The sequence below is a fragment of the Uranotaenia lowii genome, chromosome 1 (genome assembly GCF_029784155.1).
Source record: "Uranotaenia lowii strain MFRU-FL chromosome 1, ASM2978415v1, whole genome shotgun sequence".
NCBI lineage: Eukaryota > Metazoa > Arthropoda > Insecta > Diptera > Culicidae > Uranotaenia > Uranotaenia lowii.
The window spans coordinates 138,818,626-138,962,804 of NC_073691.1; the positions used below are offsets into that span (position 1 = coordinate 138,818,626).

At 38.3% G+C, this 144,179-nt stretch overlaps 7 protein-coding genes and 1 long non-coding RNA gene across 17 annotated transcripts; 5 read left to right on the forward strand and 3 right to left on the reverse strand.

Moving 5' to 3' along the window:
* Nucleotides 1-3,783: 3,783 nt before the first annotated feature.
* On the forward strand, nucleotides 3,784-69,311 carry LOC129740271 (Y+L amino acid transporter 2). Of its 5 annotated transcripts, none has more exons than XM_055731879.1 (7): nucleotides 3,784-3,908; nucleotides 13,123-13,619; nucleotides 17,382-17,577; nucleotides 63,668-64,038; nucleotides 67,970-68,294; nucleotides 68,351-68,475; nucleotides 68,532-69,311. In XM_055731879.1, the coding sequence occupies exons 2-7, from the start codon at nucleotides 13,429-13,431 to the stop codon at nucleotides 68,869-68,871; spliced, it is 1,548 nt and encodes a 515-aa protein (XP_055587854.1). In that variant the 5' UTR covers nucleotides 3,784-3,908; nucleotides 13,123-13,428; the 3' UTR covers nucleotides 68,872-69,311. The 5 variants fall into 5 exon arrangements, with proteins under 5 accessions (XP_055587854.1, XP_055587853.1, XP_055587857.1 ...); XM_055731878.1 differs by lacking the exon at nucleotides 3,784-3,908 and adding an exon at nucleotides 3,927-4,144; XM_055731882.1 differs by lacking the exon at nucleotides 3,784-3,908 and adding an exon at nucleotides 3,927-4,095.
* A 7,264-nt stretch (nucleotides 69,312-76,575) lies between these two features.
* On the forward strand, nucleotides 76,576-79,088 carry LOC129740270 (methionine--tRNA ligase, mitochondrial). The gene is made up of 5 exons (XM_055731877.1): nucleotides 76,576-76,600; nucleotides 76,686-76,783; nucleotides 76,847-77,824; nucleotides 78,038-78,232; nucleotides 78,298-79,088. The coding sequence occupies exons 2-5, from the start codon at nucleotides 76,693-76,695 to the stop codon at nucleotides 78,690-78,692; spliced, it is 1,659 nt and encodes a 552-aa protein (XP_055587852.1). The 5' UTR covers nucleotides 76,576-76,600; nucleotides 76,686-76,692; the 3' UTR covers nucleotides 78,693-79,088.
* On the reverse strand, nucleotides 78,812-82,351 carry LOC129740269 (ADAM 17-like protease). Its single transcript, XM_055731875.1, has 7 exons — nucleotides 82,168-82,351; nucleotides 80,879-81,630; nucleotides 80,620-80,814; nucleotides 80,339-80,477; nucleotides 79,368-80,273; nucleotides 79,145-79,304; nucleotides 78,812-79,084 (listed from the first exon to the last, which is right to left on the reverse strand). Exons 1-7 carry the CDS (start codon nucleotides 82,259-82,261, stop codon nucleotides 79,048-79,050), a joined length of 2,283 nt encoding a protein of 760 aa, XP_055587850.1. The 5' UTR covers nucleotides 82,262-82,351; the 3' UTR covers nucleotides 78,812-79,047.
* Nucleotides 82,352-82,863: 512 nt separating this feature from the next.
* On the forward strand, nucleotides 82,864-83,667 carry LOC129740275 (guided entry of tail-anchored proteins factor 1). The gene is made up of 2 exons (XM_055731890.1): nucleotides 82,864-83,126; nucleotides 83,204-83,667. Exons 1-2 carry the CDS (start codon nucleotides 83,058-83,060, stop codon nucleotides 83,627-83,629), a joined length of 495 nt encoding a protein of 164 aa, XP_055587865.1. The 5' UTR covers nucleotides 82,864-83,057; the 3' UTR covers nucleotides 83,630-83,667.
* Nucleotides 83,668-83,739: 72 nt separating this feature from the next.
* Nucleotides 83,740-94,559, reverse strand: LOC129740273 (glutamyl-tRNA(Gln) amidotransferase subunit A, mitochondrial). 5 transcript variants are annotated; one of them, XM_055731887.1, is made up of 4 exons: nucleotides 94,342-94,559; nucleotides 92,272-92,372; nucleotides 85,109-85,312; nucleotides 83,740-85,050 (listed from the first exon to the last, which is right to left on the reverse strand). In XM_055731887.1, the coding sequence occupies exon 4, from the start codon at nucleotides 85,003-85,005 to the stop codon at nucleotides 83,806-83,808; it is 1,200 nt and encodes a 399-aa protein (XP_055587862.1). In that variant the 5' UTR covers nucleotides 85,006-85,050; nucleotides 85,109-85,312; nucleotides 92,272-92,372; nucleotides 94,342-94,559; the 3' UTR covers nucleotides 83,740-83,805. The 5 variants fall into 5 exon arrangements, with proteins under 5 accessions (XP_055587862.1, XP_055587859.1, XP_055587861.1 ...); XM_055731884.1 differs by having other exon boundaries at nucleotides 92,272-92,577; XM_055731886.1 differs by lacking the exon at nucleotides 92,272-92,372.
* Nucleotides 94,560-106,278: 11,719 nt separating this feature from the next.
* On the reverse strand, nucleotides 106,279-112,084 carry LOC129740274 (uncharacterized). Of its 2 annotated transcripts, none has more exons than XM_055731889.1 (2): nucleotides 110,337-111,622; nucleotides 106,279-106,364 (listed from the first exon to the last, which is right to left on the reverse strand). In XM_055731889.1, exons 1-2 carry the CDS (start codon nucleotides 111,304-111,306, stop codon nucleotides 106,291-106,293), a joined length of 1,044 nt encoding a protein of 347 aa, XP_055587864.1. In that variant the 5' UTR covers nucleotides 111,307-111,622; the 3' UTR covers nucleotides 106,279-106,290. The 2 variants fall into 2 exon arrangements, 1 of the variants encoding a protein (XP_055587864.1); XR_008736184.1 differs by lacking the exon at nucleotides 110,337-111,622 and adding an exon at nucleotides 111,827-112,084 and having other exon boundaries at nucleotides 106,312-106,364.
* A 2,355-nt stretch (nucleotides 112,085-114,439) lies between these two features.
* LOC129737968 (uncharacterized protein K02A2.6-like) lies at nucleotides 114,440-118,633 on the forward strand. The gene has a single exon (XM_055729141.1). The coding sequence runs from the start codon at nucleotides 114,440-114,442 to the stop codon at nucleotides 118,631-118,633; it is 4,194 nt and encodes a 1,397-aa protein (XP_055585116.1).
* A 5,343-nt stretch (nucleotides 118,634-123,976) lies between these two features.
* LOC129740276 (uncharacterized) lies at nucleotides 123,977-130,653 on the forward strand. Its single transcript, XR_008736185.1, has 4 exons — nucleotides 123,977-124,163; nucleotides 124,442-124,995; nucleotides 128,030-128,154; nucleotides 130,408-130,653. It is a non-coding gene; the product is annotated as an uncharacterized LOC129740276 (long non-coding RNA).
* Nucleotides 130,654-144,179: the final 13,526 nt, after the last annotated feature.

The window sequence follows — 144,179 nt, forward strand, 5'->3', positions numbered from 1 at the left end:
TGGCAGCAATATGTATGTTTTGAGTTTTCAAAAATAAAAAGAACTCGTCTTGGTTAGCCAGCAAAGATCTAGCGTTCCAATTCATAATATTTAAACATCTATTTGGATCCATGAGGGAATCGTAAAGTCATAATAATTTTGTTAGCATAATTAAAAGAAGTTTGGAAAGCTTCAAACATTGAATTTGCTTTCAACATAAGTTGCATCATTTCCATTAAATTTTGATGCAAAAATTTTAATTTTTCCTCAGTAATCTCACCCAAATCAACAAAATTGTTAGAATCAGAAGAGGAAGGAGAAGAAAAAGTATTTGAATTTCGGGGATTTTCCCAAGCCTTCGCATGAACGTTGAGACTTGGTTTTTTTCCCATTTTTATTAGTTAAATCTGAAGAGGGCAACCCATTTTCAACCACCTCTGAGAACGATAAACAACGAGTCTGTGGCGCAGAATCAGCCCAGGTAACATTAAAATCACTTCGGGTATTACCCAGCCGTGATTCCAATGCAGGCCGAGGCTGACTGCGAACAGGCAGGTTGTTTGCCGGTCTGACGTGTGTAGACGAAAAAGAGGAAGGAGGAGAAGAAACTTTTCTGGAAACTTTGGGGTTTTTCCTAGAAGCAACAATTTTTGCCCTAACGGGACAATCTAGAGAATTCGAGGAATGATTACCTGCGCAATTCGCACACTTAAAAAATTCTGTTTTTGGCTTATCACCACCAAAAAGGCATTTAGATTTTTCATGATCGAATGAGCCGCAAAACATGCATCTGGCATTCATTCTACAATTTTTAGTGCCATGACAAAAAGCTTGACAACGACGACATTGCGTAATATTTTGTAAAAAATTGGTATGGGATTTACGAAAAGGTTCAAATTTTACTCGACAATGAAACATAAGACGAGCCTTTTCCAAAATTTTCAAATTATATCAAATAAAGTTCAGGAGCAAAACCAACACTACTGGTATTATTCGTGTTGGTTCTTTTCTTCATTTGAATTACTTGAATTGGAGAAAAACCTAACAAAGAATTTAATTCATTTGTGATCTCATCCGGTGTCTGATCGCCGGTGAAACCACGAAGTACAACTTTAAAAGGACGATCACCTCTAGTGTCGTACGTAAAAAATTGGTGTTTTTTATTATTCAAATAATTTAAAATTTTTTGAAAATCATTCAAAGATTCCGCCAATATACGAGCAGTTCCCCTTCGACCGATCTGAAAAGAAATCTTCACATCCTTGACGGAAGTGACGATTTCTTTTCGAAAGGCATTGAAGTCAGGAATCGTGACCGTTATTGGTGGAATCTTTTCGTTTTTAAGAGTATAAGAAGAAGAAGAAGGTTTCTTAGTACTCTTATCAGAATTAAATATGAATATTTCCTCATCACCGATGTTATGAAGGACATCGAATGAATTGGAAATTTCAACTTTTTTGGCAGATGGCCCTGGATTAGGTTCAGCAATCCGTTTTCTTCCGGCCCTTGAGCCGGCCGAAGACTTCCCCATGCTGGAAAGAAAAGAGAAAATATGAATAAAAGAAAATGAAAATAATTTTAGCACTGAAAAGTGCTGATTGAAATACAGGTAAGGAAAAAATAAATAATGTAAAATGTTCCTGCAGGTACACAGCAACGATACGATGCTCCGGCGTACGTGTTGACGGCTCAACGGTACAGATGGAAGTGAAATTCATTTTCTTTAATAAATTAGTTTCACCGAGTTCTGACTGTTTTAAAAAAATATTTTTTTTTGGATTTTGAAAAATGGTGGGGAATTGTGGGCCACCAAATCCAAAATTACCAAATGTCATGCAAAGTTTCACCCAAAAATCTTAATTCATAATTCATTTTGTTATACCAAAGCAATTTCAGGTGAGGAAAAAAAATTAAGACTTTTGTTGAATCAAATTGATTCAAAAACCTGGCTCATGTACGGTTTGGGCAAAATTCCTCGTATAGGATTTTAGTTCGTCTCTTTTGCGTTCACTAAAATGGATATAGTTTTTTTTTTCAAAACTTTTCATTTGGCATAAGAAAACTTCATAAATAGGATAAATGTATTTTAAGTAATGAATGTGTATAAAAACATAAAAATATAGGTGATTCACGATACCCCCCATTGTGTGGTCCATGATTCCCCACAAGTTATGATTTGCAAATTGGTTGCGTTTGAGTGTCTGATTGATATTTTATGAAAAAAAAATCCCTTTGCATGTGAACGAGCTAGACAAAATGAAGATCATAAGCATATGCGTTTATTTTTATTAGTAACTTTAGATTTTCCAGCTAAATATATGCTTACGAAGAGCGATGACGATGATCTCAACAATGATCCGAGATATGGAGGGTGGTCCACGTTTCCCCATGGCCCACGATACCCCGCTCTCGCCTATTTATTAAAAAAAAGAATTCTAATGAAACTCTGTTGTTTTATTTTGTGTTATTCATAAATATTGCGCATTCAGCATTTGGAAAGAAATGTGAAAAATACTAATCATATGTGTATGACTTTCGGAACCATATTTATTCAAAACTCAGTACAAAAAATCCAGAATTTAAAAATTTCACCCCAAGTACGGTTTTGAAAATTTGGATTAAAATTTGGATCTAAAAGTTTTCTTATTCATTCATTTTTGGAACCGAACTGAAAATTCTTAGATTTTTGATTAATATTAAATATCCAGAATCCACAATCCAGAGCCCAGATTCTAGATACGCAATTTAAAAAAGTTATCCAACAAAAAACTGAAATTCCACGGAACTTGAATTTTGAGCTACATATCATCAGAAGTAAAATTTAAATTTAAATTCCCCATTTGAAATGTAGTTTTGATTTATGGATCTGTTATTCAATCCGAAATTAATTGTTCGTTATCATATTTCAAATATCAGAAGTCAGAGCTCAATAGTAGTATTCAGTGAAAGCGCAGAAAAAATAAACAAATTTTTCATTGAAACTTCAACTTGAAATTTTCATATCACATGGCGTTATATCAAAGAAAAATTTTGTCAAATCCAAACCATGAAACTAACTTTTACAAAAAGCGAAGTTCTTCGGGTCCGAGGGAAACCACCTAGCGTTCCAGTGAGAGATGTGCTGGCTGCGGTAGACCTTCAGTACATGTTCGAAATATTTCATTATCTTAAATCTATCGATCTCCGCGTTTAAGTATCTTATCCTTTTTTCTTCTTCTTTTTGGCTATATTAGTTTTGTAATAATGAAGTCTAAATACTTAGACCAGACTACATAAATCCAATAATTGACCAAACCAAATGAAAAATAATGCTAAAAATAAATCTTTGAAGTAGATTTAAGCGATTGATGGAAGAAAAGGAATTATGGCTTCGTAATACTAAAAGATTTGAGCCGATTTAAATACCTATACGAATAATTTAAAAAAAGCGAAGGTGTTGTCAAAGAGTGATAATACTAGAAGTATTTTCAACTAAATTTATTTTCTTGAAGCTTTGCAGTTCAGTTTATTAATATTTTATTTTCTATCAAATATCCCAAAAAATATTTATATACATAAATATCAACTTCTTTGGTAAAAAACGATGTTCAAATTTATTTATGTTATTAAAACGGGGGATGTTATTAAAAATCATAAAATATCTATTACGGAAAAACCGGGAATTTGAAAATGGAAACTCTCTGGCCACCCTGAGCTTTGAGGGAAGATTCTCCCGTTTTCTGGGGCACTTCTCTCATCAGGGCCCCGCGCCAGCGCCTCTGACCCCTTCCATTCCAGACATTTTTGGGTAAGATCAGTCCAATGTACGAACAGTCAGTCTACGGGTAATCTTTTGCCAAGCGTGACTCGTTCGCGAAATCGTCTCGGATCGATAAACACGCGATTTTTCCGATTTCTGCATATGGGTGTATTCCGCGGAACTATCACCGGTATTGGTGTTTATTCGATTAATTGTTCTTTAGAATAAATTTCCGGTTCAATCCACTGACAATAACCATCAATGCCGGTAGAAAAAGAGTCGGGAGTGAAACTAGTGATTTGGATAACTTTCTCATTCAAGAATCGTTTCGGCTAACGAAAGTAGCATAAACATTTTCAAGCTGCATTGCCAAATAAGTGATTCTTTTTTCTTGGTTGTGATGTGTTGGTGGATACGGTAAAATAGGTAGAACAAACCGGTCGTTTACTTCTTGGCGCCGACGACGTTTATAAACTTTTTCTTCCTCTAACGCACCGTATATAAACTGCACGTGTTTTCTGATGAAACTGAAGCTTAATCGTAACAAACATACTCCAAATGTTAAATTTGTCATTTTTTGCATATATCTATCTATACAAATGTGAGCTTAGAATAGAAGTTTCATTCATGGTGCATCAATTCTAGAATACTTTTTAACGCAGCAAACACATCCATCAATAGTTTTGAAAGTCAGAAGTTTCCAATTTCATTCAGAGTTCCAAACCAAACGTCCCAAGCTCAAGGGAAGCATCTGCTCTTGTCTCAGTTGTTTTTTTTCCCTTTAATTGTTCTGAGCATATAGAGGGGGAACAAGGGTTCAAAGCATTGAAGTAATAAAATGTTAGTAGGGTGCTGTTATACTGAGGCGACAAGCGCAGACCTGACATACTGAGCGCTTTGGAAAACGCCACAAAGCTGATGCCAGGGTGTTTTGTAATGCGACTAGTAGAAAATCCAATGACAATATTGTTGTTTCTCGGTTTGAAGCAGTGATTTCGGGTTTTAAGCACAATAGTTCGAAGATCCGTCCGAATTTGTGATAATAAACTAAATAATATCTTAATTGGTGAGAAAATTCTCATGAATTCTTATTCCTGAAAAAATAGAAAGGAATTTTTTCGGTTAAAATTTCGCCATTCTCGCAATCTGGATCATGATCTGATGAGCTTTTAATGGCTCCCGAAAGAAAGGAGTTGATTCCGAGCATTAGCAGATATAGAAAAGTGATGATTTGTAGTGAAATTCCAAGCACCAGTATGACTTTTGTCAAAATTTACATTTTTCTATCAATGAATTTAACAACAAGAACACTTTATATTGAACACCATCTTTGCAATCCAGCGTATTTTGGGCTAATAAGGCTGGAACAAATATCAATTTCTTCTTTGTCACCCTTCAAAATGTCCAAAAACCCGAAGGGGGAATAAATAAAGTTATAAGGATTTTATGTAAATTTCGAAGAAAAAATCAAATATCCAAAAAATTACAAGACCAAAAAAAAAATTTTGGAAGATAGCAGTTATTTCACCTTTTGATTTTATTGAATTTTTAGATAAAAAATAACTTGATTTAAGGTACACCGGGGCAAGTGCAAACGGTTTTCACCATAGTTCAACTTTTACATGTCCTTGAAAAATATGAAAATCTTCAAAATTATCAATTATCGTTCGTTGCATCACTAAAATAGTTAAATTTTTAAAAAATCAAATCGTAAATATCTGGCTAAAAACGTTTATTTTGAGAAACATAGTGGAGGATGGGGAGACTTGTATTTTGTAGGTTTATACACTTGTTGGTTTGTAATTTGAAATTAGAGAGAAATAGAGAAAATAATAAAACAATCTGCGAATCTTAGATGTTCAATACGTTGTTCGAAAGAATCGAATTATTATTAATTTTTGTTTAAATTCTTTAATTTTTAAATATAAATTTAATTCTAAAATAAAATCATCAAAATCATTTCTTGGGTATAAAGCTTTTGGAACTTCATTTTTTTTGTTTTTTCTTAAATTTCAAGCTCTCAAACACCCAAAATAATCTGCACGTAGCGGCTACGTGAAAAACTACATAATTTTTATCCAAATGATTTTCACGTAAACGCTACGAAAAAAAATGTCTAAACGCGTCTTTATAAGAATTCGTGCTTCATGGAACTCACCCACAATTTACGTGAATTTTTAGTACGTTCTACGCCGTGTATTTGTAAAAGCTATTGGGAATATTTTTAGCATAGAAATTAAATTAATGTTGTTTTTACTTTGTATTTTCATTTTGTTTATTATGATAAAAAATAAAACCAAATTTAATTGAGAATAACATTTATTTTCACACCAATTTTATCACTTTTCCTTCAATTCTTGCAGCTCGCTTGGTTTTTGTGTCCATTGCTAAAAGGGGGTGAAAAACGAAAATAAATTCATGATTATCACAAGCATCATTATCACTTACCAAAAAGACAAAGCTGAATCCACAGTTCCATTAGACACAAAAACTTTACATTAGCTAACGAAATCAGTTGGCTGACAATTCCCTTTTCTAATAAGAATTTACAACCACACGCTTAAGACAAACGCACAAAACGGATTTAAATCATTCACTTAGACTTTACGTGAAATTCATGCAACAATTATGTGGAAGTAAAGTCGTTACTACCAGGGCTTCCGAAACACACTGTGTTTACTAAAAACACACGTAGAATCGATATTGTGCAGCAAAATTATAATTTACGTGAAAAATCCCCTAGAAAAAATGTCTTTATTTTTTTTTGGTGTAATAGATTTTTAACTTTTTTGAAACAATCCAAAGAAAAAGTAACTATTTTGCATCGAATTATCTATGAAAAAAGAGAAAAGTCATATTTTATCTTCATGCTTTCAATATTTTCAAACTTTTTTTATAAGGTTTAAATTAAATAAAAACAAATTGAATAAAGAGCTAATTTCTGAAATTTAATACTATTTCAATATTGCAGTGAAAATTCATAATCAATTGCAATTGAAATAACCAAAATAACTTTCAGATTCAGAGTGGATTTTAAACCTAAATTATTAAGCTGGATCTCTGCTCAAAATTTTAAATATTTTTGTGTAGATGAGTTAAAAACAGTATCGGCGATATAATTGGTGTGAATCCTGAAATCCAGCCTTGTAGGTCAAAAATAAGAAAAATGTCTTCCGAATGTTCAACTTGAGCGATTGCCTTGTTTCCGAGAAAAAAGTTGGGTATGACGAAAAAGTTTTCTCTCACCTGGTAAAAATTAAAACAGTTTTTGGAGCCTATCCTTTAAAAACTGATTTTGGAAATAAATTTCTGAACTTGATTTCAGATTTCATCCATCACCTCTGGTTTCAGAAGTAGTATTTTCAGTATTTTTCGAAAATTGAATAGATATCATTAGAGATGTACCGAATAGTGCGATCGGCCGAATACCGACTATTGGCCCTTTTCAAGTATTCCGTGAAACGAAGATTCTGAAAATAAATAGCATGGACATTAGAGTGCCCCAAATGACCCGACATTTGAAAAAGTTAAGCGCTGCAGGCTTAAATTGATCCTAGGACTAGTACAAGGATTCATGCCAAGTTTGGGCCAGATCGGATCACGGGAAGGGGTCGCTCAACGAACCTAAAGTTTGTATGGGATTTTGAGACGTTTTGTTCGGGAGGAACATGAAAATCCAGTTTTTCATGAATAACTTCGGTTCCCAAATTAATAAAAATATAGTTTGAACTATGAAGAATAGTTTTATATCAATAAATCAAAATCGATCATTTTTGCTAGGTCAAAGCTGATTTTTTTTTCAAAAACGTTCTAAAATAAAAAATTATTTTAAATTTTTTCTCTGAAATTTAAATGTATTTTTTTAATTTAAATTGCCTAGACAGTTTCGATATCTTTAATTCAGAAATAAATATGGGCTTTTGAGAATCTCAAATTGAGATGCATTCTGTAAAAATCGGAGCTTGCAATGAAAAATGAACCAAGAAATGGAAATGTAGTTTTAGATGTAGGCAAAAAAAATCGTATTTGTCCAGATGGACATCTGGGGGAGGGGGGTAGGGGTTGCCTAATGTCCACACTTGTGCACGGAGAGGAAGAAGGGGATTAACATTTAATTTTCTGTCCACGTGGAATCTGAACGGCCCCAAAGGCAATTTAACACTTAAAGGCTCTAGTATTTTTAACTTCTAAAAAGAATCGAGATATGTTGATCCATCAAGCATAGAGCCAAACTGATCTGCAATAACTCGTAAAATAATAAAGTTATGGTCGAAACAAGTTTGCAGTTATTTATTGAACATACCGACTATTTGGTGAACATTATCAGAAAATGATCCAACTTTTGCTTAAGTTTTAACGAAGTTAGTCTGAAAAAACATTTTCACTAAATATCCAAAAAGGGAAAAAACAATGAGCATTAAAGATAACTTATCAAATTAGCGATACGTTGTTCGGAGACAAAGATACGCACGAAATTGAATTGAATATTTCGCATGATCCCAAACTTTTTGCCGATACACCATACTAAGGGGTGAGCCCAAACTTTTGTAAAGCACTATGCAAATTTTTTGCACAAAATTAAACGACAACCTCCCTGGGGCAGTATAAGCACCATTAATCGAGGCACGATGAGCGTTTTCTGCCTGGAAATTTAGCAGCGAATTCGACTCGATGAAATCAACTTGATAATAGAGCTACAGCTTGACTTGTTTCAACTGACGATTCGGCCTACTGGTAAGGTGTCGGAGAGGTAATCAGTAGACTCGAGTTCTTTGGCCCACCGGAACTGTTTCTGTACGTTGGAACAGTCTAACAGTTGAGACTGAATGATTGACACGCGAACATGAGAGAGAACGCAAATCAAGATTTTCTTTTTTTTTGTCGACAAAACATATTCATAGATTTGAAGGGATTCTTAAGAAACTCCCAACAACTTTACGGATACCCAATCTTCAAAAAACTTATTAGAAAACTGTAACTGTAATTAAAAGTCTCCTTACTCCTTGCATTACATTCCTTGCAGCTTTAACATCAGTTCTTTTCGGCGCTTTTAATTCTGCGCATTAGGAACATAAGTAAACAAATGGTGTCGAATTCTGCGCATTGGTAAAATCATTGTTTTGATTTGAAAAACCATTTTTTTTTCTCAAATTTTTTAGCAAAAAAAATGATTTTATCTTTCACGTAAAGGCATTTCCAATGAGAAAATTCTGTTTAACACTGTTTCATTTGATCTTTTAGTTTTCCTAACACTTGAGCTGTACTGCTAACGAAACGACGACCATTTTTCATCGTTTGCTTCCTACATTTATTTTATTTTGATTTTTTTCATTTCTCGCGAACAATTCATCATATTTCAAAATATTTTGAAATATTTTAGCTTAGCTTAGCTTAGCTTAGCTTATTTGACTACTCATATCCACCTTAAATCATTGAACTCGAAATGCTGTGTGAATATTTTTAAACACCAACATTTAAAATAGACTTCTGATAACATATTTGATTAAGCTTTGCACAACTTACGCATTTCCAATTCTATGATCGCTGGCGTGGCTAAGCAGAACAAGTTCTACCTCGCCAATGGTTGCTACTCCGTGATTGATCGAGGCCATCAGTTTTGTGCAAGGGCCAAAAGAATGGTGCTTGGGACTAGCAGTTCATTCACAATGCACAAAACTCATGCTCTCCCTTTGAAAATGATCAATAACGGCGCCGGCCACGTCCTAGTAGTCAATGGGGGAAACAGGAAGGAATGTTAGTGTGATACTTTTTAGGTTCAATCAACAACCTTTCATATCTATATAATCCAAAAACTAGTTTTGAAAAATTCAGACACAAAGGTAAGTCAATATCGCCAGCTATAGAAACCGTCTGTACGTCTGCGAATCTATATTCAAATATCCAAGGAAAGGGTTGTGTTAGTAGAGGAGAGGTTATTGATCAGGATCCATGTTGGTTCATGGTGCGATCGTGTTTTCCTACACCTTCTATGCTATGCTCCTAGGTATTTCCTAAGGAAACTCCTATTTCTATCTATGAGGCAGTGATTAAAATCAATAATTCAATCATCGTTAATAAAGCATTTTTTTTTTAAAAACCGTCTTCAAGCTAACTTATTTTCCTAGCTGTTATTCCTGTTATATTAATGTATTTTCAAAAACGACTTTTCAGAAAGAAGAGAGTATAGTTATGATTAAAAATTCGTTATCTTTAAGTGTTGTTAAATAACTGGAACCACGTTATTTTAATTGATAAAGGTCGCTTTTGGAAATTCATCAATACGAATCTATTCTTTGCCTCATGTTGATTCCGCTATTACAGAGAAGAAAAAATGAACCAACTAGTATAAAACTAAGAAGTCATAAAAATTTAAATTTACTTTCCATATCATTCACTATACTCATAGTTATAAAGCTTCAAAATACATTATAATATGCTGGTTACCATTCAAACCTAAAATCCATGCATATTCAATTCTTCAAATTTTGTTTATTTTTGTTTTTCATATTATGTTCATAAGTCATGCAAACTTATTATCTACCATTCCATAATTTATCGACGCAAAATACTTATTTTCCAGGAATAAGTTTTTAATATTTTTGTCCAAAAAAATTTTCTAAGGTATCCTTTTCTTCTGAGTGTAACAGCTCTAAATTCTCAATTTATGATTACTTAAATATGGAAGCGGATTAAATTTTATTTATCTTCGTCAGGTTTAGTTCAGTTATTTGCTTTGGTTTAATAAAAATACTCAATTTTTGAATTCCCTAATTATTATTTAGAAACGGAAACCAAAGACCGCGTGGGTTGAGACATGCAGATTTGGTGGTATCGACGAAATATCTTAATTTTTAATGCTTCAATCGCTCAATTAGAATTGACGTTAATAGATATACATAAAATAAAATTAAGAAAATATTAAACTGGGAAACAAACAAGTCTAATGAATCAAAACAAATTGTGAATAATTTTTGGTGATGTTTTAACTCCTGCTCATGACTCATTTAAAAAGCAAGCAAATTTTATTTGATTTGGATAACTAGATATCTAAACCTAATAAAACTTTAATTTATTAAGTACCTAGAAGAAATGTCGAATGAAAAACGGGACTGCGAAGAATGTGTGCAAAAAAAATACGAAGCAAATGGCAACTCTATCTTATCAACACCTGATTCATCGATAAATTGTTGATCGATTCCAGCTCGAGAGTTTCAGTCAAGATTTTTCTACAATGGGGAATGGGAAAAGCACCGAGACAATGATCTCCTATGTACAGAAGTACAAAAGATTTTACAAAAATAGACCCAAAATATGATGATGAACGATGTACTTATCTTGCTATTCCTTTCACTTTTCGTAATCCGGCAACATGATATCGATGAAAACCCGATTGTAGCGATAGTCGATCGCTAACTAGTGCCATCTGGTTCTCACTCTCAAATGTTTTTCCCGTCATCACAACACTAATTAAGACCCGCCCCTTTCCTGCCCTCTCGCTTCAACCATATCAACCAAAGCTAAATGAGCTAAATTCCATTTTCTCCCTATTACACGTTCCATTTCATAACTTGCAAATCACTTTTCCATATCACAGGTTCCACTTTCAAAACGATGTCGCACGACGATTTGAATGAATCGTAATTTGGATTCTAGTTGGCAACTTCACACATTTTTAGAAAGTGGCGCTAACGGTTATCGATATCAAGGACCACAACCTCATTGAAAGCCCTTTTAGCGCCATCTGACGTTATTTTGAATCTTCGAAGTCTTTCTAGCATTTGATATTAGAACGTCATCCGGAAACCAAATCACACAAAATTGAAACCCGAATAACTATGAAAGCACTAGATATTTCCAATAACTTTGCACTTAAAGCAACCACAGACGTTTCATTTAACGATTGCACTTAACAGATTTAATTAAACTTTACTAAAAAACTGGAAAATTGTCTTTAAAATTTCTTTGAAAAACCTCAAAATATTTTGAAATATTTTGAAGATAAACAGTAACTGAAGAGATTCAGCTTGTTTCATGGATATTTTGTTCATCACATCTTGAAATATTTCTGTTTGAATATGAAAAGGCGCAGAGTTTGGGACTGCGCAAAATTAGGGTCGGTCACGAGTATTACGAAACGAGTATTGCAAGATTGAACGTTCAATAATTAAAACATTGGCATTTTTGGTGATCCAATGGTTAAACACTTAATTTTGTAAAAATTCAAAAAAATTACTTATAATAAAGGCTGCCACTATTCCAGAAATCATATGTAAAGACTTACTTGAAAACTATCAAGGACGTTATAATAAAATTTTATTTGTTTTTCATCCATTCTTTTATCCCAATCAAAAAACGGTTATTTTCTTCATCCAGTCGAAAACCCAATTCGAAATTTGAACATATATTCTAGTTTCGCTAACTGTGAATTTAAGAGTCCAAAATTCTTGAAAATAATTTTAACAGAGGTAGAAAATGCTTCAGTGGCACTACGATTTTTGTTTAAATTTTCTACCGTATATTATTGTTTAAATTGGTTTGTGTTTCACTAGTGTTCAATATCTTGGACCTGTACAATAACTATTGCTTCAACCCTATTCAAAATCATACAAAACTGTAAATTTTTTTCCGTTGGTTTTATTTGATTAGAATTATCAAAATTATTGACGTTTGAGGTTATTTGGTTCTCGAACGAATGAAAATCACTTGCGGTACAAGCGCGTGAAATGTGTCATTTGCCTGTTCAATTTTCAAATTAAAGAAAATTTCTAACCTAAGTACTAAGTACGCTCTAGGAATAATTTTCCACATACACTAATTCATTGTGGTGAGAAAAAGAGTGTTGTATACAACACGAATGAGCAAAGTCCAAGAGATTTTCCGCTTTTCTCTCACACTAGAGTGAAGTTATTGGTATAACTTCCCAAGCGAACCCCACAGCCTGTTGCATGTAGTTCCCTCCAAACAGCAAATACAAAAACTATGGAAATAACCTAGTAATTTTTCGTAGATGTGCGGGGTACGATTGGTCAGGGTTGGAAAATCCACCCACCCTATTCGGTTATGACGGAGCGAGCGGACGGAAGCTTTAACAATGTTTGTTTTCTACCCTCCCTCGGGACATATTGAATCGAAACGCGGGATGAACGCAAGCAAAGAGCAGAACGTCGATTTCGCAGTTAGTGATAAGTGAAGCGTTGACGCGTTCGGTTGTGGGAAGAAATATCAACAAGAAACCAAACCGTTAGGAGGTTGTGAACACTTAAAAGTAACGTCAGAGGTGGTTTGAACAGTTTTTTTTTGCTGTTGTTGCAATTCCCAATAGCATGATTTGACTCCCGTATGCGTAAAAATATGGAGCGTAAAACCATTGTCATGTGAAAACATTTTTACTTTTTTATTTATAGTTTTGGGAAAGACAGTATTTCGAAGCATTTTGCGCCCGTCAGACAAGAAGAGCAGGAAGACAAGACTTGACCGTGAAACGAAGAGTGCGTAAACCAAAACTGAGCATTCCTTGGATAAAAAATAAATCTGTGCCGGATTACCGAGTTGAAACGTGCCGCGACAGTTATTGTGGTAATTATTTTACGAAGGAAACTTCTTCGGCGATAGCGCCCGTAGTGCAAAATTATAGCGGGAAAGCTCTCCAAAGCTCCGGTGCCGATTTGTTAAAGTACATGTGACTGTGTTAACTAAAAGTTTCTGGTAACATGGCCAACGAAGTAGATAATCAGTTGGCTGAAAACGTCCGCGAAACGGATCGAACCGTTGCTGGAAGCGAAGGGGAGAAAGTCGTACTGAAACGTAAGATCACTCTGATCAATGGAATAACTATCATCGTCGGTACCATCATTGGTTCTGGCATTTTCGTTGCACCAACCGGTGTGTTCTTCTATACCAGGTAAGCTCAGTGCTGAGATTATCGTTAAACGGTTATGCAAATGTATATTGGACTGGATTGCAATCCTATCGATAATTATCATATCGTTTGAAATTTTACTTTTAACAGTCATCAGCTGTTTTATTTTTAGAATACCTGTAGTAAGCGCTCGGTTAACACAAAAAGTTACATAATCCTACTCATTCAAAAATTTTACAAAACTGCAGAATCAAATTTAAATTATTCTATCATGACCACTCTATCAATTGAAATTGATTTTGTCTATACATAGTATCATCTTACAAATGCTACAACTGTTGGTAAAAATTGTTTCCTTCACAATTGGAAAGATTTTTTAGTGATGTGCATATTGCATAATAATTTGAAGACTGTTCTGCTCGATATTTTGTGAACTTTGTCAAAATTATAAAAAAAAAACTTAATTTTTTGGCAGTTGGATAACTTAATTACGTAATTTTGAAACCGTTCATACAGTTTAAATTAAAGGTCGAAAATCAAGTTTGCTTAATAGGGTAGGTACTTAGTGGAGAAAATAGATGAAACGCCTCTTCCATTCGATCAATTTCCCCAGAACGGGTAGGTACTGAGGGTTCCATTCACTTCACACGATGTGTGGCTTCTGCCTCATTTGACACTCTGCTGGCAAGGGTTGAGCGTTAATTTCATTTCCGAGGAGCAATCAATAGTGTTAAGTTTGTAGCTGGTATATTTTTCCGTTTCTGTTTTCTCGGGCTGGATGTAATATTCTAAACCTTATGATTTAAGAGATATGAAAAAAACACTAGCAATTGCTTTTGTTATTTTCGAGCTGTTTCGAGAGTCAAAAATTCGATTGACATGAATATCTCTATTTTGGAGCAGATTCAAAGTAAATGTTCCCTTGTGTTTGTTTGTTCATACCATGTTAGGTCGGGGAGATGGCATCCTTATTTTTGTCATCGAATTTGACAACCATCAAAATTACGGGCCACGATTTTGTGGGCCCTTAACAAACCTGACATTTGGCTGTCAAGGAACGGACAAGATGTCAAATCCTAGAGAATTGTGAATTATTGCACACTAACACAATCATTCTGGTTCCTCATTGGTTGAGGATTTGAATTTTTCAACTCTGTACCACCTACTTTGAGAGGAAAACTCCATAATCTTCACTGCCGATGGATAGAAAAAAGAAAAAGATTCTTGCTCGAAAGAAGAACCAGATTACCATCCCCTGTGTTAAGCGATTTTGGTTGCTGAGACTTGTTTATGTTTACATCCTGGTTGCCGAAGGTTTCCCATACTTGTCGGGAGATTTGAGACGAGATGAGATGCAAATGTAAACAAAAACAAGTCTCAGCAACCGAAATCGCAGTTCAAGTTGCCTAGTGTGGACTAGGCTTTAGGTTCATATTAAATTGTGTCGTTACCAAGGTGTGTAGATATAGGAGGTGTTACCGTATGTCAAATTCCGATTCAGCCATGTTGGCCATTTTGGTTTTCCAACTGCAGAACTCAAGCATAGTCCACACTCGGCAACTTGAACTGCGATTTCGGTTGTTTACATTTTGAACTAGACAACGAGATGCATGTCTCAAGTCTCCCGACAAGTATGGGAGACTTTCAGCAACCAAAATGTAAACACAAACAAGTCTCATCAACCGGAATCGCACATCAAGTTGCCGAGTGTGGACAAGAGGATAAGGCTTCATGGAGTTTGTTTACCAACAAACTGTAGAGCAGCTGAGCAAATATTTTTATGTTTGTAAACAAACTCATTGAGCGCCCCGCTCGCCTACACTAGAGTGCCCCAAATGACCCGACTTTTGGAAAAGTTAGGTGCTTAAATTGATCCTAGGCTTAGTGTAAGATCTCATGTCAAATTTGGGCCAGATCGAATCACGGGAAGGGGTCGCTCAACAAGCCTGAAGTTTGTATGGGATTTTGAGACATTTTGTTCGGGAGAAACATGAAAAACCAGTGTTTTATCAATAGCTTTGGTTTCCTTCGGCCGATTTCTTATAAAAACGGGTTTTCTTAAAGCCCAAACTATGACAAATATTTTATCCAGAGACTACAAATCAATTCGAGTTAAAATAAAATAGTTATTAGGCTTCAAAAATGGCTTAACATTTTCAAAGGCGGTATTCATCACGGTTAATAATGCGTTGAAATGTTCGAACGCGCCGACTGATTAACAATGATGAATACCACCCTTAAAAAAGTTAGTCCAGTTTTGATGCCTGATAACTATTTTATCTTATTTGGAATCAAATTTCAGTCTTTGGGTGAAATATTTGTCATGCTTTGAGCTTCAAGAAACCCCGTTTTTAAAAGAAATCGGCCGAAGGGGGCCAAAGTTATGCATGAAAAACTGGTTTTTCAAGTTTCTCCCGAACAAAATGTCTCAAAATCCCGTACAAACTTCAGGCTCGTTGAGCGACCCCTTCCCGTGATCCGATCTGGCCCAAATTTGGCATGAGATCTTGCACTAGGCCTAGGATCAATTTTAACCTGCGGCGCATAACATTTTACAGGTTTTGAATTTCCCATACAAATTTGGGGCAGTCTAGCCTACACCCATAGAAGAGGTTGCAAAAATTCAATGCCTATTTAGCAAATCTCTGTGCCGAAAATGCGCTGTGTCAAAGATATGTTTGAAGAAGCACTACTGGCTCGAGCTCCCTACCAAAATTAAGCATGACCACAAGGGAGACAAAAAAACATTATTTGGGATTTTTTTCCTATTGAATAATTCTTCCTAAAACAGGAAAATAAAAAAGAGAGACGTTTGGAAGTGAGAATCTAACTCACATCACCATTTATATCGTCTTGCCAGTGGAACATAACGATTGGCACAATAAACGGCCAAATATACAAAAAAAAACGTCTTCAAAAACGACCGTGATCCTTCCATGGCACATTCAAAGGTTTCTCAAAGTTAATACTCCGTTTTAGTTAGTTTTCAGGATCCGGAATCGTGCCATTAAGCGAAAACTGTGATAGAGTGTTTAAAAGTTAATAATGCTATTTTCTTACAGGAGGTGAAAAAATTGCTAAACTTGTCATAACTTCGATAAAAAAAGAAAATTTTGAGTTATTTTGAAGGTTAAGCTCCAGGAAATGAAAAACTTTAACAAAAAAAACCTTTGATTTAGATAAACAGTAGTTTATAGTATGAAATATAGAATCTCGTTTTTAAGCTTTTTTCTTCCTCAGATTTAAGTTTTTTTTGCCTTGAGAGCATAGGAGATGAAAGCTTAAATCTGAGGAAAAAAGCTTAAATCTGTCAAAAAAGGGGAAATCTCAGAGATGTGCTCCACACGGTTTGAATAACATTGCCGTGATGTGTTTTTTACCACATTCCTCACTATTCTTTAGTAGAAGCCGAAACAATATCTACAGTTGATGTTTTTGCTTTCTAAAGTTGGACATATTTTATAGTTACGACGAACGTGTTAATTCGTTTTTCTTGTACTTAAATTGATCTTCATTCATAGAATTTTATGAATTTAATCAGAATGCAGCAAACATATCAATGTATTTTTTCCAGTTATAAGTTTCGCGGAGATTCTATAAACATGTGTTTGTTTTTGAGGAAGAAATTTTTCATAGGTAACAGATTTCGAAGGCAACAATTTGTCGTATTTTTGTCCGAATTCATTCCATTTGAACTCAGATATTCGTATTCCATTCTAAACAGACTGTTTCATATTCTTCTGTTTATAATTCGTGAACATGACCATCTAACACGTTTTCCAAATTTCTATTCCATTCAACTAGATCTATTGGCTCTTCACTCGTCATTTGGACCCTGAGCGGCGTTCTCTCAACCCTTGGAGCTCTGTGCTACGCCGAACTAGGAACATGCATCACTCGATCCGGGGGCGACTACGCCTATCTACTTGTTGCGTTCGGGCCACTTGTTGGATTTCTCCGGCTTTGGATGGCACTTCTCATCATTCGACCTACCACGCAGGTTAGAAGAATTTACTACCAGAGCATTTTAACTTTTAAACAAGCATTTTAACTATTTTTTATTCTAAGAAGAAAAAAAAATGATTTTATGCACATTTCTCCTGTTTCATCCTACTTATTTATAAATTATCAGTTGATTTGAAATTAAATAGTATCAAAACTGAAACTCGATTTTTCGACCAGTCCCATCGAAAGTCATAAATACGGATGGGCTTAAATCAATTTCAAGCGCTGACGATCTGGTCGGTTGCATTGCAAGGACGCAGGACCCCATGGGTTGAGATAATTCCATTGCTTGTAAATGTTTATTCATTCTCGATACGACTGTCCATTTAATCTCGCCTATCACGTGCAAAAGTCCAACCCGAATGCTCATTTCATGCTGCCTCTTTTATTTCCTCCCACATAGGTATCACAGCATTTAGGGTGACTGCCCATGTCCTCGTCATCACGTTGCGAGTTTTCTTGAATGTTGCGTGTATCTGTTAGCCATTTGCCTAAAATGGCCTTTCTGGACAAGAATAGGTACACAGTGGCAGAATGTGAATTTCAGTGAATGCTCTTGAATATGTCGACAAGATACTGGTCCCAACCCAGAGTGTCCGTTGAAATCCATGCTTTATTACAGGGTGGAAAAGTTGATTGGAGCTCAACCCTTATCTTCTAAATAGAAGCTATTCAGCTTTCAATCCAATACTTTGAAATTCACAGTGTGAATGTAGTTCCCAGTTAATTTTCACTTAATTGTGGATTTTAATAAAATTTTTAGAAACGTCGCTGGTGAACTGGCAACAAAACACATTCTTCCGGCTATCTAGTAGGTATTTCTCTTGTATTTGTCGGAAGTGATTGAATAAAGAAACAAACAAGTCCGGACTTCCAAAGTGAAATTTAGTGCTGGCACATTAATATATGGTACGGCGAGATGTAACCGTTGTATTTAATGTTCAGAACACAAATTAAAACTGAATTAAAGAAAGACACCACAAAATTTTATTGTTTAACATATGTAATGAGTTATAACTTTGAAAGTGTTAAGAAGAGTTGTAAATGGAATTCTGAATTACAAATCTAAATACTGAATATGATTTTCATACTTGATACATTTTCTAGGGAAATACTCTTTCTTTCTTTCCAACATCTATAAAAATTAATGCTTACTTGCTTACTTCTCCTACCTTCTTTGATATTTTAAAAATCTCTTATTCTTTCTTAGTTTTGAGATTATCACAAACTGAGAACAGTTTTTTTTTTCATTTAAATTTAAAATACTAATGAAAATGAGGTTAAGTTGATTTCCTCAATATTTTTTTATTTACATGTCACAAATCATAACGCTATAAGAATCCTCCCCCTCATGTTTTTTAAATTTCGTTTTTCGAAGGTTAGTAAAAAGTGTTAACAAAACATTATTTAACCCTCATCCGCTTTAGATTTCATTACCCTAATCAGCACTAGGAGTGTCAATTTGACACTCCAAGCTAAAATCGTCATTACTTTTTTTTATATTTAACCGATTACAATGAAACTTATATCACTAGAAACCTAATGTCAGTAAAATATGTTTAGAACATTATATATAGCTAAAGCTTAAAGTTTTCTCGTTATTCAGCATGAAAGAAAAAAAATCCGAAAAAACATTCCTCAGGAAAACTGCTGTAGTTCATATATTACACGTCCAATAAATATTTGCTTTATGCATATGAAAGCTGAAGTTAATGTCTACATCATGAAGCTAAGAAACATTTTTTTAAACCAAAAAACGAACGACAAGTAACCATAACCACAAAAGTTTTGCATTTTTATAGCTTCATACCAACATTCAAGTGCTAAATTACACTATATCAGCACATCAAGGGCAATTTTGCCTTACAACAGTGCTACACACAAAAAAATAGCATGGTAAAATTCCTAAATCCGTGGTTTAAACGAACAACAGGCGACAATATTTTTGAGTCAAATATGTTTTGTTGTTTATAAAACCTTACGCATAGCTATTTTACAATGTGCTCAATTTGGCTGCGCATAGTAAATTCGACTGCGTTTTAGTAAAATTGTCAATGAAATGATGCATTGTTTTACTTCGTCCCTAGTAAAATTAATATGTTTCATGATGAAACTATAGTTTGTGTTATGATAAAAATTAGGAGGAGCGAGGAGCTTGATTTAAATAGTAAAATTACTATGTATGTTTGTTTTTTTATTGGCATGCATGCATTATGACATTATTTGAAACATGAAAATTCACACTTCCGACACACGTCGGTCAATGTTAGTGTGTTGTCCCGATGTTCTGAAATGATTTTCAAAGTTATGTAACTATAAAGCAGCTCAAAATTAGTTTTTTTTTACAAACGGGTTTGATGATTAATGATCCTGAATTAGTGTAAACAACAAGAATGTTTACCATAGTATAATTATCATACGCACTGATGTTTTTGAGTCAAATATGTTTTGTTCTCAAAAGTACCATGTGCGTAGTATTTTGTTGATATGAATTGGTGCCACAATGTCAAAATTACTATGCGGACGATAGTTGTGATAGAAATTATGATGAAATTATCATGACCATAGTATTTTCGACAACAAACATTGAGAGTTATCGAAAATTACCAGGTACATAGTAATTTCAATATTGTTTCATGCGCACTTTCACAAAATCGATGTTAAACTTTTCGTGGTTGAAAATACTATAGCGCTGAAATGGTAAAATTATCATGACAGCGTCTTTGGGATGACCACTCAATTTTTCTCCGTGTATGATGCATCATATTAGAATTATACCATTCTTTTAAAATGCAACTAGCATTTTATCAGCTTTGCACAATGCTTTTGAATGCAATATAGCTGTAAATCAGAATAACAAATGCTATATTTTCTAAGCATTAAATTGGCATCACACAAGCTTGCTTCAATGCTTTTTTGCACTATGTAAGCTCTACAGTGTTATTAGGCCAAAGCACATAAGCATTGATTGATGCTTAATTTAGAGCACCGGAAAGGATTAAAACCAGCATCGATTAGTAAAAATTTCAAAGAAAAAAAATCGATACATAACGATGAGCATACCTCCTTCTTCCCCCATGTCAAAATTCATAACGTTCGAGCTTACTACGGTACATTCAGCTGAATTTGATTAACATATTAATGACCGCGAAGGAATCTAACCCGGAAAAGACCAATATTCGGCATTCTGTTTCTCAGAAACCACCAGATCAAATTCCACAAAATTGTTAGCTTTTAGCTTTTAGTGTTAATTTTGTAAAATAAAGTAAAATTAATAACATTGAAGTTATACTCATGTTAATGTATTAATTTGTTATCGTAAAAAGTTTATATTACAAGTTGTAAGTATTTAGTTTTTGTTTTCAATTACTTAGTTTGTACGCCAACTAAGCAAATATCAAATTAGAGAAGAGTTCATTACTGAAACCGGCTTGAGCTTCACTTGGAGAAAAGTTTTCATAACCCAATTACATGCGGGTTTACCCAAAGGCCATGGTTATGATTGTCAGCTTCTCTACAGCACACACAGTTGGAAACAAACGCCATCGTCTTCGGCCTATTTGTGAACTCTATGATTAGAAGCACCAACAAAAATAATGACACATGTCCCAGCAAATCGTTGTCTATTATCCAGAAACAGAACTTTTTTTATAATGTTGATGCTACTAGGAAATTGGCACGTCCTTCACAAAGTGCTCTCGCAAAAACGAACTACTTTTACTAGGCAACTAAATAGAATGATCTACTATGACAATATTCATTTCATGTAAATATTTTCATTTTATGTTTCATGCGTATACAAGAATATAGTCCATGTGTCTACCATAAATACATAGGTATTTTGATACAATCTACATAATGCTGCTTGCTAGCCATTTTCTTTGATGATAAAGCAAAGTTTGAAAGAGGATCCTCTTTCTGTGGGCTGTAATTGGGGTGGTAATTAACGAGACAGCAACGTAAAGTTGTCTGTTTGGCCCCACTTTTCCATGCTTTGATTCTTACTTAATGAAATCTCGAAGCGTGAAATTTATTCAAAGTCAAATTTGTCCATTCATATTCCTAATCAAAAGCTTTAAAGGCTCTTCGTGCAATTTAAAAAAAACTTCTCGCATTCTTTTGTTTTGTAAATTCTTTATTTGAAGCGGCTGATGCCTGTAATATATAGGTTTTACACCTTTGAAGGGGGTCTAATAAGACTTACCGGCTTAACTCCGTCTCAGGGGCTCCTACGCCTAATTTGGGGCAACTGTTGGCCTGGAGGTGTTTGGGAGCGGGTTTTTTTGGCCACCTCGATTGTGGTTGAGGCACTGTGAACCGAAGATTTTTTTCTTTGGAGGTTCCACTTATCTCACTACGGGCCGTTCTTCTCCTTTCTGGCCACACGACACGTGCGCAAACGCTTTTTAGTGGTTTGTCTCCCACGGCACTGGAGACCACGGCCGAACTAAAACCCCGACCAATCCTTGCTTTTTAGAGGCACCACGGATCGCGGAATACAGGGCGGAACGCCAATACAGAACCGAAGGGACTTTTTCCTCGTTTTCGAATAAACCGACCGACTTCGCTTGGATCGACACGTCTGGCTTCCTCAACGACTCACAAGCAAGAGAGCCTTTCAACCCTTTCGCTCCTCGTTTCCGGGGTTTTCCGCCTTATTTCGGAGTTCGCAAACTCCATAGTGAACGCAAACTCTTTTCTTTTACGCCCAAGCAGTTCTCTGCCAGAGGTTTTCAAGCCATTATTAACCGCCCCTTATTTCCCCCCAGACCATCTACGCTCTTTATATACAAATTAAATTAATGGGACATATTTACATGTTACATTTACCCCCGATTCAGAGAAAAAAAAAAGACGACAAGTTTTTTTTTAAATTAATAAATCAAATAACATGTAACAACATGCCAAAAGAACTAAATAAATACAAATCGAAAATTATTCTAGAAAAGCAAAAAAAAATTTAATTTTATTAAACTAAACAATTACTCTAACACCCCAAAATTAATCAATCTAATTCAAAGTCGTCTGAACTCGGTTTCTTTAGTTAGTCGAGGATTCATCTTGGGGTTCGCGCATGTGGGCGACCCCCGTAGTCTAGCAACGCCACTACGGTGAGTCTGAGGCCACAATATATCGGACAGTTTGAATCCTCGATGAGCCCTATCTGAGGGCCGCTGGTTGAGATTTATAATGTCCCGCAAATGATGTCAATAAATCTAATTTGACCATCCTTCTGTCGTGGTCGGAAAAGTTCGTGAAGTGGATCAACGATTACGGAGTACGCGATATCCGTCCCATCAGGTCAGAAAGGTTAAGCAGATTTGGTCTCGTCCCCACAACCGGAGATCGCCAATTTCCCTATGTTGGCCATCTTTCTTTGAAAGATTCAAATAGTACGATTGACGATCGAGTTTTATTAAATATCAATTAAAACTTAGTTTTATTTGGCCGGCCTAAAAAAAAATCATCTCCTAGCTCAACAAGCGCGTGGGTTTTTTCCCCTTTTATAACACTCAACCGAAATGGTGAGTTACTAGAGGCAACCATTGCTCACTCACGTGACTGGAGGGTGGAATTTTCCGGAAAAGTCCTTACGATGCTCTCCTAATGAGAGGCTAATTGGACGGAAACGGAAGGAGTTGCTACTCACCGATTGTAGCTCGCTCTCTCGACAAAAATTTGTGAGAGATTCAACAAGGTAGTAGTGGAATTGCGGGAGAGATGCCTACTCAATTTAACAACTATTCTAACCAATCAGGGACAAGATTGAGATGGTACTTAGTGAGTGATTTGAAATGTGAAAATATTTACGGTTTGAGATGTTCTGCTGGCCATGTGCCTATGTTGCGTCCATCCAAATCTTCCAACTCATATGAGCTGGACCCATGCAGTGCAACCACACGACAGGGCAGATACATCGGTGCCAATTTCGCGTTGTAATATTCACCCGCGTTTGATTGTTTGAAATTTCTTCGATAAATACACTGACCGACTTTAAAAGACTCTGGTCGAGACTTTTTACGTAAATTGTAACACTTAGCACTTGTTTCGTAAGCTTTAAGTAAATTCTTTTTCACTATATCGTATATCTCTTCACTGATATTCGAATCATTTTCGGGAACATAATCTTCTTTGTGACGCCAGCGGCTATGATCTGGGCCAGTTCTGGCAATCTCGTGTTTGTGCGTGACGAAATACGGCGTACAACCGGTAGCGGAATGCACCGTGTTGTTAAACACGTGTTGAATGTCGGCAATTCGGGTATCCCAACATCGCTGGTCCTTTTTACAGTATGTCCGAATGGCAGCATTAATGGAACGATTTAAGCGCTCCACTGGATTTCCTTGGCTGTGGTGGCGTGAGGTTGTCCAGTGTTTGACTTCAAATCGTTCCAGTAAGCTTCGAAAATCTTTAGACGTAAAAGTCGTGGCGTTGTCTGTTAACACGATCTCCGGGATCGAGTGTTTTAGAAACCATTCCTCGCGAAGAATTTTGCAAAGATTTCCTGACTCAACTCGTCGAACTGGATGAAGTTGACACCATTTGCTAAACAGGTCCTGAATCACCAAAATATGCATGAATCCTGATCGACTTTTCGGCAAAGGTCCAATGTAATCCATTGCAACTATCTGCCAGGGGTGGTCTGCTATTTTCTGCTTACCCATCAGCGGCACAACCGGCACTGTGGCTGGTTTCGTCTCCTTACACACCGTACATTTCTGGATTAATTTTCGAACTTCTGTTGCCATATGTGGCCAATAATAGCGAAGCTGAAGTCGTGACAGCGTCTTTTCCACTCCGAGATGAAAGCTTATTTCGTGTTCCTGCTCGATTATCTGCGTTCGGGTTTCCGGAGGTGGAACCATTTTCCACTCGAATCGTACGTCATATGGCTCCTCCTCAACGGCCACATACTTCCACAGCTGATCATCTTCGAAGCGAAAATCCGGATACTGTTCTGTGTTTTGCTGAACTTTATTCACTAATTCTTGGAACGTTGAACCCTGCTCAGCGCAAATGCTGCGCGACAGGGCATCAGGGACGACGTTGTCGACTCCTCGCCTGTGGATGATGGTCATATCTAAATGCTGCAGCTCCAAACTCCATCTGCTCAATCGAGATGACGGTTTCCATTTGTTGTTCCGGATGTACTGCAAGGCCGAGGCATCCGTCACCAAGGTAAAGTGGCTGCCTTCTATATAACCCCAAAATTTGTCAATGGAAAGAAGTGTCGCTAATGCTTCCTTTTCGGTAGCCGAGTAGTTTTGTTGAGCCGAGTTGAGTTTCTGCGAGAAAAAGCTGATCACTTTCTCAGATCCAGCTTGCACCTGCGTTAGTACTCCCGCTACGGCTTTGTCGCTGGCATCTGTCTGGACAACAAACTCTAACTCAAAATCGGGGTTCGATAGAATTGGAGCGGTCACTAATTTCTCCTTGATTTTCCGGAACGCTTCTCCCGCTTCTGGAGTCCATTTCACTAATTTGGGTTTTCCTGCCAAAAGATCCGAGATGGGCACCGTTATCGTACTAAAATCCGAGACAAACCGGCGGTAATAGTTTACCATGCCTAAAAATCTACGGATTTGTCTTACGGTTCTCGGTGCTTCGAAGTCTAAAATTCCTTGGATTTTGGCGGGATCCGGGCGTAGACCATCACACGACAGCAAATAGCCTAAAAATGGCACTTCTGATCGGCAGAATTGGGACTTGTCGATGTTTATTGCCAAATTAGCATCAGCTAAACGATGAGCTACTTCTTCTAGAAGCCTGATATGCTCCTCAAAACTATCACTAGCCAGAATTATGTCGTCCAGGTACACGAATACTTGTGGTTCCAGTGCACCGTTTCCCAGAATTCGGTCCATGAGACGGGATAATGTCGCAGGACTGTTACACAGACCGAAAGGAAGGCGGGTGTACTGGAACAAGCCACGTCCCTGGATACAAAACGCTGTCAGTGGTTTTGATTCGCGCGATAGAGGAACTTGTAAGAAAGCATCTTTCAAGTCGATGGTACTAAGGTAACGAGTTTTTCCTAGTCTTCCGAGTATTCGACCGATATGAGCAATCGGATAACTATCTCGTTTAGTACGCTCATTTAATTTGCGAGCGTCCAAACAGAGACGCACTGTACCATTGGGTTTCTTAATGGGAACTGCATTTAATGACCATTCTGAATGAGATTCTTCAATGATCCCTAACTGTAAAAGTCTATTTATTTCTTCATTTAATTTTTTCTGGATCACCGGAGAAAACGGAAAGGGCATAACTCGAACGGGCGCGATATCCTTAAACTCTTCTTTAATTTCTATACGGTGTTCAATTAGTGGAGTTACTTCTAGAACATCAGCTATCGCGGGTTTCAAAATACGTTTGATGCGTTCAATTTCTTCACTTTGATCCTCAGTTAACTCAATAAGCTTCGATTCTGACTCTGGAGAAAGAGATTCATTGATTTGACAAATCATTTCCTCCCCTTTCAAAATGTGGATTTCGAAAGCATTGAAGAAATCCATTCCTGCGATGCATTCTACCGGAAGAGCCTCAACGACTGTTGTTTCTACAATTCTAGTTTGATTTCCATATTGATATGGAAGATAAACGGTACCAATTACTTTTAGTGTATCACCGGACGCGCTAGTTAATCTCACGTTGCTAGGATGAATCTTAGTTCCTAATCCTTGCCAAATACGTGCTGTCTGAAGTGAAATCAGAGTTTTCTGACTTCCACTATCTAAAAGTGTACGAATAGATTGATTATAAATGGATGGAAAAATAAACGGACGATTTTCATTTAATAATGACAAAACAAATTCTGAATCCTGCTCTTCGTTTACCGAGAGCGGTTCATAACCTAAAGACAAAAGTACTTGTTCGGGGGAATAATCTACTTTGAAGGACTCATGTCCTTCTGACGCTGAACGTTTTTTGAACAAAACGGACATTTATGCGTGGGAAAACCTTGAAAACCACACACTTGACAATGAATACTATAAGGTTCAGAACAACTATCAGTAAAATGTTGTTGACTCTGACAATTGAAACAAGAAAATTTATCATTCAATGGAATATGATCACGAATTCTAATTTCCAAATTTTTGAATCGAGTGGAATCTTTAGGTTGATTAACCTGCCTTGATGTTCCAGCAATTTGATGGTCAGGTTTCAAACCACCAAGTTCTTGTTTTTGTCCTTCTTTATTTTTATTAAATTGAAAATTTTGGTTTTCTGAATTTTGTCTGTTTTCACTACGAGGAAAACTACCTCTGTTTCGCGAATTTTCTCGGTTATTCGGATTAATTGGTTTCGGATACTGGTTTCCCGAATCCCGATTTCGACTATCTGCTTGCTGGTAACCCTGATGATTTTGATTGGGTTTATTGCCTCGATTATCTCGATCGTTCAAAAAAGGATAACTTCTTTGCTGCGGTCTAACGTTGTTGTTGTACGTTGCTGACTGCCTGTACATGGGTGATGTCCTATCCTCATGAACAGAATTAGTCTGAGAAATTGGTAGACTCCTGGTCAACAAGTAGGTGTTAGTAGCATCAATTTCACGACAAGCTTTCTGCAATTCAAATAAATTGTGAATTTCTCGTCCTACTAGTGCTCTTTTATAATCCGGCTTCATATTTCTTCGAAGTGTGAGGACAATTTCGCGCTCTGAAACTGGTTCAGCCAAACTTTTAAATTTCCTTTCAACTTCCAAGAAAAATTCTAAAAATGATTCATTCCGTTGCTGCCTTCGCTGATATATTTCCATCAAAATGTGGTGATCTAGATCTGGGTGGCGGAAGGTAGCAATCAGATTGTCAATCAATTCAGAATAAGTCTGGAATCGATGTTTGTTGCTGGTGAACCATAGCTTGGCTTTGCCAGTCAGTAAATTCCCAAACGTTCTCAAAAGCTCTAATTCCGTTGTTTGCTGAGCTTGAGTCCAGTCGTTGATTTCCCACAGAAATGTGTTGATTCCGGCTCCGCGATCTTCTCCAGAATAACGCATTGGCCATTTCACTACGGGAATGGTTTTCGATCGATTTGGAATAGGGTTGAAATCCATGTTTTGAAAAGGGTTTACATTGGGTGTGGGTGCTGATTCCCAGCGAAATTGTTCACGATGTGACCAACCGTCTCTATCCTGTGGCGCGTTGTGTCGATTGTATTCATTCCGAGCAAGAAACGTTGAAAAATTTTGCTGCTGATCGCTAATCTCATCTCTTCTTCTAACACGATTCGCTGGTGGACCTCTGATAGCTGCAGAATGATTCCTGTAATCCCAAGGAGAACGTTGTTCTTCTTCGTAGTCTTCCTCTAAGTTGTCTTTAGGATCAGACCACGAACAAGGTTCGTAAATTGTGTTAATTTGGGCGCCAGAATTCCTCCTTCCATGTGTCAATAAGCTCGGCTTATTTGAACCGCAATTCAATTCAGCATCATCTTCATCACTCATTAAATCAAAATTATTATACACATTACGCACATTGCACTGGTTCTCACGCTCGCCCATATATGGGTCACTCACTCTCACAAAATTTGGCGCGCAACCCTGAACTGTATGCGGAGCACTCATCACTTCAGGTTCAATATTTCTATGTGTGTCAAAACGGACTTGTCGGTTAGCTTGAATACGCGAGGAAATTTTGTACTGAGGGATGGACCAGGTAGGCTGTGTTCTTACGCCTGCGCCGCACGAAATGGTTGTACTATTTGTTGTCGTCGAGCGCGATGAAATTGACACCGATGTAGAAACAATGGATAAATTATTGACACGTAGAATTGAATTGATATCATGGAGGGAATTCTTATTTGATGTATTATAATTTGAAACTGGTGTTGGAAATTGCAAAATTGGGCTATCAGATCTTGTAATATTGGGCGTTGAAACGAAAGATGAAGTTGCATTAGTTGAACCAGCGAGTTGTGTCTGTGCTTCTAAGCTGGCTGCACCTAATAACTCAGCTGGCAAATCTTCTCTCGCAACACAATTTTTCGCCCCGTTTGTGCTACTTAAAGGCACAATAGCAAAACTCCCTGTAGCGGATTGTGTTGCCTGCACAACAGCAGCGGTTGTTGCGGTCGATATTGTTGTTATTGTTGCGAACGACGAAGGAGATGTAAAAGCAACAGAAGAACTCTGATTTGAAAAATGTGTGTTATAAGTTTGTATCACTTTGATGAAGATATTGTTTGCTTCGTTCGCTCTACTGCTGGTACCAAAAAACTGTTTAAACAATTTAATGCGGTGGTACAAATGAAGTAAACCAGTTTGGGACAACTTCCTATCTAGGATATTTACACTCAAATTTGCCCAAACACGTTCGAGTCTATCTCGAAAAATCTGAATTTCATTTTCTGGATTCCGGTTGTAAACGAATATACGCATTAAACCCTCATTTTCTTCTCGTAGCGCGTTTTTTAATTTTCTACGATTGAGACTAAGAGATCTGTCCCTGGCATCTAGCAAATTTCTAATTTCCAATTCAAAAATTACCTCTTCAGGGGTTAAATAAACTAAAACCATCTCATTGAAGTAATCACTTTCCAAAGACATGGGCCCTTATTCTGCGCCGCGCGTGACGTGATGATTGTCACCTCACCTCGGAGTCACCGTGAGATTTGTCACCTTATTCCCGGAGTCGATCCGAGTAAAGTGACAGAGGTTCATTCTAGGTGAGCGACCGAATGAACACATCTGTCAAAATGGTAGAAATTGTTATGTTTTGATTAGTTTTTGCTCGCGATTCGAATTTTCCGTCCTGATTTTTGAAGTTGTTAGTGAAAATTCCGGTGCGTGAAAGACCACAAACGGGTTATATGGTGACAGCAAGGAACATAGAAGAAAAAACGCGCATTTTTGTGCCCTCAAGAGGAAAAACCTGAATCCGGAACCTGCGGAAACAAACGCACAATTGACGGCTGCTGCTGCTTTAATCAACCAGTGCACAAAAGGCTAATCAAAGTAAATAAAATGATTTTTATTAATAAAGCATTGAACCAAATGAAAGAAGCGAATTCAATTGATTTTTATATGACGGGTTATTTTGCTTTATAACCTCCAAGGAAATTCATTGTTTAAATTTTCTGACTTGTCCCTTATTGATACCGGTAAACCTCACCTGTATCCTTCACTTGAATTCCACATTCCGTCAAAATATTTAATATTTCGAGGAAAAATCCTAATGATAATAGTGAAAGTAAACGGACTAATTACTAATATTTTATTTTCAAAGTGTTCGTGTTTTCACATTTTTACATTTTGCAAAAAAAATTCAATAAATAAAAAAAAACTTACATATTTAAAACTATCATTCTTTATCATTCAATTAACTATTTAAAGCCTTTTATTCCCGTGTACATAAATGTTCTGTTAATTTTTTTTTTCGACACCACCTGAAAAGGTACCGACAATCCTCATCGATCGCCGAATTAGTTTAGCAAATCTAGATTTGTTCGTGATAATTGTTTTTAAAATGGTCATACTTTAATGTTGTTGAACTTTTAGAGCCAAATTATTTCCTGTTTCATAAATTTTTCATTGAATTTCTATCTCGTCGCCACCTGAAAAGGTACCGACAATTGTCACCTAAAATCGTCACCCGAATGCGACGATTCTCACCCACGGTGACTACGAGAATAGGGTAAGAACTCACAAAGTTCATCCGAAGTGACGTTCCTCACCTAAACCGACTGCTGGAATAGAGTGACTTGGGTGACTCTACTATCGTCACGTCACTCGAGGCGCAGAATAAGGGCCATGATTGGTTTTCAAAAACTTACAAAAAAAATGAAACAAAATTGAAGGCAACACGTAATTGAATCGCGTGCGATCAGTTATTCAAGGACACGGGGGATAAAAAAAAACTACAGATTTACTTCCAGCCAGTGAGTGAGAAATAAGTCGCAAAAAGTTTTTATTGTACTCGATCGGTGGTGATATTTGCAGATCAATTACGCACAGCAGCAAGTGCAATGAGAAAAAAACCGATTTGCTGCACGTTTTTTTTTTCTTTGGCAAATCCCACAGAAGTAGATGGAGATCTACTTTTTTGTATTTCAACCTGATGGGCGCAGATTTTGGGGCAATGATTTTTTTATTAGAAATCATACACTTCCCGTCCTAATCCTCCCGCAACCAACAAAAACTCCAAATCGCTTTGAGCGTTTTTTGTTGGAACGACAATGTAATATATAGGTTTTACACCTTTGAAGGGGGTCTAATAAGACTTACCGGCTTAACTCCGTCTCAGGGGCTCCTACGCCTAATTTGGGGCAACTGTTGGCCTGGAGGTGTTTGGGAGCGGGTTTTTTTGGCCACCTCGATTGTGGTTGAGGCACTGTGAACCGAAGATTTTTTTCTTTGGAGGTTCCACTTATCTCACTACGGGCCGTTCTTCTCCTTTCTGGCCACACGACACGTGCGCAAACGCTTTTTAGTGGTTTGTCTCCCACGGCACTGGAGACCACGGCGGAACTAAAACCCCGACCAATCCTTGCTTTTTAGAGGCACCACGGATCACGGAATACAGGGCGGAACGCCAATACAGAACCGAAGGGACTTTTTCCTCGTTTTCGAATAAACCGACCGACTTCGCTTGGGCCGACACGTCTGGCTTCCTCAACGACTCACAAGCAAGAGAGCCTTTCAACCCTTTCGCTCCTCGTTTCCGGGGTTTTCCGCCTTATTTCGGAGTTCGCAAACTCCATAGTGAACGCAAACTCTTTTCTTTTACGCTCAAGCAGTTCTCTGCCAGAGGTTTTCAAGCCATTATTAACCGCCCCTTATTTCCCCCCAGACCATCTACGCTCTTTATATACAAACTAGCTGACCCGTTGTGCTTTGCTACACCTTCCGAAAATAAATGTAATTTGTAAAAATTTATTCAAATTTAGATTTAAGAGAGCATTTTTTTAAATCAAACATCATCATAGTTCAGAACCAACAACTTTGAAATGAGAGCTGCAGCTGCAGTTCTGAATTGCAATTCAAAGATGGTATATATTATTAATTGAAACTTGATCTCTAAACTCGTTTTTCAAGATCTGACTGTACCCAAAAAACCTTTTCAAATATGGTCCCTTCTTTGAAAAGCTGTTTATCTTAAATTTACATGGGAGCTCTCCCATCTTTTCCAATTTTGTCCCACATTGCTTGAAGAATGTAGGCAAATTTAACAGGCTCGAGTTTACATAATACTTATTGAAAGAAAAAGATTCGATATTGGAATTTATTGCAAATTGTACTTTATGGAGATAGAATTTTAAAACCGATGAATAGTGTGAATCGAGACAGTTTTTTGAGTATATTCCTTAAAGTCTGTATTATTAGCACTTCCTGATAAGCTTTAGGTGGGGTATTTTTGGGAGTTGAAAAAATAAGCTAAAGAAATTTGAAAAAAAAACGATGAAAAGGATTTTAAAAACCATTTTAAAACAACTTTTTTCACCATCCTCGAAGCAGTTTGAATATCTATCCTTTTTGCGCCAAAATTATGTTAAAAAAATGTTACGCCATATTCCAAACTCGTGGACATGAGACATTATAGCTTGAAGTTTTCACAAACAGCACTTATCATGGTAATAAATAATATATCAAATAAGTTATGTATTAAATACAGTGCAAATTTCTTTTTTTTTAAATAAATGTACTACGGCAAAAATATAAATATTCAAAAAAATATCAGTTGCAGAAAGTCAAATATTCAATAATGTTGGCAAAAACAAACTTTGAAGTTTACATTTGTCCCGTATATTGGGGCAAGTGTCAATGCAAAGCTTATTTACAGATGCGTCAGAGTAATGGCTTTAAAATGGATTTAATACGTATTCCTGTTTTTTGTTCTATCAAGTTTCACTGATATATCTGCAGTATTCCTGCAATATAAATTTATGTTTGTTACTCCACTTTTAACGAATGCTGTTCAAAGGGAATGACCTTCATTTACAAAGACATTTAAGAATTTTCAATATCCGCTTCAATTTCAACATTCGGAATACCCCTTCTGGTATTTCCAACATATTGAATCGTTTTGAAGATGAATTTCTTAAAAGTTCGACGTTTGCCCTTGCCCCACCGTGTAAATTGACAAAAGGGAATATTGTTTTTAACACTTTAAGGGTAAACTAAAAATTTCTCTTCAAAATTTTGCGTCCAGTTGAATGTCAGTTCTAAAGTCTCGCTTTTCAAAAACGAAGCGGATCAAAAGTCTCTTTTATGCAGCCATGTAACACAAAAACACTTTTCATGTTAAGTGCGTACTTGACTTGGTATGTAAGCAAAAAGTACGATGGTTTTTTCAAAATTATTTGAAATAAAAAGCTCCCATTTTCATTTCTAAATTTGTTTCAGCTGTGTATTTGGGCCGAAGTAACAATTTCTAGAAGAAAACATAATTTTTAATTTTTTTTAACAGAAAAAGTTGAACGTTTGAACATGTTCTAATGTTCCTTGAATGAAAAGTCGAATGCTACCTACATTAACACGAACTAAATATGGAAGTATTTTTGCAAATCTTTCAATTGGTTTTGATTCGATTGACAAAATACAAATCCGTTTCACATCTAGGCGTCATTTATTACCACGTGCTGTTTACAAATCAAATAAAAAAGAAAAAACACATCTAGGTTGCATATCGCCCCACGTGTTTGAGAAACAGGCGCCTTATTGTTAAATTTTCCAGCAATCAATGAACAGTGTGCTTTGGTTACTATCCTCTTGCGTCGAGTTTTGCTCGCCCATGGCGACGAAAAACAAACCCCAGGTTGAGAAATACGCGCCTAAATATTCTTACTGATCAGTATGCTAGGCCTGGGTTACTTTCCTTTTGCGTCGTTGTTCGCGACGCCTCGACCATAGAGACGAAAAACAAACCGCCCAACGGAAAAAAAAATCTCAAGAAAATGGATGTCATGACTTTAATTTGTTTCGAAAAACTACAAATTTTGTATGGAAGCCTCTCCTTCCTTAAGTCGGATGGAGTTTTGACTATTACAGAAACCATCCCCGGCCTCAAAAACCCTCAGATGCCAGTTTTGACGATGATCGGTTCAGTAGTTTCCGAGTCTATAGGGAACAGACAGACAGACAAACATTCATTTTTATATATATAGATTAAATTAATGGGACATATTTACATGTTACATGCCTTTAGGCTTTAAGGAGCCAAACTCGTTGCTTTGTTTAGAATTGTTTGCTTACTTCTAGTTCACTTTTTTAAGAGAAAAGAAAATAGCTTTTAGGAAAAGGTATATTTCGAACATGTAGTCCAAGTCAATCAAAGCCAGCACATCTCTCATTGGAACATAGAGTGGTTTTCCTCGGGCCCGAAGGGAGTTCTAGCGACAAGATGGACCTCGCACGACCAAACGATATGCTCGATGTAGTGGTAACCTTGGCCGTAACCACAAAAATTGCTGACAGCAATTTCAAAACGATAGAGTGTTTCGTCTAAGGAATAATGATTGGACATGAGATGGAAATTTTTTTTTCGTAGTATTCCGTCTCACGACATAACTTGACGAACATAATTCCTAAAATTCACTCGGTCCTTGGCAACCGTTCTCTAATTTCTCGGACATCCCACATTCGCCAGATCATGCTTCACTTGGTCTAACCACCTCGCTCGTTGCGCTCCTGCGTTCCTACCGGATTCGTAGCAAACACCTGTTTTGCAGGACAGTCGTCCGGCATTCTCGCAACATATCCTGCCCAGCGTATCCGGCCAGCCTTAACCATCTTCTGGATACTGGGTTCGCCGTAGAGTCGCGAGAGTTCGTGGTTCATCTTTCGCCTCCACACCGTTCTTCTGCACGCCACCAAAGATGGTTCTTAACACTTGTCGCTCGAATACTCCGAGTGTACCCAGGTCCTCCTCGAGAAATATCTATGACTCGTGCCCGTAGAGAACAACCGGTCTAATGAGCGTCATAGACAGGTTACACTTCGTGCGAGTGCTAAGTCTTCTCGACCGCAGTTGCTTGTGGAGTCCATAGTAGGCACGACTTCCGCTGATAATTCGCCGCCAGATCTCACGGCTGGTGTCATTGTCTGTGGTCACCAGTGAGCTTACTTAACTTACTATTCAATGTTCCCGCATCGATCCTTTGGTGCATAGGGCCGTGGTGAAAGACCTCCACTGTTGACGATCCGGAGCCAGCGTCTTCTCTCGGCCCCAGTCAAGACTCTCGTCGACAGTTCGTATTTCGGCGGCTAAGCTTCGCCGCCACGAGCTTCTGGGTCTGCCTGTTCTTCGATGTCCTACTGGATTCCATTCAAGCGCCTCTCTGCAAATCTCATTCTCATCACCAGTGGGACGTCATCAGTGAGCCGAGATAGACAAAGTCTTCCACTATCTTGAGCTCGTCGCCGTCGATCGTGACCTTGTTATTACTGGACAAGGGGGTTCGATCGGTCTCGGATCCGCAGGCCAGAATGTACTTCGTCTTGGACGTATTAATCATCAACAGAATCTTTCCTGCTTCGCGTTTAAGTTTGCGCTAGATCTCCTCCACCGCTGCAAAGCAGACAAGTTGACTGGACCTGTTGAAAATCGAGCCCCGCAATTCGCCCACCGCTCGTCGAATAACACCTTCTAGCGCCACGTTGAATACCATGCACGATAGACCATCGCCGTGTCGAAGCTCCCCGTACTCTTTGCCCTCGCTAAACGCAAATATCTGCATCCTCTCCGCTGATGGCTGGCGCACACACTTGCTTTGCGCAAATCTGAAACTTGAGAGAGAGTATCCCTCTCACCAACTCTTTTCTCCTTCGTTAACCTGTTGAATTAAAGGATTCGACGCAGGTTTCAGTGGTGGAATAGAGTTAATTTTTTTTTCACTTCTTTAGTAAGGCCTTACATCAACATAACTACACTCTACACTAGTGATTGCTAGTTCCATCAGCGATCGTCAATAGGCGAATTTCCCAATCAGCTTCCACGCAAAATTTCGCTTCCAGGTCCTCCTATCGACTCTAGTTTTAACATACGCACACTCGTCCATCACTGTAATTTAAATACATTGTCGTGAACAATATAAACACAATCATTGTGTGAGTGAAGTGAAGTTTGAGTCAATGTTTTGATGCGATGATGTGCTTTTGGAAATGGAAGTCTGCAATGCTAGAGCAGAAAGCTGCAAAGCTTAGATCCCATATGGGAGAGCGGCAGTACCATAAACATTGTGTTCGTTATATGATTTTAATCGCCGTAATTTGTATGATTATAATTTTAATGGCATGTGCGGCGGAATGAAAACTAGAGAGAATTTTATTTTATAGAATTTGAAAGAAAGGTGGATAGAGAGGCATTAGTGCGCCAATAGGAGAAAGCTTGATAGGTGTTGAAATTAGAGGCTAGAGGGCATGTTGATGAAAAGCTCCCATGAATTGCTCCCGCCTTTGCTCTGCACTAGCTAACAATACATGAGAAACCCAGAAAGAGAATTCCCATGTATAGCGAGCCCAGTGTTTTGAGAGCGTGTTTTTACGCACACTTCAAATGACTCAAAATCCCATACAAACTTCAGGCTCGTTAAGCGTCCTCTTCCCGTGGTCCGATCTGGCTCAAATTTGGCATGGAACCTTGTACTAGGCTTAGGATAAATTTTACCCTGCAGCGCATAACATTTCATAGGTTTAAAATCGTCCATACAAATTTGGGACACTCTAATGCATATATTTGATTCTTTCTTCTATTCATGATGTGGAATAATTCTACCCTTCACCATTTTGATGTGATTTTTGATGAAAATCAGGTGGCACGCAACTACTATTTACACATTTCATACCTAATACGAAAAAACAAGATTAAATATAAGACAAATTAAGGTATTCCTTACTCCTTTATTCTCGACTACATCAATGATCATGAGAATTAAGCCAAGGAAGTCATTCCTGTTGATCAAAAAACAATTTTTTTTTTATTTGTTCCATTACTTGTGGTGTAAAAAGGCTGATAAAAAGTAAACACTTTTTATATATGCCAGACGATATATAGTACATAATAACTATAAAAAATATTTGATGCATGTGCTATGGTTTTACCACAATAATATGATAAAACAGTGTATTCGAACTTATTGAACACGCTGTTTATGTATCCACCTATGTACATTAGACTGCCCCAAATTTGTATGGGAAATTCAAAACCTGTGAAATGTTATGCGCTGCAGGCTAAAATTGATCCTAGGCCTAATACTAGATCTCATACCAGGGCCAGATCGGATCACGGGAAGGGGTCGCTCAACGAGCCTGAAGTTTGTATGCCATTTTGAGACATTTTGTTCGGGAGAAACATAAAAAACCAGTTTTTCATCAATAACTTTGGTTCCCGTCGGCCGATTTCTTTCAAAAACGGGTTTTCTTAAAGCCTAAATTATGAAAAACATTTCATCCGAAGACTGCATATCGATAAGAGTTAAGACAAAAAAGTTATTAGGCTTCCAAAATGGGCTAACTTTTTTAAGGATGGTATTCATCACTGCAATGAGTCGGGGCGGTCGAACTTATTGACGCCTCATTAGCAGTGATGAATACCACCGTAAAAAAAGTTAGCCCATTTTGGAAGTCCAATAACTTTTTTGTCTTAACTCTCATCGATATGCAGTCTTCGGATGAAATGTTTTTCATAATTTAGGCTTTAAGAAAACCCGTTTATGAAAGAAATCGGCCGACGGTAACCAAAGTTATTGATGAAAAACTGGTTTTTCATGTTTCTCCCGAACAAAATGTCTCAAAATCCCATACAAACTTCAGGCTCGTTGAGCGTCCCCTTCCCGTGATCCGATCTGACCCAAATTTGGCATGAGATCTTGTACTAGGCCTAGGATCAATTTTAGCCTGCAGCGCATAATTTTTTCAAAAGTCGGGTCATTTGGGGCACTCTAACCTACATGATGCGAAGAAATATAGAAAAACAAACACAAATCGATATTTTTTTATATTTCTTTGATGGAAATTACATAATTATGTTTGTAGATTGTGGGTATTAAGTTAAAGTTAAAATATATGTTACTAATGATATTAAAAGTGAACTATCGTTTTTTTTTGTTAAAACTGTCATTGAAACTTTTTGCAAAAATTCCTCAAATACTAAGTCTTTTTTTTCCTTCCATCGTTTGCGCACCACAAGGATTGTCCAGCCTATAATACGATGAATCTCCAGCACCATTCAATATTTACTTAACGAACTGGGATTGATTGATTGCTTTCATGGGAACGAGACGTCGTCAATGGGCCATTCTTTTGCGTTCCACTTCCACATTTTCAGAATCAAGAATCCGGAGCCGCCTGTCGCTATACGAACATTTTCCTACCGGTAAACGCAAAGCAAACAACAGTCGGTCGGAAAGGCATCCTTTTTCAAGAGAACTGGACCTTGGGTGCTGAAAAATATACTTTTTCTTCCTTCTCGAGAAATAGACAGATTTTCCTTGAATTTATTTTCCTGTTAGTAGAACGTCTTTGAAGAGATGCTTTCGGAGTCTTGGATTACACAAATCAACCAAATGTAGATGTATAGAATTTTAAAGCTGATTTAAAGTAATTTGGAGGCACTGAATTCAATCATGAAATTAATTTTTCTCTATCAAAATATGTTTAAATTCATTAAATAATATCTGCCTATTTTAGCGATACTGCAGAATATTACAAATATGTTGAAAATAAAGATTTCAATTCAACAGTCAACTTTCTCCAAGACCGCCAGTAATTTTGACTTCTGAGCAAAAAGTTATAGAAGTTTTCTGTATATTCATTTTTCCTTTTTCTTTAAAAACGTGAATTTTGAAGTAACGTCTACCTTTTGCTTCCCACGACTTGATTTAAATTTGAAAAAAAAATCAACTTTTGCGCAGTTTTTGATCTTTCGAGCAAAAACTAGTGCAATTTTGTGCAATGATTCTTCATGCATACCTGCACATCCGGTGAGAAAATGGCGTTGATCCAAAGCGCCCTATTTAAATGGATACGAAAGGGTTATTGGAAATTGAAGTCAAAACGATTCATAGCTGTTTCTTAAAGCTTCAGTTAAAACGGTTTGCAGTTTTCAGCAAACACCCTTGCCTCATCAATTTTTCTTAAAAATAATGAATTGTATCTTCGAAACTAGACTAACTACGAAAATTCAGAATACTTAATTTATTGAACAATAATAAAAAGATTTAGAAACAGGTTTTGTTTTTATTGTATGTTTATGTAATTTATCTGTTATCAAATATTGACTTAATCCAAACTGGTCAGTTTTAAAATTTCCAAACGCCATATCACAAAACTAGAGGTGATTTACAAAACTTGACAAACTTGAATTCAGGACGCCAAAATCATTTATTTAAACAGAAGCACAAGAAAATGCTTTTTTCCTGTGTTGTTTGTTAAATTATATGTACAACCAAAGAAGTAAATAATTTTCTGCAACAATTTATTATTAAAACTTTTATCATTGATAACAACCCAACGTTATTCGATTTTGAAGTTACCAATTGTGACTGAATGGAATTGGGAGGAATCAAGTTGAAACTTGAACTGATCTAAGCTTCGAAATTTGGTTCTACACAAGTTCATTCCTCCGTTAGAAAAAGATTTCCCGCACGGAAAATAAAAAAAAGGTAAAATGTACCTTTTTGCGAGGTGAATTTTTTCCACCCCTTATTCGAGGTAAATTTTACCTTTTTTTCATTCACCTAGCAAAATGGTAAATTATACCTTTTTTCAATTCACGTAGCAAAAAGGTAAATTTTACCTTTTTCGCATTCACCTAGCAAAATAGTAAATAATACCGTTTTCCCATTCCATCCCATTCCCATCCCAAAGGTAAATGCTGGTTGGTTTGATTGGTTTCTTCAATAAGAATTAAAAAAATACAAAATTCTATCAAAAATTATATTTATTGGAGATAAATAGGGACTGGTAATTCGGCTTCGCGTTGGGTCGATCTGAAACAAAAGCAATGTATTATGACGAGAACCAGCACAACTAAATGATATCTAAGAAAACACTTACCATTCTATTCCGATTTTCACATATTATGCACAAAGCAAAACTTGTTCCTGAATGACAAAACAGCTTAACCTCAATAAACGGGTTCGGCGAATAGTCACTTTTTTTCGAGAAGAATTGTACCGTTTTGTTTAGCTCAATCCAGGTCAACTTCACCTCGCTACGAGGTAAGTTTTACCTTATTTGGTTTTACCTTTTTTTCCAGGTGAATTATACTTTTTTATTCAGCTCAATTCAGGTGAACTTCACCTCGCTACGAGGTAAGATTTACCTTTTTTGGATTCACCTTTTTTCTCGGTGAATTGTACCTTTTTTCAAACCTCGATTCAGGTAAATTTTACCTCACTGTGAGGTGAGTTTCACCTCGAAGAGGTAGAAGTTACCTTTTTGGCTTTCACGAGCGTTCACCTTTGCTAACTCGGTAAATTTTACCTTTTTATTATTTTCCGTGCGGGTATTAAAAAAATTACACCGGATAAATCGAAATGAAAACTTGATTGCTAAGCTGTATTTATTTAAGTTAAAAAAAAGGAAGTTATTTTCGTTTTAAGGATGGACAATGGTAAAAGTAACACATCCCCAAAGGAATGAGAAGGGTTAAGTGGGGTAATTATGAACACAGGGTTGTTCCGAACAAACACCGTGGGGCTGTATGGTCATGGCAGGGTCCAAAAACTATTGAAATGTGATAGTTTATCACTCTATTGATAATTTACAGTTAGATATAGAGTGTTTGTAGCTTGCCAGCCTAACTACATAAATTTAGTCATTACAGTACAGTCGTTAACAAACTGCATGTCTCAGAGAAACGAAAATCGTTTTAAGGTGTGTTCTGTCAATTGACTTCCTCGTCAATGTAAACAAAGATAAAATCTTGTTTTTGAAAATTTTACGTTCAGTAATTGATGCTCCATAAGGTGTGATATGATTTTCTGTTGAAAAAAAATCCACCTATGCGCAGAGAAGTGTTCATATTTATCCCATATTTTTCAAGATACGGGGTAATTATGAACAAGTGTTTTCTAAGCATTGGTTGATGATTCAAATTTACTTTTTACAGTCAAAATTGCGATAACCATCCAAATCTTGAAAATAACTTACATTACTATATCTCGCGTGAGATTTCATTACGTCGCATGAAACAAAATGTAAACAAAGATTTTTATTACGAAAAAATACAAAAACTGACATAAACTAGTCGCAACTTCTTTCCATCTTGAATATTTGTAGCCTGGACAACATATTTTATATGTGAAATAAAATTTTCAAGTTGTTTTGATAACTTTTGCAGCAGTTTTCTGTGAATTCTTAAGATGTTTCATACGACGTAATGAAAGCTCACGCGAGATATCAGTTTTTAGGATTGTGGATTGTGGATTTGTGATTATATGAAAAATTGCCTCCCACCTATGTAAAACTGAAAATTACCGCTAACTTCTCAAAATCAACAAATCTCTCTAAAATGCAGTGTTAAGATGTGGTTTGAATCTAGGAACAGGGTTGCCAACTTTTTTTTTTTTTTTCAAAAATCAGGGAACTGGTGAAATAAAAATCAGGCAAAACCAGGCTACGTGAAAGTAATGGAAATTTCGCTCAAAGTGATGACCTTTTTTTGGTCATCGCTGCACATTTTCACTGTAATGTGTGTTGTGAGCCTACTTGGTTGAATAATTCTACTGAATCAAAGCAATCAAAAGATTACCTTTATTTCCCTTTGTTAAATAAAAATTGAAAGGAATCTTTCGATTGCTTTGATTCAGCCACATTTTCACTTTTTAACTTTAGCAATGGTACCTAATCTAGGGTTACCATATCCCGCGACACCAAAAAGAGTACATTGAAATCATTTATCCAAAAAGTCAGGACACACGTTAAACAGTAGAAACCGAGCTCAAGACACAAGATCCATAAATATATTATCGAGCCTTGCGCCCATATGGTATTCGAAGGAATGTACAGTAGAACCACACTTATCCGAGATAGTCGGGGGAGAGACCACCTCGGATAAATGAAACCTCAGACTAAACGAAATACATTGACAAAACCCTCCTGCTCTGGTATTGCATATCATCCAGGCACATAGCTTGGTTCTAACATGGATTTTATTGTTCTATTCAATCGACGTTTCTGGCAATTTAGATTTTAAACTTGCCACAGACGTCAATTTAATAGCTAAACAATATATCGCGATGATAAAACACATTTTTAAATGAATTTTGGATGAAAATGGTTGCACGAATAACCCGAGCTCTAAATTTTCTATTAAAAATTCTTGTACTATACCTAAATTTTGTGCATATTACTGTGCATATTATCATCACATTCGTAAAAATCAGGCAAAATCAGGCAAAATCAGGCATATTTTCAAAAATCAGGCAAAACCAACGGCTTACCAGGTTGTCAGGCTGAGCTTCGAAAAATCAGGCAAATCCTGAAAAATCAGGCACATTGGCATCTCCGTCTAGGAATATCGCAAATACCATTTTTTTTAATTAAGAAGGACACCAGTTATTCATTTTTGTATGCTTTTCAGAGTTTGAACATTGAACAAATAAATGCTTGTGGGAGCTGTTGAAATAAAAAACTTAGTAATTCTGCTTATAATTACCCCACTTGACCCTACCATAATACCTGACTAAAAGTCAACCCGGTCTGAGATGCTGGAGGACGCAAAAAATATGCGCGACTTTGAAGATGTTGTATATTTTTGCTCACTGTTGGTGCTCGTTGGCTGCAGTAGTATGAAAGACAAATCGGATATATTTATTTAAGAGCTTTCGTTGTCAATCGTAGGAAACGGTATGGACATTTTTTTCTTCGTACCTACATCCTTCAATTGTTTTATTCCACTTTGAGTAGAAATTAGAAACGACCATCCAGAGTTCACGTGTACACTGGGTAGCAAGTCAAAGCCTGTGACAAAAGAAGAAATTGATATTTGTTCCCGCCTAATGGGCCTACATTTAGGATGAAAAAAAACTACTCGCCTGTTAGAAATATATTGATTATATCAATGGTTTCCAAAGTGTTTCCTACCGTCATTTGGGACGTTGAGACCCAAGCAACCAAAAGTTTCGTTAAAAAGGTCAAACACAGCTTAACTAGCATAATCAATGTGCTAAAGTTCGTTTTTTCGCCCAAAATTTAAGTTCTTATTGAAACTTTAAAGTTCCATTACAGATTTGAACGGCCTTTTATTCAGCCCACAAGTAAACGTTTAATCAGCGAAAACAAAAAATAATTCTCCTCTCCTCTCTTATTTTGGTCACTACCAGCCCATGTGGTGCTGCCGGTTTACCGGCATCCATCTTTATTCCTCCCATCACCTCCCCCAATTGATCTTATTTAATTGCTTTGTTTTTAACTTTGAGCTATACATGCCGGCACGCACGCCAGTTCTGCTACACAATTATTTGATTCGCTTACTCAAGCAATCAAACAACCTAATGGAAAAAAATTGTCTTGGTACCAGATTTGAACCCGATCCTCCGAGATGATAGCCAAACATGCTGCCACAATGCCACGACTAGATGTTGCCTTGCCGGCAGCTAAAATTCGAAGTGGTTATAAGCTTCCTAGAATACCCGCAAGAGCAGCCAGCGGCCAGCAGCAAAGACGCATGTTGATCATTACTAAAAAACATTACGAAACGGCATAAAAATCAATCATCGGTTATAATAATATCGGTTAAAAAAATGGAATTCCATGTTTTTAACTGTTAAGCATAAAATTATACAAATTCTTGAGTTTAACTTGATATTTAATTGATGAACTGCTTCAACTGACTTTCTATGTGTGACAAATTCGTGGTAAGTAAATAGGGGAGAATGAGGATACTTGATCCCTGGGGATACCTGATTCCTTAGCTATATCTCGAAACTGGAATGTCTTACAAAGATCAAACGTTCTAGAAAAATGTGCCAAATTTTTTTAACAAAATAATTGTTTGAGTAATTGAACTTTGTTTGAAAAATTTCACAAAATGTAACTTGAAGATCTTTTTTCATCACTTTGAAATGTTCCTTACATGGTAAAATTATGAAAAAATTTTTGTTACAATGTATCAATCGTTCGAGCGTTAAATGAACTTCATAATGCCATATTTTCAAAGCAATGGAAAACTTTCAACTTTTTTTCAGAAAAAGTTTCCTTAAATGTTGATTATGGGTACAATTGATCCCCTAGAGTTGGGTACAATTGATCCCCCTTCCAAACGGCATATTCTTCTTCTGAATTGATCGATATGATTGCTGATTACGAAATTACTAATATTTATCCAAAAACTAATATTTATCATACAATTGTCTGAAGTAAAGAGCAAAAATAATTATTTTTTTCTTAATTATAAAAAATAGCGCCTTTAAGTATGCAATATTATTAGCGTTGAGACAAAGTTATAGAATTTTCTTCTTATGTCCGCTATAAATTGTGAAATAAGAACAAACATGACCAAAATAGTCAATTAACATTCTATCTTGGGGTTTTGTTTGATTTTTATACAAGGATTAGGGCTTCCTGAATAAAAGATCAAGTCTCCTTCAATAGGGGATCAAGTCTCTCCTAACTTAAAAAAATCGCAATTTTTTTACTCCCACGAAAATGCTTCTAGTTCATCAACGGGTTCAATTATCGTTCTAATTTTTGGAGCATAGAAACTTGAAGTTACAAGCTGTCAGAAAATGTCAAAGACGACGAGTTCCTAATTTTTCCCAAAAAGATATGGTGAAAACAAGAAAAGGGGATCAAGTATCCCCACTCTCCCCTACAGTTGGACGAAATTTTATAAAGTCAAAATATTTACTCTTTTCAAAAACAATCATTTGCGAGTTAGCTTTTAGTTGTTCTGAGTTGAAGTTTCAAAATCTATATATATAAAAATGAATTTCTGTCTGTCTGTCTGTCTGTCTGTCTGTCTGTCTGTCTGTCTGTCTGTCTGTCTGTCTGTCTGTTCCCTATAGACTCGGAAACTACTGAACCGATTTGCGTGAAACTTGGCAGGTGGGGTTGTTGGAGGCAGGGGAAGGCTCCTATTATGGTTTGAGACCCCTCCCTCTCTCATGAAGGGAGGGAGGGGCCTCCCAAACAAAAGACTATTTTTTGCATAACTCGAGAACCCATCAAGCAAATGGTATCGAATTTGGCATGGGGTGGTATTTGGGAACGAGGAATAGTTCTATTAATATAAGATACCCCTCTCTCCTCTCAGTGGGGAGATAGGAAGGGGGGAGGGGGGCTACCTTACATTTTTTCATATAACTCGAAAACTAATCAAGATATTGGAACCAAATTTGGCACGGGAAGGTATTATGATACGAAAAATATGTCAATGATTATTTGAGACCCCTCCCTCTTTACAGTTAAAAGGGAGGGGGGGCTCTTTCATATTTTTTTTACATAACTCAAAAACTAATAAAGCAAATGGAACCAAATTTGGCATGGGAAGGTATTTGGATACGAAAAATGTTTCTATGATTATTTAAGACCCCTCCCTCCTTCCAGTAGGGAAATATAAAGGGGGGAGGGGCCCTTTTTTTAATTTTTTACATAACTCAAAAACTAATCAAGCAAATGGAACCAAATTTGGCATGGGCGGATATTTGGGAACGTGACATATTCTAATGATTTCTTGAGACCCCTTCATTTTTCCAGCGGGGAGAAAGAAAAGAGGGAGGGAAGTTTCATACAATTTTTATTGCATAGCACAAGAACTACAACAACAAATAGAACCAAATTTAGCATGGAATGATATTTGGGTACGAGAAATGCTTCTATGAATATTTCGTATCCGTCACTCCTTCGAAAAGGGGGAGAGCAGGTCTCTCTTACAATTTTCAGTATAACTGGAGAGCTGATCCAGCAAATTGAACCATATTTGGCATGGGAGGGTATTTTTATACGAGAAATGTTTCTATTGTAAATTGAAGCCCCGCCCCGTTTCCATACAATTTTTTTTGCATAACTCGAGAATTAATAGAGCAAATGAAATAAAATTTGGTATCAAAAAGTATTTGAGAACAAAAAATATTTTTATGAATATTAAGTTCTCACTCCTCCATTCAATGGGGAGAACGGAAGGTGGATTGTACTTCCTTTCAAGTTTATGCATAACTCAAGAATTTACAACGCAAATAAAACCACATTTACCATAGGATGGAATTTGAACACGAGAAATTTGTTTATGTCAAACAATTCCTTTTTTGCAGTGGGATGCTAGAATTGGGAATAAAGGAAGGAAAGAGTAAAGCTTACACTTAACTTTTTTTTTCGAGAAATGGACAAAACTTTACATGGAAAATCATTTTGGTATGATTCTATGATTATCTGACACACCATCCTCTTTTCAGTGAGTAAGTACATAGGAGGAGGAAGGTGAGCTCAATACAATTTTGTTAGCATTTGTTCTCAAATTATGCTAACGAAGCCAACAAATGGAAACAAATATGGCATGAAAAGGTACTAGGTTACGAGATATGTTTCTACGATTGTTATAGACCCTTACGCTTTACAGTGTAGAGAGGAGAAGAAAGGAGTGGGTTCCATATAAATTTTTTAGTTTAAATCCAGAATATATCAAGCAAAAACAACCATATTTTATAAGTTGGATTGTTTGCGTACGATTTATTTGAGACCCTCCTTTTTTAGGGCGAAGCTTAAAGAAACAGATTAAAATTATCAGATCTTTAACACAAATTTATAGATCAAGATTCAGAATATTAGTTTCAGTTATTTTTGGATTGCAATCCGATACTCCAGCTACAGCTTATGCGGTTGCTTATGCATTATGTTATAATTTGATTTAAAATAATGTCAACAAAACAATAAAAATTTGAGTGAATTCTGAATATATCATCCGATTTTGAAAGGTGTAGCAAAGCACACCGGGTCAGCTAGTAAATTATAAAAATTCAACAATTTCCAAGCTCCAAAAAATGATTTATTTATTATATGCCCTTTGGTGATGTTCGTTCACATTCCATATTCATGAAATGGCGGACATGTCTCAAAAAAGGCTGTTCGAGGAACTTTATGGAACTTGAAGTTCATAGAAGGCTATTTGAGGAACTTCTTGGAACTTGAAGTTCACAGAAGGCTATTTGAGACCTAATTTGTAACTTTTATACTGTGTGGATGCGATTTACATGTCACAAAAAAGGCTATTTGAGAAACTTCTTGGAACTTGAAGTTCACAGCAGGTTATTTGAGGAACTTCTTGATACTTAAAGTTCACAGAAGGCTATTTGAGACCTAATGTGTAACTTTTATACTGTCTGGGTGCGATTGACAAAAAAGGCTATTTGAGGTACTTCTTGGAACTTGAAGTTCACAGAAGGCTATTTGAAACCTAATTTGTAACTTTTATACTGTGTGGATGCGATTGACATGTCACAAAAATAGCTATTTGAGGAACTTTTTGGAACTTCATGTCCATAGAAGGCTATTTGAGGAACCTTTAGTAACTTTCATGTTCACATTCGAGAAAATTCGGTACCAATTCCCTTTGGAACCTTTGTGCAGCGAAATTCGAACTTGGGAGGCACGAGTTTAAGTAGATATGAGACTTTTGGTTGCTTGGGGAGTCTACAAGAGTATGCATTGTGTAAAGTATGGATTCATATTCATAATGAATTGACTTATTCAGCTGAATAACGATTTGAACTGAATTCTTAAACGAACACAAACACACACAGGATATCAATAAAACTTGATGTTTCCTTGAAGAGATTCCTTTTTACTTGACTCTAAGCGTACAACTTTCGAGGATATGATGAAGCATCTTACAAATGCTAAAAACATCAACCCACAGACAATTTTTAACGACTTTACATTGATCACTTATCATGATAATTGTGTCAAAGAATTGAAAAATGAAATTTTACTCAAATATCCCCTTTTTCATAACATTATGAAATCGGTGATTTCAGTTCCAAGATTATGTGTTTTTGTGAAATTTTAGTGGAACTTTCAACATGAAAATAAACTAATCATAAAACTGTGTAAAACTAAACAGCGAAAAACAGCATACAATTAAAAACATGCAAAGTAAGTTTTTAACGAGATTTCAGCGGAAGTCTTTTTAGGAATTTCTAATTCAATTAAACTTGAATATAACATTCTACAGGGAGATCATCCATCTTAGAAATAGAAAAGAGAAAAAAACATCATTATCATTTGAAGATGAAAAAAATGAGGCGAAATTTATTAAAGCTTCCCAAAATATTTTAAATGTTTTAAATTTTTGTCGTGATAGGATGAATAAGCATTCAAGGGAAATTATTTAAATTTCAATAAGCAAACCTCATAATAACTATTAGTTTTTGAATAATATGGAAACGATAAACTTTTTAAATAATTTCAACCAAAACTTTTAGAAGACTTACAAAACTTACAAACCAAACATGACCAAACAAGGGCCAAATTTGTTATTATAAAGCTTCCAAAATTTCGGAAAATCGAACGACTCATTTTTTTATATTTTATGTGAAACCCAGCAAGGCCGGGTTAAATCAGCTAGTATTTTGTAAATATCATATATCATATTCAGTTTTTGTTTATTCTTAAACAGATTTTACTCTGTTTGGCCAAATGAATTTGTTATTAACATATCAATAACAATATTCAGCCGAAGCTAACAATGTCTGACACGCAACGAGGAAAACCTTCACCTTTACCTACATATAAAATACGGTTCCGTGTAAATAGTGCAGAATAATTGAATCATAATTTGAATGAGCAACCCACTCACTCATACACTGCACAGGAATCAGTCGATAACTTGTTCTGCAAGTATCCTAGCTCGCGTGGAATGTCTATATGCACATTCTGTACGCCAATATTATTGATAAAAAACCTCTTACTGCGTATGAAAATGTAAACAAATTGATTCAGTTAGATTCACTAAGCATACAGAAGTAGGTAGTAGTATAACGTGGCTCCGTAAGTTATTTTGCAACTTGCCAATATAGCTATCACGCCTTCACAAGATCACCAATCAAAGAGGCGCTTTAATTAACAGCAATTATATTCATTCACAACCAGACAGCACGAAGCTTCTGTTAGCGGGTGACCTTTTATTAATTGGAGCTATTTTTCCCGATCTGCCCATCATTAATTCATTTTGAAATTTTTTGGGGTAGATATGAGTACATACCTATAAGTTTTTTTTTGTTTTCATACCGTTAAAACAAATCAAAAGTGTGAAGTCTCAGTCCCACTAGAGATTGAGGATAAACTAATTCAGAGAAGGAAGGGGCTACTGTGAGTGTTCCGCTTGATCATGTTACATTGCGGTTTCGGCCGGCAGTGTAGCTTATACCGTATTTTTTTTCACCAGGAGGCAAACTAGAGGCAACCTAGGTTCGCTCTAACTGCTGTCATCGTGCTCATTTATTGCTCGAGAGGCAACCTAGGTTCGCTCGAAAAAGGGACGGAGTCGCCCTGAGAAAAAAGTCAGTTTTGCGAGAAGTTCACCAATACTCTCAACGTTGTTGTCAATACATAAAACAGCTGTTTTTGGCTGAAAACAAAACAGTTGAAATAATGAACGGGCAAATGATTATTGCCGCGATTTTGAACCTCTTAGCCAAGCAAAATCGTACTATCTGCAGTCCAGTGCAATCCGGACACGAAAAACGGCAATCCGGACACGAAAAACGGCAATCCGGACACGAAAAACGGCAATCCGGATGTGAAGAACCGAATGAAGGAATCCAGAAGGGAGGACAAAATGACAGCTGCATGTAAACATTGCGCTCGTTCTCACGCACACCTACGAATGGAATAACTCGAAACACGAAACTTGCTTTTTTATTCTGACGGTTCCAGAGCCAAATCCGGAATCAAAAAAAAATACGCCATTAGAATTGATTTGCAAATCTTCTGTGGTTATCGTTCTGATGTAATTCATTGATTGAGTTGTGTCATACTCAATCAGAGGTTGGAAATGTACACAGCTCTCTTTTTCATAGCAATATTAATTTTCCGATTATCCGATGGAACATCAGTTAAGAGTTTTTTTTACCAACAATACCCTAACAACATTTTCAGCAAGCTGGCTTATGTTGGTTACATATTCTTCAAGAATGACGAAAATTATGCATAGTGAACATAAAGCTTCCCCGTGTCATTTTCTGATTTTAACGCCAAATGTTTAAGTAGTTTAGAGGAAATATCTTGGTGTACATTCATGTAGTTTTTGAATGTTAGAATGAAAAGCAGATAACATTATTCTTTAATTATGAATCGGACTAATTTATATGACATTTATATGAATTGAAAAAATTGGAAAAAAGTAGAAGCATCAGTCGAAACATCAGTAGATACGTGTCAATTCATCAAATATAAATACATTATAATCTTAAAAATAAACTAGATCCAAACTGTATCAACTTTTCCACAACTAGAGCAACTAATTATCTCTTCGTTTTTGACGAGAAGATATAACGTTTCGTGTATTTCTGAGATTTGATATACAGCACTCTTATGAAAATTTAACGTTTTCGGACCTCTCAAGTCTTCAAAATTCAAGAATCATCAAATCTCGTCAGATAAGAGTGAGATCGTTGCTCTACACACTTCGAAAAAATCTGTGAATTTACATATGACGAAATGTTCAGTGTGATTTGAATTTTACACGCCTGTAAAAAGGGCTTGTGGTATAGCTCAGTTGGCAAGTCAGTTGCTTCCTTAGCCGATGTCCAGGAGTTCGAGCCCATGAGTAAACATCGATCACAGTTGTACCGGATAAGTTTTACAATGACGACTTCATATAGTTTAGCCCTTTCTCCAAATACCCATATTGTTGGGCTTTTATGCGATTTTCAGTGATTAACAGCATTTTAAAGTTCAGTTGAAGCCGTCATCTTGGATTTCATAATGTCTTCGGATAGCGAAATTCGACTTCTACTAGTTAAGCTATTTCTCTCAATACTCATATTGTGGGGGTTTCATTTGATTCCCAGTTATTAACAGCATTTCAAAGTTTAGCGGAATCCGCCATCTTGGATTTCAAGATGGCCTCGGAAAGAAAAAAAATCGACTTCTACTCGTTTAGCCCTCCCAAGCAACCAAAATTCCCTTAAAAAGGTTCCATAGAAGCTTAATCAGCTCTCGTTTGTGTCTGAAGGGAATGCTAATCAGCCCAAAATTTAAGTTCTTAAAGCTACTTTCAAGTTCGTTTAGGTGGCTGTAGAGAACGCTATTCAGCTTTTAAGAGAATGTCAAGAAACTTCTACGCGCCGAAAAAAAAATCCGATTGACAGATTGCTCTGACAACCAGATGTCAGATTGCTAGGTTGCCGGTCTATCATGGTCTATCTCATTGGTTTTAATTATACTGTTTTGATTACAAAAGCTGCTTACACGCCTAGGAAATTGAACCGCTGCTCTCTAGATTGCAATGAAACTCACCAGTCTCTCGACCAATCCAGCAATAGTTCATTGCCATTGTAATAATTAGTATTTAAACTCAATATCATTTGAGATGATTGAATAGGTTGGTCAATAGTTTGTTCCTTATGTCGTTTGAAGGACTTTCAGTACACAATATGAATAAAAACAATAATTCGCATCATCAAAAATTTTTTTCGAATATCTTAACATTTATAAGAAAAATTCGAAAAAATCTTGAATTCCATTTGTAAATATCAGTACAGATATAAACAAAACAAATACCATGACATGAAATTGACAGACATTTTTGACATGTCACTTAGAATTCCCATATAGGTTCTTTAAAACACCTTCAAGTATCTTAATGGTGCGTTTTAGGATGTTACGCGAACGTTATCGACCTTCTTGAAAAACATTTTTGACATGTCGCTTAGAATTCCCATATAGGTTCTTTAAAACACCTTCAAGTATCTTAATGGTACGTTTTAGAATGTTACGCGAACGTTATCGACCTTCTTAAAAGTAGTTCCATTAAATGCGCTTAGAAGTTCCGTTATCGATAGTTTATCCTTTCAAAGGGCGATAGAAGTTCCTGAGTAATTTTTACGCGACAAGAGTCACTTGAAGATCCCGTAAAACATTTTTTCAGCCAAATGTGAACTTCGGAGTTCGGAGTTAAGTAAAAACGCGACTTTTGGTTGCATTGGGCTTTCACCCAATACCCATATAGTGGTGGTTCAATGCGACTTTTTGTCATATACTGCATTTTAAAGTTCAGCGGATGCCGCCATCTTGGATTTCAAGATGGCATCACATAGCTAAATTTGACTTCTACTCGTTTAGCCCTTTCACCCAATACCAATATTGTTGGGGTTTCACGCGATTTAAAGTGATTTACAACATTTTAAAGTTCAGTGGAAGCCGCCATCTTGGATTTCAAGATGGCGCCAGACAACGAAATTCGACTTCAACTCATGGTTTATTCCACGGGTCATTCACAACCAATCCCTTTTCATTCAAAAAGTCTATCCTCACACACTGTACTAATGATTAACTACTCAGAAATGAGGAACTCATCCTAAGCGTGTAGTTGGCTGGCTTGCGAGAGAAACATCAAATTTTAGCTTTTTATGTGGCTCTCATAGAACCTTCATAAAACTTAGCCATTTATCTGACCATAAAAAAGCATTCAGCATTGAATTGACTACCGCCATGTTGGTTGCAAAATCGAAGGGCACAAAATGACGTCATGTTAGTGGATTCACAATGCGAGTATTTGAAAATATTTTGTCAGGCCTATTTTCCATCAGTTCCATCATGATAGACTAGAGTAGACTAGGAGAAACGATATAGGTACATAACTCCGATTTTCTGAGCTCTCAGCCATCAGATTGGTATAAGATCCATTTAATTATCGAGCTTTGCGCCCGGATAGTATGCTAAACATGAGGAAATGGATGTTCATATTTCGTAGGGGAGAGTGGGGTATCGTGGGCCATGGGGAAACGTGGGCCACTTTTAATATCTCAGATGTGTGTTGAGATAAAAATCTCAAACCAACGGTCATCGTCGTCACTTTGCGTGAGCATATATTTCTATATGTTGTTGACTTAATTACGCATCATATTCTTCTTTTATTTATCAAGCTAAAAAAAGTTAGAAAAATTTACTTACATAATTAAAAAAACACCCGCTAGTTTCATCGATGGGGAACCTAAAGTGCAAAACAAAAATATGCTCATACGCTTATGATCTTAGTTTTTTCATGATCTTTCACGTGAAAAAGGATTTTTTGATGAAACATCAATAAGTCACACAAACGCAACCAATTTGCAAATCATAGCTTGTGGGGAATCGTAGGCCACACATCTTAAACCACCTATATTTTGATGTTTTTATACACATTCAGAACTTAAAATACGTTTTTCCTATCTGTAAAGTTTTCTTATGTCAAATGAAGAGTTGTGAAAAATATTTTGTCCATCCTGTATAAGAAATTTTGCAAAACGTTCGCGAGCCGAGTTTTGGAATCTATTCGGCCATACACAGCTCTCTTTTTTATTTCATCATCTGAAATTGCTTTTAAATAACGAAATGAATTAGGAAATCACAGTTTTAGGTCAACTCATAAATTTTGCATGTTATTTGGTCAATTTGGATTTGGTGGCCCACGATTCCCCACCATTTTTCGAAATCCAAAAAATATTGATTTTTTTCAAACAGTCAGAATTTGGGAAAAATAGCTTGTTTAAAATTAAAAAAAATACCTTATGATACCTTGAAAATGTAGAAAACCATACCATGTTTCGTTTTCATTTTATCTTTTATAATAAAGAAGTTATGGAACAACGAAAAAAAGTGGCCCATGATTCCCCACTCTCCCATACTATCTAAAAATTTTGGGTGCGTCTATTTAGCTAATTCGATACGGACAATGATTCGCAAGAACTGGGACACAGTGGTAACGAAGGTGGCTCAACATTTGTGGCTTCACTCTACGATGTTATTAACTCTGTATGAAAAGATTCATCTACTCTACACATAGGACATCAACTCATAGATATGGGTCCTTTCTTCAATCGTTCCTCCAAATGCTTATCATGTAGCAAAAGTTACAGCTACTAGTGGACGTTCCTTATGGCGTGGATACTGTGCTCGCGTCCCCATCCATCAACTGGCACAGTCAATCGAAAATGGTGGGTTAAATGTTCACTTACCAGCTATGAAAACCAAGTCGCTTTTATTCAACAGGCACATCATAGAACTCGACAGAATGCCTTTCTTCAAGTCTATGTAAGTGGAACCCCGATGCACATGTAGTGTCGCAAGTTATCCAGAACCTACCAAGTAACATCCAACAAAACCTTTCGGCAAGACATTACGATTGCCTCCTGTCTCAAACAGATCCACCAACAGTAGAGCGAAACAACCCCACTGTAGAATGGAAAAAGGTTTGGAAGAACATTGCGTGTCGGAAACTCTCTTATACCGTATTTGTTTTCTCCCCTCGTTTAGTGTTCCACCATACCCGATAAAAACAAACACAAATCGTCGCCAGTATACTGCTACCTCACACACGCTCACACGCGCTCTCGCAACACTGACAAAATTTTCGGGGCAACACCGCCTGATGGCAGTGCAACACCAGGTCAAAACCAGTGCAACACTGTCCGAATAAACAAACAGTTTGACAACACCTAGTGGTGCACCAGTGCAACACTCGGCATAAACAAATACGGTATTATACACAGAGAGCAAAACTCTATCTGCTGACCAACGAAAAAGCTAAATGGCGCAAACTGCTGTTTGTTCTACGAAGAGCGGATGATGAGAGCTGCACACACTGTGGGGTGGGCGCAGACGAAAATCATATGTCACAAGTATAGTGAATGCAGCAGACTGAATTAAGCCTTCAATATGCTACAACTGAAACTGAATGAAGTCATCAACCATAGAAAACAATGGATATTCCAGGTGCTAATACAACCAGTGTTGCCAAATATTAATCGGCAAACCAGAACTAAAATATTGAAGTATTTTTGCAAGTACATCACTTTCATTGATAATTGTAGTGGAATAATTAATACTCAAAGCTTAAATTTTCATTTGGTGCTAGGATATTGACCATGAAATGTGAGTTTACTACACCTACTAAAAAAATCTCAAAAAAAATCAAATTCTGTCAATTTGTTGAGGTTATGCCAAAGTTTGATTATTCAAAGAGATCGGAGCATTTAGATGAAGCTGTTGCTGAAAAACCACAACAAAAAGCATTATGAAACAATCCAATTTCATTTCTATTTTTCTTTTGATTGACGCGTACATATCCTTTACAATCATTATTTAAGGTTTGACGCATTCAAGCCTCAAGCATATTACCTAAATTATGTACACATTGATTACTGTTTGCATACTCAATGGTGCTCATCGCGCTCACTTTATAACGACTAAAAATGCAAGTTAATGAAAATAAGATGTTAAAGTAGTTTGTTGTAAGCAAGCAATATTCTTTCCGTTGTTTTTGCATAAGAAGTGAAACAACCTCATAGAATAGAAGAAATACATTATAGGTTTTTCAGATCAAATGTCTTCCAACAAAAAAAGAGTACATTTGGTAAAATTTCACAAAAAGAAGAGTACGCCCATTTCTCGATTGAAAAAGAGTACATGTACTCTTAAAAGAGTACGTATGGTAACCCTATGATGGACTATCAGATTTGACGAGGTGCATTTATTTTAAGATACTATTTCAAGCTTTTTATGAAGATTAATGCTATAGTCCTAACGAAATTTTGCCGACCATAACAAAGCTAAAATTGTTACTTGGGCGGTCACCAGTGAGCCGAGATAGATAAAGATATAGACAAGTGGGTTCAATATGTATAAAAGACGGAAAAATTATTCAGTTAAGATTCCGGTCGACCTAGTCCAATTTGGCAAGACTTTTGTTTGACAACACACATGTCCTTGAAGGATAAATTTAGTGTATTTTGAAATGAAAATTTTCCAAGCTATGTAATTAATAAAAATTGTCGCAAGGAAGTTTTTTCCCTATATATTCGCTATAGATTGCTTGAATTTTTTTCTGCCGAAAGTTGATTGAATCTGGGTTTTAGGTCTCGGATTCTACGGAATTTGATTGCGGCTTTATATTTTCAACCCCGTTGTTTTTAAACTGTTTCCTACGCAGTTAAATTGTGATCTGACGAGCTTCGCTTACGATTACGTTCAATTATTCCCCCTGTTGTTGAAGGACGCAGGAAGTTTTTATGGAGAACTAAAATTAACTAAAATTAAACAACAAGCTGTAATTGAAAACTAAAAACAATTGCGTTAATCACTTCTTCCTACCGTTTTCTCTAGTCCCCTTATGATAATTTCACATTTAACATCAAGTATTTAAAATTTTCTTTTGCGGTTTCCAAAAATAATCCGACTTTGAAATTTTGAGAGATCTTAAATTTAGGTTTAGGAAAAAGAAAACTTAATGCAATTGGTGTCAAGAAATTTGTTGGAAGTGCGTGTGATGATGGAAGAGAGTAATTTAGAGATGATTTGGCTGATCCCCCATCTGGACGGCGTGACCAATGTTCTCGCGGAGAAATGAAAAAAATAGCAGCTGAATCCCGGTGAGCCAGTTCCAATCGTTTAATCTATCTTTCTTCAGTTCTCTTTTTTCTTTCTACTTCTATCTTGTTTGTTCTCTCATTGTTGTACGAATTAAAAAAGGATGTGCAAAATACAGAAAACTATTACAGCTGTAAATTTTGTGCTGTTAGATCATGAATCATGAAATGATTAGGATGGTCACTGTGTGGTAGTCTATTGAACGATTGTGTTGCATGAAGCTGTATAGTGTGAGAGTGTTAGTTATGTCATATCGCTCTCCCGATCACTGCTTGTCGGTCTAAGCGTTTGCCTCTCGTAGGGCATCATTCAGTAGTTAACACTGCGGGAGATAAGATGTGTTTTGCTTGTTGGGTGATTCCTCGTGAAGGACCATTTTGCATATTGGCGACCGTGGCAGGTTTAGCTTTCGAACAAGATTTTCACCTTCTAGGAATCACTCAACAAGCAACAAGTGATACTTGATAGTGTTTTTTTTGTCTTTTGCGCTTTTTCTATTCTGTTGATTGTGTAGTGGTGCGTTATCGAAACGACAGCGAGAATGAAATATAAAGCGCACAGTCAAAAAGTATTGGTGCGTGAACCTTGTTTTTGGTTTGTTGATGTCACTTAACAGTAAGTATCGTATTGAGCTCGGGACGAGCAATTGAAGTATGACTGCATGCTAGCTCAGGACGAGCACAAAAAAGGATTTTAGCTCGGGACGAGCACTGAAAAAAAAAGATATTTAGCTCGGGACGAGCACTGAAAAAAAAAAAGATTTTGAGCTCGGGACGAGCACTGAAAAAAGATTTTGAGCTCGGGACGAGCACTAAAAAAAAAAAAGATTTTGAGCTCAGGACGAGCACTGAAAAAAACAAAGATTTTAGCTCGGGACGAGCACTAAAAAAAATATATATAGCTCGGGACGAGCACTGAAAAAAGATTTTGAGCTCGGGACGAGCACTAAAAAAAAAAAAAAGATTTTTAGCTCGGGACGAGCACCTAAATATTTGAATGTTTGATAGCTCGGGACGAGCAATAGTAAAATAGAAATTAGCTCGGGACGAGTATCTTGAAAGAGTGATTCCTAGCTCGGGATGAGCATTTGAATTGTAACATGTTTGATAGCTCGGGACGAGCTGCAATTAAGTGAATTTTGGCTTGGGACGAGCAAACCAAAATAGATATAAGCTTGGGACGAGCACTTGCCAATTTTATGACGAGCTTTCAAAGGAAAAGATTTAGAACTCGGGACTAGCATTAAAAAAGAAAAAAAAGAAGATTTTAGGCTTGGGATTAGTACTATGAATTTTTGTATGTTGTCTGTTGTCGATAGCTTGGGACGAGCAGGAAGGAAGTGAATGTTAATATTTTTATGTTAATGTATGATTTGCAAAAATGAGCAACTAATTCGTTTCAGTGAGCGCTTGTGGCACAAATTAAAATACGTTTCTGGCTCGAGATGAGCAGCCATGGAAAAAAATGGCGGAAGTTTTCAAAGTTATTGAGAAAACAGCAGATGTGAGTGTTGGTCGCTTTGGTAATTCGAATGTCCACGCAATAGCTCGCCTGTAGATGGTCTGATCTACGCATTCACACACAAACACACTCACGGCTTATGTGTGCAAATCAAACTTTCTCCTTCCCTTTGGGCAACAGTATTAAATTGTTGTTGTATGTAGCGTTGTGTGACAGCTGATATTTACCGGTAGACATTATGTGTGCATATATCTGAATGAATAACCTTGAATGGTAGGAGTGTGTACACGAAGAAACTGATTAAAAGTCGATGATATTACGTTGCCAAATCTTCATATTGGGTTGAACAGTTATCAGGTTTTAAGGACATATTGAAATAAGTCCGATGATGATGGCGATAATAATTTGTACCAGATCAAGACAACACCAACATAATGAAGCTACAGGCTTTCATACTTAAGCGACATTTCTTCGTTGATGAGAAATTTAGCGAACATTGTCATCCCCCACCTTTGTTGCTGCTCTCGCTTTTTTTTTCTTGCTTGTCTCAAACAATTTCAACCGAGCTTCAGTGCTCTTCGAGAGATGCATTGATTATCGAACGAGCGAGAGCGAGGCCTTTCTTAAAATTCGTACACAAATGTTGACTCTCTCAGTAGCAGCGAACGGCAGCCAATAGCAACGCCCCGATGCAGGGACGAAAGAGAGCGACGACGCCAACACAACCCCCGACGAGAACGAAGTACCGTACAAGAACGGTGGTGTGAGTGTCGCGAACGAGCGACACCAAGAGCAACGGCAATAGAAACAACAACGCGCCAAGCAAATTTTGGGCGGTTTGATGACGTGCATGCATTTAGGCGTTTAGGATGCGTGTCTATTTTAAGGCGCGCCCTATTTGCGCATTTGAGCTTGAATGGCATCTTGATGTTGAATGATTATTTTCAAGCATCGTGTTCATAAGCTCGGGCAGTGCAATAATTAGACAGGATAAATAGTGGGCGTAGAAACATAAAGTGTAGTTCTTTTCTTGCGCATCTTTTTGCATTTGGTCTGCCTGTTCATGCCTCAAGTTTGTTAGTATGTTGGTGCAAATTCGTTCTTTTCAGAACCGTCAACGAAAGAGTTGTTGAATGTTTTCCAGCGCTCATCGACTTCACATCTAACCGATCCGCGTGCCATCAAAGCAGATGACTCCACTTTCTACCCTTTTTGGTATCTACTGGCGCTCATGAAATGCTAGTCAATTACCCCGCCCACTGGAGACCCGCTCCGTGTAAATTCAGGTTCTAGCCACACGGTAAAAAGGAGTCTAACAGAAATATACAGCAATATTTAGGAAGAGATCTTAATTCTTCAGACTCAACAAAACTGTGGAAAGTCACAATCATTACTGCAGAATCAGAAAAAAGGTAGTTTATTAACTTAATAACAAAACTTTACAGATCTGGAGAAATAGTTAAATATCAGCAAGTATGATATCATTAACATCTTGAAAATAAGTACCTTTCATTTACACGTTACAAAATTTATGAGTAAGTTCTAGAAGTGTGGGTATTCACTTTCTTATAATACATGCGCTCTCAGTAGAGCACGTTGTGTACCCGTATTTCGGACTCGGGGTGAGTTTCTGATTGATGATTATTGCATGAATTGAAAAAAGTTTTAAATTTGAACTTCACTTCAGACACTTCAGACGGATAGCACAATGGGTGTTTAGACATTTTCCGTGGATCTTATTGGTATTGAAGACTAGATGTGGAACAAAATTTGGAGATTTAATTTTCTCACCACTGAACATTTGCCGTTTTAGGTGCACAGCTTGTACTGGCTGGTGTTGTACTGAAAAAAACGAACAAATTGACAGCAATCAGTGGCGCACTTATTGCAACCTAGGTTTTCTCCGAGTATGAACAAACCGCATCGAATAAGGCTGGTTAATGGCCTTGGATTGAAATAACGCCCCCCACCCCCCCCCCCCCCCCCAAAATATTTAATTTTAAAAGTTAATCAAGGTCATAGTCGATTTAGGCTTTACAGACAGAATAAATGACGTGGACAACTCAATATTAGCATTTAACACCCAGTACCGAGATGAGAATCGAACCCATGCCAACAGTGGACCAGCGATTACCGTTTTACCACGCTAATCACTCGACCATAGAGCCGTTCAATTTGAAAATTGCGTGTCACCGGTTCTAATCATGCGATTTTGCTCCGCTTTATGGCTTAGGTGTAGAACAAATGTATACATTTCAATTTTATTTATTACGCTTCACTCACCTAACTTCATATTCAGCTGGAATGTTTCGAATGCCATGTTTAAAACCGAGTCAAAATGAATTTAAAAAAGTCTGTGTTCGAAAAGGGTATTGAGTTGGTTTTTTAAATAAGCGTCTATGTAAAGACCTATGACCAAAATTTGACTTACGTAAAACCAGTATTATAAAATTTATTTTGGGGAATGTCTGATTGAACTTATTTGAACACGGTGGAAGTTCTTAAAAAAAAAATAGGGATTGGTAAAAAAAGAAATCAGGCCATGTCAAAGTAACGGAAATTTCGTTCGAAGTAATGACCTTTTTTTTATCGTCGCATAACATTTTCACTTCAGCAATGGTATCTGAACGGCCCGTTATCAGGTTATCGACTGAGCCTCGAAAAATCAGGCAAATCCTGAAAAACCAGGCACATAAGCGTCTCTGTTAACAGGTTTAGTTACCTCTTACCAAGGATGTCTATTTTACATATATCTTCGGAGGACGAGCTTTAAGAAATCATAGGCAGGGTGTATCAAATGCTTCTCAGTAGTGGAGATGGGAGACCGTTGATCAATTGCCTTCGTGAATGTAGCCAATTCAAAGGCTGCGTTGTACTCTTAGTGGTATGAGTCATGACGTTACTGGAGCTGAGTCGAACGTTTCTTATTAAATTATTATTAATATTAAATAATTATTACCGTAGCTCCAAAATCAGAAACTTGTTTTGTCATATTCGAATCGGGTGATAATAAAATTTAATTTTAAATTCACCGGAAAGTTATTTATAGTTTAAGTATATTAATTTTATTATCACCGGGAAGTCATTTATAGTTTAATTATATTACAAACGTATGATGCGAAAAACGGTTTGCTACCCTACTCCGTTTCCAAAATAAAGCTTGGTGCTCGCTTTAGAATCAATATCTCGTAATCGATTTGTTCGGTATTCAAAAAGAATCTTTTAAAAATACCATGGCTTCTGGTGAACTGTTGTAAATGACTAAACTGCATATTTACATCAAATTATGCACGGACTTTTCCATGTAAGCCGTCATCATATGGTACTTGTTATACAAAATCTTAATTACTTTCATGAAATTTTGCAGCCATAATAATAATTTAAAAAATGTGAACACAAGCCTTTTCTAAGTGAAGTGAAACTTTATTTTCATTATATTATAGTTAGATGATAAGATTTCATCCGAAACTTGAGTGCAAAGTTGCAATACTTGAATGAAAAGCTGCAAAGCTTAATTGATCCCAACAATTTGGTCGAACAAAATAGCCCGCGTATCTCGATAGTTTGGTTGTATTTATTAACATCGAGTATATTACTTATAAATGAGGCCGAGGCGTTCAAGAGAATATGAGCAACTGATGCTGAAGGTCAAGATCGAGTGGTTCAGGAAAGTTATTGCCAAATATAGTCAAACCTATCATTTAAGCTTTGGATGTCCCGTTACCAAGGTTTATTGTCATAAGTAGTTTCGTCTAATTGTAGCTGATACTTCAAGGAAGTTTTTCATTATTTACTGGGATTTGGACTCGCCTTAAAGGACCGCTTGATTATAGCGATGCCGATGTCTGAGTACAAAGTGCTTTTACTTCTCGAAGCGATATAGGCTATGGAACTATGTGGGAATTAAGAGCGTGGCTGCCAGTTTGCCTAAATTGTAAGTAGTTAAAATGTGATTCTTTTTTGAAATTACGCAAAACCAGAAAGGCAGGAAACAATTTTGACAGCAAGACGTTAATAAATGTTATTCTCTCGATTAAAAATTTCGGCAAACAAATTTCTTTTCCTTTTTTTCCTGGGAGAAGAGGGGAGATGTGTGGTAGTCTATTGAACGATTGTGTTGCATGAAGCTGTATAGTGTGAGAGTGTTAGTTATGTCATATCGCTCTCCCGATCACTGCTTGTCGGTCTAAGCGTTTGCCTCTCGTAGGGCATCATTCAGTAGTTAACACTGCGGGAGATAAGATGTGTTTTGCTTGTTGGGTGATTCCTCGTGAAGGACCATTTTGCATAGTCACAAATCCTATTGGATTCGTCATCTGTTTTAAAATAACCTTTTTTTTTCAACTGTAATCTTGATAGAAATGCTCACTACAAAAATTAATGTATCTCTTGATTCATATAGAAAGCTTTAGTGGTTTGGTTTTTTAAATTTATTAAGTGAAAAGATTTCCAATCAGATTCACTCTATATTTTTGAATAAGTGACATCTCTGATTGATATCATCATATCATATCCCAGTCTAATTATGTATTATGATTTTTTTTTAAATTGCTTTTAGCTGAGCTTTTAGATATTTGTTTAATATACCAATATACTTTTTCATATACTTTCCTTTTTTTCCTTAAATTCTTATTTCTTTATTCCTGTTATAGCTGCAATTTTTTTAAGGTTTATTTTTTTTGAAATTTTTTTCATCATTTTAATGGGGATGAAGGAGGGCCATCCGGACACCATATCAAAGCGATGTGGAAGGTAGAGTGCACTGGGCAGTTACCTTCTTAACATGTCGTTGAGAAATGGCGGGTTCGTCTATAATGGTATATACGGGCGCCAGTATTGGCGAAAAATTGGCCTCAGCCATAACCTCAAACTTTGATGAGCTGACGGCCTCACCAGTGATGCTAGGCGCGTTACTAAAATCAGTTTTTTTTAAAACTAATTATAATATTTCTGAATTGATTAAATTTTTTAACAATCAACAGCTAATCGTTTGAATTTATTACGGGGCGTCTCTAATAAAATTGATGAAGATAAGCCATCTTCCGCTAATGAATTTTCAAGGTGAATTTAAAACATCTGAAATATATTTTCATGTACTGCTCGGTAAAGTAGCGCAAGTAGCGTCCATTACCAGGGGGCTCAAATGAGCCTTTAGGTGTGGGGGAGTGTGGTGGGCCGCTACAAAATTTTCATAAAAAAAATAAATGAAAAAAAATGAAAATATAAAGTAAAAAGAGTTGTTTCCAACTTCTAAACGAATGCAAAATCATTCACTGTTACAAAAAAAAAAGTAAATCAATAAAAGCCACGTTGATGTTGACTATGAAAATAATAGCCTGCATGCTCTGATTATTTATAACATTTTCACATAATTCGCTACATCGTTTAAGTGTGCGATACAGACAGTTGTTATTCAGTTCAGATAAATGTTGCGTTTAATTTCATATTCTAATAGAAATCTAGTGGAAAGTTGCAAATTCTCAGTACTCATGAAAACGTTTTTCAATAAAAATTCAATTTAAAATATAATCATTTTCCAAATATCAATGCACTTGGCAGCCCTGACCACCCAAAAAAATCAAAACACGAGCATCTGTGTGTCGCTTTTCCACATGGCGAATTTGTCGATATTAGTACCGCAAAATCGCGTTTATCGTGCGCCCTTCTCAAAAATTGATTCTGTTCTCCCATGGTTTGAGGTTAGGGCTGAGGCCTCCTGCTAAGGTGGTGTTCGTGTAAAACTGTCAATATATCCTAATACACATCCTGTGGAACATTCCGCATCAAAATGGCTGAATTTCTTATATTTTAGCAATTGATTGTTCTTTCGGTGGAGACAAATTTTCCCTACCCCCATTGAATCGTACTAGTTACTCTACTTGTACCTTCACTCCCTTGGAATAGTTCACTCAAAGGCAGTTTAAAGTTAAAAAATAGGTCATTCGGATCAAATTTTGATGTACGATAGTTCGCTGCAAACGGGCTGTGCCACGCTACATAGGATGGAAGATTACATCATACATCATACAGGAAGAAGAAAACTTAATGCAAATATTACCATCCTTATAGAAAACCAAACACGATAGTAATCACATTTGTTTGATTTTTTTTGCAGGCGATCGTTGCGCTGACCTTCGCAGAATACGCTCTGAAACCTTTCTTCCCGGATTGTGATCCTCCGAAAGACGCGGCCCGGTTGCTAGCTTCGGTATGTCTATGCTTCCTGACGGCCATCAACTGCATTTCCACCAAATGGGCCATGAAGATTCAGGACGTGTTCACACTGGCGAAACTGACAGCACTGATTTCGATAATCCTGGCTGGAGTATTCTTTATGGCGACTGAAGAAACAGGACACTTCGAAAACGCATGGGAGGGTGATTACACCCTGTCAAATGTGGCCTATGCATTCTACTCTGGTCTGTTCGCTTTCGGAGGTTGGAATTATTTGAACTTCGTTACCGAGGAGCTAGAAAATCCATACAAGTAAGTTTCATTCGTTCATCGACAGGTAAATCTCATACAAATTCTTCCTATTTTTCCCTTTAACCGAATCTAATGTATGAAGATGAGTTGGACTATAATGTAAATAAGGGTGTGTCGTTTTGCAACTTTTGTCGAATTTCAAAAACCCTGTAGCATAAAAAAATTTCTTTTCGGTCAAAACGAATGTCAAAATTTTTGCAGATTTTCTAAAGGAGATTTAGGTACCTAGGTTTTGAACTTACAATTATTTGTAGAAATCAGGTTTTAAATATTGTTAAAGGCATTTCCAATGGTGCAGCTTGTTACGATCGAATCAATCCATTATACTAAGTCGATTTGGGTCATTTTTGAATTCCTTAAACTCTGTCTAAAAAATTATTTTTGGTTCAAAATTCATCTATGATTTATTGCAACGCTTAAACGTTGAGTAAATTTAAACTTTTAGGTTTGTATGGAAAAAATAAATATTTTGTACTGAAACATCAGCATTTTTTTGTTTCTTCTATGGAACCCAGCTTGCTATTGGTTTTTGTACCAATTTATAATCAAATCTCTTATGGAAATTTTCAGCTAAACAACTTTGCCGAAGACCGTAACTTCGAATCAGGCAAAAATGTTATTAGCTGTTTACCAGGGATATGTCTTTCGGCATTGAAAAACAATAAATTCAATTGACACCACTGCTGGGTGCCTAGCCAGGTATTGCCTGACTACTTTTCATGCAATACTTCGCGAGGCACCAGCAGTGATGGCAATTGAATTTTAATTGTTTATCAATGCGAAAAGACAAACCGCTGTTAAACAGCTAATAACTTTTTTTTCTAATAAGTTAAAAAGTAAGGGTCTTCGGCAAAATTGTTCAGAGGAAAATTTCCATTAGACCATTTATAAACTGGTATAAAAACCATTAACAGGCTCGGTTCCACAGAAGAAACAAAAATGATGTTGATTTTCACTAAAAAAATATACAATTTTCCCATGTAAACCTAAAATTTCAAATTTACTCATTTAAACGTTACTTAAAAACTCTGCCAAAAATTATGGATGAGTTTTGAACCAAAACTAAGCGTTTTAGACTCCAGGGTTTGAGGAATGCAAAAATAACCTCAAATCGACTCAGTCTACCAATCAATGCCCTTTTTCAAAAAAGTAAACCTTGCCTGCATCCTCCGACACTATCTTAACCTTCCTTTACGGTTAACAAATGGCAATTATTCTGTTAGGGTCATATGAAACCGGATTACTATTTTAGTTGTATCTACAAACTACTAATACAATTTTCAAAAATAACATAATTTTGTAATCGCCTACCTACATGATTTTATCAATTTATTAAGAAGAAAAAATATTATAATTTTTTTGGGGTCTGAAAATTGAGCCGAAAGACAAAATGGTGAAAAACAGGTTGAAATTTTCCAGGTAAACTTTGGCTGATTTGAAGATTCATTTTAAGTAAAAAAAAGTTGTGGGTTTCCGATGTCATATGTCATAAAAAATTAAAAATCATTGATTTTCTTGTTGAAAACCATTGTTTTTTTTCTAATGAATAATAAGTTTATATTTGAAAAAAAAATCGGCTGATAAACTATTTAATCTAAAAAACATGAAAACCAATGGAAACTAACTAAATTTGGTGACATTTTTATAACATTAAGAACCGCAAAAAAACATACAACGAGAGATTTAAGAAATTTGCTGAGCCGAATTTCAACATAAAATGGATTGATGTGCAGATTTCAAATTCTTCTACATCGAATATGTGTACAAAAACTACATACACGTGTTTTCTATACATTGGAGTAATTTTTATGTTGAAATCTCCTACAGTTTTCGAGAAAACGATTTTATTATAACTGTTGACTAGAATGCCGAATCTAAAACCATGGGGGCTAAATGCGCCTATTTATGTTTTGAACAAAATTTCTGTTTTCTGGCAATATTTCCGTATAATTTCATTGAAAATGCATGAAACTGATAACTTTCATAGGTATTGCAAAGCTGGAGTTTTATAAAAATCTAAGTCTTTTATAATTTTATGAAATAAAACAAAAGTTAGGATTGCCATACTATGGAGGCAGTTCATCCATAAATAAAACATAATCGAGTATGTTTTGAGACCTTCAATTCTCTCTTAAGATTCGTAGTTTTAATGATAAAAATCATACATTTATTCTATTTATCATGTTAAATATTTAAGGATACAGGCACTTTACAAAAATGATGGGGGCATAAAAAACACTCTCTTATTCCACCTTCTAATCATTATGAAACCTTCTTAAAAGCTTAAATTTGTTAATCATTCTAAGGTGATTTGAATAAAAAAAAACAAAAACCACCCAATTTTTTTTTGAGCTGAGCTTGAGAACTGCTGCTGGAGATGATTTCATCTTATTTATTAAAACTTGATCTTAAACTTTGTTTTTCAAGATTTTTTATTATTTTTGTAACTTTTATGAGTTCTTTAAATATGCCATAATGTATGTCTTGTTTGTCCCTCTACCAAAGAAGGGCTCACGAACTTTTTTTTCTTGGCTTTTGTTTCTTTGCCAGGCAAAAAAAGCTTGAATCTGAGGAAAAAAAGCTTAAAAACGAGATTGACTAACACTTAGCAAATAGATGTTGGTCATACGATGCAAGACCCCTGCAATGATCAGACAGATCCCTGCAACGATACAGGGTTTTTCTATAGGGGAGAATGAGGATACTTGATCCCTGGGGATACTTGATTCCTTAGCTATATCTCGAAACTGGAATGTCTTACAAAGATCAAATGTTTTAGAAAAATGTGCCAAAATGAGCAAAATAACAATGCTTGTAGTTTAAACATTTTTAACAACATAATTGTTCGAGTAATTGAACTTTGTTTGAAAAATTTCACAAAATGTAACTTGATGATCTTTTTTCATCACTTTAAAATGATCCTTACATGGGAAAATTATGAAAAAAAATATTTGTTCCAATGTATCAATCGTTTGAGCGTAAAATGAACTTCATAATGCCATATTTTCAAAGCAATGGAAAATTCTCAACTTTTTTCAGAAAACGTTTTCTAAAATGTTGATTATGGGTACAGTTGATCCCCTAGAGTTGGGTACAATTGATCCCCCTTCCAAACGGCATATTCTTCTTCTGAGTTGATCGTTATGATTGCTGATTACGAAATTACTAATATTCATCCAAAAACTAATATTAATCAAACAATTGTCTGAAGAAAAGAGCAAAAATAATTAATTTTTTCTTAGTTATAAAAAATAGCGCCTTTAAGTATGCAATGTTATTAGCGTTGAGACAAAGTTATAGAATTTTCTTCTTATGTCTGCTATAAATTGTGAAATGAGACCAAACATGACCAAAATAGTCAATTAACATTCTATCTTGGGGTTTTGTTAGATTTTAATACAAGGATTAGGGCTTCCTGAATAAAAGATCAAGTCTCCTTCAATAGGGGATCAAGTCTCCCCTAACTTCAGAAAAATCGCAATTTTTTTACTCCCACGAAAATGCTTCTAGTTCATCAACAGGTTCAAGTATCGTTCTAATTTTTGGAGCACAGAAACTTGAAGTTACAAGCTGTCAGAAAATGTCAAAGACGGCGAGTTGCTAAATTTTTCCAAAAAAATATGGTGAAAATAAGAAAAGGGGATCAAGTATCCCCAGTCTCCCCTATATACAGAACCCGGCAACGTTACACGATTTGTCTATGTATGTCTATGTTGGTCACACGCAACATCTTTTAAACAAGTTCTCGTGAATCTCTTTTTTAAGCTTTTTTCCTTCAGATTTAAGCTTTTTTTTGCCTTGAGAGCATAGGAGATGAAAGCTTAAATCTGAGTAAGAAAGCTTAAATCTGTCAAAAAGAGGGGAAATCTGAGAGATGTACTCCACACGGTTTGAATAACACTAATTCAATTCATCTTTTTAATGCTTCCAGAAATCTTCCTCGTGCCATCTGGATTGCCATGCCAATGGTAACCGGAATCTATGTTTTCGTCAACATGGCATATTTTGCCGTAGTTCCTGGCGATGCCATCCTCGCCTCGATTGCTGTGGCCGTTAACTTCGGCAACCGGATGTTTGGCTCAGTCGCATGGCTAATACCCATCTTCGTGGCCATGAGTTGCTTCGGAGGCGTCAATGGAATCTTGTTCACTTCGGCCCGCCTCTTTTCGACCGGTGCCCAAGAGGGTCACCTGCCAGCATGGTTTTCTCTGGTGCATGTTAACCGTCAAACGCCAATTCCGGCGCTCATTTTTACCGTAAGTTATTTAAAAATTATTGTTTTATAGATCTTAACCAAAATTCTGTGTTTCAGTGCGCAACATCTATTTTAATGCTGGTTTCGGCTAATGTTGTTGGACTTATCAACTATTTCAGCCAAATACTATGGCTCTCCGTTGCAGCCTGCGTAGCTGGTCTTTTATGGCTTAGGGTTGCCAAGTAAGCAGTTTAAATTGAAATTACTTTGTCCATCACTGATTTTTTATCCTTTTCAGACCAAATATGCCGCGACCGATTCGTGTAAACCTTGCGGTACCGATAACGTTCCTCACCTGTTGTTTGATTCTGGTGATGCTTCCTTCGCTTAAAGAACCAATGAATCTCATAATCGGCCTAGGCATTACCTTGTCCGGAGTGCCTGTCTATTACATCTGCGTTGATCGCAAAAATAAGAAAAATCGACAATCACGTAACTTTCTAATGGCTTGGATTGAGCGAGGCTGCCAAATACTTTTCAATGCGGCTTTCGTGGACTGCCACCACGATCGCAAAAACGACCGGGAAATGTCTGACATGCAAACCAGTATCGTGGACGAGAAGAATGTCTACAACTAAGTTATCGGTTATGCTTCACCAACATCAAAGGACGAACTTTGCTTCCAATTTTTTATGGTCATAGATTCGGTTCAGAGAAGGAGCATTTACTCACAGGTTAAATGTATTCGCATTAGCTATTTGAGAAACAGGAAAAGCTTTTTTAATTAGTTTGTAGTTATTTTAGTATAGGTTTAGACATATTGGCTGAAACACAAAATACAACGCGTTTTTTTTTCGAGAACACTAGTGAGAGATAATTTCAACTGCTTTTGGGTAGGCAGATAATGCAAAGGATGGCACTATATACTACAATCATCAATATTGATGTAAGATCTGAACATGAACAAACATATATACAAAAAATGATAAAGCTACATTATTGATTGTTGAATCTTTACATATAGTTGTAATATACATCTACAAGTATTTGTGTACTTAATAAAGATCTATTAAATGTGTGATAATGTTTTTTCGTCTGTAATGTAAGCGCCGATGTGGCTGGCGTACTGAAGGTGTGTGTGTAGAATGTTGCTCCTATTTTGATATTGGAATTCACTCTTCAGTTGTCAAAATGCCGTCCAAGGAAGAAGAGCAGCGTAGCAAAACTTTGCTCGCGCATCGCGAAAATCCGAGCTACTCGCACGCAAAGCTGGCAAAATCGCTAAAAGTTGCCAAATCAACCATAACAAATGTAATTAAAGTGTTTGGGGAACGTTTGTCGACAGCCAGGAAGTCTGGATCGGGTGGAAATCGAAAACCGGAAGCCGCTGAGACGACAAAGAGAGTTGCCGGTAGCTTCAAGCGAAACCCTAACCTCTCTCTCCGAGTTGCCGCAAATAAGCTGGGTGTATCGTCTACAACCGTGTATTGAGCCAAAAAAAGAGCCGGACTATCGACTTACAAGAAGGTAGTGACTCCAAATCGCGATGAAAAACAAAATACGACGCCAAAGCGCGATCCCGGCTGTACACGACGATGCTAACGAAGTTTGACCGCGTGGTAATGGACGACGAAATCTACGTCAAAGCCGACTACAAGCAGCTTCAGGTACAGGAGTTTTATACGGCAAAAGGAAGGGGAGAGGTAGTAGATATTTTCAAGCACATGAAACTGTCAAAGTTCGCGAAGAAATAACTGGTTTGGCAAGCCATCTGTACCTGTGGCTTGAAAAGCAGCATTTTCCTAACTTCCGGGACTGTCAACCAAAAAATTTACGTGAAAGAGTGTTTGAATAAACGTCTGCTGCCTTTCCTGAAGAAACACGGTTGTTCCGTACCGTCAAACGGGGCATCATGCAAAAGCAGGGTTAGATGCAACATTTGTATACCACAACACTCATTCAATTTTTATTTCAATATACTTTAATAAAGTTATCATTGAATGATAACAAATTGATAATGACATAGTTTTTAACATCTTGAAAGAGTTTCTGATTCTCTTAAAAATTTAAAAAATTGAGCATAAATGTAAAAATTTTTACATTTTTTGATGCCTTTAAAAACTTTACCCAGTATGGCGGATTGGCTTAATGATTTTACCAACAAACTTCATATGGCTTTCATTATCCTATACCAACATTGTTGGTGTAAAAATATGTTTCAGACAATCACCAATTTTTTTTTAAATAAATATTTTTATAATTCACTTACCAGTCTGATGCAAAAGGCAACAAAATGAACATGGGATATGATTGTTAAGCATAATGCGTTTGTTAACATTCAAATTTCATCCATCCTAAGATTTATTTTCATGATTTAGGCTAATATAATATTTGTGGTATTTTTTTACCCCTAAATGTATGCAGCAAAATTACACTTTTTCCTAAAAAACATTTTTGATAGAAAATTGTAAAATTTAGGCTGGAACAAATATCAATTTCTTCTTTTGTCTCCCCCCCCTTCAAAATTTCCAACAACCCGAAGGGGGAAATAAATAAAGTATTTCATGGAAATTTTGATAAAAAATTCAAGTATCCGAAAGATTACAAGACCAAAAAATAAATTTTGGAAGATGGATGTGATTTCACCATGTGTCTTCTTGATTTTATTGAATCTTTCAATAAAAAATTTCATTATTTTATAGGTTTTGTGCAATGATATAACATGCAAGTTTTTGCATGCAAGATTTTGTGCAATTTATTCCAATTTATTTGTTTTTCGCATTATTTTTTATTGTCCCCCCCCTCGCGATGTTCCAACTCTGAGTGACAAAAGAAGGATTTGAAATTTGTTCCGGCCTTATTTCGAACAAAACAAAAAATTACTGCAATTGGTGCGTTATGCGCTATGTCATCACAAATGTATCAAAAACTATGTATGTTGCCCCAATTGACGGTACTGTTTTGGCCGGATTTGGCATCTTGCCATTACGGTAAAAAGGCCATGGAGTGGTACGCCGCCAACAACGTGCAGGTGGTTCCCAAGGACAAGAACCCTTCCAACACGCCAGAGCTCCGCCCAATTGAGAAATACTGGGCTATTGTCAAGCGGAACCTAAAGAAGACCAACAAACTGCTAAGGACGAACAGCAGTTCAAGGCAAACTGGCTTTCTGCGGCGAAGAAGGTGGACAAGGTGGCTGTACAAAATCTGATGGCAGGGGTTTAGCGTAAGGCCCGGCAAATCGGATTTGGAAAAGCGGAAGCCTAACTGAATATTTTTCCTGAATTTTATACTAATTAAACTTGAAAAAGAAATTTAATTTGATTTTTTAAATAAAGGATTTCACCGATTTACACGCGTTTTCCCTTGACCAAATTTTGACCGTATCACCCTAGGTAAGATATGTTTCCTCGTATTACTACATCCACAAATCAGGCTCTTATCCAATAATAAACAACCTTGGGGGTCATTTATTAACGAATTCATAATTTGTTTTTCATACAAATGTAGCATTTTTTTTACTCTTTCATAAAAAAAATTAAAAAAATTATTCATTGCTGTTTCGAAGAAATTCTCGTACTTTTCCCGTAATACGGCACATTAGGCGACGCACACCCTTTTCGTCCACCGTTTTGGCGATTTGATTCCACCAGTTCTTCATTTGAGTCATGTTCCTAACAAGTTTTCCCTTTGCCTTAAGCCTCCGCTTCGTGATTGCCCAGTATTTCTCTATCAGCCGGAACTGGGGGCAGTTTGGGGGGTTGAGGTCCTTCGGTATTACGCTGACCCCGTTCGTTGCGTACCATTCCATAACCGTTTTGCTGTAATGGCAGCTTGCGAGGTCCGGCCAAAACATTACTGGACGGTCGTGGGCACGAATAAACGGCAGAATCCGTTTCTGTAGGCACTCTTTTTTGTAGACTTCTGATGTCATTGTCTTGTCAGTGAGAAAGACTTTGGTTTTCTGTCCACAACTGCATATCCCCTGCCAAATCATGTACTTGCGGGCGAATTTATCCGCAAACACGAACTTAAATTTTGCAGGTACATCCCCCGAGCCGTCGCCAAATAAAATTTTTGACCTGGGATTTGCCCAAAGTCCGCCTTCACGTAGGTCTCATCGTCCATCAGAATACATCCGTCGAACTTGGTCAGCACTTGGTCGTACAGCTTTCGAGCACGGATTCTGGCCACATTGTTCTGCTTCAGCGTCCGATTTGGCTGTTTGTTGGCTCGGAATGACCTTATTCCTTCCCGGAGACGAATTCGTCGCACCGTACTGTGAGCGGCCTGGAACTTATTGGCCAAATCGCGGTCTGAAAGATTGGGATTCCTCTTGACGGCCTTGATGACTTTCCCACGCAGTTTCCGGTCGACAGTTCCACTCCGACGCTTCGAATGCGGCTTCCGAGCCGTCGTCAATGTTTCCTTGTACTGCTTGATAACACGCCGTACGGTATTTCTGGGCATTTTAAGCTGTTTAGCTAGCTTCGATGCCGACAACAACGGGTTTTCAAGAAAACTGTGCACAATTTGATCTCTCCGTTCGGCTTCCATGGCGGTTGTTTACAAAATGCTATCGTTTGGTGTTATGACATAAATACATGGTGAAATGTAATGAATTTCCCGACACGTGGGTGAAAAAAGTTTCCAAATCCGTCCACTAGGAGCGCCACAATGAGCAAAAGAATTTGTTCCAATATTAAATGAAGCAGACTTTAAGTCTGAAAGAAACCAAATAAAACATATACCATATCCTACCACAAGACAAAGCAGGATGGAAACAATCAGCCTACAAGGATAATGTCAAATGACTGTACCGTTTGTCCGCCGCCGTACGCCGGAGCATCGTAACGTTGATGTTGGTCACACGATACATAGATAAATCGTGTAACGTTGCCGGGATCTGTCGATATCATGAGTGAAGTGTGCGCCGGCCGCTGGGAGATGCCAAGAATAAAGTAGAAATTTTTTCTTACAAAAAACGATAGTTTTTTTTTTAAATTTTTTTCATGAATTATCATAATAGGTATTACCTTAATTTTCTTCATAGAAAGTATTTCGATCAAACGAATCGTTTTTGAGATACACGCATTCGTAACTGTCCCATTTCTAAAGACTTAGCCCTCGCACGAAGTGTAACCTGTATATGACGCTCATTAGACCGGTTGTTCTCTACGGGCACGAGACTTGGATATTGCTCGAGGAGGACCTGCGTACACTCGGGGTATTCGAGCGATGAGTGTTAAGAACCATCTTTGGCGGCGTACAGGAGAACGGAGTGTGAAGGCGAAGGATGAACCACGAGCTCGCGCGACTCTACGGCCCCAGCTAACATGAAATCGTAATAGAAATGATAATCCAAATCGAATATTAGGACATTTTCAATAACTATCGCAAACACGTTGGTATTGAGTGATTTTCTATCATTCATTTACGACAAGCTTTACCCAAAAAAAAAATGAATCGGATAGCAGTTTAATCAATTCGTAAATATGTCTCCAAAAAGTTGAGAATATGCTATCCGACATTTACGATTTGAGTGAACTGATTTACGATAAATGGGCGGTCCTTCAATTGACACTCTCTCCGGTCTCTTCCTTTGACCGGTTTGTAAAAAGAAAATCTCACCTATAGAGCTATATCCTGTAACATATCAACTGATGAGTTAGCATCGTGGTAAGATACCGGACTGCGAACTCGGAGGACTGGAGTTCAAATCTCGGTGGAGGAAATTTTTTTTTGTTTATTTTGCTTTTTGTTGGAAAATCGAATCGTTGAAATCTTGTCATTGTAGATATATCGCCTCCACTTTTGTACTGCCGTTCTAAGCAAGATTGTCCCATGTGGAAAAACGTGCAAACGAGAAAAACGCGATTGAAATATCAGCTATATTTCCAACTTTTCTCTCAAACTAAAAATTCACCGACAATTTTTTCGTAGTGAACAGTTCAAGTTAATCATTTTACAATGTTTTCTGCCAAAAAAATTACATTTCCTACGAAAAAAACAGCGAATTAGAGCCAAAAATGCTCCGTGTGACACTTTTGCGTAGAATCAGAACGCATGCCGATGCTAGTTCTACGAAAAACTGTCACACGGCTACAATTTTTCTATCATTTTAAAAGCTTGCGTAGTTTACTTTTTTCCCAAAAACATGCTAAACCGTAATTTGAGCAATACGTTCCTCTTTGTTAATGTATAGTTGAGTATGGATCCTGTAAGTAATGCCTACCGAAAAGTGTTTAGGGGCCGTTCAGATACCACGTGGACAGAAAAATGAGGTTTTCGACACCCCCCTCCCCCTCCATGGACAAGCGTGGACATTTGGCAAACCCCTACCCCCCTCCCAGGATGTCCACGTGGACAGATTTGAAATTGTTTTTTTTTTTCAAACTCATTTGACAGTTAGAAAACACTACTTTTTGACTATTTGTTATTGGAATGGCTGATTTAAAAAAATATATATATAAAATAATTTTTAAATTTTTAAATTTCTTAATTATCATATTTATTACTTGCTTTCAAGTGGTTTTTAATTGTTCAAACTTAAACTGGAAAGCTTTGTAATTTTAAGATTCAGACAGTAAGTATGTCCACGTGGACATGACCAAAACCCCTACCCCCCTCTCCGTGGACAAGCGTGGACATTTCCATATACCCCCCCTCCCCCTAAGTTGTCCACGTGGTATGTGAACGGCCCCTTAGTGAAAATTTCTCTGAATAAAACACTCAAGGCTTCTCGCTCCTCCTCTGCCCTCTATTTTAGTGTTCTTTTCAGTGAATAACATTAAATTCAATAGTTTGAACTCATCTAAAGACAATTTTTTGATAAAATTTGCATTTTTCATAGAATTTTCTCTAGTGTGACATTCTTGCGTAGAACTACCAACATAGAGACAACCACCTTGATGAAAATTTCGTATAAGTTCAGAACAAAGTATACTTGTTTGTGTTTTTATTCGAAAGTTAACACTAAAAGAGACCGTTTCCAGCAAAAAAGTGAAAATGACTCAAAAGTCACATGGGACATTCTTGCTTAGAACGGCAGTGTAGCTATATGCTATTTTGGTAAGTTTAATACAATCTTTTTAACTGGTATATTTGTTTGAATAATTTTGTTGTCCCTGCGTTATACCTTCATAAATGTTTGCTGGGGCGAACCCAGTATCCAGAAGGTGGTGAAAGCTGGCCGGATACGCTGGGCGGGACATGTTGCGAGAATGCCGGACGACTGTCCTGCAAAACAGGTGTTCGCTACGAATCCGGTAGGAACAAGACGAGCGGGGAACTAAGCTTTAAACCACAATCTGAATTCATCAATTGTGTGAATTGCTCAGGATCGCACCCCGTTAGGAAAAACATTATAGCTTCCAGGAAATATCCCAAAGTTGTCAGAAAAGTTTCTTCTGCTCTGCCTAGGAGTTGAAGCTGAGGTTGAGCAAGACTATGCTAAACAACCATCTCCGTTTTCTGTGGACACACTCAATCCCAAGCCCCAAAGCCCAAGAAAACAATCTGTCTAAAGTATCTTGTAAAGGCTTGTGCAGATGCGACTCTGTAGCTCCTGTTACAAATACTATACCATCATCTGCAAGTTGTCTTAGAGTGCAGCCTTCAGAGAGAAAACTGTCGATGTCGCTTACGTGGAAGCTATACAAAAGTGGGCTCAAAAATGACTCTTGCGGGAGGCCCATGTAAAAGGCCTTTCTAACTGCAATATCTCCGTGAGCAAAATTCTAATGTTTCTCACAAAGTAAGATGTTGTTCAAAAGAGGAGGCAGACCGCGGGAGTGCAATTTGTCTGACAAAACCTCTATGGAGACTGCATCAAAAGCTCCCTTTATGTCTAGAAACACTGAAGCCATTTGTTCACGTTTCGCATACGCCATTTGTATCTCTGAAAACAGCAAAGCAAGACAATCGTTTGTTCCTTTGCCCCTGCGAAACCCAAACTGAGTATCTGAAAGGAGACCAGTGGATCAGGGTTAAATAAAATAAATCTTGAATGAAATTGTTTCTTAGTCACTCTTTGTTTCATTTAATTTGATGACTAACCAGAACAGCGACTTTTTTATACAGTTAATGAGAAACTGGTAGAATGTACATTTTTGCTTAATGAACCCCAAAAAGGTTAAATTTACCTTTTTCCTTGGTGAAAAGAATAACGGTACAATTAACCTTTTTGGTAGCTATCAAGGTAGCTACCTAGGTGAATGAAAAAAAAGGTAAAATTTACTTCGAAAGAAGGGTGGAAAAAAACTACCCCAGTTACTCGATAAGTTTTCCTTTTTTATTATTTTTCGTGTAGATTCAGCATTAGATATCTGTTCAAGTGTAGAAAGAAAAAGAAGAAGGACCAGAAAGGTAAACAAAGTTATTATTCAATCTCATTTATACTTAAATATGTAATAACATTTCAATCATTTCTTAAATAAAGTTTAATTTTTAGCTGTGGGATGTTTCTTAAATTAATAAAAAATCAAAGATATTATTGCACCAACCGTAAATGTTCCTTTATAACAACACCTATTTTCTATGTAAATGCCGGTAAGTTTTACAAACTTGATATATGACAAATGTTTTCTATATTTAGTGTTTTGTCCAATGCAGCTCCGCACATTGGTCATCTTTATTCGGCGGTGATTGCAGATGCAGTACACCGTTTCAACAAGCTTGCCTCTGGAAAAGATGCACACTGCGCTTTTCTTTTCAGCACTGGAACCGATGAACATGGCACGAAAATTCAACAAGCTGCTGCTGCTCATTCCATACCGGTTGAGAATTATTGTCAGAACATTTCCGACCGATACCGGAAACTGTTCCATTGCTTTAACATCGACTATACGAGGTTCATAAGAACAACAGAAGAAGATCACACACATGCTGTACAAAGCTTTTGGAACACTCTTGAATCCAATGGCAGCATTTATTCGGCTCAGTATTCAGGATGGTACTGTATACCGGATGAAACATTCCTCACAGAAAGCCAACTCAAGGAGAATGAACGTGGGGAAAAGGTTTCTATTGAATCTGGTCATCGGGTTGAATGGACTCAGGAAACTAATTTTATGTTCAAACTAAGCAAATACCATGACGATGTACATCATTGGGTCAAAAGCTGTGAAAGTCGGATACAGCCCACTAAGTTCCAAAAAATTCTTTTGGACTATTTAGAAGAACCGTTTCCCGATATTTCAATTTCACGACCAAAAAGCCGCGTTCCTTGGGGCATAGATGTACCATCCGATGCTAGCCAAACGGTTTATGTATGGCTGGATGCTCTGGTAAACTACCTGACTGTGGTCGGATATCCTAATGCAGACTTCATAAGAAGTTGGCCTCCCACGTTGCAGATTTTGGGAAAAGATATTCTTAAGTTCCACGGTATATATTGGCCAGCATTTTTGATTGCTGCAGGATTGGAGCCACCCCAAAAGTTACTGGTACACTCACACTGGACAGTGGACAATCAGAAAATGTCCAAAAGTAAATTCAATGTTGTCGATCCAGAAGAAAGGGCTGCTTCTTACACTCACGAGGGTATCCGGTTCTTCCTGCTGCGAGAAGGTGTTGCTCATAGCGACGGTAGTAAGTTATTGATTTGTCTATATACCTTAGGAAGCAGTAATTGAATGAAATGAAAATTTGATTTCGAAATTGTTTTACTGCAGAATAGGTTGAACATTTTTATATAGGTTTCGGAACATATCGAGATACCAGAAAGAGCCATAGACATGGCAGTTTTATTTATCTGTACCGCAAACGACGTTTCAATTTCAATTAATAATTATTTTACTTCAGATTACAACGATACCAAAATTTTACGCATACTCAATGCAGAACTTGCTGACACACTAGGAAATTTACTCTCCCGATGCTGTGGAAAGGTTCTCAATCCAGAAGGAGTCGTCCCGTCTATAGATCCAGAAGCGCTTAAACATCTTGAATCATTGGATGTTACTAAGCGAGTGCTAGAACTTCTACATGCCTTACCTGGTAATACAGCTTATTCAATACTTCCTAATTAATATGTCAACCACGTTACTTTTTTGACCTTCTAGAAAAATGCTTTGGACACTATCGACAGTTTAATTTTCATTTCGTAGTAGATAGTGTTGTTCAATTGTTGCACTCCACCAATAATTTGTTTGAGACTACAACTCCTTGGAAACTGAAAGGTCCCGAACACAAAGCTCAACTTCAAGCTATCCTCGGTATCACCATGGAAGTCTTGCGACAAACCGGTATCATTTTGCAACCGATCATCCCCGCGTTATGCACACAGCTGTTGGATAAGCTAAATGTTCGCTATGAGCGGAGGTACTGGAATGATTTGAAAGTACAATGGAACGAAAGAGAGCGTCCTCTCGGATCTACCGATGCTGTCCTTTTCAGGAGGATTATAGTTCCCAAAGAACCCATAAGGGAAAAAAAGAAAAACAAAAAAAATGTATAGAACGACGAACACGCTAGAATACTTTTAAAGTTTGTTATTGATTATTACACCTTTCATGTTAACCGTATCAACAACAAGGCATTGGATATGGTTTTTAGAATAAAAAATATACATGCAAGTTGTCGACAGTTTTTGTATATTTCTACTAGCAGCAACCAGTTTGTTCTCAGAATTGAAAGGAATCCGCAATTTGTCACGTTCGACATCCATAACATAAAAATGAAGAGTAGAGTGGTACTGCACTGAACCCATGCAATTGTCGCTAAACAACAAATCGTTTAAAGTTTGAAGAAAATACTTCATAAAACATAGGTAGCACATCACCACAGAAAAAGAAAACGTCGACGTTCGATAATTACATTCTGGCAACTGTTATTTTCTGACGAGGAACTCTAAAAAGTAAATAATTTTATTGTGAGTGTTTAAATTGATATCGATATTAAGAAACTAACCGGATATGAATCACTCTTCTACGATCACTAGGGTGAATCAAATCTAGCTTCTGGCTCCATTCGTATTCCTTCCAGTCTTCCTTCCTTTTCTTGCGATCAAAGTAAGATATGATGCAGCTTACTGGAATCCAAAACAGTGCTGTCAACATGACGACGGCCACTAAAAATTGTAAGGTAAATTGTAAATTTTATTTTTCTACTGGTCCCATTTCGCAATACTTACTGACGATATTATCTCTTAGAAAACGCAATACTTTGTTAATATTGATCTCCTCAATAATGTCCCAGAACCGTTCCACCACATCTTGGATGGTTTTTTCGCAAACCCCTTTGTTGCAAAAACCTTGAATACACGGTGTACCATCGGGAAGCACATCTGGAGGCTCTACCGGGAAACACGTTTCATTGATGCTCTGCCTGCAACATCGTTTGCAAGCATCCGTCATTGTATCACACATGCAACTCTGCAGTCCTTGCGTTTCGCAATAGGGAATACATTTCCCATTGCGGCACTGTCCTCTTTCCTGGCACATCGTTCCGTCGCTCATCGGGGGACTCTTAGGACAGTCTGCATGATTACCGGTACATCTGGCTTCTTGTTCACAGGTAGTATATTGAGCTTCCCGACATTTCACCCCAGCCATCATGTATTGACAGTTTTGACAACAGGGAGAATTTTTGTCGCTGCAAACGGCACCTTGATTTCTGCGTAGCTTGCAATTTTTATCACAGCACGCATCGTTATCTTCCGTTCCTAGCAAACCAGCATCACACTGTTCGTCACCTTCCACTCGCAGATTGCCACAAAATGATTCCTCCGGTTCGGAAAAGCACCTCCCCGATTTGGCCTGAAGCACCTTCCTAATTGAACGCAGCGAACAAGGTGAAAACTTTTTGTTGTTCACATCGTATCCGCTAACCGAGTACGTGTACATCAGAAAGCTGCCTCCTTGGGAAGCACTGGGTGAACATTCTGGTATGTCAGGATCATGCTCGGAACCCCAATTATGACCGAACTCGTGAGCTGTTACCAAATCCGCTTCCCGCGTTATTACCCGTTGACCGTAATGATTGCGTGAACTGCTTAATCCCGAGTTCAGGTAGAGTGTATAACCGTTTTTGAAATATTCTAAAAAAAACACGCTTTAATATTCAAAAAACTCACGATTGACTTCTGAAAAAAAATTAATGCACCTGGTGTACAAATGCCACCGACAGAATTCCGTCGAGGGGAACCTACATAAGCTAAACCGAGAATACCACCCTCAAATTTAAGATCCGTAAACAAATGAGCTAGACAAAAATCTTTATGGCTGTATTCTCGTGAGAAAACCTAGTCAGTTTTAATAAATTTGTATATGATAGTTACCAAATCCACGCGATAGCATGAACAAATGGGAAATTGGTTTTAAAACTGTTCACAAAAATTTTATGTTACATGTGCATGACAAAAAAATCCTTTTACAGTAACTTACCTCTAGCAGATTTCTAACGTCCCACTTTTCCCGAACCATATTGTAGTGTGCTTCGCCGCCACGTACCCTGGTCGGTTCCGAGTGTACCACAATTTTCTTGATGACAAATCCCATACCCTTGAAGCCTTCTTGATCTGAGCGATCCTGCCATATGGTATCGTTGTAAATTTTGTGCACTCGATCGATGAGACTTATCTGAAATTGACAAAAACAAAAAAAAATTAAGTAAAATTTTCTACCAAGCTGTCAGATTTATTACCAAATAATTGATAGTAGTTTTGGTGTTGCTTCCACCCATTTCTTGAAAAAATCGATAGTCGGCAACTAGCAGTAGAGGACATCTGGTTTTGGTAGGCGTGTACTCGTACTGATCCGCCTGCCGCTTTTGACGACCTTTTTTGTTCTCGCGCTCTTTAGTAGGTTCAGTCCATACCGATTGCATTTCATCAAACCCCGGGTCATCGTCCAGATCTTCATCATCTCCGCTAGCTTCAAGCTCCAAGCCCTCCTTAACGTAACCACAAGTTCTCGGAACACCTCCTAGCTCACCACCAATGGCTTCTACGTCATCCCAACTAAATTTGATGTCAGAAGCCTTGTAGGCAATCATGTGCTTATCGCTCAAATCTCCCAAATGCCGCCAGGAAGGCTCGATGTGATATGTTTCGTCCGGGAGAAAAACCGACGCTGTTAGCAAACCGTTTTCAAGATGCGCGCTAACGTGTGAATTTGTTTCGCCAAACACTCGACCTTTGAAGAAGTTATCATGGTCCAAATGCACTATCGATTCTGTTCCGCTACCATCAACAGCATAGGCTCGGAAGTTACTATGAAGTACTTCTTTGTGCGGATGTAATATCAACCGGAAATGGCGACCTAGTACCTTGAATTCTACCTCTTTGATTGTGTTGAATGGGTGACTGCTAGGTTTCGCACCACGTTTTGTAACGCGATGGGTCAGGTCGTCGGTTTGAAGAGTTTCATAATGTTTCAGGTTTTTGTGCAGTTGGGCTATTGAAATCGAAATGGTTTTAGAATTTTTAGACGAAAAAATCAAAATGAAAACATTTTTATTAAAACTAAAGACATTTAGGGGGAACTTGTGTACTACCGGACACTTAGGGTTTTTAAGCAATAACTTCAAAAAGATATTTTTGTGAAATTTTTTTCTCTACCGATTGAAAGAGTAGGTATCAATATTATGATCTCTAAACAATATTAAAAAAAAAATAACAACATATTCATGTAAGAGAAATCATTATCACTAATTTTCAAAGTTGTGGTCTGCTAAATATTTACTTTTTTCCATTCGAAAAATCAATGTTGTCCGGCCATAGAAAAGTTCCCTCTAATTGATTCTGTCTCCTAGAAAAATGTACTATTGAAAAAACTAAAAATTGAAAAATCTTTTCGAGTAACCGTCAAATTATTTCTGTTGGATAAATAGAAAAATATATGTGAACAGTCGTTTTGATGTGGTCCAACAAACATCACAGACAGATCGATAAATGTCTTCAAAGAGAAACATCAATCGCGAAAATAATTTACCTTTTGTAACTGGTAGCGATCCAATAAGCGTCCAAATTATTACTACGACCACGGCACTTTGTCCCCACACTCCATTGTAACAATTTAGAACCATTTTGGTGAACTTTTAAAGACAAATTTCCTATAAACCTTTAGACGAAAAATTTTCAAATCACCTCCATGTTTGTTTTCCTTTTTGTTTGATGATGCACGCTCCTTTATTTCAACTCAAAATTAAGTTGCTTGGTTCAAAACAGCACAGGACAGAGTGCCTCCAGCTACGGGTGGATGCATATTGAGGAAAAGTAGGCAAGGGTTACCAAAAGTCGATGTCGTGGTAACCTTGGCCGCAACTACACAAATTGCTGCTAGCAATATTCAAACGATAGAGTACCGCATCTAAGGAATAATGATTGGACATGAGACGGGAAAATATACGAATAAAATCTCGACTCAGGTCAAATCTATTAAACCATGGTTTAAGGCTTACCCTTGGGATAATCGAGTGCAGCCACCGACCCAACTCATCCTCGTCCCATTTGCGCTGCCAGTTGACAAGAGAGTTTCTTCGAACTGAAAAGTAAAATTCGTTGAAGGCGATTTCACTCTGATATGTGTCGCCTTTCCATCGCCCCCACCTTTAAGAACCTTGTGTTTGTAGACACCTTGGTCACAGGCACTTTTTAAATCGCAGTGTCTAAATTCTTAAATAACTTTGATCTTTGTTCAGTGCATCTGCCTGAAAAATATAAACAAATCCCAACAAATCGATAAAAGGAATAAAAAAAAATTGAATTTTTAGATAACAATCTACAATAAAAGCCCTCAGACGGAAGGCTCGATTATAAAAGAAGAAAAATAAAATCTGTGTTCCTTGGTCCTATAATTTGGAAAGTTCATACATTACAAGGATGTTTTTACTTTTTGCAATCACCATTATCTGTTTCCTGTTGGCATTCACAGCACGAGCTACTAATTTTGTAAGTACCTCTGTTACTTGAGATTTAAGAATAATTTTATTCTTATTTTTTCCATGAATGTTAACCTGGGACTCCAGATAGTAGATCTCGTCATTCGCGATTCGCCAGAAACCCGAGCTCTGCGAGCTGAATCCGAGCTTACCCGCCGAGAGCTGTCCCGTATTTCTATGCGTGACGATTACATCAACTACGTGAAAGTGGAACGCAAACTGGTGGCCATCGATGCCAAACTAAACGAATCCAAGTCCCGTGATGCGATGCGTAGAAAGATCTACGAGTACGGTTTCCAGTACGGCACTTACGCACTTGCTTCGCTTGGTCTCGTCATTATATCTATCGGGTACCGCTATCAACCGGTGGTTGTTTTCGGCGACGGATTCAACTTTGAACCTTTCGGTAAAGCGTTAAGTTTTCCTACCGGTGTTTCCAATTCTGTGTCACCCGTTTGCTGGATTGTGGTTAACAACTTAGTAGCGCGAGCCATTGCCGGTTACCTTAAGTAGGACGAGTTGATTGAATAAAATAGGTTCAGATAAGTCTATTTTCGAGTTATGCTTGATTTTACTTTCGAAACGCCAGGCATGGATATTTTCTCACATGGACCCGAAAAAAATTCAACAAACTAAACAGTCCAACTCTATTTGTTTATTATATTTATAATATAAATTTTATATTAAAATCATACTTTTCCAACAAATCCAACTTCTTTTTCTATCCAACGCGCTACCTGAAAGAGTTGCTGCTCTGAGAAACTGGGTCCCATTAGCTGCAAACTTATTGGGAGACCTCGTTTCGATAGCCGAATCGGTAGGGACAGTGCTGGAATGCCACCCATATTGGCCGGTTGGGTACAAAAATCCTGCACAGCGCACTGGTCTCGATTATTACTCTGACAAAATTCTTCGAACGTCGGAGCTTCACTCAAGGTTGTGGGAGTCAGTAAAATGTCTACTACACGGAATGCACGCTCAAAATCTTCAGCAAGCAATCGTCGGACTTGAAGGGCTTTTTGGAAATATTTCTTGTAGTTTTTGCGCAATAAAAAGAAGTTGCCGCCCAAGATGCGATTTTTAACAACTCCGTTGAATCCCTCGGCTCGTGTTTTGGCATACAGTTGTTCGGTACTAGCATTTTCATCAGACCGATGGCCGTATTCGATTCCGTCATAGCGAGCCATATTGCTAGCCACTTCGCATTGATTCAGAATCGAGTAAACGAAAATTGAAGCCGAAGTATACGGCAAGGAAACATTCTTAACGGTAGCTCCACCTTCTTCCAACATGTCAGCAACCTTCTTCCATGTTTTAAGAACTTCATCAGTTAGCCCCTCACAATGGTATTCAACTGGAATACCAACTTTAAGTCCTTTTAGTGAGATAGCATGTGCTTCCGGTAGTTGCAGACAATCGTATGGTTTTGTGACCGTCGTTGAATCCTTCTCGTCTGACCCGGCAACTGCATTCATCATCGTAACACAATCCTCTATATTTCTAGTTAAAATACCAGGTACATCCATTGAGTTAACTAGAGGTATCAAACCGTGTCGTGAGAGCAATCCGTAAGTGGGTTTGAAGCCAACAACTCCACAATAAGATGCAGGATTCCTAGTTGATCCACCTGTGTCTGAACCCAGCGCCGCAAAACAGATACCAGAGGCCACTGCTACTGCCGACCCACCGGAACTACCCCCGGCAATTCTAAAGCCGTGATCGTTAAATTGATCGCTCCAGTTATTTTTTGTTGGGCCAAATATAGAATCGACGGTTCCTGAACCCATTCCAAACTGGTCCATGTTGGTTTTGCCAATAAGGATAGCACCCCGATCGACCAGTCGCTGATATACGGTGGCACTGTAGCGGGGTACGAATCCCTGAAGCATTCGGGAAGCGCAAGTCGTGTGGATACCATCAGTGCAAAAGTTGTCCTTGGATAAATACGACGAAGTTATTTTAACAGCACATAATCGATTTATAAACTTTTACCTTCACGGCTATGGGAACGCCATCCAAATCGCTTAAGGATGTGCCTCGATTAAGCCGGTCCGTGGATTGTTGGGCCTGTTGACGGGCTTCAGTGCCGCAAACTCGGACGAAAGCATTCAAATTGTGCAATCGCTCCGCCTGGGCTAGACAATGTTCAGCAACGAGCAGCGGCGTTGTTTGTTGCAGACGGTAGCTGTCCGCTAGCTGTATATGGACAAAAAAAAGCCATTTCCGTCATTACAAACATTTCCAACTGTGCATTTTTCACGCTCTTACCTCTTTAATTTTTTGTGGCAATCGCCGATTCATTTTACATACAATACTATGTCAATGCTCTGTTTTATTATAAACTTTTCAGAGTCGTTAATTTTGTTTATGTTACCATATTTATGTTGCCATATTCGTTTTCATCCTGGTGGTGCACCGGTAGTGCACCAAGTGCTGTCAAAACGTTTTTTTTATATGAAGATGACAGCAGTTGGTGCACAAAACCATCTTTCCACCAGATGAAGTTTATAGTTAGTAGAGTTGTTAATTTTGTTTATATTTAAAACAGGATGGATAAATACACGGAAAATAATAAAAAGGTAAAATTTACCAAGTTAGCAAAGGTGAACGCTCGTGAAAGCCAAAAAGGTAACTTCTACCTCTTCGAGGTGAAACTCACCTCACAGTGAGGTAAAATTTACCTGAATCGAGGTTGGAAAAAAGGTACAATTCACCGAGAAAAAAGGTGAATCCAAAAAAGGTAAATCTTACCTCTTAGCTGAAGTGATATGGTGGAGGAAGGAACACTCGCGGTTGAATAAAAACTACTTCGGAGACGATTATAAAAATAACAACGTGCACGCTAACTTTTGGCTACCCCTTAACGAATACTTTTGACCCGTTATTCATTAAGACTGGGAGAACTCCTTTTTAAGGATAAAGCCACTGTACCCTTTAAGGGGTACTCAGCTTGATAACGCTTGTAGCGGATTAAAATTACCCCTTATTTCAAACGCTCGTACCGGATGAAAATTACCCCTTATTTGAGAAGCTTTCGTATGGGGGAAATTTCAGAAGCTTCCAATGGGAAATATGTTTGCCGGGAAATAAATCACTACAAAATATTATATTCAATTTGATTTATTTAAAGACAAATCTATAAAAGTATGAATTCATTCATTTTTTTTTTTTATTTACCATCCACCGCCGTGAATCCGATCTCAAACAACAGCATATTTTCGTCACTGTCATCCGGAACAGTGCCAGTTCTGAAATAAAAACACGAATGATTAGAATTTCACAAAGGAAACAAAATAAATGCACAAAATACTTACAATTTTTCACATCAATGGCAATTTACCGGACAAATAATAACGCTTTCAATATGTAACATCATCCAAAACTACCCCTTTGAAGCGGACTCGAGCTTTTCGAAATAAAGGGTAATTTTGATCCGCCAAAAGGACCCTTTATTTGACAGATAGTGGAGGTTCTCAATAACGGGTCAATTTTACGCCTTTAAGGGGTAGCCAAAAGTTAGCACACACGCTAACTTTTGGCTACCCCTTAAAGGCGTAAAATTGACCCGTTATTGAGAACCCCCATGATCTGTCAAATAACGGGTCATTATATCGGATCAATATTACCCCTTATTTTAAAAGGCTCGATTCCCTTCAAAAAGGGCAGTTTTAGATGCGTTACATTAAAAGCGTTGAATTTGGCCTGATGAGAGATGTTGTGGTAAGTTGTAATTGTAAAAATTTGAATTGTATTCATTCCGAATTTATATTCATTCATTTCATTTCAGCAGCACAGCAAAGTGCCGGACGAGCCAGGCAGACACAAATAGATTTCAACATGAAACGCATAGCGGCGATCTAAAATTGAAGGTAAGATTGATAGTTAATGTTTTCTTAACTTAAAATCTAATCTTTTGTTTTCTTTCAGCTTTCAGGAGATAATTATAATATTCAAGAGAATATCATCTATCAATATACAAAAAGTTATTCCAGTGAATCCAAATTTAAAAATAATTGGCATCTCAATAAACAAAATGAAATAAAACATTTCGTTTTTATTTATTTTCCGGTGGTTGTGGTTTATTCTCTGGTACACTGAACAAAATTGGGCTATAAGCTTTATTAGAAATTCTAGTATTTTCGCACTACTAGAAAATCCAATACTTTTTATCAATAGAGAAAGGATTGAATTTATAGGAATTCCAATGAATTTTAAAGCAAGCCAAATTCATAAAATTTATTGTTTAATGTAATGAAATGAATAATTTTATCGCGTAATAAAATATGCTCATTCAGTTTATTAGTTTTATTCAAATTTATTTCCAAGTTGAATAATTATATGAAGTTTTTATTGATAGTTAATACATTTTATTCTCGTCTACCAAACAAACTCGATCGACAATTTCACACACAATTCACTGCTTTCTGGAGGACTAGCAATGTACCGACAATTCATCTGGGATATGCTCAAATTTTTCGTTTAAATCGGGTGTGGTTAAGGTGTTGGCCGCTGACCACATTTCGTATTGCTATCTGGTGTTTCCGTCTGCAGACTACATTAGATTTATTTTTTTCCGACTATTCTGACAATTTGATGTAATCTAAAAGCAAACCACAATTTCAATTTCAACATAAATTAATTTTTAAAATCGCGGATTACCTGTTCTGTTGTAGTATAAAATCGTACTCGCAGCCGCTCAAATCCGGAGTTTTTCTTCTGGGCTGCTACCCCTCTGGGATACAAAGATTTACCTAAAGAAGGATACATATATCATCAATATCCACGGCGCATTTTGAAATTTACCAATTTCTATTTCGATAATCACATTAAAAACAATTTACTTACGAATCGAAAAACCAACAAACTTGAAACGAACTCAAGTACACGGAAAGGACGATTTATCCCGCCAAATGTACTTTTTTTCAAACTGATGAAATTTATAGGAAATTCTTGTATACTTTGCTTGGCACAGAAAATTTTTGTAATCTATTGGACTTTCTTATAATTTTTACTGGATTTGTCTTTAGCTTCTATTAGTACCAGAACTATAAGATTTATTGGATCGATCTTTTAAATTTCATAGCCTGGTTTGGTTCAGTGTAGTTTTACAAAGATTGAAAACAAGCGGAACACCAACCCGGATCGGAACGAATATCGCAACCGGACCGATTACTGTCAAACTATTAGTTGTCAGTTTCATTCCTCCTCTAACTTTCGCCGAGAGCGGACACAAACGGTTAAAGCGAGTCAAGTGGAAGAAATTTTTTTTCGCGTGACGCGTCCCGAAAGGGGAAACCATTTTTGTTTCTGGTGGATCGCTATTAGTGCTAAATTCAGTGTTTAAATAAAAATCAATGTAAATATAGTTATAAAGAGAAACAAGTGCCTGTACATATATTTATATTTTTTTCAATAATTCTACTTCCTTATTAATTATAAAGCTAGTTTAAGTAAAAGAGAAAATTAGGTTAGGATAGTTTTTAGTGACGCTTGCTCTTGCAAGCATGAGCAGGAAAAAGGCAAGAAAACGTGACCGACCGCCCCCGGATAAAGGTAAGGATGAACATTCCCCTGACGGATCCCAGGAAAGTGGTGACTTCCGAGGATACGAAGATGTATCACCAGTAGAGAAACGAAAAAAGGCTAACGGAAACCCGGACCAAGACATCACAAACACACCAGCTATGACACATAACCTAAACGACGATAAAGATACACCAAATAGCACACACACTTACAAAACCAACACTGAACTAACACCAAGACCATCTCGTAAGGAAAAAATTAATGAAAATCAATCTGACAAAGAAATATGGATCCAGAACAAGCACTTTAATGTTGTCTTCCTGGAACCAATCCTAATCAAAGAGGGGCAAAAACTCCTAGAACCGATGGAAATCGGAAAATTTCTGCACGAAACCAAGCTAGACCAGTTCACGGAGCTGAAAAAGGCAGGGCAATACCGTTACAAAATGACATTTAATAGACCGAAAGACGCCGAAAAAATCTTGAATGCTACCTCGATTCTAAAAAATAATAACATGAAGGTGTTTATTCCAAAAATGTTGAGGGAAACAACCGGTATTATAAAAAACATTCCACTATCAATTTCGGATCCGGAGATTATTTTCAATGCGATCTCAGACAAAAAGATAATCAGGGTTGAAAGAATTTTAAAACTGAATAGAGAACGTAAGAGCGAAAAGGACGAACGTCTTATACCGACAAGGGCAGTCAAAATCACTGTTGATGGCCCAGAGCTTCCCAGGGTAATTCAAATATACGGGGTAAACACAAAACCAGAAATTTATATCTACCCAGTACGGGTATGCAACAAATGTTGGCGTTTAGGGCACAAAGCAGCGGCGTGCAAGGGTAAACCTGCATGCAAAGTCTGCGGAAAGAACATAGACGACAATCACACAGAATGTGAAGATGGCACCACCCCAAAATGTAAAAATTGCGGGGGAGACCACCTTCCAACAGAGCGTACCTGTTTGGAAAGAATTCGTAAAGAACACATAAACGCGGCCATGACTATCAACAAGATGACTTTCCAAGAAGCTGAAAAGCTTTATCCTAAGACGCAGAATCGCTTTGCTACCTTGGAATCCACCAAGGATTTCCCGGAATTAGGAGAACCAAGTAGCTCAAACACAAGCTTCAGACATGTAAATTTACCTACATTAATACCTAGAAAACCTATAAACTACAGTAAAATAGTAAGTACCAACAAAACACAAAAAATAGAACAACCAACAACCATCAGACAAAACTTTCCCAAACCCATCCCGGAAATACAACGTACACAAACAATAACAGAAAACCCACACCAAGTATCGGAGATTGAAAGATATCTTCAACAAAAAAACGAATCCCTTGAAAAACAATTACGTAATATCTTTGACAAAATTTCCAACAACACATCCGACAAACTGGATGCAGACCTTCTGTTAATCGAAATAGGCTCCTCTATAAACAAATTACTCCAAAACTCAGAATCCCACACCAATGACAAATAAACAGTCGAAATGGCATCCTTCAATAATAGCATTAATATAGCTCAAATAAATATTCGTAGCCTTAGACCTTTACATAAAAGAGAGTCAATTAAAACATTCATAGTTCAAAATGACATACATATACTTCTTTTGCAAGAAACCTGGCTCAAACCCAACGAACAATTCAAATTTTTAAACTATCACTTCATAAAAAATTGTAGGCCGGACGGGTATGGGGGTACAGGTATTATTGTACACCCCAATCTGATATTTGACGAAATCACAATTCCAAACGTAGACTTAGAAATTACAGCGATTAAAACGAAAAATACAAGATTCCCTATAACATTTATCTCTATATACATAGCACCAGACACAAATCTTGATGACATCAAAACATCATTACTAAACTTGTTTAAATACATGGACAATAATGTATCTGAAATAGTCATTGGAGGTGATATGAATGCTCGTAGCCCACTTTGGGATCGTGCAGCTCAAACAGAAAACCCGCGAGGCGAGTTTCTAAGTGACTTAATAATCGACTCCCATCTCATTCTATTGAATAATGGCAAACCTACTCGATGGCCAGACCTCAATCAAAGTCCAACTGCAATAGATTTGACCATTACGACACCCAGGATAGCTCAAACGACAATGTGGTCAATAAGCGAAGAAGACTTGGGAACTGACCACAAGCTGATACAAATCCAAATCGACAACTGCAACAAACTCAACAACAAATTGTCAAAAACATTAGTCTCTAAATCAAAAGTTATTAAAACATTAAACAAAATTGACCCCGAATCACTTAAAACAGTTACAGATTTGAATTCCAGAATAAACCAAGCAATAGAACAGGCAACATATACCATTCACTCAGATAGTAAGAAAAAGATAAAGCCATACTGGACAGAAAACATTAAAAAACTTTACGAAGAAAAGAATAAAAAACATATACAATTTCGAAAAAATTTGACCCTAAGAAATAAAATAGAATTTAAGAAAGCAGAAAAACATTTTATTCAAGCACTCAGAGAAGAAGTTTTCAAATACAGAAATCAAATGTTAAACGAAATCAACGAAGACACCAATATCAACCAACTATGGAATATTGTAAAAGCAATAGGAGCACTCAGAAAAATACTATTATGTATGCCATAAGATTCTCTTATGAAGTGGCGCCATAAGAAAAATTAATGAAATTCATAAGATTGTCTTATGACGCGAATGAATTCTGAAGATGAACGCCTACTTCAATGAGAGGTTGTTGCTTTTCATAAGAGATTCTTATGGAAACAGTAAATCACTTTCTAATAAGAAAAATTCTAGATTTTTCATGCTGAAAACATTCACTTTATTGTTTGCCAAATTTTTTTTTTAAATTGAATCATTCATGGTCACCATCAGCAGCGCATCAACAGACGGCTCCATCAAATTTATTTTTGCCGCATCTTAATCTTCGACCTTTCGTTTTTTGCCGATCAGCTTGCTGAAAAGTAAACAAATAATGTATATTAGTTTACTAATATTAAACGATCTCACCAAACACATCAAATCGAACTTACCATTCCGGAGATAACAATAACATTTAAAATTGAAGGGAAACTAGAATAACTATGAACTGGCGATTGCTTCGTACTGTTAGATGATGAAAAAAAAACTGATTCCATGAATGAATGTGTTCATTATTTTTTTCACAAAGCCGTTTCTTCTACTTTTCATAAGAACATCGTATGAAAATTGAAAGAATTTCATAAGACTCTTATGAAACATTATTTTGCACACTAAAAAGCGGTTCATAAGATGCATCTTATGAAAATTATAATAAGAATTTGCCTGAGTGAGGGAACTATCAATCTAAACAGAACACGGAATTATTAACTAACGAAAACTTAGCAAAAAAGTTCATAGACCTAAACTTTATAAGCGAAGATATTAGAGGGCTAAACATTACCAACTATAACGTAGAGAAAGAACAGTACATCAAGCCAATGAGCATTGAAAAGATGATTAAATCACTTAGAAGCAAAAAGGATAGGTCAGCCGCTGGCGAAAATAATCTTTCATACTTTATACTTAAAAACTTAAAACTAGACCTTATCACCAGAATACTCCAAATTACAAATGAAGTTTGGATGTCTGAAAACATACCTGAACAATGGTTACGTATTAAAGTGGTTCCAATATTAAAGCCAAATAAAGACAGGCTTTCAGAGAAATCCTATAGACCTATTTCTCTCATAAACGTAAATCTGAAATTAATCAATATAGAAATTAAAAATCGCATAAACAGCTTTCTTTTAGAAAATAATCTAATACCGGAACTTTCATACGGTTTCAGAGAAAAATATTCAGCAATAGATTGCGTAAACCATTTGAACAGTATCATCACAGAAGCCAAAAGAGCTAAATTGACGGTAGCAACGATTTTTCTAGACTTAACAAAAGCCTTCGACTCTGTAAACGTAAATATACTACTTAACATATTGGACAATATTAAAATTCCAGCAAAAATCCAGAGATGGATTTATCTCTATCTAACACAAAGGAAAGTTACAATGGAAACAGCCCATAACAAAATAACTAAACTCACAAATCAAGGCCTACCACAAGGTTGTCCCCTTTCGCCGTTACTTTTTAATATTTACACAAGTAGCTTACACAATATAACTACACATAATATAACCTTACAGCAATTTGCCGACTATTTTTCTATAACTATAACAGGAAAAACACTAAATGAAGTAGAACAGGAAGCAAATACAATCCTATCCAAACTTAAATCAGAATTACAAAATCTAGAAATCGGTTTAAACCCGGACAAATCAGCTTTTATTCTCTTTAATAGCAGAATAGAAGATAAATTAAACATAATAATAGATGGAATACACATTGACCAGAAAAACAATCACAGATACCTAGGATATATTATTGATAATAAACTATCACACAAAGCTCACGTAAGCTACTTAGCAGCAAAAACTAAAAAACGAGTTAACGTTATAAAAATTATCTGTAAAAGAAACCAAGGTGCACATCCAAAAACTGCCCTTAAAATTAACAAAGCTATCATCAGATCTCAACTAGACTACGGAATCACACTGTACGGAGGGATAGCCAAATCAAACATGAGCAAGCTAAATACAGTATACAACAATTCACTAAGAACATGTTTAAGACTATTAAAATCTACCCCCACAAACGTCTTATATTCGGAAGCTGGGGAAATCCCCTTAAAATTTAGGGCGGAATTTCTTGCCAAGAAAGAAATGTTAAAATCGTTCTCCTACAATAAACCCATTACTGGAATAGTCTCAAAATTCATTGAATTACATCAGCTTCCTAAATTCCACACATTTCTTGAAAAAACAATCTTCGAAAACAAAAACCTATTAATACAAACACACCAATCGTTCACAAACACATTTAAAAACGATGACAATATAATAGAAAACTTAAAAATTCAAACACACATATATGGATACAAGAATACGATGACTGATAGTGTAGCAAGAACAGTAACAATCAATTATCTTAACGAAAACTACAGTAGGTTCCACGCAGTTTACACTGATGGTTCAAAAACCGAAACCGAAACAGGCATAGGCATCTGGTTTCAAACAGAGAAGGAAGAATTTTCCTGCAAAGTAAATAAACACCTATCAATCATGAATGTAGAGTTGATGGCTTTAAAAACAGCAATTGAATTAATAAACACTAAAAAGGACACAGAATTCGTTATATGCACCGACTCAAAAGCCAGCCTGGAAAGCATCGCGAATAAGAAATTTAAAGACAACTATATAATATCCGAAATACTGACGAAGTTGAAAAATTCAAAGAAAACCATTCACTTTCAATGGGTCCCGGCCCATAAAGGGCTTAACGGAAACGAAAAAGCCGATCAGCTATCGAAGAACGGATGTACAAGTGAGAATATCATTTACTGTAAACTACCTTTAAACGATGGAATAATCCTGGCTAACAATGAAACCTTTAAAAACTGGACAAATGAATACATTATGGAATCCCAGAGCAAAGGAAAAAAATACTTTCACCTACACAGTACACCACATACAAGACCATGGTTCTACAACTTTAACTTAGAACTACACGAAATAATAACCCTAGGACGAATAAGAACCTTCCATACGTTGACTAAGATTAAACTCCACCAATGGAGACTTATTCAAGACGATAAATGCAGCGACTGCAACTTACCAGAAGACTTACAACATATTTTATTCGATTGTCCCAAATACGTAAATAGACCAAACTACACCTGCCTGACCAACCATAGTAGCATCGAGGAATTACTTAAACTAGCTAGCCTAAAAAACCTAAAAGAAATAGCAGAATTTATTAAAGTTAACGGCATTGTTTTATAAAAACGATACAAACACAAGTTTCTCTTTACCAACTATAAAATAATAACAATCACCACCTACCTGGATGGTGCCACGAAAGCGAAACGCCAAAAACAAAACGAAAAACCGAGTAAAAACAAAAGAGGCCGCTTGAGGCCCAAACACACCCCTTCAACTTGACAACCTTTGGCAGTTTAGCTGTTTTAGCTCGCCATAAAGAGGAGAAGAAGAAGAAGAAGTTGTCAGTTTGAATCTATCCGGTTTCTTTCTTTCTTTCTTTCCTCTACTTTATGGCCAGCTGTTTTAGCTAAACTGCCAAGGGTTGTCAAGTTATAGGATGGTGTATGCGGGCCTCAATTTTGCCTCTTAATCGATTTTACGTTTTGTTGTTGGCGTTTTCAATAGCGGCACCACCCCAGTAGGCGGTGTTTGTATTATTAAAATCGCGTGAAAGAGAATCTCGTATTTATTTTATCTTTTATATTATGATTCCGTTACTTCTTATAAATTCGGCTATTTCTTTATACGTCTTTACGCACGTTTGTTTAATTAAATCGTCTATAGTGTTGTGTGTTGAAAAACAGTTGAATTGAATTCTGTTTGTGTATTTTTGACAGTCAAATAATATGTGATTTAAATCTTCTTTAGCGTCGCAGTGGTCGCATTTGTCGGATTGGGCTATTTTCCATTGATGTAATTTAACTTTATTTAGGGTGTGGTGTGTTCTAATGCGTCCTAAAGTGACAATTTCGTGAAGTTCCAGATTTAATTCATTGAACCATGGTTTATTGAAAGGTTTATTGTGTATGGCAAAGTACTTTTTGCCCTTTGATAGTGACTCTGCTTTGTATTGATTTGTCCAATCTTGAAACGTTTCTTTCTTGGCCAAATTTATCCCATCTTTTAATGGGAGTTTACAGTATATGATATTTGTACTTGTACAACCTTTTTTTGAGAGAAAATCTGCTTTCTCATTTCCCATAATCCCTTTGTGGCCTGGTACCCACTGCAGAATTATGTTTTTATTTGAATTTTGGAGTTTTTTAAGTATGTCCGAAATGATGTAGTTATTTGAGAATTTTTTGTTTAAAATGCTATCTAGTCCAGCCTTAGAGTCAGTACAGATGACATAATTGTTGTAATTTTTGCTATTGATGATTTCTATTGCAGTTTTTATCGCCATAAGTTCGACGTTCATTATCGATAGTTCATCGTTTAATCTGCATGAGATCTCTTCTGATTCTTTTTGGAGCCAAATCCCTATTCCTGTTGTTTCGGTTTTCGAACCATCTGTGAAGACTCTATTGAATGTTTTGTACTTCTCATCCAGATAACTGTTTGTAATTGCTCTGATCATAATGTCGTTCATTGAATTTTTGTAACCGGGTATGCTACTGTAGATCTTTAGACTATTAATTTCATTTAATTGGTTGACGGTATCTGTATTTATGATTGACGGGTGTGTTTGTGCTAGAATATAGTTGTTTTCAAAAAAAGCTTTCTCTAGAAAGGTGTGATGTTTCGGTAAATGTTGTATTTCAATAAATTTGGATGTTATTTCTGTGATTGGTTTATTCTGTGTGTAGGACTTTAACATTTCTTTTTTTGTAAGGAATTCAGCTCTTAGTCTTAAAGGCATTTCGCCTGCTTCGGAGTATAGGATGTTTATTGGAGTGGATTTCAGTAATCTTAAGCAGTTTCTTAATGTTGCATTGTAAATTGTGTTTAGTTTAAGTAGATTAGATTTGGCTACCCCTCCGTATAGGGTGATTCCATAATCTAGCTGTGATCGAATAATTGCTTTATTGACTTTGAGTGCTGTCTTAGGGTGGGCTCCTTTATTTTTTTTACAGATCATTTTGATGATGTTCATTTTTTTTCTTGTTTTTGTTGCTAGATGATTGATATGAGGTTTATGTGACATTTTACTATCGATTACGTATCCTAAGTATCTATGGTTCATTTTTCTTTCAATTGGTACTCTGTTTATGTGGATATTCATATTATCTCCTAATCTTGCATAGAAAAGAATGTAGGCTGATTTTTCCGGATTCAACTCAATTTCAAGTTTTTGCAATTCGTTTTTGAAATTATCTAATATTATATTTGTTGTTATTTCAACTTCTTCGAGCGAGTCAGCTATAATAGTAATCGCAAAGTCGTCTGCGAATTGTTGTAAAATGACTTTGTCTGAATTTATTTTATGAAGGTTTGCTGTATAGAGGTTGAAAAGGGTTGGAGATAGTGGACAATCCTGGGGCAGGCCTCTGTTTGTTTGTTTAATTATTTTTTCATTAGCAGTTTCTATTGTGACTTTTCTCTGTGTGAGATATAAGTAGAGCCATCTTTGAATTTTGGCCGGTAACTTCATATTGTCTAATGTTCTGAGCAAAATTCCTATGTTGACCGAGTCAAATGCTTTAGTAAGATCGGCGAAAACTGTTATAACTATCTGATTATTTCTTTTTGCTTCATTGATGATCGAGTTCATATGATTGACACATTCTATTGCCGATGATTGTGCTTTAAATCCATATGATAATTCTGGTAGTAGCTTATTTTCTGTGATAAAGATATTTATTCTGTTCTTAATTTCTATATTAATAAGTTTTAGATTGACATCTATTAATGAGATGGGTCGATATGATTTTTCACATAATTGATTCTTATTGGGCTTGAGGATGGGTACTATTTTTATATGAAGCCATTTTTCGGGAATTTTTTCCGAGATCCAAATATCATTGTTAATTTTAAAAATTTTTGTAGTTAGTTCTATATTCAAGTTTTTTAACATAAAGTAGGACAGTTTATTTTCTCCTGCAGCTGACCTATCTTTCCTTTTGTTCAGAGATTTTCTCATATTTGCAAAATTCAGTGGCTTAGTGTACTTTTCTTCTTCTACATTGTAATTTGTTATATTCAGTTCTGTGTCCTCTTCTTGAATGAAATTTAATTCCATGAATTTGTTCGCTAGTGTTTCATTCGTAAGTAGTTCTATATTTTGTTTTCCTTGGAAATTTCCTCCAATTATTTTCACTATATTCCACATCTGATTGATGTTTGTGTCTTCGTTAATTTCGTTAAGCATTTTGTCTCTATAGTTGAAGACTTCTTCCTTTAGTGCTTTAATAAATTTCCTTTCAGCTCTTTTATATTCCAATTTGTTTTCTAATGATAGATTTCTTCTAAATGTTATGTGCTTCTTGTTTTTCTCTTTATAAAGTTGTTTTATATTATTGGTCCAGTATGGTTTCGTTTTCTTTTTACTGTTAGCAAATATGGTGTATGTTGCTCGATTTAGGGCCCTGTCTATTTCGCGGTTGAGATCATCAGGTGTTTCTATCGTATCTGGGTTAATTTCATTTAGGTATTCTATCGCTTTTGGTTTGCTTATAATCAGTTTGTTATACTCGTTGTGAAATTTATTGTAACCGTTTAATTGCATTTCGATAAGTTTGTGATCGGAACCTAAATCTTCATCTCTTACTGTCCATGTTAAATTTTGACTGATTGTTGGTGAAGCTAACGTAAGATCTATCGCTGTAGCATTTTGGTGTATGTCTGGCCACCTCGTTGGCGAGCCAGTATTTAAAAGAATGACGTTGTATTCGTCTATCAGTTCACAAATAAATTCTCCTCTCAAGTTTTCTGTTGTTGCTTGACTATCCCAGAGTGGGCTTCGCGCATTCATATCTCCTCCTATGATTATTTTAATCTGACCGTTGTCCAAGAATTTGAACAAGTTTTGTAAAGAATTTTTAATGTCTTCTAAAATGAGATCGGGTGCTAAGTACAGTGAAATGAATATTATTGGGGATTTGATATTTTTGATTTTTATCGCAGTAATTTCTAAATTTGTGTTTGGAATTTTGATTTCTTCATAGATTAAGTTCGGGTGAACCAAAATACCGGTGCCACCGTATCCATTTTGTCTGCAATTCTTAATAAATTTGTAGTTTAGAAATTTGAACTGTTCATCCGATTTAATCCAAATTTCTTGCAGTAAGAATACATGAATGTTGTTACTGGTTAGATATGTTTTGATTGCCTCTCTTTTGTGGAGTGGTCTTATGCTACGGATATTTAATTGTGCTATATTTAGGTTTTGATTAAAGGTTGTCATTTTTGTATCGAATTTTTACTATTGTTTGCTTGAGAGGGATTCAGTATGTTGTTTATAGCGGTACCAATTTCTATGAGAAGGAGATCAGAGTCTAAATTATTAGAAGTTTTGTTGGAAATTTTCTCAATTATATTTTTCAGTTGGGTTTCGATTATGTTATTTTTAAGTTGTAGAAGTTTCTCTATTTCCGAAACTTTGTGTGGATTTTCGTGAATTGTCTGGGTGTTTTCTGGTATTTGCTCTTCTCTTGGGAAGTTTTTCCTTGGGATTGGAAGTTTCGTTTGTGGTTTGCTAGTTTTTAATATTTTACTGTAATTTAATGGTTTGTTTGTTGGTATGTTTACGTGTCTGAAGTTGAGGTTTGGGTTTCTGATTTCTTCAAGTTCTGGGAATTCTTTAGTCGACTCAAGTAAAGCAAATCTATTTTGTAATCTAGGGTACAATTTTTCCGCTTCTTCGAAAGTCATCTTATTGACAGTCATAGCAATATTGATATGTTCCTTTCGAATTCGCTCTGGGCATTTTCGGTCTGTAGGAAGGTGACTTCCTCTACAATTTTTGCATTTTAGTTCGTTTTCGTTACATTCTTTGTGGTTTAAATCTTCAATCTTACCGCATATTTTGCAAGATTTCTTGCCTTTGCATGCTGCTGCCTTGTGACCTAGTCGCCAGCAGTTTGTGCAAACTCTTATCGGGTATATATACATTTCAGGCTTTGAATTCACTCCGTAAATTTGTATTGTTTTAGGTAATTCAGAGCCTTCCACTGTTATTTTTACTGCCCTAGTGGGTATTAGTTCTTCGTCTGATTCTTCCTTCTTTTCGCGGTTCAATTTTTTTACTCTCTCTACTTTAATGATAGCTTTATCTGAGATTACATTGAGCATTATTTCCGCGTCTGTGATGGACGTGGGTATATTTTTGATAATTCCGGTCGTTTCTTTAAGCATTTTTGGAATATAAGCTTTGATGTTATTGTTTTTAAGCATTTGTGCTGAATTCAATATTTTCTCAGTGTCTTTCGGGCTATTGTAAGAAAGTTTGTATCTGTATTGGCCAGCTTTTTTGAGCTCGCAGAATTGGTCTAGTTTTGCTTCATGTAAAAATTTACCTACTTCCATCGGTTCGAGTAATTTTTGATCTTCTTTTATTTGTATCGGTTCAATGAATATTATTTTATATTGGTTGTTTTGAATCCAAAATGGTTTGCCATTTTGGTTTTCATTCAATTTTTCTTTTCTTGATTTATTTTGATTAGTTTTGTTTGAGGTTAAGTGTGGTGTGTTTAAGTTTGACTTTTTCGTTTGTGAGGTGTTCATTGTGTCTGAGTCGGTCTCTGATTCTGAGTTTGTACTTGTGTTGTTTGTTTGACTATTGCTGTTGTTTGGTGTTAATGTAGTCGTGTCATCTTGAGGATTTTTTCCGTTGATCTTTTTGCGTTTTCCTATTGGAGAGTTGTCTTCGTAACCACGAAAATTCTCCGTTTCTGAAGCGTCTTCGTCGGATTTAAATTTTACCTTACCTTTATCTGGTGGGTTTCGGTTTCTTTTACCGTTTTTATCTCCGTTCATGCTTGCTGAGCAAGCTTCACTATCCTAAACTAACCTAATTTTTTCTATATTCACTTAAACTAACGTGGTAAAAACTTTATAAAAAAAATAGTATTAAAGGAAAAAACTTATTCTCTAAACTTAATTTAAATGGATTTAAAACTTGATTCTCTTTTCCGCTATTTACATTTGTAATATTTACACTGGAGTGAATACCACCGATTGCGAACTGCCAAAAACAAGATGGCTTCCCCTTTCGGGACGCGACGCGATTTTTTCCTTCACTTGTCTTCCCTTGAACAGCCGTATGTCGTGCGCTCTCAGCGACAGTTAGAGGAGGAATGTATCCGGTTTCCCTTCGAATTCTCTTAGATTTTTCTGACATTTCTCCGCTGTCATAAAATGACAGATATCGAAATCGATCAGTTGAGTTTCGATTAGAATTCTGTCAGTTTTTCTTTATGGCGGGTCATTTGAAAAACGATCTGTTTTGTTTTTTTTTTGTCGCACACACAGCGCGTGCAATTGGAGAAAAATAAAGTGAAACAAGAGGAAACAACGGTGGTAAGTTTTTATTTGAGAATTAAATGTAATTTTTGGGTTATTTCACTTTTAAGCTCTGGCCCTTTTGTTTTGTGTATATGTATTTATGTTTATGTTTATGTTTTTTTCAAATTTCAGCACAACATCCGAACCACCAGCACCAGTAACACCATCTGCAACAGCATCGGCACCAGCGACGGCATCGGCACCGGTGACACCATCCGCATCACCAGCAAAGGCATCGGCACCAGCAACGGCATCGGCAACGGCATCGGCTTGGCAGGTAAGTTGATGTTACCGCAAAACAAAATTTCGTTTCCGCGTTTCTAATCTGCCGAGTTTCAACTGTGCCGATTAGTTCGACATTCGGAAGCAGTTTCGACGGGCTACAGAACCGCCTCCAACCGGGGGAACTATGTGCCTTTTCACTGTTCGCTCGCACTCGCTGACTGAATGACATTAAGCCGAGCGAAGCAGCACATAGTTCCCCCGGCTGGGGCGGTACTGTGTCCCCCAGGAACTGCTTCCGAACGTCGGACTAGTCTGCACACAAACGAAACCAGAATTGAATAGGTATTCTGATTTATTTTCTTTTTCATTTCAGGTTCAGGAGCAGATGGTCTCGAATGCCCGTGTAAGCGCAGTCGGTCTGGAGGAGGAAGATATGGCGGTGGCGAACAGTGGCATGGGAGTGGGAACGCCAACAGAGATACCAGCAATACTGGAAATGATGGTCATTATTCCTCTCATTCGAAACATCACACAAGCAATCGAAATACTGGCACCGGCAGCAGCAACAACAGTAACTGGTGCCAAAGAAATAGTTCCAGCAGCCATCGAAAATCTGATAGTTCCCAGTTCCAAAATGAAACGTCCGTGCCATTGGGGAGTCCTAGGCCAGCCTTGGAGATGGATTTGATGCACCAGCTGCCACCAGTGTCCGCGATTGATTTCGATGAACCTTCGCTCCAATCAGTGGAAACAACAAGCACACAGGAGAGGAAACAACCGATCGAGGGCAGTAAAACTGGTGCAGTTTCCGGGGGTAAGTGTACACGTGTTGTACAAGAGAAGTTTTGTTTTGTCCAAAGCATGATTTTTTCTCTCTTGACAGTGCTGATTGGACACCAAACAGTCTCACAAGCGGGGGGTTTCAGAGATTTCCAGATGTGGAGCAAACTAAAGCTTTTGAGGACGAGCGGAATGATTCCCGGGTAAGTTTAATCGCTTGAGCATATTTTTCTATTAGCCAACATCTGTATTATTTTAGTAAACTTCATTTTTCTTTAGATTAATTGATAAAAAAAAATAATATAAGTACATACATAGAGATTTTAATTTTTTCTTATTTACAGCCGGAGAGTAAAACGGAAATGTCCCCTCAGGAGACGGAATTGATCAAACTGATTCAAAGCGGCGTTAAAAATGATTGGTGATACTGGGCAGCCATCCTGTTCTGTTTCTGCTGAGCCAAACAGTGGTAGTAATTTGGCCAACAGTCAAAACCGCCAGGCGACAATCGAGCGAAGTGCCGAAGAAATCACTCGAAAGCTCATAAATCAATTGACCACGATGAACAAATATAGTTTGAAGCAAATGATCAACAACCCAGACAGCAAATATGAAACTGTCCTGAGAACTCACGCCCGTCAGAAGCTGCGGGCCGAAGTTCGACGACAGCTTCGTAACTTTAGTCAAAACGAAAACACTACACTGGCGAAAGCTGCCTCGGATGCAACTACGCGGAACCGTCCCACGTCCGATTGTGACAGCGGGGGCTCCCGGAGGAGCAGGCGTAAGAACTACACCGAACAATGCGATGAGTAGCGATGTAGCCGGTGCTGTTCAACGATCTGTATCGTCCCTTAGCACTGTGCCCGGCAGCAGTCCAAACATGAAGAAAATCACATGCTACGAAACTTGGTTAGTTAGACGTCTACAAGCGACACACGACATTTAAAATCTAATCATCACTATTTCCTCCTTTTAATCCTCTAGGTACGTTATCAATATACCGAATGCTGATGGGAAACCTGAGCGACCATCGTTTGGGATGACTATGATTGGGTTAGGTAACGAGGCAGCAAAGTTGCAGCTTCCTCCGGAAGAGTGGTCTCACAAAATAATCCTCACCAAAAGGAAACATCCGCCCGACGAGAGAGATGAAGTCTTTAACGGGGATGTTGAAGATCGCGCTACCAACGAAGACGAAAAACGCAACTATGAGCCATGTAATATTATGTTCCAACGGCGGACGGCCATCCCAGGAAAGTTCAATCTGCAGTATGATTGGGCTGTTATCTTCAAAAACGATACATTCTTCATCAATGTTGATGGCAAGAACTGCCAACTCTTGGGAGCTCCCAACAAGCTTGCAGATTGTGCCGACATCGAGACATTGCTGTTGGTTGTTGACTATGACAATCTAAACAACTCATGCGTTGAACTATCAGCTTAGGATGCTCTGTACGGCACAGCAGCAGATGCCGAACCACCCGGGATTGCCGCGCAGTTTGATCGCGGTGTTGTATTATGACGGAAGGAAGTCGCTTGTGGCCAGCTTGAAAGAGCTTTTCCAGGTGCGAACCGGTGTTAGCTGGTGCACAAATGCGTCACAGGTAATAATATAAAAAAACGAATACCTGTACAGCAAATTAAAATTGATTTTTTTAATTCGCAGGAAATAACCCAGGTCATAACCTCTTACATAAATGGTCTGGTCGCCGATGGATTACTTGACAAGATCGTTGATACCTTCGGGGAACTAGTCATCATCTGTCCCCCTGGAACTGTATGTGTTGACGAAAAATCGAGCACTTGGGCCCCCCAAACATCATCGGCAAGTGTTGGAGTTGTTCGAGGAAATTCAGCCGCTCAAAGTAGACTGTCACGGGGGACAATTGTGAAGGAAACTCCCCACCCGGTTTCCACATCCTGCTACAAGTCAACACTATATACGACTTCCTTAGTCTGCTTCTGCACATCATCATCGAAGGCAAAAACAAGAATTATTAAGGATTCGCAATCATCTAAAGATCTCGTGCGAAGGAAACAACAAATGGGTCTCGCAAAAGGCCCACCAGGCAACCCCACAGAAACTAAGAACGAGATGGACCAATTCCTTCGCTAGATGAACATCCTGATGGTGAATTGATTTTCACAAGTACCTGTAACCGGCGCTGTTTGCCGATAGGTTGGTTACGTCTGCAACACAGTTACCATTCATTTTTTAATAATTTTTTTTGCTTATTTCAGCGGAGGCCAAATCACAGGGATGTGTCTTCAATTTTATCGCGGAGCCGACATGCAAGAGGGCAATCCATTTCTGTTACAGCTGGAGGACAGTGGTCCAGGCAGAGATGCTTTAAAGCCGATGTTTCTTGCTCCGGAATATGTTTCCTCCTACGTTTGTATGGAGTGTACGGCCAAAACCGAGGTAATTCGATTCAACTTCGGAACCACTTGAACTACAACAGATTATAATATTCATTTGGGCACACATGTCGAGAGGAATATTCCGGGCCAGAACGAAAAGGTAGTCCCGAGTTGGAAAGGCAACCGGGATCGAACACTCACAGAAACTAAGATCAACGAGATGGACCGATTTCTTCGCTAGATGAACATCATTCGCATGTCGACATCCTGGTGCAGTTGGTCCACCTGAAGCGGGAGCATCCGATACTCCTTCAACTCCAAAGCTCCAGCAGCTAATTAGGGACAAAAATAAGCACAACCTTGAACTATCCAATGGGTCCCAGAACATCAAATCCCATAAAAATTATAGAGAAATTTCAATCACAAGATGAAATGAAAAATATTGTATTTCATATATTTTTTTATTGCCACAAAAAAAACTAATTAAAATTATGTACAAAAATTAATTTGTTGTTTCACTTACAATTTGAATCCGAATAAAAATTGACATAAGGCAGAAAAACAACAAAAACAACAGGGCAAAGCGTTCGAATTTTTTGACCGATTTCGATCGGAAAACCGTCAAATTTCAGCTTGGATTTTGGTAGGAAATCTAACCGATTTCCGTTTTGAAACGACCCGGTTGTTTTGACAGCTCACTCGCAAAAACTTATCGTCGTCAGGAAAGTTGTTTCACCAGGGCACTGAATTCGTCGGAAATCGGTTGGATTTCTCGTCAGAATTCTAACCGATTCTCGGGTTGAACGGTCCGAAATCCTACCGATTTTGGGCCGATTTTTCGATCCGGGAAGGAATATTTAAATAAGGTAGTGCCGAGAGCCATATTGGATTTTTTTTGTGACGTCACAAAAACGATTGTATCGAAAATTTATATGAGAATGGTAGGAATTTCAAAGAATAGCGCGTTTTAGAACGAAAATTAATTCTAATTTCATTTCGATTATGTTGTATGGCCTCTATTTCGCTATGTTATGAAGTTTTTTGATCCTTTAAAGATTGCATAATGTTTTTTTTCTAATTTTATTAATGAATGCAATATCGCCCTGAAGCTAAAACGTGCCAAAATGAAGAAAAATCAGCTTTTAAACGTCTAGCTGGTAGATATTGAGTGTTCAACTAATTTTCATGATTTTAATTCAACCGGTTTATAATATACAATTCTTATGTAGTACAATTAACATCAGTAAATGATTGTTAAATCAGTTAACTAAAATGCCAATAAAATAATTGTTGTTTTGTATAAAAACTGGTGTTTTGAGCAGTATATTGAAATGAGGAGCTTAAACTGCACTGACTTGAACATTTTCATGGACGATTTTGAAATAATTTTAAAGTTTTGTTAATTTCAGTGGGGAAAATCCACAATTTTTTCTAACTTCGATGGTCTATTTCATAGAAAAATTATTTTAAAATGAAACTTTTTTTGTACCGATCTTGAAGAGCGAGAATCCTTCTACAATAACATGTTTTCAAAGTGGAAAATTTCCAGCAGATTCTTCGAATTATCAACCAAAAAGATAAATTTCCTAGTAAATTAACAGATTTTGCGTGATTGTGACGTATCAGCCTGTACCAATACTAGAGCAGGGCTGCCTTGGCACTACCTTCTTTAAATATTCCTTGGCGGAACACAGTGAACGCAAATAATGACAGCGCTATCACATAGGCGGGTACGAATAGATGGGGGCACATTGATAGGGTTTGCAATACTCAACACGCCCGCTCAAACGCAGCAATCTGCCATTCCAAGGCTGTCCCGTAGCTTTCTAAACGCTGCACGGTAACCAATGTTACTCTGTTCTGTATAAAAATCCATTCAGTTTCAACAAAAGTGTCTCCACGCACTTTTATGTTTAGGCGTTTTATGCAGAGCGTGTCTAAAGAGCTTTTATACATTTGCGAGCTTTCGGCCGGTTAGTCAATTCTGTATATTTTGACATGGGGATGCACATGCATTTTCAAGATTTCTTCAGAAAAGTAAAAGTTTATGAAATTTCTCAAAAAAAAAAAAAACCAAAAATTTCTTCTTTTGCGTAGCAATAAAGTTTTTATTGTCAATTAAAAATATAAGACCGGCCATCCGGATGCCGGGAGATTTTTTATCACTTTTTTTTAAATTTTATTTCGGCAGGAAATAAAAACCAATCATAGCTCAACATGGAACTTTCAGCCGGTACCGATTCACGTCCTGTTGTGCAACCCAAATGCCAAAAAGGAAAGAAGAATCTGTAAAAGAGTTTTAATTATTATTTTTTGTTATAGTTCACAAATCAGTTACAACTGTTAGAAATTATTCTAAAAATTAAGATATTTATAAATAAAATGAGATTTCTAAATTGAAAATATTTCAGCGCTATTTTCAAGTAGATTTTTTTTTAACTTTGTTATATTGGAATCTTAATGGTTATCTGATTGAAAACGGAGTTTATCTCTTAAGGTTTTAAGTGTACCATTTGAGCGGCCTGTTCCCTCAAGCTCGCAGGATGGATTATAGCTGTTGGTTAAATCAAAACTTAATGAATATAAAATTTTGAAAGCAGAATCAGGGTGTTGGATCAAATGTAGTTCAAAAGATTGGAAAGTGAAGGAACAAATTTAGATCATACTGTGTAATGAGTATCAGATCCTCAAAATAAAACACTGTGATATTTAGACACTAAGTTTATTACACACAGTCTACATGGTTCAGCGGTTACAGGATAACTGACTTGGGCATTGATTTGACACAGGTGAACTCAAAATACAGTGATGCCAAAATTAAAGAAATGCAAATATCTAACACGCTTTCTTTTCTCTTTTTTGCTCTTTATTTTTTCTCTTAGCTACAAAAACGTCTTAATCAAACTCATATCTACTTGGTGGTTTTACAACTCTACCACTGCGTGTTCTATAAGGTATACTTGAGTCATTACGCGTAGGTGGATTAGGTGGAGGGCAAGGGCTTGAATGCGAGCGTTCAGGTGGACTTTCAAAACTCGATAAGGACTCCTCCTCAGCATCATAATAGACCGAGGAGTTCGGCGACTCAGCAATAGAATACTCAGGCGAAGGAATGATTGACGATTCTGGTGCTTGGCGACGATTCGAGCAATGGGTTTCTTGTTGAACAACTGGTGGTTCTAATAGTTCCTTCTGTTCATTCCGATTCAAAGCTTTTTGCAAATGTTCCTCATATAACGCCTCACTGGGATCAAATCCTCGATTCTGGGACTTTTTTATGAATCTTCGATTGCGTCTGAAGTAGCTTCCATTATCATCCTGGATTATATATGACCGATTGTTAACATTACGCGTGATTTGTCCATAGTGCCATTTTCTGCTGTTCTTTTTGAATATCACTGTCTCGCCGCAGCTCAAAACCGGCAAACTTTTTGCAGAACGATCGTAGTAGCTTTTTTGTTTCTGTCGTTTATACTCAATTATTTTCTTTATGTTATTTTCATCCATGTTAGATCGAGTGAGTAACGCAGCAGTAGTTGGCAAATGAGTCTTCAATTGTCGACCAAAAAACAGTTGAGCAGGAGTCATACCCGTACTTGCGACGACTGTCGTATTGTATTCCAACAGTCGGTATTGGAAGCATTCGTATTCACCTTCTTCAAGACATCTTTTCAATATATTTTTAGCTATAGCCACACCTTTTTCGGCCAATCCATTGCTCTGGGGATAGCGTGGACTTGAAAACGAAAACTTAACATTGCATTTGTTGGCGTAGTCATCGAAAGCTTTCGAATTGAATGGCACATTGTCACATCGAATTTGAGTTGGATAGCCGTATCGACAGAAGATGTGATCAAGCACTTCAATAACACTACAAGCCGATTTCTGTCGCAATAATTCCGAGATTATGAAACCAGAATAAGAATCCATAAGAACTAAATAGTCCCGGCCTCCATATTCATAAAGATCTATTCCTACACGATGAAAGGGATATTCTGGACACGGTTCTTGCACAAGGGGTTCTTTTTGGATGTTACGAGTAAACTTCTCACATACCTTGCAGCTTTTAACCAACTCAGTAATATCATTGGACATTCCGGGCCAAAAGAACTGTTGCCGAGCTCGAGATAATGTTTTTTTCTATTCCAAGATGTGGACCATGTAACCAATTAGCAATTTTACGTTGGAGCTCTGTTGGGATAACCAACCGATGGTCTTTGAACAACAAACCATTTTCATAGTGCAAACAATCACGAAATTTATAGAACAACTGACTAATGCCATCTAGTTGATGATAAGAAGGCCAACCAGTTTTAACATATTCCACTATTTTAAGGTAACGGTCATTGTTGTTCAAGGATTCGACGTACATCTTATAGTTGTCTGATGACAAGCACACCTGTTGTGAAATGGAATGAATCATGCCGGAAAGTTCCTCACTAAAATCAGTATTTTCTGCAAGGGGTGCTCTAGATAGGCAATCGGCTACTAACATAGATTTACCGGGAGTATAGGTTATGTTCATACCAGGATACTTCAACAAATACAAAAACATTCTTTGGAGGCGAGGGGTTACGTCATCGATGTCACGCTTTACTAATGACTCGAGAGGCTTGTGATCTGATTGCACAACAAAACTGCGACCGTACAGAAAGTGATGGAACCGTTCACATGCGAAGACAATCGCAAGTAGTTCTTTTTCAATCTGTGCCCACTTCTGCTCACTTTTGGACAGCGTTCTTGAGGCATAGGCAACAGGTAATCCGTCTTGCATAATTACGCTACCAAGGCCATCCTTCGAGCTATCGGTTTGAATGACTACAAGCTTTGCAGGATCAAATATGGCCAACACAGGTGAGGTGGATAACGACGAAAAAAGATCTTGGACTTCACGGTTGTGGCTCTCCGTCCAATTCCACTCAACATCATTTCGAGACAAATCACGTAACGCTGCTGTGCGCTGAGAAAGATTTGGTATAAATTTTCCTAAATATTTGAACAGTCCCAGCAATCGAAGAACATCAGACTTGTTCTTTGGCATTGGCATTTCAAGTATGGCCTTAACATAAGACGAGTCAGGTTCAACATGATTCTTAGATATAATGTGACCCATAAATTTCACTCTATCACATCGATACTGAGTTTTGGACGGATTGAACTTAATGTTGTTCCGTCTTGCTCGTTCAAGTACCGTAGCAAGAATTCGGTCATGATCACATTCATCTACTCCTGCAATCGGCAAATCATCAAAATATATTTCTACCCCAGGTATATCTCCAAATAACTGAACCATGCGCTTCTGGAACATTTCTGGAGCGCTGCATATTCCAAAAGGAACCCTGTTCCAGCGAAATCGGCCGAATGGAGTCATAAAAGTTGTTAGATCAGAACTCTTTCTATCTAACTCCATTTGCCAAAACCCGTTACGAAGATCCAACACAGTGAAAACATGCTTCCCAGACAAACGACTAAGAATATCTTCAGCTTTAGGAATGAGAAAGTGTTCCCGTTTAATGCATGCGTTTAATGGCTTGGGATCCAAGCATATACGTAATGAACCATTGGGTTTTTCTACAATCTGCATATTATTAACCCAGTCAGTGGGGTAGTCGACTGAGCTAATAATTCCCTGCTCAACCATTGAATCAATTTCGGACTTAAGTCGATCATGCAAGCTTAGCGGAATACGTTTCTTATAGTGAAGACAAGGAGTTGAATCGTCTTTCAACACAATAGAGCAAGCACCAGGAAATTTTCCCAACCCTTCGAACAAATCACTGTTTTGCTCAACAAACGCCTCCCGATTTGAAGGAAATTGGTTATACGATTTTAATGTATTCAATCTTTTTATCAATCCAAAATCTATGCAAGAGCTCAATCCAAGCAATGGCTCGAAGCCATTATCAACGACCAGAAAATTTGCAAGATGAACAGTCTTTTTAATAGGATCAACACACGACAATTCAGTCACACCATGGACTTTAATCTTATTAGAACTGTAATCAATAACATTTAACGAAATATCATTCACAACCGGTACTTTAAGATGATTAATGTACCTCAGAGGCACACAGTTGACATCTGCCCCAGTATCCAGCTTAAAATGTATCGGTTGGCCCCGTATAAGATACCGCTTCTTCCACCTAACACGCATTCCTCTATCATGATGAGTACTTGAGTCTATTCTATAACAAGTTTTAAGAAAGCGAGTTTCAGAATTTTCTTCTACCTGACTTAAATCTATAAGATTACCATTACCTGTGTCAGCCCAGTTCAAAGAATGAACAAATTTGGTGTTGTTACTGCGTTTTGATTTCTCCGATGGCTTCCCTCCTACGCTCCGATCGTCTCCTGGCTTGGATGATTTACAAAACCTCTTGAAGTGTCCTCGGCGGCCGCAAGCGTGACAGTTCTCGTTCCTGGCAGGACAGTACTGTCGATGACGCCCGTTGTATGGTTGACCGCAGTTGTAACATAGTGACGCCTTGATTGCTGCAACATCCTTCACGTCGTTACTTTTTTCCTCTTCAGGTGTTTTTTCGACCAGATGCACTTCCACCTGTTGACCCTTTCGCTCCAAAAGTAACTTGTTTTCGTTGGCTGCTTCAAATATCTTGCACATTTCTATAATCCTCGCCAATGGTTCATCCTTTCCATCTAACAGCTTGAGTTGGAGTTTTTTGTCTTGCACGCCGATAATGATCCGATCCCTCAGCATTCGGTCAGCATATGATGTATGGCACGATTGGCACAGAAACTCGCAGTAAGCCAGCTGAGTTCGGAGCGCTGTTTCGAAATCTGCAAATGGTTGTCTCTCTTTTTGGACAATCATGTTAAACTTGAATGCTTCCATGGCGGTATTTTTGCGAGGCAAACAGTAAGCATCAAACGCTTCAATAACTTGCACAAGCGTTCGCGGCGTTTGTCTAATCTGTAAAGGGTTTTCCGGATCAGCAGCACCACCATCAGCGTCGTCATCATCAGCTCTTCCGGCTCCTCCACTTTCTTCGGCCCCAAACATACTGTCAACATCACCAGTGTTGGGAAAAAGGGTGTTGTATATCTCCACACCACGTTCGCCAACCAACCACAAAAACAACGCAATTTTGTTTCGCTCCGGATCCGTGTGTTTGTTTGTTGCAATCAAATAGATGTTAAGTTGTTGTTTCCATTTGGGCCACTCTTTCGCTAGGTTCGAACAATCCAACGGTGGTGGTAGTCGATCCATGTCTAGCTGTATAATTCGCACTCTATCTCTTTTTTTTCCTTCTCGAATGATCACTGCACAGTAAGCCGACAATACGCACACACACGCAATCTTCTTTTTTCACGGCGTCGTTTACAGTTTACTTCACATCAATTTTTTCCGTTTCCGTCGATCGACGACTTTTTCGCGAATTAAACTGCAACCGATCACTTTCTTTTCGATAAATTTAACCGTTCGTTTACTTCTGACACCATGTAATGAGTATCAGATCCTCAAAATAAAACACTGTGATATTTAGACACTAAGTTTATTACACACAGTCTACATGGTTCAGCGGTTACAGGATAACTGACTTGGGCATTGATTTGACACAGGTGAACTCAAAATACAGTGATGCCAAAATTAAAGAAATGCAAATATCTAACATACTGCATTTCAGTTTCATTTTATAGTCCAAATCTCATGAAAGTTTCGAATCTATTTTATAGTACCATGCATTATCCTATCTATTATGGGGCTTGTTTACTTTATTAATACTCACATTTTTATACGTATGGGAACGCAGAGATAAATTTGTCGGTTCCAATTTAAATCCGGACCATTTTTCAGGATCTAACGCCGTCGCTCTCAGGCACAGTCCAGTTTCGGGTTAACCTTAAGGGAGAAAGTTCCGTGGAGCCCAGAAAATAGTGCGAATAGTGTTTGGTTTTTTCTAAAAAAAATTAATTGTTAATATAAAATTGTTCAAATGACAACATCTAAGATGACGAAATTGGGACTAAACCAACACTCATTTTATCAGAACTGTTCGATGTACATCCACCGAAGGTTCCGTCGGAAGGCGATGTGCGGATAGGCTCCGATAATTTTCCGGTCAGAAAAACGTATCTTGTTCCAGCTCGTTCACCAGCGTTTCCTGCAGAATCAGTCCCATATAGTTCATTTTCTTGACGAGCACTTTCTCGGCACTGGCTCGCACTTTCAAACGTTTGTTCTAATAGTTAAAAAAAAAACACATGAAGAAAATCATAGTAAATAAAAGCTTCATAATGCAAGCAACATTACCTTTTTCCTGTCAAATTAGCTTCTGTTGTCACCGGATTCGGTTGTTAGAATGTTCCTCCGCGATCAAAAAGTTAAAATAATTTTTTCTTTTTTCGCTTCGACATCCCTTCAAACTAAATTCCAACAACAGCTAACTTTTTATACAGAGCTGACTAATCTAGTTTTAGTTCTCATCTGCTTAATGGCAACCCAAAACTACTCAGATTTGAATTGGGGATACACAAATTTTGAACAATAACTGATTAGTTATAATGAACGTGTAATTGCAACACATTTTATGAATAACTCGATTTTTCCGTGTGGTGCAGGTAGACCCTTAGAGCAAACGCACCAATACGAGAGTATACGCGGCCCGATTTTGCTCATTTCAGCGGACCGATTTTGGTATACACACTCTTTCGCGCACCGGGTGGAAGCATATTATTTTTAAATTGTGCATTGCACTGAGAAAACTTTAACAGAAAATATTAAATTAAATTTACTGATCGAATAAATTTTCGGAGTCGATAGTTTTTTCGCTTCAATTTCGGTTATTATCATTTTTATTAATTATTAATTATTATTATGCATAGCGATTGTTGGAGGTTATTCGACGGGTTAACTGCTATCCGTTATGTGACGCCAAAGTCGACATGCTGGTTGAAGATACCATACAGCAGCAACAGGGCCACGCAGTTTCGAGCGACCAGCAACCGGGTCAGGTTGCGGATGCAGCTAGAACTTAAGTGAATTCTGTGCAGTGTCAGCCGGAATAATCCGAAATTCAGCGGAACTTGCGCGAAATATGCCAGCTGCTGTGGAGTTCCACGATCAAACAGGAGGTTTTCCGCCGCTGGTCCAAGACTTTGGCTTCAGTGAGTCGGAACCGTTTTCCCTGGTGCAGCGCAGCGAGAAGGAGGATTGTATGCGTCATTGCCCCGGTTCAAACTTATCTGCTAAAGATGCTGCTCATGGCCCCGGTCAGACAGTGAAGTTTTTTTTTTCTATCTGCTGCCTATACTTTTCCAACCTGTACGGAGGGTAGAAAAAAATTTTAAAAAAATAAATTTTCGCTAAATAAACAGTTTTTTCACTTACCTGCATTGCTTACGTTGTTGTTACTCGATGCTGGTCAATTGCAAGTTCTGCACTGTTCAAAATTATGCTAATTCCGACGACCCACTCGGCTGCGAAGAACAAACCCTGGGCCACCGATTCCGAGGGCCTAAATTTTCACCTCTTTCGACCCAGCACAGAATACTTCCAAAATGGCTCTATATAATTTTCGACACATTTCCGATCCCCCCGCGAACAAAATTCCGTCCGCACGTTCGAACGAATCAAAAGAAAAGCCACAATTGCTTAATTAATCAACAAATTGTTTACCAAAATTACAAAATTTTAATAAACATCGTTTGATGAACTTAGCCTTAAATGGTAGATTTTTTTCAGTGCATGTTTGCTCTCGCCCCTTTCTAGTGAGCAAATTTGGTGATTTTGTCGGTCCCGACGGCAACGGCCCTATTTTGCTCACCCACCCAGACAACCATTTGGTGGGTATTTCGAATTTGCATTGCAAATATACGTGCAAATATACGTGTAAACATATCGTATATAATGTAGCAAAACCAGTATATACGTATCATTTTGGAGGCCATATAGGTACATTAGCAAACATATTCTTGATTTGGATTGTATTAAATTACGATTTGCACGACTTGTCATGCGCATCATTTACGACTACCCTGATTCTTTTTGGAATATACTATGACAATTTACACCATCATATATGTTGTGTATGGAGCCACCCTAGAAGACGGTCCACCCTAGCATTCCAGCTAGCACTACTACATAGACGACATCGAGAAAATTTCTATACCAGCAGTTAGAGCTGGCACGCCATTAAAGCCATACGCACTTTTATATTTTGCTCTTGCTTTCAAAATAAATCGTTAGTTTAGTAATTGCGAATTTAATCAATTACTTATCCGAAAGTTAAGACACAACATTTGGTGTCAGAAGTCGGTTTCGGTTTCGCGAAAAACAAAGTCCGGTCGAAAGTAAAAGTATACGCGTTTTCGTCGATCGAAAATTAAAAACGAAACCCAAGATGGCTGATCCAGAGCAACTTCAAGCTCTAACACGGATGTTGGCCGATGCCCTAAAATCATCGCTTCGGTCTTTGGGTCCCCTGAATGCAGCCCCGCCAGCAGCAGCAGCAGCTGCGAAACCGCCGTCATTTTCGGTTTCGGAATATCGCTCTTCGGAGGATTCGACAGTGGCCGACTACTTCAAACGTTTCGAGTGGGCGCTGGAGTTGAGCAAAATTCCGGAGGAGCAGTATGCGCATTATGCTCGCGTGTACATGGGAGCGGAACTCAACAACGCCATCAAGTTTCTCGTGAGCCCGCAGGATCCAGCCGAATTGCCGTTCGTCGATATACGGAACAAATTGGTGGAGCATTTCGACCACCCAAAGGATAAGTACGTAGAGAGTATCCGGTTCCGTGAAATTATCCAGAAGAAAGGCGAGTCAGTGTCAAGTTTTGTTCTTCGCCTCAGACAAGGTGCAGCATATTGCCAATATGGCGAATTCCTCGACAGAATGCTGACCGAGCAACTTCTACATGGCCTTGCATCGCGGGAAGTGTGCGATGAGATAATCGCGAAGAAACCCGAAACGTTCAACGCAGCATTTGAAGTTGCACACACACTAGAAGCCACTCGCAACTCAGCCAAGGAAGTGCAAACGGCAAAGTCGTCAGTGTATGGAGAATCGACGAACAAGCTGGGCTTCGAAAAGCCGAAGACGAGAAAGGGAAAATCGATCAAACTTTCCTCTCACAAACACCAGCGCACGGAGCCGAAGGAAAGTGCAGAAGGAAACGTCAAAAAGTGCAACGGATGTGGTGGTCAACATAAGAGAAGTGAATGCAAGTATCGTGATGCAGAGTGCTTCACCTGTAAAGGAAAGGGCCACATATCGACAGTGTGCAGGAGTGGCAAGCAGAAACCTCAACACCGATCGACCTACCAGGTTCAGGCGCACCAACAACCGGCAGCGCTAGTGGACGAGGTGCAATCGTTGAGCAAAATTCATTCTGTTGCCGCATCAAAACAAGTGATTAACGTCAACATCGACGGCCACGAAATCCCAATGGAAGTTGACACGGGAGCCCCCTGTGGAATCATCAGCGAAAACAAATTGCGATCAATCAAGCCAAAGTGTGTCCTCTTGAAATCGGACCGCCAGTTCAGCAGCTATACCGGGCATCCCATCGTATGCTTGGGGCGCCTTCCAGTGAACGTCCGCATCGGAAAAACAACCCGTAAATTGAATTTACACGTTGTGTCCGGAAACTACGATTCGCTCTTTGGTAGAGAGTGGATTTCCCAATTTGCAGTGGAAGTGAATTTGAACAAGCTGTTTAGCCAGAGCCATTCGGTGCACCCCGTGATGTCATCAACCAACATGACTGCAACCGAACAGCAAGAGGCTCTTTCGCACCTACTCAAACAGTACGAGGATGTTTTTAGTGACACCGCTGGTAAGCTAATTGGTCCTCCTGCATCCGTGCACCTGAAGCCCGGAACAGCCCCTGTGTTCGCCAAGGCGCGCGATGTACCGCTGGCACTCAAGAGCCAGTACGCCAAAGAAATCGAAAAGAAACTAGCGTCAGGTGCCTACGAAAAGGTCGACTATTCGGAGTGGGCATCCCCGACCCACATCGTAGTCAAGAAGAATGGAAGCTTACGCATCACCGGAAACTACAAACCAACTGTAAATCCCGGGATGATCATCGACGAGCATCCGATCCCGAAGATTGAGACGATCTTCAACTGTATGAAGGGAGCAAATTTGTTCTGCCACTTGGACGTGACGGACGCATACACCCACCTCCCAATCGACGCAGAGTTTCAACACATCCTGACATTGAACACTCCAACCCACGGTCTGGTACGGCCGACAAGAGCAGTGTACGGTGCAGCAAATATTCCGGCCATCTGGCAGCGCCGGATGGAAGCAGTGTTCCAAGGTCTCGCAAACGTCATTAACTTTTTCGATGACATCATAGTCTTCGCCGACGGATTCGAAAATTTGCTCATCTCTCTCGCAGCAGTTTTCGACAGAATCAAGCAACATGGTTTACGCCTGAATCGTGCCAAATGTGTTTTCGCCGCCCCGGTCTTGGAGTGCCTGGGCCACAAAATCGACGCCGATGGACTTCACAAGTCAGACAAACACATTGTGGCAATCCGAGATGCCCCTCGTCCCACCACCCCAGACGAGCTTCAGCTATTTTTGGGAAAAGCTACATATTACAATTCCTTTATTCCCAATCTCTCAACTCGATCTCGTCCTCTAAGGGACATGATGCAGAAAGGTGATTTGAAGTGGACGCCAGAAAGATGTGCAGCCTACGAGGACATCAAATCAGCTCTGGTGTCACCGCAGGTGCTGATGCCATACGATCCAGCTCTTCCTTTGATCCTGGCCACTGATGCAAGCAAGTATGGCCTGGGAGCCGTTTTGTCGCACCGCCTGGAGAATGGACTCGAGCGACCAATAGCATATGCAAGCTGTGCCATGTCTCCCACCGAGCAGCGCTACCCACAGATTGACAAAGAAGCTCTTGCAATCGTGTGGGCCGTCAAGAAGTTTTTCCATTATCTGTACGCCCGTCGATTCACACTGGTTACAGACCACAAGCCGCTCACCCAAATCCTGCACCCAAGCAAATCACTACCAACGTTGTGCATCAGCAGAATGGCCAATTATGCAGACTACATGGCGCATTTCAACTACGAGGTTGTTTACAAATCAACGAAAGAGAACGTCAACGCCGATTATTGTTCTCGCTTCATCCCGAATCGATCAGCTGATTGTGTAAACAAGGTGAGTGCCCCAGCCGCCCTTTGTGAGGGAAGAGATAGTAGTGAAGACGACTTCGATGCATTCGTTTTGCATCAAATTGCACAACTACCAGTACGAGCCGACCACATAGCTCGAGAAACACGAAAGGATCCCGAACTAGGCACAATCGTACAACTCCTAGAAGCCGGCACAGAGTTGGCCCGTTCCGGTTACAAAGCTCCAGAGGTGAAATTTACGCTTGCAGCTGGTTGCCTCTTATTCGAGCACAGAGTGGTGGTACCCCCAGTTCTACGTCAGTCCATCTTGAAAGATCTTCACACCGCACACCTTGGCATAGTGAAAATGAAAGGGCTGGCTCGCTCGTTTGTTTATTGGCCCCGAATCGACGCCGATATCGAGCAGACGGTGAAATCGTGTGCTGACTGTGCCCGTCAAGCGCACTCGCCGCCAAAGTATTCCGAACACCACTGGGAGTATCCCAAAGGCCCATGGGAGAGAATCCACGTCGACTACGCAGGTCCCGTAGCAGGTTCGATGTTGCTGATAGTAGTCGATGCATACAGCAAGTGGCTGGAGGTGAAGGTAACCAACTCTACAACAACAGCCGCAACGATTGCCATCATGGACGAGATGTTCGCTCGCTATGGAGCGCCAGTAACTGTGGTGTCAGACAACGGACCACAGTTCACCGCAGCAGAGTTTAAGGAGTTTTTGAAGAACAGTGGGGTCAAGTTTCACAAGTTGTCCGCCCCCTACCACCCAGCAACCAACGGACAGGCGGAACGGTACGTGCAGACGACGAAAGATGCTTTGAAGTCAATGAATACAAATGCATCATCGTTGCAATCGCACCTGAACAACTTCCTGCAACAGTATCGTCGAGCTCCGCACGCAACCACCGGTGAAGCACCATGCAAGCTGTTCTTACGACGGAACTTCCGAACCCGTTTCGATCTACTGAAGCCCGAAGATGTCCAACAACGAGTGTCAACGAAACAGCAAGCTGACTTTGAGCCAAACTATCGTACATTCAGCGTTGGCCAACAAGTCTACTTCCTGTCCGGCAACTCCCGAATGGATAAATGGATACCAGGTGTCATCGCAGCACGTCTAGGTGACTTGCACTACCAGATTGAATTCAACGGCAAGCCATTCAAGAGGCATGTCGACCAGATGCGCTCCAGGGTCATCGCAAATGCGCAGCAAATGGTCGAGGAAGCTGAAAGCGACGAGCCAAGACGTGTTCACTTCTACGACAACGCAGCCAGGTTTCCTTCGTCGCCGAATCATCGTAGTGGTGCTCGTACTGCTCCGAGTTCCCCGGAGTATGCCACACCACCTAGCAGCCCGATTCAACAGGATGGTCCCCCGGTTGCCTTGAGACGGTCAACGAGACAACGCCGTCCCCCGCAGCTGTACTCTCCGTAGACGATCCATTCCCAAAGGAGGGAAGAAATGTTGTGTATGGAGCCACCCTAGAAGACGGTCCACCCTAGCATTCCAGCTAGCACTACTACATAGACGACATCGAGAAAATTTCTATACCAGCAGTTAGAGCTGGCACGCCATTAAAGCCATACGCACTTTTATATTTTGCTCTTGCTTTCAAAATAAATCGTTAGTTTAGTAATTGCGAATTTAATCAATTACTTATCCGAAAGTTAAGAATATAGATGATTGAGGTTGTAATATACGACATTTTTCGTAACAATATTGAAAGTTTGACGACTTATTTGGTCGTCTTTTGCGACTTGAGTGCAGGGCTCTCATTTTCCGTCAGTTGAATAAATTTTAAAGAAATGCGTTTTTTTGCTGTCAAATTCAAGTTTATATCGTACAAATTTATTATTTGCCTGATTGCTGATTTTTTTAACGTTCATGAAGCTATTGTTAGTACCTGGACTTGATCCCCTGACCATACGATCTGCAGCTCATGATGGTTCCTCGACGCTATCTGGAATATATAAATTCAAGGGGATTTGCTTCAAAGGCATTAAACCAAAAGCAAATCGTATATTTCTATAACTTAAATCTTTTAAATCTGTAAGCGTTGCTAGTCGTTCGAAGGAGGTCGCAGTGTTCTTTCTGTAGATTTATTAAATAATGTTGCAGTGGTGTTCGTGGGGGTTAAGGGTTTCTCCTTGGCAAGGCAATTCACCAAGCCACCCTAACTCGGCGAACAACACGGCAAAACACGTCAACCCGCCACCAGAGGGCCTCCAGGAGATGTGAGCCGCCAACGTAAACGGCGATGTGGCGAAATGGCGAAGCGAAAAACGGGCGAAAAATAAGGGCAATGATCGGGGGATGGTTCAAGGCCGGTCAAGACGAAATGACTAGGCATTGTGAAAAACGTTCGCGAACTGATCACAACTGATCACAGAAAGGCTTTAGTTAAAAGTACAAAATTGTGAACTAAAAGTCGGATTGTGGGAATATTATCCATAATACAAGTTCCATCAGTTCAAGGGACAGGAAATATTCCACTAGACAGGATCAACCCTTAAAACGACCAGTATAGGCGTAACTTTGAACAACAGGTAACCATCCGCCATTTTATTGTTGCCCAAAATCGCCATCCCCCTAATCGGTTCCTGAACATTAACAGGGCCCCGCTGTTCGAGTTTAAAACTCTCTTAAACTCAATCCGAGAGCGCCTTGCGCGACGCCCTACAGCGTCGACCGACAACCGCTACAACGTCGGTTTGACCTGCACCGGTACCTGGTTCAGCACCCAAGGTGGGACCAGGTACGCACTTGCCACGTGCCGCTTCGCCTACCGTCGAAGAACCAACAGTGCCCGGTTCAGCACCCAAGGTGGGGCCGGGTACACTCAACGAGAACCAGCTGGCCTCCAAGCCGACCTCAACGAACCCGAGCTCGACGCCGAAGGAGGAAGGAGGAGTACATTCCCGCGTTAAAGGTTAGATAGTACTAAGAAAGTGGTGGGTGGAAACTGCAAAATTAATAAAGGTACCAATTGTTAAGCCTAGGAGTTTTACCTTAATCTTCCCGAACTTCCTTGCAACATAGTATTTGTGGTAAGCGTGCCGACCCTAGGGATTGATAGGGGTTCACAGCACTTCTACCGATTGGCTAACAGCCAGTCTTACAAATCGTAGAACACGTCATCGATGATCTAAAAATAGACCAACATTTTGAAGCCTCCTTTAATACGATTCCAATCATCGATGTCCCATTATCATAAACGATTTTATTGAACTTTTTTGTATTCTTTTACGATTGCCAGCAAATACGTTTTACGAAAATCAGACATGCGAATTAATTTGCAAAGGTATACGATTGCATGCACATTATTACGAATCAATGCAGTTATATACGTTTTTTATTTCGAATTATTTTATGCATAGCACGACAAAATCTCTCAGTCACGGCTGATCACCGTATATCGGTCATTTCACGGATTTTTTGCGAATTGTCGTACACAAAGGTCGAGTTCATATGTATATAAATACGAGTCTCTCTTCTTGTCGTAATAAAATCATGCAATGCTTTTAAATACGATAAAGAATATGCATGGACCGCACATTGTAGGTGCAGATATACGAAAATGAGTATAAATAACATTCTATACGATGTAATCTGTAAATGAAAATACGACTTATGGTTGTCTGAGCACATACTAACCCCCGGTGCGGTTTAAAAGTGATCAAACGCGTGAGCATTTTCACTATACTCGCGATTGCTGCGGATGCCCTTAGTCAAAATGTCCGCGCTATCACATAGGCGGGTACGAATAGATGGGGGCACATTGATAGGGTTTGCAATACTCAACACGCCCGCTCAAACGCAGCAATCTGCCATTCCAAGGCTGTCCCGTAGCTTTCTAAATGCTGGTGCAGGTAGACCCTTAGTCAAAATGTCCGACTGTAGTCGATCTTGATGATGTTCCCCTCGAGAAGCTCACGAACGTAGAAATACTTAACGTCCATGTGCTTCAGACGAGACGAATCCTTCGGATTTGAAGCTATCTTGATGGTTGATTGGTTGTCCTCGTGGAACTGAATGGGACCCTCTGGACAACGTCCAAGGTCTCGCAGCGTACGAACCAACCACTGACTGTGGCATGCAGCCACACACAGAGCTACAAGCTCCGCCTCGGTTGACGACAAGGATACCGTTGCCTGTTTCTTCGAAAACCAGCTAACCACAACACCATACACTTTGAACACCGCTCCCGACACGGAACGACGATCGGTGATGTCACTCGCCCAATCAGCATCGGTGTACACCTCGAGAAGTGGGCTGTCACCGCTGCTTCGATAGGTTAGCCCCAGCTGCAACGATCCTTTAATGTATCGGAGAACTCGTCGAAGATGAACCCAATGTTCTTGATTCGGGCACACTTGGAATTGGCTAAAGTAATTCCCCAAGCAACCAAAAGTTCGGATAACATTCCTCTATCAGGTTTAATCAGCTTAATCGAATATGCTAATACAACTTCTTTTCAGCTCAATTTTTAAGTAGTTAAACGAACTTTAAAGTTGACCAAAAGTTCGCATAAATCGCCAAACAACTTCTAAGCAGCTTCAAAATCCACTTTATAAGCAGCATAAAAAATCGAATAAAATACTTTTTCGCTTTCAATTGCCTTCTCAAGTCCGCTTATTTGATTCATATTAATCAACCATATTTGTTACTAACTCACACAACATTTAAATAACACCCCGAATAGAATTTCACCGTGAAAAAACCATGAATTCCATATTCACAGACCATAAATATTATCGTCCTCGAAACCGTGAATGCACATTGAAATTCATATTTTTCGACCATAAATTTCATCGTTTTGACGAAAATAACCATGAAAAGGGGGTATTGTTATGCAGCGTGACCATGAAAAAAATGGCGATTTTCCATACATTGGAAAGCCCAAAAATATAAAGTTCATTGTTGAAATAGCTTCCATATTTTCACAATAAAACCATAAAATGCCGATTATTTTCATTGTTCACCCACTGAAATAAAAATCCTAGTTCATGTGTAACCAACGGTCTCCCAGACTGCTCAGCCGAGCAAAAATCCCCCTCTAAGCCTCAGGGTCGGCACACTCGATAATTTATTCGGAACAAGGAAACACCTTAAATGCGCGTTAAAGAAATCCCACCTTTATTTCCCTATCTTGGGTTACAAATCTGGCCACTAGCACTTCCCCTAGGGTATATTGGGTTGTCCTACCTTGTGATTGCGTCTTACAGGCGGCGAGCGGGAACAGCTGTGGCATATGGGCCCCGGAATAGCTTGTCCAAGACGACGGGTGCCGGTAGGACTCTTGAATATCGGTCCCAGCTAAAATCAACGGTCTCTGCGGCGCTGCTTGTCCACCTATGACGTCTAGGCCGGCGATTGTTGGGGGCTGCCTGGTCGCACTGCTCTAATTCCGAACACCACGAGGGGGGAATTCAGGTGCAAATGGTCGACTCCCGCGGTTAAGGGACGGGCGGTCGAAGACTAGGCCAGGCACAGCACGGACCTAATGACGTCCAGCAAAGTTGACGGATGCTGATAATGCGGCCAAACCGGTTCAAGCCCTAGAACGGCCAACCCGGGCAGACAGATGCTTCCACGGCGGCACGACGGAATCAACCTTAGCACGGCCAGTGCTAATTGACGGACACTGGCAAGGCGGATGGTTTTCTAAGCCAAAAATCGGGGTCCTGGATGTTCAAACGCTCTTCACAGCTGGTTGATGGCGTTCACAGGATTGTGTGGCTTCGTCGAGATCTTCCATCCAAATGAAGCGGATCTTGCATGCGGTCTTTGACCCCGATCCAGGTCAAAGGCTTTGTGGTGCATCCATGGATTCCTCCCATCATGCCCTCTTGTCATTCTTGGTAATGGTGCTACCAAGACGTACAGCACCATCTATCCGCCAAATACGCTCCCGTTGACCTAATCGCGCTGGTTGGTGGTGCGCTAGGGAATGTCAGGTGGTCCTCCTTCGTTGCTCACTAAGGCGCTTCCTTGCATGGTACGCGCTTTCATCAAAGATCCCTACTGAACTAGGCAGTACAGGTTATGCTGGTTACACTCTCCTCCGGCTCGGGTTGAAAAAATATTAGCAAGCTAATATTTTTTCATATTACCACTTTTCTGAGACGCCGATCTAAAGTGTACCTCTGAACCAGACACTTGACAGACCGAAATTGACACCGCACAAGTTTTTTTTAACGATAAGTTGTTCTCAAAGTTATCCTAGTTTTATAAAAGGTCCCGAGATGTTGACGCAAGAAGAGAACCAATTCTTTAGTGTATACATGGGTCGGGGTCATAAGGCATCATCATTGACTAGGTCAACTCCACGCTGTTTAAAGGCCTCGGCCTGTTACTGACCATCAACGTCTTCGACTCCGGTCTCCAGCGACCCATTTCAACTACTTACTGACCAAAGTTCGTGGACTCATCAAAAATACGTTTATAATATCACTCTTACCCAATCTAAATCTACAACATTCATTTTATTTAACAATAATCATGCACATAATAAATTAATCGGTGATATAAAGCCCTAAATCTAACGCAAGAAAAATAACAAATTAAAATAAATAAATAAATAAAAATATTAAAACTAAGCCACACTAATAAACGGTGAATCCAAATTATTATTGTAGTACGCTATGAAATATTTCATTACTGATGTGAAATGTTTCTGTTCTGGGAACTAGATTGTTTTCTGGGAATTATTTGACAAGTTGCTTGGATCTGTCAGTGACGAGTGAAACGATTAAACAAACCGACGGAAACCGGATGATCTATCTTTTTACGCAGGTTTTCTCCAAGACAGAAGCTGCTTCGGTTCTTATAGGAATATGTGCGCACATGGAGGAACATTCTGGGAGGAGCTCTAAGGAAGAAATAGGCCAGAGTAGTTTTCTCACTAAGGCATCTCGTCGATCTTACTCCGGACTGGAGCTTTTAGGCATTCCGAAAAAAAGAAGTAAGTACCTAACCGTTTACCTATGGAAGAAGTGGAGATATTTTTTTTTTTGCGCATTATTTCTGGTCGCGTCCATTAATTTCAAGGTCACGTTCCAAATTCTCTAACTAATACCACGAAACATCTTTTGTTTTCAAGTGTAGGCGAGAATTAATTTAACGTAGTTGCTATACTTTTCTCCGATTGTGGTACTAGAATTCGTTAAATTGAGCCAAAGAAAAGTTTATTTTGTTTACCAGATAAATAGTTTTAATCCTGACGATTTCCTGTTCTTTTAGGTATCCTGGTGTTCGTCGCAAATTACATTGATGCATTTGCTTAGCATAGACCAGGTTTTTTTCCCGAACACCCTCCCTCTAAGCGCCAGGCAGGCTTCAGATATATACACGGAAGGATGGTCAGCTTGGGGAAACTCCAGACCGAGATGTCCAAGTGCGGTTCCCGGCCGATGCGGATGCATTCCTCAAGTTTAGAGCACCGAGGTTGTTGCCTATTTGGCAATACGACTGGATTAGTAGCCAACATTGGACTAGCAGTTTTTTTACGGAATGCTAAAGTACTTTATGAGGATGGAAGATAAAGTCGACGAGCTTTTGTGCAGAATATTTGTCAACCTAGAGGCACCGAAGCCTCGGTACCCCCTGTTTTGTAGGAGTGTCTGCTGCCGTTTCCTGCTCCTGCTAATGCCATCTACGCTACCTACTGATGCCCTTGCTTGGTGCCTTAACCGGAAGTATAGGTGTGAAGCATGATATTCACATCTGTGGCAAGGATGCCGCCCTGCAGATGTATTCAGTGGCCGTGAATGCTATCAAGTAGCTGTATGTTGCAGGTAATCAAGATTTTCTTTTCCTATAGCATAATTTCGAAAGGTTTTCAGTACTCATCCTTAATATGGAAAATCCAGTGCTGCTAGTAATAATCTTTGCATGCGTCGCGATTTCTAAACTTAGCATTTCCAAATGAGAGCTTATAATTGGCTCACCTGTCACCAGCTGATATGAAAAATTCTCGTCTGACTAAGTGTATCTACCGTTGTATAAACTATTTGAACATTATATACTATCAACTAGTTTATGTAAAACAGATCGTAGTAGTCTGTATTTGCAAAACAGACAAGGCTTGTCCTTTCTGTGTTTTTTTTGACGAGAAAAATGAGTTTTCAGACATTGATTGATGAAGGTATGGATGCTCTTCGATCCTACCTTCTCGTGACCTAAACTTTACGGTTTTAAATCTGCCGCTGAAAATATGCCTAAATGTTTGCCTGTTAAATCAGCAACACTGTATGAACTAGTTCCATGTCTCGAAGTGATAACGCATGGTACATACTGCGGTCCGAGTTTAGCGTTGTAGTGCTGACTGGCCGCTGACTGACGGAACGTTCGTTTGAAAACCCGTTGTCCGACCGTAAATGTAGGTGAATAGCGCTTGTGTCGCAAGTTATATAGTTTTTTGGTACTTTCGTAAGTTTTTTTAAGATTTTGTGTTACCATTTCGTACGTGCGACTACATATGGCTTTCAGCTTTTCCATGTGCTCCGTTTCTTCGACTTCATTTTCCCGATCTAGACAGTAGTCAGATCCACGCGTGGTTATCTCCAGACCAAAAACTATTCGATGCGGGGTAAATTTTGTGGAACTGTGCACTGTATTATTCAGCACAAATTCAATTTCGGAGATCCTGGTATCCCACTGTCGTTGGTCTACTCTAACATACGACCGTATCATTGCGTTTATCGTTCTGTTCAAACGTTCGGCCGGATTCGCTTGGCTTCTATGCCGTGCATTAGCCCAATGTTGAACCTCATATTTTGAGAGGAGATTTTGGAAATCTTTTGATAGAAACGTAGAAGCGTTGTCGGAAATTACAAACTGGGGAACAGCTAATTTGCGAAACCACTGCTCTTCCAGAATACTGCAAAGATTAGAACTAGAAATCTTCTTCACCGGTACAAGCATGGCATATTTAGAAAATAAGTCCATGACTACTAATAAATGTGCATTTCCATGCTTGCTCCGGGGAAGTGACTGAATATAATCCATGCATATAATCTGGAAGGGCTTGGTGGCCACGCGCTGTTTTCCCATTTCCGGTGCGGTCGCCGCCGTCGAATGTTTAATTTCCTTACATGTTGTGCAATTATTGATGAACCGTTTCACATCAGCATGCATTTTCGGCCAATAAAACCTCCTCTTTATTTTTTCGAGGCACTTTTCGTAACCAATGTGGAAGTTGTCGTCATGCTCCTCTCGAATGATACGTGGGCGAGAAGACTTTGGTACACACTCCTTCCACTCAAATCGGTAGTCGAGAACATCCGATCGAGCGGAGACAAATTTGTACAATTTTGCAGAGTGGATTCTAAAGTCCATGTACTTTTCCGGATCCGACTCAACGACTTTGTACAGATTTGCATACCATTTGTCTTCCTCCACATCAACAGCTTCTACAGACCTGGATAAAGCGTCCGGAACGACATTTTCTTTGCCCTTCCGGTGCTTGATCTCCATGTCGTATTGCTGTAATGTGATGCTCCACCTACTGAGCCTTGACGACGACTTCCACTTGGCTTTCAAGATGAAAGTAAGTGCGGATGAATCAGTCACCAGGGTAAATCGCCTTCCTTCTATGTAGCCACGAAATTTCTCTATGCAGCGGAGGGCGGCGAGGCCTTCCTTCTCCGCTGCGTGATAATTTAGTTCTGCGCCTTTCAACTTTTCAGAATGGTAGGCTATTACCCGCTCCTCACCATTCTGAACTTGTGTTAGGATTCCAGCTACAGCGACGTCGCTTGCGTCAGTCTGGACACTAAAAGGGAGAGCAAAATCTGGGTTGGCCATCACAGGAGCTGTGATGAGCATCTCCTTGATGGCCTGAAATGAATTCTCTGCTGCATCGTTCCACTGGACTCTCTTCGGTTTACCTTTTAGCAAATCCGTCAGAGGTCCCGTTAGCTGGCTGAATTTGTCGATGAACCTTCGGTAATAGTTCACCATACCGAGGAATCGACGCAGTGACCTCACCGACTTCGGGACCTCATACCCCAGGATCGCTTGAACGCGATCCGGGTTAGGTCGCAATCCTTCGCGGGAAAGAATATAGCCCAAATAGGGCAGTTCACTGCAGCAGAAATTCGATTTCCCCAGATTTATGCTTAGGTTGGCGGATCTCAACCTTTGTGCCAGCTCAGTAAGGCGCTGGATATGTTCTTCGAATGTGTTGCTCGCCACCACAATATCGTCTAAGTATACAAAAATAAAGGGTTCGAGGGCACCGTATCCGAGAACCATATCCATCACTTTACTGAGTGTACTGGGGCTATTGACTAGGCCGAATGGAAGCGACGAAAACTGGAACAAGCCTTTACCTGGAATCGAAAACGCGGTGTATTTTCGACTACTGTGTTCCAGGGGGACCTGCAAGAAGGCTTGGGTCAAATCGATAGTTGACAGGTATTTGAATTGGCCTAGGTGGCTCAAAATGCGATTCTGATGCGGGAGAGGGTAGGCGTCACGTACAGTGCGCTCATTCAATAGTCGAGCGTCGAGGCATAGCCTGACCTCTTCTGTGTTCCTCTTTTTAACTGGAACTACGGGTAGAGCCCAGTCTGAAGTCGATTTTTCAATCACTCCTTCCTCTAGCATTTTGTCCACCGCACGGTAAATTTTTGCCTGAATTGTTGGGCTCCAAGGATATGGGTTTTTCCGAATAGGAACTGCTTTTGAAAATTCATCCTTGATCTCAATTTTATGCTCCAACAAATGTGTTTTACCTAAAGGGCCATCTCCTGCTACCAGAAACATGTTCTTGACTTTTTCTAGCTCAATTTTCTGTTCTTTACTGAATTCATCTTCTATTTTTAGGGTTTCCTGAATTCGATCATCCACGGCCTCTACCGGACTGTCAATGGTCGGCTTGATGTTGAATTTCCGCCAAAAATCAATTTCCAGGATGCATTTCCTGTTGAGATCTGGAGCAATCACTATAGGTAAGAGTTTTGTTTTACCATTAAATGTGATTGGAACTATACATTCACCTGCAATCTTCAAATTTTCTCCCGAAGCGGTTTTTAAATTCAACTTAGACGGTTCTAATTTTAACTTTAACATGGATATTATTTTTAAACCTCCAACACCTAATATGGTTTTGGCAGCGCCACTATCTAGAAGTCCGATTACCGAAATTCCCATAAAATCGACTTTTGCGAATGGTCTGGGGTCATCGCTTAATGTGATGAGCACCGTAGCAATTTCTTCACCTTCAGCTACGCCTCCACTCACTCGTGAATAGCCGAGATTATGAAGAATCTCTGGTACATCGGCTTCTTGAGGTCTTGTGGAGTTTCGGGTAAGACTGGCTCGCCTCAATGAGCAGTCTTCTTCCCGTTTTTTACCTGGCAATAGGGACATTCGGGAGAAGAGAAACCTGGGAAACCGCACGTTTTGCAAAACAGTATGAGCTGCTCCCGACAGGTCTCGAAAGAATGCCCTACAACGTGGCAGTTGAAACATACATTTCGCTTCAGCGGAATATACGCATTAACTACACGTTCTAAGGCATTGTTTCTGCTTGGGCCGGCTACGGGCTCGTAGTTATTTTGCGAATCGTAGCGGTTTGAATTCCGGTTTTCTTCATCCCTTGGCTTGTAGATATTTCTGTTCGCTCCTTTATCTTTCCAAAAATCCTTTCTATTTTCATTGTAATTCTTTTGTTCTGGCCTGAAGTTTCTATTATTCCCTCTATTTCTATTCTGATTTTGATTTGATACTTGATTTTTAAATTCTATGTTTTTTCTATCTTCATAATTTTCGCTGATTTCTCCGTACTGATAATAATTTTCGTATTCTATTTCCTCTATATTTGCATTCCTGTAATCTCTTCTAACGTCGCGATTTTTGTACGTTTGCCAGTTAATAGCATCGTACTTTTTCCCAAACTCTTTCATCGTGGGAATGTCCTCCACTTTAGCGGAGAGCATTGCCGTTCGCACATCTTCCCGAGCGTTTCGGAAAAGACAATTGAATTTTCGGCGCTCATCCCACGGCTCATTCATTCCCCGAAAAATTCTGACCATGTCTAAGTAGTAGTCGTGGAATTTTTCTTTCGCACCTTGTTTCCTGCTGGTGGCCTGTCTTTCATAGACATAATCTGCGTCATATGGGACAAATTCAGATTTTAAAGCTTTCACTAAATTCTCCCACGATCTTAGCTCTCCCACACTATTTGCGTCCATAAGCCACGACCTAGCCTTATGAGTGAATAGGTAATGGGCATTGTGGAAAAGTTCTTCCCTGGAACAGTTTTCTGAACGGGCCATGAATTCGACCTCGCTCAGAAACTCATTCAACTAACGGCCATTATCCATCCCATCATAGCTAATCTTCCACTTGTGGATTGGAAGCCGCATCCCCCTTTCCATGGACCTCTCAGGAGCTATGCTTCCTTCGACATTTCCTTCTGGCATTTTTGTCGGCTCTTTTCTCGGATCATCCCTTATGGAGCTGAACGAATTTTGAACCGAACTGTTCCTTTGCTTCAACCAATCCAGAAAATCTTCTGGTTTGTGTTGGACTTTTTCTGTTGCTGAAGCCAGAGGTTCCTCTAAATTGTACGTATTTTGAACTGTCTTGTAATGTGATTCATTCTGCTGATTTGCTTCCAACACTTGTATACGCTGAAGCAGCTGGTTTACTGTTTGCATCAGTTTTTTATTTTCTTCGGCAAGCCGTTCAACATTCCTATCTGGCACAACATTTGAAATGACGCGGTTTCTATTTTCAGTTCTCTGAACGTGTGCAACTTCCTCATCATCTATATCCTCATGAACGTTATTTTCATTTTCATTATTCAAATCATTTAAAGGATTCACAACTTCGTCATTTGATCGCAATTGACCAAGACTTGCATTTATTAGATCCAATTCGGCTTGCCTTACTTCTGGGAGAGGCGAGGATAGTGAAAAGAAAACACCAAGTAACTTTAAACATTCTGATGCAATATCAGCCAAATTGTTCACATCTTTTTCGCCGATTGTTCCGGTTCTGAGCCGTTCCAAACGGAAAACTATGTGAATCAATCTGGTTTTGAATAGTTGACTTGGTGCACTTTTCCTTCCTCGCTTTTCCAGGTGAAGTTTAATTTGTGCTACCTTATCACCACACACTTCTAACTCATCATCAATCGATGTTCCTGTAGGGACTAATTTTTTTCTAATACTTGGATCTTCTTTTTCTCTTTTCAGATGTACACGGAGGGCACGTTCATTGAGCTGTCTCTTTTCCAAGCTATCGATGCTACGAATGGCCAGCTCGTATTCCAGTTCATCAATTGTTAAGTGCGCACAGTTCATTCCATAGTACAACACATAAAGATGGGACATATCCATGTTGATAAAATTAAGGTAAAATTTAAATTATTTAAATATGTATTCAAAATACAGAAATATACAGAGAAAACCAAGCAACCTAATACTGCAAAATAAATAAATAAATTACCTAAATAAAATTAATTACCAACTATTTTAACCTCACGATTCAAATAAACAAATTAAAATCAAATCACAAATTAATACACAATGTTTGAAACTTATTCTAAATTGAAATAAATAACGAAATGCGTAACGGAAATACAACCACTAATAATAAAACTAATTTAGAATATAATGCACAAACAAAGTATGATTAATTTAGATAAGTTAGTTGCAGTTTATTTTATGTAATGCTAATAAATCGTTTTTGATTTTGGTGTTTTTATTTCCCGCACAATCCGTTCCTCTTAAAAATTTAGGAAACTTTAAGCCAACAATAACAAAACAATATTTGAATTAAAAAGGAATAATTATTTTCTATTTTTGTATGATTTTACGAGCTATTGGAATTCAAAGCGTTTTTTTACTCAAATTGGATTGGAAAATCAAACATTTATATCACAGATTTAAATTATTATTGGAGCATTATACTGATTTAAAAAACGAATACTGAACGATACAAACTTAATTATATGGCCAAAGACAATCAGATTGAAGAGTGATATTATACCATCAAATTACATGTAAGTGTAAGTTGATTTTTTAAATTTTTGTTGAAACTCACGAAATGGCTGGTTTCAACCTTTGTGAACAACCAAGACCCCTATAAATCTGTTCAAACTTTTGTGTGGGTGGTAACTTCTCCACTCGCTCTCGTTGGCTTTTTTTTGTGCTAATGCCAACCGGTCTGCCAAGGTCTCGGGCGTTTTCCCAGAGACTTCCAAAGCAGTAAAAATTGCGCTCAAAGAGTGTTCCCTTGCACTACCGAAAATATACAAGTATATTTTGAGTTGGGCGCCAGAGTGTAACCAACGGTCTCCCAGACTGCTCAGCCGAGCAAAAATCCCCCTCTAAGCCTCAGGGTCGGCACACTCGATAATTTATTCGGAACAAGGAAACACCTTAAATGCGCGTTAAAGAAATCCCACCTTTATTTCCCTATCTTGGGTTACAAATCTGGCCACTAGCACTTCCCCTAGGGTATATTGGGTTGTCCTACCTTGTGATTGCGTCTTACAGGCGGCGAGCGGGAACAGCTGTGGCATATGGGCCCCGGAATAGCTTGTCCAAGACGACGGGTGCCGGTAGGACTCTTGAATATCGGTCCCAGCTAAAATCAACGGTCTCTGCGGCGCTGCTTGTCCACCTATGACGTCTAGGCCGGCGATTGTTGGGGGCTGCCTGGTCGCACTGCTCTAATTCCGAACACCACGAGGGGGGAATTCAGGTGCAAATGGTCGACTCCCGCGGTTAAGGGACGGGCGGTCGAAGACTAGGCCAGGCACAGCACGGACCTAATGACGTCCAGCAAAGTTGACGGATGCTGATAATGCGGCCAAACCGGTTCAAGCCCTAGAACGGCCAACCCGGGCAGACAGATGCTTCCACGGCGGCACGACGGAATCAACCTTAGCACGGCCAGTGCTAATTGACGGACACTGGCAAGGCGGATGGTTTTCTAAGCCAAAAATCGGGGTCCTGGATGTTCAAACGCTCTTCACAGCTGGTTGATGGCGTTCACAGGATTGTGTGGCTTCGTCGAGATCTTCCATCCAAATGAAGCGGATCTTGCATGCGGTCTTTGACCCCGATCCAGGTCAAAGGCTTTGTGGTGCATCCATGGATTCCTCCCATCATGCCCTCTTGTCATTCTTGGTAATGGTGCTACCAAGACGTACAGCACCATCTATCCGCCAAATACGCTCCCGTTGACCTAATCGCGCTGGTTGGTGGTGCGCTAGGGAATGTCAGGTGGTCCTCCTTCGTTGCTCACTAAGGCGCTTCCTTGCATGGTACGCGCTTTCATCAAAGATCCCTACTGAACTAGGCAGTACAGGTTATGCTGGTTACACATGGTGAAAATTTTTTACTTGTTTTTTTTTTGGTTTTGTCATCATTTTCGTATATCAATGATAATTAAAAACGAATTACTTAATTAAAATTTTTATTCAACACGTTACTTATTCATACCACTTACTCACTCAGTGATCACAGCAGGTCTAAGCTCGTACTGGCACACCCATTCCGTAGACTCCCGGCATCCATAAGTTCAATTCAGGCACTGTAAGGTGCCCTCGCCGGAATAAGGAACTGCGGAATTACGTCATCTTCTAGAAAGAATAGGGGTTTTATAAGTATTTTTCATCAATATACATGCAATCATAGTACTTACCATCACCACGGCAGATGGGCCCATCGCGTTCCGATTCGTCATATCTGCCGAAAAATCCCGAATTTGTCCGGATAAAGTTATTCTGCATTACAAAAAACAGCTCACGACGAAATCTTCCGAAGACAAAAATACGCGCGTAAACTTAGGCTTCCACACGGTTAATTGTAAATGTGTAGAAATAGCAAAAGATTAACTACGTTTGGATTTACATTTTACCATGAAGTTCATTGTAACAATAATAATCACAAGAAAATTATTGTGATACCGTACTTCTGTCATTTTCGGCAACTATGAATTATTTTGAATTTACGATATACTTCATGGTGACTTTGAAAATAATGGTGATTTCATAATTAAATGCGGTTGAAAGATATTTAGAAACTACGATGAAATTGATTGTTAAATTGAAAATCATTGTTCAGTTATCTTAATACCATGGTCTTTGCTATTCGGGACGTTCTTACCAAGCCTCGAACCCGAGCTCACCGCTTGAAAGTCGAGGTCCATACTTGCTGCTCTATATGAACATCATGAGTAGGCAACGATTTTACTCGATGTGATGATTTTCTTTCAAAAGACTTTCAGGTTCATAATTTGTACTTAATTCCCACTTTCAAGTTGTTAAAAAGTTCTTCCGGAACTAAATGTGTACTTCACATTGTTGTTTCCCAAGTAACGATGTGTTTGTTTATGCAAACACGTGTTGGAAGTTCGGAAAAAGTAGATTTAAGCCTTTAAATCTACTTCAAAGTTTCTATAATGCGAAGTTGCTTTTGAACGCCCGTTGGAACTAATAAAAAACTTTCAAGTTTACAAAATAGTACAACAGAGATTTTTTAAGAACTATTGAGCTGTACAAAAAGACTTGCAACCCTTTGATAGCTACTTGATTTTGAAAAAAAATGGGAAGTACGTAACAAGTAGATTGTTCTTCTTCAAACAAACTTTAAAGTTCCCAAAAAGTAGAAACAGAAACCAAAACAGTACTTTAAAGCTTTTTTTGAGTATTGGCTGAACTTGATAAAGAATGAAGTTCCATGGACCTCGAAAAAGCATTTTGAACAGCAAAAAAGTTCCACAGAACTTTTGTACAGCTATATATGAACTTATTAGTTCGTTCCTTAAGTGATATTCGAACTTTTGGTTGCTTGGGTCGCAGCCACAGCCAAGTCCGGTCGGGATGTCAACGAAACATACATGATGCATCCGACCAATTCTCGGTACGGTTCCGAGATCCTTTTCGACTCTTCTCCTTTCGGAAGCTTCAACTTATTCTCCATCGGAGTGGACACGGGACGGCAATCCTGCATTTGAAAACGTGTCAACAGACTTCCCAAATATCGCCGCTGGCTAATTCGCATCACTTTCTTTTCCGTGTCACGATCAATCCGCATACCCAAAAAATTCTTCACGGCACCTTGGTCGCTCATCTCGAATTCTCGAGCCAAACCCAAGCAACCAAAAGTTCGAATATCACTTAAGGAACGAACTAATAAGTTCATATATAGCTGTACAAAAGTTCTGTGGAACTTTTTTGCTGTTCAAAATGCTTTTTCGAGGTCCATGGAACTTCATTCTTTATCAAGTTCAGCCAATACTCAAAAAAAGGTTTAAAGTACTGTTTTGGTTTCTGTTTCTACTTTTTGGGAACTTTAAAGTTTGTATGAAGAAAAACAATCTACTTGTTACGTACTTCTCATTTTTTTCAAAATCAAGTAGCTATCAAAGGGTTGCAAAAATCTCTGTTGTACTATTTTGTAAACTTGAAAGTTTTTAATTAGTCCCAACGGGCGTTCAAAAGCAACTCCGTATTATAGAAACTTTGAAGTAGATTTAAAGGCTTAAATCAACTTTTTTCGAACTTCAACACGTGTTTGCATAAATAAACACATCGGTTACTTGGGAAACAACTATATGAAGTACACATTAAGTTCCGGAAGAACTTTTTAACAACTTGAAAGTGGGAATTAAGTAGAAATAAAGAACCTGAAACACAGAAAACAGACGTACAAGCTCGAACAAAAAACCGTCAAAAAAGTGTGTAAAATTTCAAATGCTATCACCAAAAAATACGTTAGAAACTGACTGCAAACAGTGCCATCTATTGCGCCGTTCAAGAGTTACAAATCAACTTTAAAGTGCCCAGTTTACGAAAAGGCGTAATCGTAGCCAAAAAACAGAAATTAGTTTAAAAAGGGTGTTAGCATTTTTACACAAGTTTCGTGGGCTAGCTTGTACGTCTGTTCTCTGTGCCTGAAAGTCGTTTTAAAGAAAATCATCACATCGAGTAAAATCGTTGCCTACTTATGATGTTCATATAGGGCAACAAGTATGGATCTCAACTTTCAAGCGGTGAGCTCGGGTTCGAGGCTTGGTAAGAACATGTTATTTAAATGTAATGTGAGTTAGTAACAAATATAGTTGATTAATATGAATCAAAATAGCAGACTTGAGAAGGCAATTGAAGGAGCGGAAGAGTAATTTTTTCGATTTTTTATGCTGCTTATAAAGTGGATTTTGAAGCTGGTTAGAAGTTGTTTGACGATTTATGCGAACTTTTTGTCAACTTTAAAGTTCGTTTAACTACTTAAAAATTGAGCTGAAAAGAAGTTATATTAGCAAACTCGATTAAGCTGATCAAACCTGATAGAGGAATGTTATCCGAACTTTTGGTTGCTTGGGAACACTGCTTGATCGTGATCACCAACTTTTCCGACGGACTCACGATAAGTGTATCGTCCACGTACAAGACGATAATCACCTGCTGCTTCCCTGTGCCTCGATAGTACAGACACAAATCGTTTGGGCTCCTTTTGAACCCTAGCCGCTCGACGAACTTGTGGAACCGGATGTTCCAAGACCTGGACGCCTGTTTTAAACCATAGAGCGACTTATTCAATCGACAAACAAGTCCGCTCTGCTGCTCGAAGCCCTCTGGCTGAAGCATGTACATCTCTTCGGAAAGTTCGCCGTTGAGGAATGCCGTTTTCACATCCATTTGGTGGACGGCCATTCCTTCCTCGTTCGCCAAAGCCAGGACAGCTCTCAGCGTGTCCATGCGCGCTACCGGGGAGTAAGTTTCAGAGTAGTCAAACCCCAATTTCTGGCTGAAGCCCCTCGCTACTAAGCGGGCCTTGTAGCGCGGCGGCTGGTCATCTTCAGACGGCTTAAGCTTGAATATCCACTTGCAGGATATTGCGGTTCTTCCTTCTGGCAGCTCTGCTAAGGTCCATGTACCGTTTCTAGCCAACGCGTCCATCTCCTCCTGCATCGCCCGCTGCCACCGAACCCAGTCGTCACGTTTCTGTTGAATCCAACCCAATTATGGGTTTCTTTCGCTAAGCGTGAGCGAGCATAAAAGAAAATGTCAAAGTGTAGGAAACGTGACGAAACAAAAAATAAATTAAGCTGGTCTCTTTGATTCCAGACTCCGAACAGACAACACGCGTCTTTCTGCTGCTCCATCCGAATTCTCAGTGGCGACGAGGAGAATCTTCTCCATTTTTTTTTTAAAAGAGTGCTTTTAAAGAAAGTTTTTCGGCAAGAGTTTGTCGCAATTGTGTATTGCCTGCGTTTTTTTTTTGTACGGCAACAGTATAAAAAGTGTGTTCCGGAAATTCACGGTCGTGCCTTTGATAGTGGCGACACAAAAGAAGAGTTGGTGGAAAACTCTTGGCGGTCGATTGTGGCCATCTTTCCTTCACGCCACGTGGAATTTTTTACTGGCGGGAAAGGATTTATTGGTTGCTGTTGCTGCTGGGTGTGAGTTGCTGCTGCTGCTGGGCGTGAGCTGTGGTGCTTCCGTCGGGATCTGCTGTTTGTTGTTGTCGTGCCTTTGGACGGGTTTTTCGCTGGCAATAAAGCGTTGGTTTAACCTCGGTCGGTTTTTGGCTGGGTTTTAGCTGATACAGGTACGTTATTTATTACCATTTTTTATTACTGCGTGCATCGGAATCAATTGGATTTTAATTTTCTATAGAAAACACATTTATTTCGTTTTGGATTCCTGCGAAAATGCCTCTGATCAGTAATATAGACCCTTTTGTTCCGAATTCTGTTTCGTTTGCACAGTATGTGGAACAAATGGAATGGGTTTTTCGTTGCAATAAGATAGTGGAGGCCGATCGCAAAACATATTTTTTAGCTATGTGTGGGCAGGAGACATACAGTGAGTTGAAATTGCTTCACCCGGGGCAAGATTTAGAAACCAAAAGTTATGCGGATATTATTGCTTCATTAAAGAAAAGATTTGACAAAGTTGAAACCGATATGTTTCAACGATATAAATTTTACATCATGGCGCAGGAAGAAAGTCAAAAAGCGGAAGATTTTATACTCAATGTCAAGCTCCAAGCTGAAAGTTGTGCATTCGGGGATTTTAAGGATACTGCAATCCGGGATAAATTGGTCATGGGCGTGTTTGACAAGGAGGTACAACAAAAATTGTTGGAGTTGGAAGATTTAACACTATCAAGAGTTGAAAAAATCATCGTTAATACGGAAAGTGCGGGCATAAGAGCTCGTGAAATTAATGACAGACGACTAACAGTCGTCGCAAATGTTGATACTAAGGAAAGAAATGTTTTTAAACCAGATTATCGTTCAAGAAATCGTGATGTAAGGGTTTCGGAAAGAAATCGTAATTTTCGTAATGGTAATAGTAGAAGCAGGAGCCGTTCTGTTTCTGGTGGTCGACGTTCATTTTACTGTACCTTTTGCAACAAAACTGGGCACACTAAAAAGTATTGCTATGCTATGAGTTGAGAAATAAAAAGAAAAATTTGCGTGTGAATTTTGTGTCGAGTCCAGTGACACAGGAGTCCAGTGGTACTGATTATTTCAAAAGGCTAAGGGAGGAAGTTAAATCGAGTGATTCGGAATCGGATGAGGAAGTTTGCATGCAAATTGTTACCATCAAAAATATCAGCGAACCTTGCGTTGTTGACGTGCAGATTGAGGGTTGTTTTTTCCGTATGGAGGTCGATAGTGGTTCGGCGGTGTCCGTTATGGATGAGCATGATTTCAGGAAAAGTATGAATCATTTGGGGCTTTCCCCGTACAAAAATCAGCTGGTAGTTGTTGATGGTACCAAACTCGAGGTCGTTGGTATGGTTAAGGTGGAGGTTTCCATGCAAGGCCTTGTAAGAAATCATTTGGAATTAATAGTGCTGCGAAATAATCAAAATTTACGAAGAATCACTCCTCTTTTCGGTCGCAAATGGTTGGATGCTTTCTTCTCGAGCTGGAGAACCGCTTTTACGTCGTCATCAGTAAATCAGATATCCAATTCCAGAATTGAAGAGGTGATGGACGATGTGAAATGTAAGTTTAAACATATTTTCAATAAAACTTTTTCCGATCCAATTGTAGGCTATAAAGCAGATTTAGTTTTGAAGGAAGATAGACCAATTTTCAAAAAGGCGTATGGGGTGCCTTTGCGTTTGAGACAAAAAGTAATTGAACATCTTGATTTTCTTGAAAGAGAGGGAGTTATTACACCTATTGAAATGAGTGAATGGGCTTCTCCGGTTATTGCGGTGATGAAAAAAGATAACGAAATTCGTTTAGTTATCGATTGTAAGGTATCTGTTAACAAGTTAATAATACCAAATACTTATCCGCTGCCAGTAGCGCAAGATTTATTTGCTTCTTTGGCGGGTGCTAAAGTATTTTGCTCTTTGGATCTTGCTGGAGCGTATACTCAGCTTTTATTAACAAAAAAATCTAGAAAATTTATGACTATTAATACAATTAAAGGACTTTTTTGTTACAATAGGTTACCACAAGGTGTTTCATCATCCGCTTCGATTTTTCAAAAAATTATGGACCAGATTTTGAAAGAATTGCCAATGGTGTTTTGCTATTTAGATGATGTTTTAATAGCAGGGGTAGATTTTGAAGATTGTAAGAAAAAACTTTATATTGTTTTAGAAAGATTGACTAAAGCAAATATTAAAGTCAATTTAAAAAAATGCAAGTTTTTTGTATCTTCTTTACCTTTCCTTGGGCATATTCTTACTAGAGATGGTCTCAAACCTTGTCCACAGAAAATCGAAACCATCAGTGAAGCGAAATCTCCAACAAATATAACAGAACTAAAGGCCTTCTTAGGTTTGCTAAATTTTTATGGCAAATTTATTCCCCAATTGTCTGCCAAATTGAGTTGTTTGTATAATTTACTAAAGAAAAACGTCCGCTTTCAATGGAATGATGAATGTGAAAAAGCTTTTGTCAATAGCAAAAAATATTTATTAAAATCAAATCTTCTAGAATTTTTCGATCCGGACAAGCCGATTGTTGTTGTTTCGGACGCCTGCAATTATGGAATTGGTGGAGTAATTGCACATGTGATAGACGGAGTTGAAAAACCGATATCATTTACTTCATTTTCACTTACAAAAGCTCAACAATCGTATCCAATATTACATTTAGAGGCTTTGGCTGTTGTTACGACAATTAAAAAGTTCCATAAATTTCTGTACGGGAAAAAAATTACTGTGTTCACCGACCATAAACCGTTAATTGGAATCTTTGGACGAGAAGGAAAAAACACAATGTTTGTAACTAGATTGCAACGTTATGTCATGGAGTTAACAATTTATGATTTTGAAATTGTTTACAGGCCATCCACGAAAATGGGTAACGCGGATTTTTGTTCCCGTTTTCCGCTTAAACAGGAAGTGCCTAAATCATTACAACGTGAATTTATCAAAAGTTTGAATTTTTCGTCCAGTCTTCCAATTGATTTTAAAATAATTGCTAAAGAAACAGCAAATGATAAATTCTTGAAACAGTTAAGGTATTACATTTTAAATGGTTGGCCTACAAAAGTAGAACGAAATTTTAGAGATATTTACGCGCATTACCAAGATTTGGAAGAAGTAGACGGCTGTGTTTTGTTTCAAGATAGAATAATTATTCCTTTGTCGTTACAAAAAAATGTACTAGAAATTTTACATCAAAATCACAATGGAATTGTTAAAATTAAACAACTAGCCCGCAGAAGTATTTATCGGTTTGGTTTAAATCAAGATATTGAGCAATTTGTTAAATCGTGTCAAATCTGTAATCAAATGGCCATTGTTCATCGTCCTAAAATAAAAAACAGTTGGATCACAGATGAACAGATGTACAAGCTCGAACAAAAAATCTTCAAAAACTTGTGTAAAATTTCCAGTGCTCTATTTCAAACAAGCCGTAAAAAATGACGAAAAAACAGTGCCATCTATTGCTAGATTTGTAACTTTTGAACGGCGCAATAGATGGCACTGTGTCTAGATAGCTCTTTTAAATGTAACAATTTTTCGAAAGGACACAATAGTATTTGAATTCAAAAATGAATAAATTTAAATACAATACGACGAATTATTCTACACAATTTGATTAACCACGAAAAATTTTAAGCTGAGGAAAATAGCATCATCATGTTTCTTTCACTACAGAGATTGCCGAAATAACAAATAGATGTACAACCTTTAATTTTAATATTCCAGAAACCAGTGCAAAATTTCAAATGGTATCATTTAAACAAGCCGAATAAACTTTTAAAGTTCCTCATTCTTGGAAGAGTACAATCGTATATGGTCTCAAAAATTAATAAATTAACATCGTAGCAGAATGGACGGCTTCAATATATTCACAACAAGGTAAATTTGCCTGGTTCATTTTACCTTCATTATTTTTTAGTAAAAAAGACTAACTAAGAAATTCGGACAAGCCAGACGAACCAGTTGTTTTATCCAGTTGAGTTTAAAATTAACAATCTCATGAAACAATATAGATTCTAGGCTTTTCTGAGCGAGCATTTTCTTGTATCATATCTTTTTCTATTGAGTGTTTAATGTTAGTTTGAAGCAATTAGAAAAAAGCTTAAAGCTATAAATTTACATGACGCAAATCATAAATGTGTTGCGAATCTTTATCATCAATTCGCTCAAAACTCGTCAAATAGAAATTCGACATTTTCATAACTGACTAATAGTTTGTTATTTTGTTTTGTTTACATTTCACTTTCTTCTTGACAGTTCTCTCTGGTGTCCTTGGAGACATCTGGTGGCTCAATCAAAACTCATAAAATTGATTGAAAACGGTCGTTGGAACTTTACACACGTTTCAAGGCTTAGCTTGTACATCAGTTCATCAGTGGTTGGATACCTGTAAAGCAACCTTTTAAAAGACTTCACGCAGATTTCTTTTATTTCCAACAGAAAGTTTTCCTAGTAATAATAGATAGTTGTTCCAAGTGGCTTGAGCTGGACTATATGCGTTTTGGAACAGATTGTAAAAAGGTTTTACATAAATTTATGGCTGTTTTTGCCAGATTTGGATTACCCGACGTAGTAGTCACTGATGGGGGGCCACCATTCAACTCACAATACTTTGTACAATTTTTGGAAAGGCAAGGCATTCAAGTTCTAAAAAGTCCTCCTTATAACCCCCAAAGTAACGGTCAGGCAGAGCGACTTGTTCGCTTAGTAAAGGAAGTTTTCAAAAAGTTTCTTCTAGACCCTAAAATGCAAAAAATGGATATTGAAGAGAAAATTCAATATTTCCTGTTCAATTATAGAAATACATGTCTTAAATCAGGTCAATTTCCTTCAGAAAATATTTTCAAATTCAAACCGAAAACGTTAATAGACTTGCTAAATCCAAAATATGATTTTAAATTGAATTTGACGCAACCATTTCATGATGCAGATAGTAAAGTACGTACTAAAAAAGTAGTTTTAGACCCATTTTTAAATATTAAAGCAGGGGAACCTGTTTATTACAAAAACCCCAAAAAGACTGATATAAAACGTTGGATAATTGCAAAATTTATAAAAAAAATCTCATCCAACGTTTTCCAGATTTCACTGAGCGGCAGAATGATCCTGGCACATCGGCAACAGCTACGTTTGGCAGAAAGAAGTCCAAGGCGAACGGGGGCGGTGATTGTTTCGGAACCTTGCCCGGAAGTTCGATTATCTAAACGAAGACGAGAAGACGACTTTTTGGTACAATCCGATATGTTACCGAGTCAGCAGAATGAAAGAGTTTTTGCCTCACAAGAGGCGTTCGAAATTCAAAGCGATATGTTGTCGGAATCGTCCGACGATTTCTATGGCTTTCCAGCGGATTCCTTCGTATTTGGCGATCGAAACAGGCCAAGTAATTTAAGCGAATCTGAACAAAAGCATGAAGCAGATGTATTGGATTCCCAGCATGAACACACAGCTAACATTTTAAGAAGATCTAAAAGAAGAAAGCGAGAAAAGAAATCGAATGAATATGTTTATTATTAGAAAAAAAAATTATAACATAAGTTCAAACATTAACAACAATATTGAATTATAAAAATAATAAGTTAAAAGATTCCGTTTGGTTTGGAATAGTTTTTTAATTGTAAATTAGCTGAAGAGGGAAGAATTGTTGAATCCAACCCAATTATGGGTTTCTTTCGCTAAGCGTGAGCGAGCATAAAAGAAAATGTCAAAGTGTAGGAAACGTGACGAAACAAAAAATAAATTAAGCTGGTCTCTTTGATTCCAGACTCCGAACAGACAACACGCGTCTTTCTGCTGCTCCATCCGAATTCTCAGTTTCTTCATCTCCTTCAGCGAATCCGGCAAGTTCTCGACGTACGACACGGCATTCAGGGCAAAAGCGGCGTAATCCACTTCATAATCCTTGTGCCAAGCCGGCGCAGACTTCGCGCGGACCGGACGATTTTCAGAAACACTCTCCGTCTGTTCTTCGGGATACCACTCTTCATTAAAACTTGCAAACTCTTCGTCCTCTTCTTGCGCGCCGTCGGACTCTTCAAAATCACTCACTTCTTTTTCGTGTTGTACACGATGCACTTTTTGTCTTTCGTGATTTTCACGATTCACTGTTTGTTCTTCGTGTTCTTCTTTTTCAGGTTGCACACAGATGATGGGAAGACTTTCCTTCTTGTTCTTCACTTCCTCCGATGACTGCAACTCCTCCGGAATCTCCACGAAGTCAACGTCGTGCGCCACGACGATCTGCCTCGTTTGCGGGTTCCACACACGATACCCATTCGGTGCGTAGCCAAGAAAAATGCCTCTCCACGCCTTTGCGTCCAACTTCCGGCGGGTCTCTTTCGGAACGTGGACGTACGCAGTGCAACCAAACGTCCGCAGCTTACTAACATTCGGGCGTCGTCCCTCCCAAACCTCGAAGGGAGTCGCATTCAATTTATTTGCACTGGTGGGGCATCTGTTCGTCAAAAACACAGCAGTCTCGACGGCTTGCACCCAGAATCCTTTGGCTATCTTCGCATCGTCAATCATGGCTCGAGCTCGCTCAACTACAGTCCGGTTCATTCTTTCGCTGGTTCCATTCTGTTCGGGTGTGTAAGGGACGGTCCATTCAATTTGGATCCCCTTACGCCGGCAAAACCTGATAAAGCTCTTGTTCTGGTACTCACCGCCATTGTCGCACTTAATTCGAGAGATTCGATTCCCGAATTTGGCCGTAACCAACGCCTCGTAGTATTCAAAACAATCAAGCACTTCAGTCTTTTTCTTCATTGGAAAAACCATCGCGAAATGGCTCCAATCATCCACGAACGAAACGAAATATCTTTCACCGTTCAGTCCGGTAGGCGTAACTGGTCCACAAACGTCCGAGTGGACAACTTCTAGCACTCGCGACGACCGTTTCCCTTCTCGCACCGGAAAGGGCTTACGCGTTTGTTTGCCGATAACACACGATTCGCACACGATCTTTTCGTTGCTCGAACTTCGCTTTACTGGCGACAATCCGTCCACTAAGTTCTTGTTCACCAGCAGATCTAACTGTTTTTCGTTCAGATGTCCGAATCTGCGGTGCCACAACTGCAATTCTCGCGCGATTCGACCACACGCGAACAACGATTCACTTCCGCAAATTTCACTTGTGTATAAATCCAGCTCGTAAAGTTTTCCGCGACGCGAACCGGTAGCGACAGTTTCGGAACCACTATAGATTTTTACTTCGCCTTTATTAAAAACAACTCGCATTCCCTTGCTCTCAACCTTCAGCACAGAAAATAGGTTGAAGCGTAGCGATGGCACAAACAGCACATCCGTAACTGTACATGGAATGATCACACCTTTTACGCGGGAGAACAGTCTCACCGTACCAGAATGTTGAGCCACGATTGAATCGCCATCCTTCGCCACTGCAATTGTCACCGGCTCTGCCAGTGGGCGCAAATCCTCGAAAAGCTCCCGATCCTTAACGAGATGATCAGAGCATCCGGAGTCAATGAACCACTGCACACGATGCGGTTCGGTTGACTTTTCTTGCCGTGCACAATTCAACGCCA

Excerpts from the sequence above, each read along its gene's own strand:
- LOC129740275 (XM_055731890.1), top strand. The coding sequence starts at position 83,058 with ATGTTTTTACTTTTTGCAATCACCATTATCTGTTTCCTGTTGGCATTC. Across the intron at positions 83,127-83,203 it reads CAGCACGAGCTACTAATTTT|ATAGTAGATCTCGTCATTCG; the intron begins GTAAGTACCTCT and ends CTGGGACTCCAG.
- LOC129740270 (XM_055731877.1), top strand. The coding sequence starts at position 76,693 with ATGTTTCTTAAATTAATAAAAAATCAAAGATATTATTGCACCAACCGT. Across the intron at positions 76,784-76,846 it reads TATTTTCTATGTAAATGCCG|CTCCGCACATTGGTCATCTT; the intron begins GTAAGTTTTACA and ends TGTCCAATGCAG. Across the intron at positions 77,825-78,037 it reads TGTTGCTCATAGCGACGGTA|ATTACAACGATACCAAAATT; the intron begins GTAAGTTATTGA and ends ATTTTACTTCAG.
- LOC129740273 (XM_055731883.1), bottom strand. The coding sequence starts at position 85,417 with ATGAATCGGCGATTGCCACAAAAAATTAAAGAG. Across the intron at positions 85,313-85,384 it reads TGCCACAAAAAATTAAAGAG|CTAGCGGACAGCTACCGTCT; the intron begins GTAAGAGCGTGA and ends GTCCATATACAG. Across the intron at positions 85,051-85,108 it reads GCGTTCCCATAGCCGTGAAG|GACAACTTTTGCACTGATGG; the intron begins GTAAAAGTTTAT and ends TATTTATCCAAG.
- LOC129740271 (XM_055731879.1), top strand. The coding sequence starts at position 13,429 with ATGGCCAACGAAGTAGATAATCAGTTGGCTGAAAACGTCCGCGAAACG. Across the intron at positions 13,620-17,381 it reads GGTGTGTTCTTCTATACCAG|ATCTATTGGCTCTTCACTCG; the intron begins GTAAGCTCAGTG and ends CCATTCAACTAG. Across the intron at positions 68,295-68,350 it reads TTCCGGCGCTCATTTTTACC|TGCGCAACATCTATTTTAAT; the intron begins GTAAGTTATTTA and ends TCTGTGTTTCAG.
- LOC129740274 (XM_055731889.1), bottom strand. The coding sequence starts at position 111,306 with ATGGATCGACTACCACCACCGTTGGATTGTTCGAACCTAGCGAAAGAG. Across the intron at positions 106,365-110,336 it reads TTTGAACTGGGCTGACACAG|ATTCTTCTTTCCTTTTTGGC; the intron begins GTAATGGTAATC and ends ACTCTTTTACAG.
- LOC129740269 (XM_055731875.1), bottom strand. The coding sequence starts at position 82,261 with ATGGTTCTAAATTGTTACAATGGAGTGTGGGGACAAAGTGCCGTGGTC. Across the intron at positions 81,631-82,167 it reads ATCGCTACCAGTTACAAAAG|CCCAACTGCACAAAAACCTG; the intron begins GTAAATTATTTT and ends CGATTTCAATAG. Across the intron at positions 79,085-79,144 it reads AGAAGAGTGATTCATATCCG|AGTTCCTCGTCAGAAAATAA; the intron begins GTTAGTTTCTTA and ends TTTACTTTTTAG.
- LOC129737968 (XM_055729141.1), top strand. The coding sequence starts at position 114,440 with ATGGCTGATCCAGAGCAACTTCAAGCTCTAACACGGATGTTGGCCGAT.